At 41.3% G+C, this 114,763-nt stretch overlaps 1 protein-coding gene across 1 annotated transcript; it reads right to left on the reverse strand.

Annotated features, from left to right (window-relative positions):
* Positions 1–1,417: 1,417 nt before the first annotated feature.
* On the reverse strand, positions 1,418–102,846 carry p2ry2.1 (purinergic receptor P2Y2, tandem duplicate 1; the record flags this gene model as incomplete). Its single annotated transcript, XM_080731114.1, has 11 exons — positions 1,418–1,498; positions 4,194–4,315; positions 51,265–51,334; positions 51,887–51,991; positions 70,573–70,737; positions 75,943–75,991; positions 78,711–78,863; positions 80,121–80,285; positions 81,777–81,945; positions 82,140–82,305; positions 102,658–102,846. Coding segments are annotated over 11 exons (1,434 nt in total), but the record flags the coding sequence as incomplete, so codon positions are not given.
* Positions 102,847–114,763: the final 11,917 nt, after the last annotated feature.

The raw sequence follows: 114,763 nt of genomic DNA on the forward strand, positions 1-114,763 counted from the left end.
GAGTTGAATGTGGACAAAACCAAATTACTGTAGAAAGGTCGACATGTTACCCTTTCAAATTCAAACCTAACCCTAACCCACACTGGACTTTACCCTCCCCTCAGTCATGGTAAAACAGTAGAACGGTAAAACAGGTTGACAGTTTTACATATCTTGAACTCACTTTGGACAATAAACATAGGTATCGCTACTTTGACCTCATACCATCGGGCGAAGATATAGAAGCCTGTGGCACAAGGTTCGGTTTATCAGAAGTTTTGTCCCCTCAGCCATCGCTGGACAACACAAACTGCCTCGCCCTCCTTGTTAGGATCTTCTGTTTTCTGTGTACAGTGGGGATCTCATCTAGCCATCTAGCCATCTATGTCGTTTTTGTTTTGAACAGATAGTGAAAACAAATTTCCCTTTGGGACAATAAAGATTATTATTATTATTATTCACATGACTTAACCAGATTAGAAAACAAAGAGAGCTACCTGACATGAAAGAGAAAACCAAATACCAAAGCAAGCTATCTAGCACTAAAAAGAGCTGAATACACGACCCAAAACTTAGTAGGAAAGTCTTGATTAGGTACAGACTCAGAGAACACAGCCTTGCCATAGAGAAAGGCCAACACCACTCCCAAAGGCCGCTTGGGAGCTCACCCTCCCTCCATCAGACACATACTTCCCACAGATTACACACACCCAAAGTGAGTTTGAAAACATGACCAACACCAAAAAAGTCCAATTAATACCTGGGAGAAATACAACAATGTGCAAAAAAACTAGACCAGGTCAACCTGGTTGTGCCAGACCCCCTGTCTGTCATCATCATTTATGACATCATGCCTTTTGTAGGCATGTCATCATCATGTCATCATCATATATACCCTTTATATAGAAAAGGGACAGACCGACATTTGCTTATGTAGGCCTACCCATTTCATGGGTCTGGCAAATATTTGTGAACTGTTGTGGTAAAAGGAGCCAATGGAATAAAACCACCCTAAGGGCTACTATCTGTACCGAGTAGACCTCTAGAACTACTGCACATGTAAAAAGGGCTGCTATCTTTAAACTCATTTTCTATATGAGCAATTGTTATTGGTATGATAATGAAATAGTTTGAAGGGAAAAATTGCTGCCATTTGTCCCAAAGTGACTGCAAAAGATTTGTTACCCCTGTCCCTGAGTGAGTGAGTGAGCAAGTCTTTTCCATTATATCGATGACCGACCTGTGCAGTTTGTAGAGGGACTGTAGCTGCAGTTCTCTGCAGGCCCACGGAATTGGAAGTGGTGCTGGATGTGTAGGGAGTGGGACTGCTATCCTATAAGTAGAAAAATAATTAAAAAAAGTCAGACACTTAATGCTTGCGCACACTAATGAATGGGCTTCTATGCATTATGTGCACAGAAGCGTGCACACGACTGACCTGTACCCGTTTCTGTGGACTCAAATCCAAAATGCCCTCACTGTCCAGGTCACTCTCCTGGTCACCCTCCTGGTCACTCTCCTGGTCCATTGGCAAAGACACCAGAAACACAGTAGCGTGTTTAAAAGCTTTCTCTAAAAACAGGAATTAATTTATAGTGCAAGAGTCTCTTGAGCTCTAGTCTAGACTTTTTTTCCCCACAGGGAGCCTTAAGGTGTTCCTATATTCAAAGCGAGAGCGAGTGTGTGTTTAATGATTATAGGCTTAGAGAGAGGGACTGAGTGTGACTTTTGTTTCTTTCTGACCCAACGCTTGGGTCCTTTGTATGTATTTCACAAATGTATATGAAAATTGAAACACACACTAAATGATGTGTAGAAGTCAAATGCAAATGTGTAAACTGTTAACAAATACTGTATGTACATAGTCCTTATTTTGCCACATTCATAGTTGGAACAGCAGCTTACCACATTTTGTCCAGGCTCCTCTGGTGCATCTTCTACAGTAGCTAAAAGGAGAAAACAGCATTGACATCTCTATAAAGCAAATAGACTACACTAATTCGGTTACTAATTCTTACTGGTCGGTAGAGTCAACAAAAATGTTACACGAGTAAAAGAAAAGTTATTTAACATTAATTACTCAAGTGTTAGATAACTGTTCCTTTAAAACTGGGAGGAGCCAAGGATTTCATGGTTGAGTGCCATCACAGCCAGTTAACTGTTCAATGTAAGCAGTCACAATACCAGCGTGCACATTGCTTTGAGGGACCCGGTTTTAGGCAATAGCGGTTTGCGTTGTGGTTTGATAGGCTGAAAATAGGTTCACCCTAGTGTAGCAGTGTGTTAGTTTAACACAGAGTGTCCACAAATCAAATCACTCCCCGTGTGGGAGTTTAAAATGTCTTTATGTAACACTAGGTGCATTTAGACCCTTATGGGATATATTCTCTCAATGTACATTAACATTCTGTATTTTGCAGTGTAATGTGTGTCCCTCATACAGAACAGTGAGCTGAGGGCCAGTGAGTTTGGCTAAGGCAATCTAATTTGGTGTCTTGGGCTGTCCCGGCGGGATGAAGTCCCAGCAAACTGAGCTTTGCAATCATGAGTGTAATGCTGTTGTCCAAATATTGCTGACCCACAGACAGGAATATTTGATTATTCTGTGTCCATTTTATGAAAAATCAGCATCTTAGACTGAAAAGTGTTACCATTTATTGTTTGTAGAGTAGGAGTATGAAGACCATTTCAGAATTAATCTAACATATAAAAATGTAAATGGTCCAAAATGTATGGTTAGTGTCTAGATCCTGTTACCCAGAAGGACGTTTCAGGGAATTGTAACTTTAACTAGCTTCAAAGCTGCAATTCATTGTGATTATTGTGATTGTGACTTTGTTTGAACTTTAGGTTAAGGTTTAATCCAAAGTTCTAACATCTGCAGAAACAAAACAAAGGTGTTTTGAATTTGTCACAACAAAAAAATGCATTAAGCACCCTCCCAATTTTGTATGATACTGTACATGTTAATTATATTAGGTTTCAATTATCATGAAAAAGTAAGCAGTATTCTCTGCTCTTACTTTGGTCTGTGTGTGTTAAAGGAGGGGCCTCTCCAATATGTAATAGACACATCTCACTTAAAGGTATATTCAGTGATTGTATTTCATTCAAATAAAAATATAATTGGTACATTTTCCATTCATTCTCCTCACTAGAATGTGTGCTGACCATATAAGGACTTCCACCATGGCCCATGTTACGAGTATAGCTTGATTCGGTTTTCAGAGGTGGCCAGCCAGTCCCCGACCAATCAGGGTAGAGTATGGCCATAGTTATGTTATGATGTTTAGTTATGATGGTCAAAATAAAAGTTTTGAGAACCACAGTCGCTCTGAATTAAGAACGTCTGCTAAATGCCTAGATTGTAAACTACTGAACTCATAAAATGCCACAGTCTCAGAGTAAATCAGTTTCATACATATCCTGAAGCTGGAGACGTAGGCCTACCAATATTTAGTGATTGGGTCTAATGATCAAAACGAGAACATTATAATGGTGTAAAAAATCTATAAAAAACTAAACATTTCCACACTGTAAGGCCAGTAAGGGACAAGATGAGCCCCAGCCACTTTCATTATCACTGAATACACTTTTAAGGTCCACCTAACGGCAGAGCTACACCAGGCCTTTCAAAGTGCGTGTGTGGAATTTACTGCACGCGCAATGCACGTTTAGAAAGACCCAATTCATTTCAATGGTGTAGTCTACACCAGGTGTGGACACGCAAGTCCAGCATACGTGTGAGAGCATTATCTGGTGTAGCTTGGCCGTAAAAAATTCTGACCAGACAAATGGTGAAAAGAAGAAAAAAGGGTTCCTCTCCCCAATTCAGTACAACATAAAAAAAAAAAAAAAAACGTTGAATTTGGTTTCCAGGGATTCCAATTCACAATATTTAATATGTAAAATGAAATTAAAAAATAGATCCGTCCTTCTGGCAATTGGCTTTAGACACTAGAGAGTTTATTTATTATAAAATAAACATAGGACAGATATTAAATACGTTTTACCGAAAGAGCAGATGAACATCGGAACCACGAATCTTAGGGACACCTCAACATCAAAGCCCCGGAACATGGGGGAACTGGAACGTGGGAACTCCAGAACAGGAGGCCATCTGAACACATGCAGAACACCTTAACCACCTTAACCATTCGCCCGCTCTACTATGAATTGATTCACAGTAGATCGGGTGAACCATTACATCCAACCTGGTCCTTCAGCTGCTTCATCAGCCTCTTCCTCCTCAGTAGCTTGCTCTCCTCACTCCCTTCACCAATACTCTCCACTCTGGCTCTCTCCAGGTACTTCGCCCTCTCCTCTGCTGGCAAGGCTGACCACGCAGCACCAGCATGTTTTATGTCCCCTAAAGAACAAAGTATCATGCAGCATTATTATTAGAGGGCATCAGCCTGTAGACAGCCTAAGGACCTCAATAAGGGTTGCCATGACCATCATATATGAAAGTAAATTGTCCATTATAAAATGATAGGTAAGATTAATTGCCGCTCAATTTAACACTTCATTCTTTACTTACTGCGGCTGTGCAATAGAAATGTCATACTGTACCTCAACACTTGCAAATCCAAATACCTACATAGCGATTGAATATGTCTATGTTTTCACACTTGTTATTTTATTGTAGCAACAGTAAAAACATTTCACTTTTTTACATATTACATTTACATATTTTACATTCCGCAGAATAGAAGACAGAGCGTGCTGGCCACGTTCAGGTGTTTAGACAGATATCTTGTGTTGTGTTTATAGATGGTTGTGTCCCCTCTCCAATGAGCACTTATGCCCGGTCGGGCAACCCGAAAGCCAACTTCACCTGCTGCCAGAAGGTTTTATTTACCTACCGGGGGCAGGTGGGCACGCCTTAGCGTCAATGCCTGCCTACACCTTTGGTCCCCTGAAAGGTGAGTTTTCAGAGATGAAACCAGTGATTCAGTGAACTAAAACTTTAAGGGCATGATTCCACACTTTTAGCAAATTGATTTTTTTGACGCTCATTCTAGTATTGTGGCTGTCCCTCTTTTTTGGTTATTTAATCAGATATGCAGGAATTCATTGAGGGAAAGGTCGCATTGACTATGAGTAAAAAAACCTAAAAGTTTTACCCCGTCTTATACCCCAAGCCATCCTAGGCAGCAAAGTGTGGGGGAAAATATGCAGGGTCAGGGTGGGTTGTAGGTGTCTTTTTCATATTTAGAGCAAAGAAAGTACCAAATAGATTGCCATCCGAAAATGTATCCCACTAGTATTAATGCTGCTAAATAAGTAAAGCAACCTTCAGTCATGACTCATGCTTGATACAAGCCTGGGATCCCGAGGCTATGTTTGATTAAAAAAAAAAGAGAAGGGATACTTGATGAAAGTTTATAGTGGATCATTCTTTATCGAGAGAAATGTCATTTATCTCCTAGACTTTTATTTACAGTCATAAAGCTCTTTGTTGGCACGGATGATTAAGCAGTAAATAACATGACAGAATATACCTTTTTTCATGTGGTCACGGCAAAACAGGTTGTAACCTGTGAGGTCACAACCTGTCTGGGCCCTTCTCTTCCTCCGGTTTCTCAGTTTGTTTCCCACCCAGTTCTAGAGTAGAGAAAGCAAACTTTTATGGCTATTTGAAAAGTTCTCAAGATATCCCCACCACCCTCTTCACCACACACCCACAAAGCTAATTTACTTTACAGTACCTTAACGGCTTCCGCTGGAAGGCCAGAAGCCTCAGCAGCGTCTGAAATTAGGGTGGACCTCTTTGTTGTCATCCCCTTCTCATAAAATGAGAAGAGGATGGCAGTGGTCTCAGGTGGGAATGACATCTGACAACACACAAATCATATATAGTTAGTCATTTCACACGTAAAGGGTACATTACACCAAATGAGGGATATGGGACGTTTGCCATAGAATAGTCCATTGGTTGATCATAATAATCACTTCAGAGCTTTGTGGGCTATTACTTGTTGTATCTTACATTCTAATAGAGCAAATCAACCTATATCATTCCAGGCTTTTGAAAAAGCAAGCAATCCACAACAGCCTGTTGTGGATTGCTTGCTTTTTCAACAGGGCCAGGCAGGAATTATAGCATAAATGAGGTTTTTGGGTAAAGTGAACTCAAAGTCTACTCAGGCTGTCTTTCATACATACAGAAAAACTAAACATTATTTGAACAGATGTTTGATTTTGGACAGCGTTAGCAACACATTGTAGCTACCATAGTTTTTGCTTTTTGGTTTATGAATCAGACCTGATCTCATCGATCAGGTAACACGTTTATATATGTTATATGAGCAGCACAAAATGACTGTCACTAGATCAGCTAACACCGGAATCTAACATTGACCCCACAGTCCTTAACTAGCATTGAAAAGCCAACCAAGAGAGAATCTAACATAAGCTTTGAATGCATCATGATTTCAGCCACCATCAGCTACACGTAAACAAACCAGGCAGGGACTGAGCACTGACCTCCCGTTGGTTATACCAGGTTAACATTTACAACGTCGGCAGGTTAGCGTTTCTCCAGGTTAACATTCACCAGCGTTAATTGTACTGAGGTTAAGGTTAGGGTTAAGGTTAGGTTTAGGTGGTCTAACCGTCTAAGCAAAGGGAGGTCTAACAACAACAACAAAACAAACTTCCGGGCTTTGCTTTAACGTTAGCGGCCACCCCTTAACAACTGAAGGCAAACAAACTTACCGTAGGATCAGATGGCGAACCGTGAACGTAGATATAATAATAATATATACCAGTAAGACTCCCTAATCGGGAGATAAGCGACCGTTGGTCGCTTATCTCCACAAATAGGCCAAAAGTTTGTTTTACCAATTATCAAGACATACGGGCAGTTGACAGTTTGCCATGGTTACTCATTGAAGTTGAATCTCCATATATGGAGATAACCTACGCATCACACTAAGTCTGACCTCACCAGTCCATATTTGGGCATGAGCAACTTATGTCTCCATATATGGAGATATGATGACATCACACAGTCCTCAGCCAATGATGTGGCGTGATGTCATACAATGCACAAACGAGCCCTACAGTATAAAGGGGCAATTCTTGCCAGGAAAGAAGCATTTCTTCGACTCAGACTTTATCGCCAGGGTTGGCTTATAGCAGCTGTCGGTAGGACCATATATGGATTCTGTTAGTGTGGATCTCCTAACAGGGCATCATCTGGGATACAATCCCTTTTATGCCCATATATGGAGATCCCTAACAGAATCCCTTTCATGCCCATGTATGGAGATCCCTAACAGAATCCCTTTTATGCCCATATATGGAGATCCCTAACAGCATCCCTTTTATGCCCATATATGGAGATCACTAACAGCTAACAGAATCCCTTTTATGCCCATATATGGAGATCCCCAACAGAATCCCTTTTATGCCCATATATGGAGATCCCTAACAGAATCCCTTTTATGCCCATATATGGAGATCCCTAACAGAATCCCTTTTATGCCCATATATGGAGATCCCTAACAGAATCCCTTTTATGCCCATATATGGAGATCCCTAACAGAATCCCTTGTATGCCCATATATGGAGATCCCTAACAGAATCCCTTTTATGCCCATATATGGAGATCCCTAACAGAATCCCTTTTATGCCCATATATTATGGAGAAATCCCTGCTCTGAGTATCTGACATCAGTGTGATGTCACCTGTTTATGCCCATATATGGAGATCCCTGCTCTGCGTATCTGGTTGCTATGGTAAACAGTTGGTTGCTAGGGTAAACAGTTGGTTGCTAAGGTAAAACCATGGTTGCTAAGGTGGTTGCTAACGTACACTAACAGACCAGCAACAACAGACTGTTGCCACAGCAACGTACACAAAGGTTTGTGTACACATGTGGTGTGATGTCATACTGATGCGGAGATATGAGCAGGGCAAAGGTGTGACGTGTGACGTGTGACCGACGGACGGACGGACGGACGGACGGACGGACGGCCGGTGGAGGTTTTCATAGTAAACTGCTCCCTGACGGTCGCAATAATAAGATGTTGTATATCTTTATTACCAGTAAGACTCCCTAATCGGGAGATAAGCGACCGTTGGTCGCTTATCTCCACAAATAGGCCAAAAGTTTGTTTTACCAATTATTACACTCTATGTGAACATTTACATCAACAAATCCCAAGTACTATGCAGAACGACCCATTTCAAGTTTTTAATGTACAACAATATTTAGAAAATAGGTCTACAAGCTCACAATGCTACGCATTGTCCTCGTCCCTTATATTCCCATAGGTTATATGGAGATCTCAGTGTTTGTCAGTCCTTGTTCATTTATGCCCATATATGGACATCTCTATATCTACTGTAACAGTCCTTGTCCCTTTATGCCCGGAGATCTCTTAACTGTAAGTCCTTGTCCCTTTTATGCCCATATATGGATATTCCTGATGTCATCAGTATATGAACATATATGGGCTTTCTGATATGCCCATATATGGAGATCTCTTAACTGTAAGCCCTTGTCCCTTTTATGCCCATATATGGATATCCCTGATGTCATCCGTATATGCCCATATATGGGCTTTCTAATATGCCCATATATGGAGATCTCTGTATCTCCATATATGGGTATAAAAGGATACTTCAGGTCTGACATCAGGTTTGTTTATATTGGGTTGCTAGGTTTGACATCACAAACTCCATGGGCCATCTGACCTAGAAATCTATATTTGGGCATAGATGACTCATCGTGACCTCATCATGATTTCAATCGCTATAAAAGGACTCTCAGTGACATACACTCTCAACAGATAAAGCAGTCAACCAGCCTACCAGTCAACCCATTCTTTGATTACTTTGTACAACTAGATTAACTTTTCAATGGCATCCCCACTGGAATTGACCGAAATGTACGACAGACAATGCCGGTCTTATACCAGGAAAGAAGCATTTCTTCGACTCAGACCTTATCGCCAGGGTTGGCTTATAGCAGCTGTCGGTAGATAATGCCGGTCTTATATAAGGGTCATTTGTGTACGGTGTGATTTGCCATGGTTACTCATTGAAGTTGAATCTCCATATATGGAGATAACCTACGCATCACACTAAGTCTGACCTCACCAGCCCATATTTGGGCATGAGCAACTTATGTCTCCATATATGGAGATATGATGACATCACACAGTCCTCAGCCGATGATGTGGCGTGATGTCATACAATACACAAACGAGCCCAGATATGAGCAGGGCAAAGGTGTGACGTGTGACGTGTGACCGACCGACCGACCGACCGACGGACGGCCGGTGGAGGTTTTGATACCAGTAAGACTCCCTAATCGGGAGATAAGCGACCGTTGGTCGCTTATCTCCACAAATATCACAACCTCCACCTCTCACGTCATACGGGTAGCCATAGTTACACCTGGAATGTTGAATCTCCATATATGGAGATAACCTACGCATCACACAAAGTCTGACCTCACCAGCCCATACTTGGGCATGGACGACTTATATCTCCATATACGGAGATGGCCATATATGGAGATACGATGACATCACAGAGTCCACAGCTGATGATGTGGCGTGATGTCATACAATACACAAACAAGCCCTATATAAAGGGGCAATTCTCACCAGGGAAGAGAGCATTGCCTGGAATGTTGAATCTCCATATATGGAGATAACCTACGCATCACACAAAGTCTGACCTCACCAGCCCATACTTGGGCATGGACGACTTATATCTCCATATACGGAGATGGCCATATATGGAGATACGATGACATCACAGAGTCCACAGCTGATGATGTGGCGTGATGTCATACAATAAACAAACAAGCCCTATATACTGATGCGATACGATGACATCACAGAGTCCACAGCTGATGATGTGGCGTGATGTCATACAATAAACAAACAAGCCCTATATACTGATGCGGAGATATGAGCAGGGCAAAGGTGTGACGTGTGACGTGTGACCGACCGACGGACGGCCGGTGGAGGTTTTCATAGTAAACTGCTCCCTGACGGTCGCAACTAAACTGCAACCTTACGGTCGCAACCAGTAAGACTCCCTAATCGGGAGATAAGCGACCGTTGGTCGCTTATCTCCACAAATAGGCCAAAAGTTTGTTTTACCAATTATTACACTCTATGTGAACATTTACATCAACAAATCCCAAGTACTATGCAGAACGACCCATTTCAAGTTTTTAATGTACAACAATATTTAGAAAATAGGTCTACAAGCTCACAATGCTACGCATTGTCCTCGTCCCTTATATTCCCATAGGTTATATGGAGATCTCAGTGTTTGTCAGTCCTTGTTCATTTATGCCCATATATGGACATCTCTATATCTACTGTAACAGTCCTCGTCCCTTTATGCCCGGAGATCTCTTAACTGTAAGTCCTTGTCCCTTTTATGCCCATATATGGATATTCCTGATGTCATCAGTATATGAACATATATGGGCTTTCTGATATGCCCATATATGGAGATCTCTTAACTGTAAGCCCTTGTCCCTTTTATGCCCATATATGGATATCCCTGATGTCATCCGTATATGCCCATATATGGGCTTTCTAATATGCCCATATATGGAGATCTCTGTATCTCCATATATGGGTATAAAAGGATACTTCAGGTCTGACATCAGGTTTGTTTATATTGGGTTGCTAGGTTTGGCATCACAAACTCCATGGGCCATCTGACCTAGAAATCTATATTTGGGCATAGATGACTCATCGTGATCTCATCATGATTTCAATCGCTATAAAAGGACTCTCAGTGACATACACTCTCCACAGATAAAGCAGTCAACCAGCCTACCAGTCAACCCATTCTTTGATTACTTTGTACAACTAGATTAACTTTTCAATGGCATCCCCACTGGAATTGACCGAAATGTACGACAGACAATGCCGGTCTTATACCAGGAAAGAAGCATTTCTTCGACTCAGACCTTATCGCCAGGGTTGGCTTATAGCAGCTGTCGGTAGATAATGCCGGTCTTATATAAGGGTCATTTGTGTACGGTGTGATTTGCCATGGTTACTCATTGAAGTTGAATCTCCATATATGGAGATAACCTACGCATCACACTAAGTCTGACCTCACCAGCCCATATTTGGGCATGAGCAACTTATGTCTCCATACATGGAGATATGATGACATCACACAGTCCTCAGCCGATGATGTGGCGTGATGTCATACAATACACAAACGAGCCCAGATATGAGCAGGGCAAAGGTGTGACGTGTGACGTGTGACCGACCGACCGACCGACCGACCGACCGACGGACGGCCGGTGGAGGTTTTGATACCAGTAAGACTCCCTAATCGGGAGATAAGCGACCGTTGGTCGCTTATCTCCACAAATAGGCCAAAAAATTTGTTTTACCAATTATCAAGACATACGGGCAGTTGACAGTTTGCCATGGTTACTCATTGAAGTTGAATCTCCATATATGGAGATAACCTACGCATCACACTAAGTCTGACCTCACCAGCCCATATTTGGGCATGAGCAACTTATGTCTCCATATATGGAGATATGATGACATTACACAGTCCTCAGCCGATGATGTGGCGTGATGTCATACAATACACAAACGAGCCCTACAGTATAAAGGGGCAATTCTTGCCAGGAAAGAAGCATTTCTTCGACTCAGACCTTATCGCCAGGGTTGGCTTATAGCAGCTGTCGGTAGGACCATATATGGATTCTGTTAGTGTGGATCTCCTAACAGAGCATCATCTGGGATACAATCCCTTTTATGCCCATATATGGAGATCCCTAACAGAATCCCTTTCATGCCCATATATGGAGATCCCTAACAGAATCCCTTTTATGCCCATATATGGAGATCCCTAACAGCATCCCTTTTATGCCCATATATGGAGATCACTAACAGCTAACAGAATCCCTTTTATGCCCATATATGGAGATCCCTAACAGAATCCCTTTTATGCCCATATATGGAGATCCCTAACAGAATCCCTTTTATGCCCATATATGGAGATCCGTAACAGAATCCCTTTTATGCCCATATATGGAGATCCCTAACAGAATCCCTTTTATGCCCATATATGGAGATCCCTAACAGAATCCCTTTTATGCCCATATATTATGGAGAAATCCCTGCTCTGAGTATCTGACATCAGTGTGATGTCACCTGTTTATGCCCATATATGGAGATCCCTGCTCTGCGTATCTGGTTGCTATGGTAAACAGTTGGTTGCTAGGGTAAAAAAACATGGTTGCTATGGTAAACAGTTGGTTGCTAGGGTAAACAGTTGGTTGCTAGGGTAAAACCATGGTTGCTAAGGTGGTTGCTAACGTACACTAACAAACCAGCAACAACAGACTGTTGCCCCAGCAACGTACACAAAGGTTTGTGTACACATGTGGTGTGATGTCATACTGATGCGGAGATATGAGCAGGGCAAAGGTGTGACGTGTGACGTGTGACCGACCGACCGACCGACCGACCGACGGACGGCCGGTGGAGGTTTTCATAGTAAACTGCTCCCTGACGGTCGCAACTAAACTGCGACCTTACGGTCGCAATTATTTTTGAGCAGCGCGGGCTCCGGCTCTGCTGCGACTCCTTGGAGAGGCTGAGAGTCTACGCAACTTCCGCTCATGTGACTTCCGTTAAAAATGCCCCAAAAAATACATTATATTTTTTATAATTGAATAATGAATAAACACGATAGCCCAAAATACATTATCAATATCCTTAAATGATTATTAATTAAACACGATGGACTTGTAATTTCGGTCAGCACAAAATAAATACATGAATAAATAAATAAATGCGCCAACAAACCATATACATTCATTGAAGGAAGGTAAAATAAAATAATATAAAATACAATGTGCTTTAAATATTATAAATAGAATGCATTTATTATATGACAAAACCACCGTAATGTTGAAATGTTTTCATTTTTAGCCACGTTGCCATGGAAACCCCACTAGCCGGTCTGAAAGAGGGGGCGGGGTTCCCGTGAGAACAGCCAATGGAGAAGCGTTGCGCATTCGATGGAGATAAAGGAGCAATTCCTGCAGTTTGGGTCTGTAACGTCTGAACTCTGAAAGCGCTGGCCCGTGAGGACAGCCAATAGAAAAGCGTTGCCATTCCCTGGGCCAAAAAGAGCAGTTCCCGTAGTCTGTGTTAGAGGAGCTACAAAAACTGCGCAGTTCCACTGCAGGGAATGAGGGTCTTTTTGAGTAGTTTCTCCTCATGGAATGCAGGGATTCATAGTAGATCGGGTGGTCCAGTCTCTGCTGCGTGACGTCTCTGTGCGTGTGCGTGCGTGCGTGCGTGCTTGCTTCCTGCGTGCGCGCCCGAATTCACTAGGGGCACAAGTTTTAGCGTAGCACCGGGCCGCTCCCTGACCGTAGTGGCACAGCGTCTCGGGTGCTACACCAAGAGGGGTGCCCCTGATGAATTCGGTGACCATCTACACTGCATAGCGCATGCGCACTGAAACTAGTGCGGTTTCTGCTGCTCTACTTCATTTCAAGTTGCTATAAAAGTTAATGGTTTAATTCGTTTTTTAATGTAACGTGTAAGATAAACACTGTAAAGATTTATTATCAGTTAAAACTGGAACAGCTAAAAAACATTTCACTAGTGGTTCTCAAAGTGGGGTCCGGGGACCGGGGTCCTTGAGGGAGTTCCAGGGGGTCCCCAGATAAATGATAGTTAGGAACCAAATAGAACTTTATGGGTCTGTAACTCAGTGAACAAATAGAACCAAATGGACCCGTTCCATTTGTACTCCTTTTTGCTCTCCTTTAAGGCGTGTGGAAGGGCGTTCCACATGTTGATGGTATAGCAGGAGAACGAGTTAGCGCCTTGTTTAGTGTTAAATCTACGTTGATGATGATTAGTGGAGCTGCCTCTGGTGTTGTGATCGTGAACATCCTTGACCTTTAAGAAGTAGTTTGCCAGGTACATGGGTATCTTGGAGGTGTAGTGTATCTTGTACACCAGGCCCATTGCAAGATGCTGTACTCTGTCAGCTACTTAGAGCCACCCCACGCTTTCGTGGTGATGATCGGTAAGGTGGGTCTGAGGAGGAAGACCAAGCACAACCCTAATTAGTTTGTTCTGGGCTGTTTGGAGCTTTAACTTTAAGGCAGCTGGGGCATCGCGATACCAGACAAGGACTCCGTAATCAATGAGGGGCCCAATAAGAGCACCTCCTAGTGTCTTTCGAGATTTAATATTGATCAGCGGGGCAACCCTTTGCAAGAAACAAATTCGTTGGTTGACTTTTTTGATTACCTTGGTAGTCATTTTTTCACTGGATAGGTTAGCCTCCAGGATGCAACCCAGGTAGCAGATGTGTTTTTTTCTTTCAATCACAGTGTCACCTACTTTAATTGTGAAGTTCTCAACTAGGCTAAGTTTCTGACTAGATCCAAAGAGGATACATTCAGTTTTACCTAGGTGAATTTGAAATGTGACGTCTCTACACTGCAGGGACATGGCGCATGCGCACTGAAACTAGTGCTGTTTCTGCTGCTCTACTTCATTTCAAGTTGCTATAAAAGTTAGATGGTTTCATTCGTTTTTTAATGTATTGTGTAAGATAAACACTGTAAAGATTTATTATCAGTTAAAACTGGAACAGCTAAAAACATTTCACTAGTGGTTCTCAAAGTGGGGTCCGGGGACCGGGGTCCTTGAGGGAGTTCCAGGGGGTCCCCAGATAAATGATAGTTAGGAACCAAATAGAACTTTATGGGTCTGTAACTCAGTGGACAAATAGAACCAAATGGACCCGTTCCATTTGTACTCTAGTATTTTAACTAATGGTGTCCAAAATAACGCATTATTAACAAGTTAACGCACTAGCCTATTAACGGGATTAAAATTTTTAACGCAATTAACGCAAAAAAAAAAATATATATATTTTTTTTTTGCCTTTTTTTTTTAACCTTTGAGGCTTCCGTAGCCTCCCTCTGCGCTCCGCATCTCAGAGTGTCAACATTAGCTGGTGAGCATGGTGGTGAGCCCAGACTCCAGAGCAGAGCAGCAGAGCTCAGCTCAAAGTCAGGAAAGGAGCTCAAGCTCACTGTGTGTGAGACCATGTGTGTGTGTGTTTGTCTGGAAGCTGGGTTGAATGAATGATGAAAAACACAGTGGAATTACTCATCTACAGGTGCCTTTAGAAAGCAACCTCCCCCTGCTGTTAGCCTGTTAGCAAGTTCGCTAACAGTTAAGCCCTTTGCACACAGGCGCGTTTAACCGCACGGATAAAACGGACAATATAATTTTTTGAAAAGAAAACAATGATTCTCTATGACCTCATGCACACCGGCTCCGAATTAGCCGTGCGACGAGTGGCTGCCGCCGTGCGTTTTTTTCTCGATCGAACCCAGTTCGATTTGTGCGTCTTGTCGCATGCGGTAAAAAACTCATCACTCCTTTTATGACTCCTTTTTGGATCCGCAGCGCCGATTCGGCACAGCCTTGCACACCAAATCCAATGCGTTTTATTCATGCCGCAAACGAAAAAAACGCAACTGTCCTGTGTGCAAAGGGCTTTAGCCTCCAGATGGCCAGGACTACAGTCTGTAGTAGGCTACAGTATGTTAGGGCCAGCCCCCAGCTGAACACTGTAGGAACGAAACCAGCTGAACACTGTAGGAACGAAATGGTGTGTGTGTGTGTGTGTGTGTGTGTGTGTGTGTGTGTGTGTGTGTGTTTAGTCAGCATTTGAGCCACAGACCACCATTTGATTAGATTTATTCTCCCAGACCCCAAAAATAAGAGTTAAAGATCTATAAGGGTCCATTTGGTTTACCAACTCTCCATCATTTAGCTGCAGTGGTGGAAAAAGTACTCACATATTTTACTTAAGTAAAACCAATACTACAATGTAGAGATACTCTGTTTCAATTATAAAAGCCCAGAATTCAAAATGTACTTGAGTAAAAGTATGAAAGTGTTGAAAATAGCAGATCTACAAGCTCACAACGCGTCACGATGCGACATGTTGTGAGCTTGTAGATCGGCTATTTTCAAACAGCCTAAGTATACAACATGGCTAAAGTGGTTCATGTATGTTTTAAATATTATCTTATATCTGAAAAGTAACTAGTAACTAAAGTTTTCAAATAAATGTAGTGGAGTAAAAGTGCAATATTTCGATCTGAGATGTAGTGGAGTAGAAGTAAAAGTATTGGAAAATTGGAAATACTCAAGTAAAGTACAAATACCTCAAAATTGTACTTAAGTAAATGTACTTAGTTACTTTACACCACTGTTTAGCTGGAACCCCCTCAAGGACCACTGGTTGAAAACCTGAACCACCACTGCCTTAAATTATGTAGTGCAGAGGGGTTATCATTTATAATGTAATGAAATAAATAACATTGAGTTTATAATGTATTGGATACATATAGTATAATTATAAAAAAATACATTGGATGCATCCTGCACCAAATATACAACATATTATGAAAGTTTGAGCCAATAAAAAATATATTTTTATTATGCGATTAATCGCGCGATTAACTACAGAAATCATGCGATTAATCGCGATTAAAAATTTTAATCGTTGGACAGCACTAATTTTAACATATATTTTATCAGATAAATTGGGGTCCCAGTGATATAAATAATAATTAAATTGGTGTCTGTAGCCTAGTGTATTTAGAAATCCTAGTTCTAAGTTCAAACATTAGCATTAACATTATTTATAACTTATAAGTATACAAATATTTCAAACATTTTGAAAATAGCCGATCTACAAGCTCATAGCGCTCGAAAACATTTTATTGGGGACTCATAAAACATTTCTGGGACCCATTCGAATGACCACCTGTGGGTCCCGGGACCCATTACTTTGAAAACCTAACCCTAACCCTAACCCTAACCCATTGGCACAGGGGAGGGTGATCACTTGCATACTGGCAAGTGTGCAAAGTGTGAAAAAACCACACCCACCTGGGCGTGGTTTTTGACCAGTCTGATAAATAGGAATTTCACTCTAAAACCTTGATTATAAGAATATGATTCCAATATGATGTATAGATGTCCAAGCGTTTATTTTAGAAGGCAATAACAGCATAATCCAAGAATAGTGTCCAGCATAGCAAAAGCCTGTACGAGAGAGCTGGGACCTGTCCCACCTCGCGGCATGACAGCCAGGTTACTGTGTGCTAACATCAAGAATACAGTGACTTTAAATACAGTATGTCCAATAAATGGTAAATGGTGCATTTATATAGCGCTTTTATCCAAAGCGCTTTACAGAGATTGTGCATTACATTCACCCATTCACGCACACATTCATACACCGGTGGCGGAGGAAACCATGCAAGGCACCAACCTGCTCACCGGGAGCAACTAGGGGTTCAGAGTCTTGCCCAATGACCCTTCGACATTCACTCAGGGGGAGCCCGGATTCGAACTGGGAACCCTTCGTGCTCTAATAACGGTTTCTCTACCCCTGAGCTATGCCACATCCAATAAACAAATCACATGGCTTACAGACAGACAGCTGTTCAAACAGGCAGACAAAGTGAACTAAGTGACACCCCTTGATCATTGTTGTCTTCAAAGTGACACCCATTGAAATGGACTTCCGATACATATTCCTGTCTGTAGAATCTTCAAAACACAATGATAGATCAAAAAGAAGCTTACATCAAAAGGACAGATCAGCAATCAGACAACACACAAAGGTGAGACCTCCTCTAGTGACCCTAACCCTAACCCTAACCCTAACCTCTAACCTCTAACCCAGACCCTAACCCTAACCTCTAACCCTAACCCAGACCCTAACCTCTAACCCTAACCCTAACCCTAACCCTAACCCAAAGGTGAGACCTCCAGGCCTGACAGCTGGTAAAGACAGTTTAGCTCTCTGAAACAATAGAACTCTACATGGGGTCTGTGAGATCTATCTGAAACAATAGAACTCTACATGGGGTCTGTGAGATCTATCTGAAACAATAGAACTCTACATGGGGTCTGTGAGATCTATCTGAAACAATAGAACTCTGCATGGGGTCTGAGAGCCAACTGGGACAGTCACAGCAGACTTCAGATAGTGTCCAAAATATAGTTTTACAGTTCAGATCATACCCTGTGTAGCCTATTCATATAAACGTAATACAATACATGTTTGAAACCAAAACATCCTATTTATCACAGTCCATGCACCTGGATAATCATGTCAAATCACTCACACGCAATTGTTTCTTCCACCTCAGAAATATAGCAAAACTCCGAACCATCATATCCCACTCTGAACTTGAAATGTCTGTCCATGCATTTATCTCATCCAGGCTGGATTACTGTAACTCACTTTTTACCTCTCTCAACAAAACATCCATTGACAAATTGCAGCTGGTTCATAATGCTGCTGCCAGGTTACTCACTAGGTCAAGAAAGTCATGTCACATCACTCCCATTCTAGCCTCTCTGCACTGGCTCCCGGTACACTACAGGATCCACTTCAAAGTCCTCACTTTTGCTTTTAGAGCAATTCATGGCCAAGCCCCTATCTATATCTCAGAAATTATCCATCCCAACCCTACCACTCGCTCACTCAGATCCGCAGATCAGCACCTCCTTGAGGTCCCTTGGACCAATTTAGTAACCAAGGGCGAACAAGCCTTTGAGGCGATAGCTCCAAAGCTCTGGAACGCCCTACCCTTGGACCTAAAAACGGCCCCCTCAGATGCTTCCTTTAAGAGGCATCTGAAAACACACCTGTTTTAATTAGGCCTACAAAATTGTAGGTAATCTAGGTATACCTGGTAGGCCTAATTATAGGCCTACCATGTATACCTAGATTACCTACAATATGTTAAAAAAAACTTTACCATGGATATAGAGGATTAAAGAGCAACATTAGAACCAGTGTACGATAAAACAGTTAAAAAATCAACTTAAGTGATTCAAGTTACAAATACACCATATAGGAACCCACTTGAGTAGTTTCTTAAAGAAACTTTAACTCTTTGACTTTAAACCAAGGACAAAAAGGGAACACAAACAAATAAAGAATGTATACAACAGGCTACGGGTTCGGAGTCTGATTCAACATATAGAACACATCGTTACAGTACATAGAGTCAGAGTTTAACCCGCATACCAAGGGTCTTCAACAGGGGGTCCGGGACCCCTAGGGGGTCCTCAGAGTTACTACAGGAGGTCCTCCAAATCTTTGTGTGATAGAAACCTGTTTTTTCCTGAGAACTTTAACCAAAAATAGCAGATCTACAAGCTCACAACGCCTCGCGCTGTGAGGCGTTATGAGCTTGTAGATCGGCTATTTTAGTCAAGAGGTTTGGTACGTGTAGAGGTGAAAAAGAGCAGACTAAGAACAGAGTGAAAGGTGAAGTTTATTAAGTATTGACGGTTCAAGTGGTTAAATATCTGAAAACACAAGTTGACATGAATCCAATAATGAAACTATATGGAATCTATGAACAGGTTGTGGGGGTCCCTGCTTCATCTCTCTCTCAACTAAGGGGGCCTTGGCCTGAAAACGTTGAAGACCCCTGCCTTATACACATAGTTACAGCACTGTACTGAGTCAGAGTTAAGGCGTTGGGGACCACACAGAGGGAAATAAAACAAACTATCCTATCACTATAGCTGCAAAGACATGGACATCTACAGGCTATGGGTTCGAGGTCTGATTTAATTCAAACAGTAGGCCTGTAATCGTTTCAGTTGTTTTCTCATTGAGTGGGCTGAAAAGTGAGAGGGAGAAGCGATATGATACATGAACAGCTTCAATATTGCAGTGTTGCATATTGCTGGTTCTTGACTTCAGGGTCAACATCAAACTTTAATCTGCAGCGTGTGGCCCTCAAACCATGCATTAACATTTGTCTTTGGGAGAGAGCATCATCTCAAATGTCAATAGTACCAATGCCAGTCCAAGGAATCTATGACTGAAAATAGACCATAGTCAAGCGACAAAGTATTAAGTCACCAAGACTGCTGCTTGTCACGTGTATATTGACCTACATGTACGACCTTTATAGAATTGTGAGGATGTGCTTGTCAATTATGTGTGGGGACTGATGGACTGATGGGGACGGACGGACCTACGGACGGATGGGTGCTGATAAGGAATGATGGTCTGATGGACTGACTGACGGATGGACTAATGAACTGACGGTGACTGACTGACTGACTAAACTATGGTAGCGACTACACCACGTTTCTGACTAAATGAATGAATGATTTTATTTTCGTGTCTGGCTGCCTTTCACAGCCCATCCCTTACGGGATTATTCAGACACAATTTAAATACGTTTTTCCAGTGCCAACATGCTGACACAAAAATGAATAACTAAATAAATAAACAAAATAAAGTAATACTGCATACTGTATACTTCTGATCAAAAGTACATAAATAGTCTGATATTCTGACTAAATAAACTATGGCACTGTCCAGGGACATGGAGAGATTGTTGGAGAGGCAGGGTCTGAAATGTTTAAAAGCACCGAAAATAGCAGACCTCCAAGCTCACAACGAGACTGACTGTGGTACTACTGACTAGACCGGTGCAGACTTGTTACTGACCAAACAAACTATGATACAGACAGACTCTTGTTCCATTCAACACTTTTATAAAACCCAATGAGCAGGACACTGCGGGGAATTGAACCTCGTCCATAGTCAACTGTGGAACTAGGAGTTCCATACCAGTGTCTTTTGCTTTTGGATTTATTTAGGTTGAATGGATCAGTGTATAGTCTGGTGTTTTACTCTGTTTCAAACTGTCACTGTTGGGTGTGCTTTTCCAAATAATACAAACAATCTCCTTTGCTGCTTTTTCCAAATAATACAAACAATCTTCTTTGCTGCTTGCATTCTTCTCCACACAATGTTCAAAGGCTCTGACAAAGCTTCTATACTGCAGGGGATCTCCATCAAAACATAGAATCTCTCTTGGTGGCAGTAAGTGAGAAGTTTGTAGCTGTACTAGCATGGCGGTTATGTCATTTTGTCTTTGTAATAAGTTGAAAATAGCTGAGGTGTTGTGACTTTGTGAAGTTACAGTGGGGTTTGTTTGCTGCACAGCCGGGTTCATGTTTGTTGTATTGTCCTGAACATTGTCCTGTGCTGCATTCCAAGATACATGTGGTCTTTGTACAGATGGTGGTTGTGTTGGAATGGGTGGTGGTTGTTGTCGAGCAGGTTGTAGCGGTTGTAGTGATTGCAGTGATGGTAGTTGCTGTAGTAAAAGTTGTGGTGGTTGTAGAGATTGCTGTGTGGAAGGTTGAGTTAACTGTTGCTTTGGTTGTAGAGATTGCTGCGTGGAAGGTTGAGTTAACTGTTGCTGTGGTTGTAGAGATTGCTGTGTGGAAGGTTGAGATAACTGTTGCTGTGGTTGTAGAGATTGCTGTGTGGAAGGTTGAGTAAACTGTTGCTGTTGTTGTAGAGATTGCTGCGTGGAAGGTTGAGTTAACTGTTGCTGTGGATGTAGAGAAGAGATTGCTGCGTGGAAGGTTGAGTTAACTGTTGCTGTGTAAACTTTGGTTTGTAACACTGCTATGTTTGCGTTGGTAGCTCTCAGTCGTGCATCAAGCCCCATAATTTCCTCTTTTTTAACATTTCTTCCTCCTCCTCCATTTCCCGTTTCTTTTTCAGAATGTTTTCCCTCTCCTCCAGAGCGTACCTCTCCTTTAATGCATCACATTAGAATGCTGTCTGTTGGTTTAATTAGATTATCCACCTCATCCTCATTCTCTTGAACCATTTCCACAGCCTTTGTACTATGTGTCCAAGTATTCACTTCATCCCCAAATTCTTTGACATTTATCATTTTTGCATTGAACCATAAATCATGTTTTGCCTTCTCCGGGGAAAATACTGGCAACAGAGCCTTCTGAGCATCTCTTGCTTCCTTGATTAAGTTTAAATGGATACAGTTTAAATACTTCATAGACACACATTGATTAAGTTTAAATACTTCATAAACCCACATTGATTAAGTTTAAATACTTCATAAACACACATTGATTAAGTTTAAATACTTCATAAACACACATTGATTAAGTTTAAATACTTCATGAACACACATCAACTTTAAATACTTCATGAACACACATTGCACCTCATGTTTGGATCGAGTTTAAATACTTCATAAACACACATTGCACTTCATGTTGGGATCCAGTTTGCATCCACTCCCAAATGCTTTTTTGCAGGTTAGATGCCTTGTTCAATTTTGCCTTTCTCTCTTTTTGCAAAGTTTCCAGTTTATCCAGTAGGGCTTTAGGTGTCAATATGCGTTTTCGATTCATGACCGGTGTCTCTGTTTCGACAACACTTTGAGTGGTTTCGGACTGCTTTTCAGCCTCTGGCGGCTGTGAACCCTTTACAACAGCCAGTGTGCAGTGCGTCACCATCAGTAGGCCTATGTGTTTCAGCCCCAGTGGCGGGCAGTTCAACCATTACGCATAATTCATTTTCATCCTGAACACCTTTATCAGACGCCATAATAAATAGCAATGCAAAATACCAACAGTTCAAATATAAAACAGTGCCTTCAGTGAAATCAGAACAATGTGCAAAACCCAAACTTAAATCACAGTTAAAACCTCAAAACGTTCAGAACAGAGTCAGACCCATGAAGAGGTTGCAACCATAACATTGTAACAGTGAACCATGAACCCTCGAGCGGGTTACAACCATAAAACTGAAACCGTGTGAAACCAGTGATTTGAGACCCTACTGCTGTTGAAGGTTGAGTTAACTGTTGCTGTGGTTGTAGAGATTGCTGCGTGGAAGGTTGAGTTAACTGTTGCTGTGGTTGTAGAGATTGCTGTGTGGAAGGTTGAGTTAACTGTTGCTGTGGTTGTAGAGGTTGCTGCGTGGAAGGTTGAGTTAACCGTTGCTGTGGTTGTAGAGATTGCTGCGTGGAAGGTTGAGTTAGCAGTTAATGTGGTTGTAGAGATTGCTGTGTGGAAGGCTGAGTTAACTGTTGCTGTGGTTGTAGAGGTTGCTGCGTGGAAGGTTGAGTTAGCGGTTGCTGTGGTAGTGGAGGTTGCTGCATGGTAGGTTGGAAATCTTTGGCTTGAGGATTGAGTGTGACTGCGGGTTCCTTTAACATGGTTCCTTTCCTGTAGTAGGATTCCATTCCATCTGAATGTGTGAGTGACTGAGCTTGGCGACTGGAGGATTTTAACATTGCTATTTTTGAGTTGGTAGCAGCTCAGTTGTGCATCAAGCTCCATCAATTCCTCTTTAACATTTCTTCCTCCTCTTCCATTTCCCTTTTCTTTTTCAGAATGTTTTCCTGCTCCTTTAATGCATCACATTAGAAATGCTGTCTGTTGGTTTAATTAGATTGTCCACATCATCCTCATTCTCTTGAACCTTTTCCACAGCCTTTGTACTTTGTGTCCAAGTATTCACTTCATCCCCAAATTCCTTGACATTTATAATTTTTGCATTGAACCATAAATCATGTTTTGCCTTCTCCGGGGGCAATACTGGCAACAGAGCCTTCTGAGAATCTCTTGCTCCCTTGATTAAGTTTAAATGGATACAGTTTAAATACTTCATAGACACACATTGATTAAGTTTAAATACTTCATAAACACACATTGATTAAGTTTAAATACTTCATAAACACACATTGATTAAGTTTAAATACTTCAAAAACACACATTCCACCTCATGTTTGGATCCAGTTTGAATCCACTCCCAAATGCTTTTTTGCAGGTTAGATGCCTTGTTCAATTTTGCCTTTCTCTCTTTTAGCAAAGTTTCCAGTTTATCCAGTAGGCCTTTAGGTGTTCGTTTTGTGAGCGGTGTCTCCGTTTCGACAGCACTTTGAGTGATTTCGGACAGTTTTTCAGCCTCTGGGGGCTGTGAACCCTTTACAACAGCCAGCATGCATTGCGTCACCATCAGTAGGCCTATGCCTTCAGTGAAATCAGAACAATGTGCAAAACCCGAACTTAAATCAGTTAAAACCTCAAAACCTTCAGAACAAAGTCAGACCCACGAACGGGTTGCAACCATAACATTGTAACAGTGAACCATGAACCCTCGAACGGGTTACAACCAAAAACTGAAACAATGAACCACCAATGGATTGGACTTGTACCCCTGGTTACAACCATAAAACTGAAACCATGAACCGCCAATGCATTGGACTTTTACCCAGTTGTAGACTTTCTGTGGTTGTAGAGGTTGCTGTGTGGAAGTTTGAGTTAACTGTTGCTGTGGTTTTAGAGGTTGCTGCGTGGAAGGTTGAGTTAACTGTTGCTGTGGTTGTAGAGATTGCTGCATGGAAGGTTGAGTTAACTGTTGCTGTGGTTGTAGAGGTTGCTGTGTGGAAGGTTGAGTTAACTGTTGCTGTGGTTGTAGAGGTTGCTGTGTGGAAGGTTGAGTTAGCTGTTGCTGTGGTTGTAGAGATTGTTGCGTGGAAGGTTGAGTTAGCGGTTGCTGTGGTAGTGGAGGTTGCTGCATGGTAGGTTGGAACTCTGTGGCTTGAGGATTGAGTGTGACTGTGGGTTCCTTTAACATGGTTCCTTTCCTGTAGTAGGATTCCATTCCATCTGAATGTGTGAGTGACAGCTTGGCGACTCTGGGCGACTGCTATTTTTCCGTTGGTAGCTCTCAGTTGTGCATCAAGCTCCATTTCCTTTCTCTTTTTCAGCATTTCTTCCTCCTCCTCCATTTCCCTTTTCTTTTTCAGAATGTTTTCCTTTGTACTTTGTGTCCAAGTATTCACTTCATCCACAAATTCCTTGACATTTATCATTTTTGCATTAACCCTTGAATCATGTTTTGCCTTCTCCTCCGGGGGCAATACTGGCAACAGAGCCTTCTGAGCATCTCTTGCTTCATTGATTAAGTTTAAATGCTTCATAAACAGACATTGATTCAGTTTAAAGACTTCATAAACACACATTGCACCTCACTGGATCGAGTTTGCATCCAGTTCATAAACACACATTGATTACTTTTGAATACTTCAGAAACACACATTGATTAAGGTTGAATACTTCATAAACACACATTGCACCTCATGTTGGGATCCAGTTTGCATCCTCTCCCAAATGCTTTTTTGCAGGTTAGATGCCTTGTTCAATTTTGCCTTTCTCTCTTTTTGCAAAGTTTCCAGTTTATCCAGTATGGCTTTAGGTGTCAATATGCTTTTTCGTTTCATGACCGGTGTCTCCGTTTCACTTTGAGTGGTTTTGGACAGTTTTTCAGCCTCTGGGGGCTGTGAACCCTTTACAACAGCCAGCGTGGCTGGCTAAACCTGTGCAGATTCAAGTTCAGGTTCAACCCTTTGAGCGTGCATTGCGTCACCATCAGTAGGCCTACGCGTTTCAGCCCCAGTTAAACCATTACTCATAATTAATTTTCATCCTGAACACCTTTATCAGATGCCATAATAAATAGCAATGCAAAATACCAACAGTTCGAATATAAAACAGTGCCTTCAGTGAAATCAGAACAATGTGCAAAACCCAAACTTAAATCAGTTAAAACCTCAAAACCTTCAGAACAGAGTCAGACCCTCGAACGGGTTGCAACCATAACATTGTAACAGTGAACCATGAACCCTCGAAGGGGTTACAACCATAAAACTGAAACAATGAACCACCAATGCATTGGACTTGTACCCGGTTGTAGACTTGCTGTGGTTGTAGAGGTTGCCGTGTGGAAGGTTGAGTTAACTGTTGCTGTGGTTGTAGAGGTTGCTGTGTGGAAGGTTGAGTTAACTGTTGCTGTGGTTGTAGATATTGCGGCGTTGAAGGTTGAGTTAACTGTTGCTGTGGTTTTAGAGGTTGCGGAGTGGAAGGTTGAGTTAACAGTTGCTGTGGTTGTAGAGATTGCTGTGTGGAAGGTTTAGTTAGCGGTTGCTGTGGTAGTGGAGGTTGCTGCATGGTAGGTTGGAACTCTTTGGCTTGAGGATTGAGTGTGACTGCGGGTTCCTTTAAGAAGTTTCCTTTCCCGTTGTAGGATTCATTTATCATTTTTGCATTGAACCATAAATCATGTGTTGCCTTCTCCTCCGGGGGCAATACTGGCAACAGAGCCTTCTGAGCATCTCTTGCTTCCTTGATTAAGTTTAAATACTTCATAAACGCACATTGATTCAGTTTAAATACCTCATAAACACACATTAAGTTTAAATACTTCATAAACACACATTGATTCAGTTTAAATACTTCATAAAAAACATTGATTCAGTTTAAATACTTCATAAACACACATTAAGTTTAAATACTTCATAAACACACATTGCACCTCATGTTTGGATCCAGTTTGCATCCACTCCCAAATGCTTTTTTGCAGGTTAGATGCCTTGCTCAATTTTGCCTTTCTCTCTTTTTGCAAAGTTTCCAGTTTATCCAGCAGGGCTTTAGGTGTCAATATGATTTTTCATTTCGTGACTGGCGTCTCCGTTTCGACAACACTTTGAGTGATTTCGGACAGTTTTTCAGCCTCTGGGGGCTGTGAACCCTTTACAACAGCCAGCGTGGCTTGCTCAACCTGCACAAATTCAAATTCAAGTTCAACCCTTTGAGCGTGCATTGCGTCACCATCAGTAGGCCTATGCGTTTCAGACCCACTGGCAGGAGTTCAACCATTACGCATAATTCATTTTCACCCTGAACACCTTTATCAGACGCCATAATAAATAGCAATGCAAAATACCAGCAGTTCAAATATATAACCGTGCTTTCAGTGAAATCAGAACAATGTGCAAAACCCAAACTTAAATCACTGTTAAAAACTCAAAACCTTCAGAACAGAGTCAGACCCACGAACCGGTTGCAACCATAACATTTTAACAGTGAACCATGAACCCTCAAACAGGTTACAACCATAAAACATTAGAAATGCTGTCTGTTGGTTTAATTAGATTGTCCACATCATCCTCATTCTCTTGAACCACAACCACATTTACACAGCCTTTGTACTTTGTGTCCAAGTATTCACTTCATCCACAAATTCCTTGAGATTTATGCTTTTTGCATTGAACCATAACTCATGTTTTGCCTTCTCCTCCTCCTTTAAATACTTCATAAACAGACTTCGATTAAGTTTAAATACTTCATAAACACACATTGCACCTCATGTTTGGATCCAGTTTGCATCCAGTTCATAAACACACATTGATTAAGTTTAAATACTTCATAAACGCAAATTGATTATGTTTAAATACTTCATAAACACACATTGATTATGTTTAAATACTTCATAAACACACATTGATTAAGTTTAAATACTTCATAAACACACATTGCACTTCATGTTGGGATCCAGTTTGCATCCACTCCCAAATGCTTTTTTGCAGGTTAGATGCCTTGTTCAATTTTGCCTTTCTCTCTTTTTGCAAAGTTTCCAGTTTATCCAGTAGGGCTTTAGGTGTCAATATGCGTTTTCGATTCATGACCGGTGTCTCTGTTTCGACAACACTTTGAGTGGTTTCGGACTGCTTTTCAGCCTCTGGCGGCTGTGAACCCTTTACAACAGCCAGTGTGCAGTGCGTCACCATCAGTAGGCCTATGTGTTTCAGCCCCAGTGGCGGGCAGTTCAACCATTACGCATAATTCATTTTCATCCTGAACACCTTTATCAGACACCATAATAAATAGCAATGCAAAATACCAACAGTTCAAATATAAAACAGTGCCTTCAGTGAAATCAGAACAATGTGCAAAACCCAAACTTAAATCACAGTTAAAACCTCAAAACGTTCAGAACAGAGTCAGACCCATGAAGAGGTTGCAACCATAACATTGTAACAGTGAACCATGAACCCTCGAGCGGGTTACAACCATAAAACTGAAACCGTGTGAAACCAGTGATTTGAGACCCTACTGCTGTTGAAGGTTGAGTTAACTGTTGCTGTGGTTGTAGAGATTGCTGCGTGGAAGGTTGAGTTAACTGTTGCTGTGGTTGTAGAGATTGCTGTTTGGAAGGTTGAGTTAACTGTTGCTGTGGTTGTAGAGGTTGCTGCGTGGAAGGTTGAATTAACTGTTGCTGTGGTTGTAGAGATTGCTGTGTGGAAGGTTGAGTTAACTGTTGCTGTGGTTGTAGAGATTGCTGCGTGGAAGGTTGAGTTAACTGTTGCTGTGGTTGTAGAGATTGCTGCGTGGAAGGTTGAGTTAGCAGTTGCTGTGGTAGTGGAGGTTGCTGCATGGTAGGTTGGAAATCTTTGGCTTGAGGATTGAGTGTGACTGCGGGTTCCTTTAACATGGTTCCTTTCCTGTAGTAGGATTCCATTCCATCTGAATGTGTGAGTGACTGAGCTTGGCGACTGGAGGATTTTAACATTGCTATTTTTGAGTTGGTAGCAGCTCAGTTGTGCATCAAGCTCCATCAATTCCTCTTTAACATTTCTTCCTCCTCTTCCATTTCCCTTTTCTTTTTCAGAATGTTTTCCTGCTCCTCCAGAGCGTCCTTCTCCTTTAATGCATCACATTAGAAATGCTGTCTGTTGGTTTAATTAGATTGTCCACATCATCCTCATTCTCTTGAACCTTTTCCACAGCCTTTGTACTTTGTGTCCAAGTATTCACTTCATCCCCAAATTCCTTGACATTTATCATTTTTGCATTGAACCATAAATCATGTTTTGCCTTCTCCGGGGGCAATACTGGCAACAGAGCCTTCTGAGAATCTCTTGCTCCCTTGATTAAGTTTAAATGGATACAGTTTAAATACTTCATAGACACACATTGATTAAGTTTAAATACTTCATAAACACACATTGATTAAGTTTAAATACTTCATAAACACACATTCCACCTCATGTTTGGATTTCTTTCTCTCTTTTAGCAAAGTTTCCAGTTTATCCAGTAGGGCTTTAGGTGTTCGTTTTGTGAGCGGTGTCTCCGTTTCGACAGCACTTTGAGTGATTTCGGACAGTTTTTCAGCCTCTGGGGGCTGTGAACCCTTTACAACAGCCAGCATGCATTGCGTCACCATCAGTAGGCCTATGCCTTCAGTGAAATCAGAACAATGTGCAAAACCCGAACTTAAATCAGTTAAAACCTCAAAACCTTCAGAACAAAGTCAGACCCACGAACAGGTTGCAACCATAACATTGTAACAGTGAACCATGACCCCTCGAACGGGTTACAACCAAAAACTGAAACAATGAACCACCAATGGATTGGACTTGTACCCCTGGTTACAACCATAAAACTGAAACCATGAACCGCCAATGCATTGGACTTTTACCCGGTTGTAGACTTTCTGTGGTTGTAGAGGTTGCTGTGTGGAAGGTTGAGTTAACTGTTGCTGTGGTTTTAGAGGTTGCTGCGTGGAAGGTTGAGTTAACTGTTGCTTTGGTTGTAGAGATTGCTGCGTGGAAGGTTGAGTTAACTGTTGCTGTGGTTGTAGAGGTTGCTGTGTGGAAGGTTGAGTTAACTGTTGCTGTGGTTGTAGAGGTTGCTGTGTGGAAGGTTGAGTTAGCTGTTGCTGTGGTTGTAGAGATTGTTGCGTGGAAGGTTGAGTTAACTGTTGCTGTGGTTGTAGAGATTGCTGCGTGGAAGGTTGAGTTAGCGGTTGCTGTGGTAGTGGAGGTTGCTGCATGGTAGGTTGGAACTCTGTGGCTTGAGGATTGAGTGTGACTGTGGGTTCCTTTAACATGGTTCCTTTCCTGTAGTAGGATTCCATTCCATCTGAATGTGTGAGTGACAGCTTGGCGACTCTGGGCGACTGCTATTTTTTCCGTTGGTAGCTCTCAGTTGTGCATCAAGCTCCATTTCCTTTCTCTTTTTCAGCATTTCTTCCTCCTCCTCCATTTCCCTTTTCTTTTTCAGAATGTTTTCCTTTGTACTTTGTGTCCAAGTATTCACTTCATCCACAAATTCCTTGACATTTATCATTTTTGCATTAACCCTTGAATCATGTTTTGCCTTCTCCTCCGGGGGCAATACTGGCAACAGAGCCTTCTGAGCATCTCTTGCTTCATTGATTAAGTTTAAATGCTTCATAAACAGACATTGATTCAGTTTAAAGACTTCATAAACACACATTGCACCTCACTGGATCGAGTTTGCATCCAGTTCATAAACACACATTGATTACTTTTGAATACTTCAGAAACACACATTGATTAAGGTTGAATACTTCATAAACACACATTGCACCTCATGTTGGGATCCAGTTTGCATCCTCTCCCAAATGCTTTTTTGCAGGTTAGATGCCTTGTTCAATTTTGCCTTTCTCTCTTTTTGCAAAGTTTCCAGTTTATCCAGTATGGCTTTAGGTGTCAATATGCTTTTTCGTTTCATGACCGGTGTCTCCGTTTCGACAACACTTTGAGTGGTTTTGGACAGTTTTTCAGCCTCTGGGGGCTGTGAACCCTTTACAACAGCCAGCGTGGCTGGCTAAACCTGTGCAGATTCAAGTTCAGGTTCAACCCTTTGAGCGTGCATTGCGTCACCATCAGTAGGCCTACGCGTTTCAGCCCCAGTGGCGGGTAGTTAAACCATTACTCATAATTAATTTTCATCCTGAACACCTTTATCAGATGCCATAATAAATAGCAATGCAAAATACCAACAGTTCGAATATAAAACAGTGCCTTCAGTGAAATCAGAACAATGTGCAAAACCCAAACTTAAATCAGTTAAAACCTCAAAACCTTCAGAACAGAGTCAGACCCTCGAACGGGTTGCAACCATAACATTGTAACAGTGAACCATGAACCCTCGAAGGGGTTACAACCATAAAACTGAAACAATGAACCACCAATGCATTGGACTTGTACCCGGTTGTAGACTTGCTGTGGTTGTAGAGGTTGCCGTGTGGAAGGTTGAGTTAACTGTTGCTGTGGTTGTAGAGGTTGCTGTGTGGAAGGTTGAGTTAACTGTTGCTGTGGTTGTAGATATTGCGGCGTTGAAGGTTGAGTTAACTGTTGCTGTGGTTTTAGAGGTTGCGGAGTGGAAGGTTGAGTTAACAGTTGCTGTGGTTGTAGAGATTGCTGTGTGGAAGGTTTAGTTAGCGGTTGCTGTGGTAGTGGAGGTTGCTGCATGGTAGGTTGGAACTCTTTGGCTTGAGGATTGAGTGTGACTGCGGGTTCCTTTAAGAAGTTTCCTTTCCCGTTGTAGGATTCATTTATCATTTTTGCATTGAACCATAAATCATGTGTTGCCTTCTCCTCCGGGGGCAATACTGGCAACAGAGCCTTCTGAGCATCTCTTGCTTCCTTGATTAAGTTTAAATACTTCATAAACGCACATTGATTCAGTTTAAATACCTCATAAACACACATTAAGTTTAAATACTTCATAAACACACATTGATTCAGTTTAAATACTTCATAAAAAACATTGATTCAGTTTAAATACTTCATAAACACACATTAAGTTTAAATACTTAATAAACACACATTGCACCTCATGTTTGGATCCAGTTTGCATCCACTCCCAAATGCTTTTTTGCAGGTTAGATGCCTTGCTCAATTTTGCCTTTCTCTCTTTTTGCAAAGTTTCCAGTTTATCCAGCAGGGCTTTAGGTGTCAATATGATTTTTCATTTCGTGACTGGCGTCTCCGTTTCGACAACACTTTGAGTGATTTCGGACAGTTTTTCAGCCTCTGGGGGCTGTGAACCCTTTACAACAGCCAGCGTGGCTTGCTCAACCTGCGCAAATTCAAATTCAAGTTCAACCCTTTGAGCGTGCATTGCGTCACCATCAGTAGGCCTATGCGTTTCAGACCCACTGGCAGGAGTTCAACCATTACGCATAATTCATTTTCATCCTGAACACATTTATCAGACGCCATAATAAATAGCAATGCAAAATACCAGCAGTTCAAATATATAACCGTGCTTTCAGTGAAATCAGAACAATGTGCAAAACCCAAACTTAAATCACAGTTAAAACCTCAAAACCTTCAGAACAGAGTCAGACCCACGAACCGGTTGCAACCATAACATTTTAACAGTGAACCATGAACCCTCAAACAGGTTACAACCATAAAACATTAGAAATGCTGTCTGTTGGTTTAATTAGATTGTCCACATCATCCTCATTCTCTTGAACCACAACCACATTTACACAGCCTTTGTACTTTGTGTCCAAGTATTCACTTCATCCACAAATTCCTTGAGATTTATGCTTTTTGCATTGAACCATAACTCATGTTTTGCCTTCTCCTCCTCCTTTAAATACTTCATAAACAGACTTCGATTAAGTTTAAATACTTCATAAACACACATTGCACCTCATGTTTGGATCCAGTTTGCATCCAGTTCATAAACACACATTGATTAAGTTTAAATACTTCATAAACGCAAATTGATTATGTTTAAATACTTCATAAACACACATTGATTATGTTTAAATACTTCATAAACACACATTGATTAAGTTTAAATACTTCATAAACACACATTGCACTTCATGTTGGGATCCAGTTTGCATCCACTCCCAAATGCTTTTTTGCAGGTTAGATGCCTTGTTCAATTTTGCCTTTCTCTCTTTTTGCAAAGTTTCCAGTTTATCCAGTAGGGCTTTAGGTGTCAATATGCGTTTTCGATTCATGACCGGTGTCTCTGTTTCGACAACACTTTGAGTGGTTTCGGACTGCTTTTCAGCCTCTGGCGGCTGTGAACCCTTTACAACAGCCAGTGTGCAGTGCGTCACCATCAGTAGGCCTATGTGTTTCAGCCCCAGTGGCGGGCAGTTCAACCATTACGCATAATTCATTTTCATCCTGAACACCTTTATCAGACGCCATAATAAATAGCAATGCAAAATACCAACAGTTCAAATATAAAACAGTGCCTTCAGTGAAATCAGAACAATGTGCAAAACCCAAACTTAAATCACAGTTAAAACCTCAAAACGTTCAGAACAGAGTCAGACCCATGAAGAGGTTGCAACCATAACATTGTAACAGTGAACCATGAACCCTCGAGCGGGTTACAACCATAAAACTGAAACCGTGTGAAACCAGTGATTTGAGACCCTACTGCTGTTGAAGGTTGAGTTAACTGTTGCTGTGGTTGTAGAGATTGCTGCGTGGAAGGTTGAGTTAACTGTTGCTGTGGTTGTAGAGATTGCTGTGTGGAAGGTTGAGTTAACTGTTGCTGTGGTTGTAGAGGTTGCTGCGTGGAAGGTTGAGTTAACTGTTGCTGTGGTTGTAGAGATTGCTGCGTGGAAGGTTGAGTTAGCAGTTAATGTGGTTGTAGAGATTGCTGTGTGGAAGGCTGAGTTAACTGTTGCTGTGGTTGTAGAGGTTGCTGCGTGGAAGGTTGAGTTAGCGGTTGCTGTGGTAGTGGAGGTTGCTGCATGGTAGGTTGGAAATCTTTGGCTTGAGGATTGAGTGTGACTGCGGGTTCCTTTAACATGGTTCCTTTCCTGTAGTAGGATTCCATTCCATCTGAATGTGTGAGTGACTGAGCTTGGCTACTGGAGGATTTTAACATTGCTATTTTTGAGTTGGTAGCAGCTCAGTTGTGCATCAAGCTCCATCAATTCCTCTTTAACATTTCTTCCTCCTCTTCCATTTCCCTTTTCTTTTTCAGAATGTTTTCCTGCTCCTTTAATGCATCACATTAGAAATGCTGTCTGTTGGTTTAATTAGATTGTCCACATCATCCTCATTCTCTTGAACCTTTTCCACAGCCTTTGTACTTTGTGTCCAAGTATTCACTTCATCCCCAAATTCCTTGACATTTATAATTTTTGCATTGAACCATAAATCATGTTTTGCCTTCTCCGGGGGCAATACTGGCAACAGAGCCTTCTGAGAATCTCTTGCTCCCTTGATTAAGTTTAAATGGATACAGTTTAAATACTTCATAGACACACATTGATTAAGTTTAAATACTTCATAAACACACATTGATTAAGTTTAAATACTTCATAAACACACATTGATTAAGTTTAAATACTTCAAAAACACACATTCCACCTCATGTTTGGATCCAGTTTGAATCCACTCCCAAATGCTTTTTTGCAGGTTAGATGCCTTGTTCAATTTTGCCTTTCTCTCTTTTAGCAAAGTTTCCAGTTTATCCAGTAGGCCTTTAGGTGTTCGTTTTGTGAGCGGTGTCTCCGTTTCGACAGCACTTTGAGTGATTTCGGACAGTTTTTCAGCCTCTGGGGGCTGTGAACCCTTTACAACAGCCAGCATGCATTGCGTCACCATCAGTAGGCCTATGCCTTCAGTGAAATCAGAACAATGTGCAAAACCCGAACTTAAATCAGTTAAAACCTCAAAACCTTCAGAACAAAGTCAGACCCACGAACGGGTTGCAACCATAACATTGTAACAGTGAACCATGAACCCTCGAACGGGTTACAACCAAAAACTGAAACAATGAACCACCAATGGATTGGACTTGTACCCCTGGTTACAACCATAAAACTGAAACCATGAACCGCCAATGCATTGGACTTTTACCCAGTTGTAGACTTTCTGTGGTTGTAGAGGTTGCTGTGTGGAAGTTTGAGTTAACTGTTGCTGTGGTTTTAGAGGTTGCTGCGTGGAAGGTTGAGTTAACTGTTGCTGTGGTTGTAGAGATTGCTGCATGGAAGGTTGAGTTAACTGTTGCTGTGGTTGTAGAGGTTGCTGTGTGGAAGGTTGAGTTAACTGTTGCTGTGGTTGTAGAGGTTGCTGTGTGGAAGGTTGAGTTAGCTGTTGCTGTGGTTGTAGAGATTGTTGCGTGGAAGGTTGAGTTAGCGGTTGCTGTGGTAGTGGAGGTTGCTGCATGGTAGGTTGGAACTCTGTGGCTTGAGGATTGAGTGTGACTGTGGGTTCCTTTAACATGGTTCCTTTCCTGTAGTAGGATTCCATTCCATCTGAATGTGTGAGTGACAGCTTGGCGACTCTGGGCGACTGCTATTTTTCCGTTGGTAGCTCTCAGTTGTGCATCAAGCTCCATTTCCTTTCTCTTTTTCAGCATTTCTTCCTCCTCCTCCATTTCCCTTTTCTTTTTCAGAATGTTTTCCTTTGTACTTTGTGTCCAAGTATTCACTTCATCCACAAATTCCTTGACATTTATCATTTTTGCATTAACCCTTGAATCATGTTTTGCCTTCTCCTCCGGGGGCAATACTGGCAACAGAGCCTTCTGAGCATCTCTTGCTTCATTGATTAAGTTTAAATGCTTCATAAACAGACATTGATTCAGTTTAAAGACTTCATAAACACACATTGCACCTCACTGGATCGAGTTTGCATCCAGTTCATAAACACACATTGATTACTTTTGAATACTTCAGAAACACACATTGATTAAGGTTGAATACTTCATAAACACACATTGCACCTCATGTTGGGATCCAGTTTGCATCCTCTCCCAAATGCTTTTTTGCAGGTTAGATGCCTTGTTCAATTTTGCCTTTCTCTCTTTTTGCAAAGTTTCCAGTTTATCCAGTATGGCTTTAGGTGTCAATATGCTTTTTCGTTTCATGACCGGTGTCTCCGTTTCACTTTGAGTGGTTTTGGACAGTTTTTCAGCCTCTGGGGGCTGTGAACCCTTTACAACAGCCAGCGTGGCTGGCTAAACCTGTGCAGATTCAAGTTCAGGTTCAACCCTTTGAGCGTGCATTGCGTCACCATCAGTAGGCCTACGCGTTTCAGCCCCAGTTAAACCATTACTCATAATTAATTTTCATCCTGAACACCTTTATCAGATGCCATAATAAATAGCAATGCAAAATACCAACAGTTCGAATATAAAACAGTGCCTTCAGTGAAATCAGAACAATGTGCAAAACCCAAACTTAAATCAGTTAAAACCTCAAAACCTTCAGAACAGAGTCAGACCCTCGAACGGGTTGCAACCATAACATTGTAACAGTGAACCATGAACCCTCGAAGGGGTTACAACCATAAAACTGAAACAATGAACCACCAATGCATTGGACTTGTACCCGGTTGTAGACTTGCTGTGGTTGTAGAGGTTGCCGTGTGGAAGGTTGAGTTAACTGTTGCTGTGGTTGTAGAGGTTGCTGTGTGGAAGGTTGAGTTAACTGTTGCTGTGGTTGTAGATATTGCGGCGTTGAAGGTTGAGTTAACTGTTGCTGTGGTTTTAGAGGTTGCGGAGTGGAAGGTTGAGTTAACAGTTGCTGTGGTTGTAGAGATTGCTGTGTGGAAGGTTTAGTTAGCGGTTGCTGTGGTAGTGGAGGTTGCTGCATGGTAGGTTGGAACTCTTTGGCTTGAGGATTGAGTGTGACTGCGGGTTCCTTTAAGAAGTTTCCTTTCCCGTTGTAGGATTCATTTATCATTTTTGCATTGAACCATAAATCATGTGTTGCCTTCTCCTCCGGGGGCAATACTGGCAACAGAGCCTTCTGAGCATCTCTTGCTTCCTTGATTAAGTTTAAATACTTCATAAACGCACATTGATTCAGTTTAAATACCTCATAAACACACATTAAGTTTAAATACTTCATAAACACACATTGATTCAGTTTAAATACTTCATAAAAAACATTGATTCAGTTTAAATACTTCATAAACACACATTAAGTTTAAATACTTCATAAACACACATTGCACCTCATGTTTGGATCCAGTTTGCATCCACTCCCAAATGCTTTTTTGCAGGTTAGATGCCTTGCTCAATTTTGCCTTTCTCTCTTTTTGCAAAGTTTCCAGTTTATCCAGCAGGGCTTTAGGTGTCAATATGATTTTTCATTTCGTGACTGGCGTCTCCGTTTCGACAACACTTTGAGTGATTTCGGACAGTTTTTCAGCCTCTGGGGGCTGTGAACCCTTTACAACAGCCAGCGTGGCTTGCTCAACCTGCACAAATTCAAATTCAAGTTCAACCCTTTGAGCGTGCATTGCGTCACCATCAGTAGGCCTATGCGTTTCAGACCCACTGGCAGGAGTTCAACCATTACGCATAATTCATTTTCACCCTGAACACCTTTATCAGACGCCATAATAAATAGCAATGCAAAATACCAGCAGTTCAAATATATAACCGTGCTTTCAGTGAAATCAGAACAATGTGCAAAACCCAAACTTAAATCACAGTTAAAAACTCAAAACCTTCAGAACAGAGTCAGACCCACGAACCGGTTGCAACCATAACATTTTAACAGTGAACCATGAACCCTCAAACAGGTTACAACCATAAAACATTAGAAATGCTGTCTGTTGGTTTAATTAGATTGTCCACATCATCCTCATTCTCTTGAACCACAACCACATTTACACAGCCTTTGTACTTTGTGTCCAAGTATTCACTTCATCCACAAATTCCTTGAGATTTATGCTTTTTGCATTGAACCATAACTCATGTTTTGCCTTCTCCTCCTCCTTTAAATACTTCATAAACAGACTTCGATTAAGTTTAAATACTTCATAAACACACATTGCACCTCATGTTTGGATACAGTTTGCATCCAGTTCATAAACACACATTGATTAAGTTTAAATACTTCATAAACGCAAATTGATTATGTTTAAATACTTCATAAACACACATTGATTATGTTTAAATACTTCATAAACACACATTGATTAAGTTTAAATACTTCATAAACACACATTGCACTTCATGTTGGGATCCAGTTTGCATCCACTCCCAAATGCTTTTTTGCAGGTTAGATGCCTTGTTCAATTTTGCCTTTCTCTCTTTTTGCAAAGTTTCCAGTTTATCCAGTAGGGCTTTAGGTGTCAATATGCGTTTTCGATTCATGACCGGTGTCTCTGTTTCGACAACACTTTGAGTGGTTTCGGACTGCTTTTCAGCCTCTGGCGGCTGTGAACCCTTTACAACAGCCAGTGTGCAGTGCGTCACCATCAGTAGGCCTATGTGTTTCAGCCCCAGTGGCGGGCAGTTCAACCATTACGCATAATTCATTTTCATCCTGAACACCTTTATCAGACACCATAATAAATAGCAATGCAAAATACCAACAGTTCAAATATAAAACAGTGCCTTCAGTGAAATCAGAACAATGTGCAAAACCCAAACTTAAATCACAGTTAAAACCTCAAAACGTTCAGAACAGAGTCAGACCCATGAAGAGGTTGCAACCATAACATTGTAACAGTGAACCATGAACCCTCGAGCGGGTTACAACCATAAAACTGAAACCGTGTGAAACCAGTGATTTGAGACCCTACTGCTGTTGAAGGTTGAGTTAACTGTTGCTGTGGTTGTAGAGATTGCTGCGTGGAAGGTTGAGTTAACTGTTGCTGTGGTTGTAGAGATTGCTGTTTGGAAGGTTGAGTTAACTGTTGCTGTGGTTGTAGAGGTTGCTGCGTGGAAGGTTGAATTAACTGTTGCTGTGGTTGTAGAGATTGCTGTGTGGAAGGTTGAGTTAACTGTTGCTGTGGTTGTAGAGATTGCTGCGTGGAAGGTTGAGTTAACTGTTGCTGTGGTTGTAGAGATTGCTGCGTGGAAGGTTGAGTTAGCAGTTGCTGTGGTAGTGGAGGTTGCTGTATGGTAGGTTGGAAATCTTTGGCTTGAGGATTGAGTGTGACTGCGGGTTCCTTTAACATGGTTCCTTTCCTGTAGTAGGATTCCATTCCATCTGAATGTGTGAGTGACTGAGCTTGGCGACTGGAGGATTTTAACATTGCTATTTTTGAGTTGGTAGCAGCTCAGTTGTGCATCAAGCTCCATCAATTCCTCTTTAACATTTCTTCCTCCTCTTCCATTTCCCTTTTCTTTTTCAGAATGTTTTCCTGCTCCTCCAGAGCGTCCTTCTCCTTTAATGCATCACATTAGAAATGCTGTCTGTTGGTTTAATTAGATTGTCCACATCATCCTCATTCTCTTGAACCTTTTCCACAGCCTTTGTACTTTGTGTCCAAGTATTCACTTCATCCCCAAATTCCTTGACATTTATCATTTTTGCATTGAACCATAAATCATGTTTTGCCTTCTCCGGGGGCAATACTGGCAACAGAGCCTTCTGAGAATCTCTTGCTCCCTTGATTAAGTTTAAATGGATACAGTTTAAATACTTCATAGACACACATTGATTAAGTTTAAATACTTCATAAACACACATTGATTAAGTTTAAATACTTCATAAACACACATTCCACCTCATGTTTGGATCCAGTTTGAATCCACTCCCAAATGCTTTTTTGCAGGTTAGATGCCTTGTTCAATTTTGCCTTTCTCTCTTTTAGCAAAGTTTCCAGTTTATCCAGTAGGGCTTTAGGTGTTCGTTTTGTGAGCGGTGTCTCCGTTTCGACAGCACTTTGAGTGATTTCGGACAGTTTTTCAGCCTCTGGGGGCTGTGAACCCTTTACAACAGCCAGCATGCATTGCGTCACCATCAGTAGGCCTATGCCTTCAGTGAAATCAGAACAATGTGCAAAACCCGAACTTAAATCAGTTAAAACCTCAAAACCTTCAGAACAAAGTCAGACCCACGAACGGGTTGCAACCATAACATTGTAACAGTGAACCATGACCCCTCGAACGGGTTACAACCAAAAACTGAAACAATGAACCACCAATGGATTGGACTTGTACCCCTGGTTACAACCATAAAACTGAAACCATGAACCGCCAATGCATTGGACTTTTACCCGGTTGTAGACTTTCTGTGGTTGTAGAGGTTGCTGTGTGGAAGGTTGAGTTAACTGTTGCTGTGGTTTTAGAGGTTGCTGCGTGGAAGGTTGAGTTAACTGTTGCTTTGGTTGTAGAGATTGCTGCGTGGAAGGTTGAGTTAACTGTTGCTGTGGTTGTAGAGGTTGCTGTGTGGAAGGTTGAGTTAACTGTTGCTGTGGTTGTAGAGGTTGCTGTGTGGAAGGTTGAGTTAGCTGTTGCTGTGGTTGTAGAGATTGTTGCGTGGAAGGTTGAGTTAACTGTTGCTGTGGTTGTAGAGATTGCTGCGTGGAAGGTTGAGTTAGCGGTTGCTGTGGTAGTGGAGGTTGCTGCATGGTAGGTTGGAACTCTGTGGCTTGAGGATTGAGTGTGACTGTGGGTTCCTTTAACATGGTTCCTTTCCTGTAGTAGGATTCCATTCCATCTGAATGTGTGAGTGACAGCTTGGCGACTCTGGGCGACTGCTATTTTTTCCGTTGGTAGCTCTCAGTTGTGCATCAAGCTCCATTTCCTTTCTCTTTTTCAGCATTTCTTCCTCCTCCTCCATTTCCCTTTTCTTTTTCAGAATGTTTTCCTTTGTACTTTGTGTCCAAGTATTCACTTCATCCACAAATTCCTTGACATTTATCATTTTTGCATTAACCCTTGAATCATGTTTTGCCTTCTCCTCCGGGGGCAATACTGGCAACAGAGCCTTCTGAGCATCTCTTGCTTCATTGATTAAGTTTAAATGCTTCATAAACAGACATTGATTCAGTTTAAAGACTTCATAAACACACATTGCACCTCACTGGATCGAGTTTGCATCCAGTTCATAAACACACATTGATTACTTTTGAATACTTCAGAAACACACATTGATTAAGGTTGAATACTTCATAAACACACATTGCACCTCATGTTGGGATCCAGTTTGCATCCTCTCCCAAATGCTTTTTTGCAGGTTAGATGCCTTGTTCAATTTTGCCTTTCTCTCTTTTTGCAAAGTTTCCAGTTTATCCAGTATGGCTTTAGGTGTCAATATGCTTTTTCGTTTCATGACCGGTGTCTCCGTTTCGACAACACTTTGAGTGGTTTTGGACAGTTTTTCAGCCTCTGGGGGCTGTGAACCCTTTACAACAGCCAGCGTGGCTGGCTAAACCTGTGCAGATTCAAGTTCAGGTTCAACCCTTTGAGCGTGCATTGCGTCACCATCAGTAGGCCTACGCGTTTCAGCCCCAGTGGCGGGTAGTTAAACCATTACTCATAATTAATTTTCATCCTGAACACCTTTATCAGATGCCATAATAAATAGCAATGCAAAATACCAACAGTTCGAATATAAAACAGTGCCTTCAGTGAAATCAGAACAATGTGCAAAACCCAAACTTAAATCAGTTAAAACCTCAAAACCTTCAGAACAGAGTCAGACCCTCGAACGGGTTGCAACCATAACATTGTAACAGTGAACCATGAACCCTCGAAGGGGTTACAACCATAAAACTGAAACAATGAACCACCAATGCATTGGACTTGTACCCGGTTGTAGACTTGCTGTGGTTGTAGAGGTTGCCGTGTGGAAGGTTGAGTTAACTGTTGCTGTGGTTGTAGAGGTTGCTGTGTGGAAGGTTGAGTTAACTGTTGCTGTGGTTGTAGATATTGCGGCGTTGAAGGTTGAGTTAACTGTTGCTGTGGTTTTAGAGGTTGCGGAGTGGAAGGTTGAGTTAACAGTTGCTGTGGTTGTAGAGATTGCTGTGTGGAAGGTTTAGTTAGCGGTTGCTGTGGTAGTGGAGGTTGCTGCATGGTAGGTTGGAACTCTTTGGCTTGAGGATTGAGTGTGACTGCGGGTTCCTTTAAGAAGTTTCCTTTCCCGTTGTAGGATTCATTTATCATTTTTGCATTGAACCATAAATCATGTGTTGCCTTCTCCTCCGGGGGCAATACTGGCAACAGAGCCTTCTGAGCATCTCTTGCTTCCTTGATTAAGTTTAAATACTTCATAAACGCACATTGATTCAGTTTAAATACCTCATAAACACACATTAAGTTTAAATACTTCATAAACACACATTGATTCAGTTTAAATACTTCATAAAAAACATTGATTCAGTTTAAATACTTCATAAACACACATTAAGTTTAAATACTTAATAAACACACATTGCACCTCATGTTTGGATCCAGTTTGCATCCACTCCCAAATGCTTTTTTGCAGGTTAGATGCCTTGCTCAATTTTGCCTTTCTCTCTTTTTGCAAAGTTTCCAGTTTATCCAGCAGGGCTTTAGGTGTCAATATGATTTTTCATTTCGTGACTGGCGTCTCCGTTTCGACAACACTTTGAGTGATTTCGGACAGTTTTTCAGCCTCTGGGGGCTGTGAACCCTTTACAACAGCCAGCGTGGCTTGCTCAACCTGCGCAAATTCAAATTCAAGTTCAACCCTTTGAGCGTGCATTGCGTCACCATCAGTAGGCCTATGCGTTTCAGACCCACTGGCAGGAGTTCAACCATTACGCATAATTCATTTTCATCCTGAACACATTTATCAGACGCCATAATAAATAGCAATGCAAAATACCAGCAGTTCAAATATATAACCGTGCTTTCAGTGAAATCAGAACAATGTGCAAAACCCAAACTTAAATCACAGTTAAAACCTCAAAACCTTCAGAACAGAGTCAGACCCACGAACCGGTTGCAACCATAACATTTTAACAGTGAACCATGAACCCTCAAACAGGTTACAACCATAAAACATTAGAAATGCTGTCTGTTGGTTTAATTAGATTGTCCACATCATCCTCATTCTCTTGAACCACAACCACATTTACACAGCCTTTGTACTTTGTGTCCAAGTATTCACTTCATCCACAAATTCCTTGAGATTTATGCTTTTTGCATTGAACCATAACTCATGTTTTGCCTTCTCCTCCTCCTTTAAATACTTCATAAACAGACTTCGATTAAGTTTAAATACTTCATAAACACACATTGCACCTCATGTTTGGATCCAGTTTGCATCCAGTTCATAAACACACATTGATTAAGTTTAAATACTTCATAAACGCAAATTGATTATGTTTAAATACTTCATAAACACACATTGATTATGTTTAAATACTTCATAAACACACATTGATTAAGTTTAAATACTTCATAAACACACATTGCACTTCATGTTGGGATCCAGTTTGCATCCACTCCCAAATGCTTTTTTGCAGGTTAGATGCCTTGTTCAATTTTGCCTTTCTCTCTTTTTGCAAAGTTTCCAGTTTATCCAGTAGGGCTTTAGGTGTCAATATGCGTTTTCGATTCATGACCGGTGTCTCTGTTTCGACAACACTTTGAGTGGTTTCGGACTGCTTTTCAGCCTCTGGCGGCTGTGAACCCTTTACAACAGCCAGTGTGCAGTGCGTCACCATCAGTAGGCCTATGTGTTTCAGCCCCAGTGGCGGGCAGTTCAACCATTACGCATAATTCATTTTCATCCTGAACACCTTTATCAGACGCCATAATAAATAGCAATGCAAAATACCAACAGTTCAAATATAAAACAGTGCCTTCAGTGAAATCAGAACAATGTGCAAAACCCAAACTTAAATCACAGTTAAAACCTCAAAACGTTCAGAACAGAGTCAGACCCATGAAGAGGTTGCAACCATAACATTGTAACAGTGAACCATGAACCCTCGAGCGGGTTACAACCATAAAACTGAAACCGTGTGAAACCAGTGATTTGAGACCCTACTGCTGTTGAAGGTTGAGTTAACTGTTGCTGTGGTTGTAGAGATTGCTGCGTGGAAGGTTGAGTTAACTGTTGCTGTGGTTGTAGAGATTGCTGCGTGGAAGGTTGAGTTAACTGTTGCTGTGGTTGTAGAGATTGCTGTTTGGAAGGTTGAGTTAACTGTTGCTATGGTTGTAGAGGTTGCTGCGTGGAAGGTTGAATTAACTGTTGCTGTGGTTGTAGAGATTGCTGTGTGGAAGGTTGAGTTAACTGTTGCTGTGGTTGTAGAGATTGCTGCGTGGAAGGTTGAGTTAACTGTTGCTGTGGTTGTAGAGATTGCTGTGTGGAAGGTTGAGTTAACTGTTGCTGTGGTTGTAGAGGTTGCTGCGTGGAAGGTTGAGTTAACTGTTGCTGTGGTTGTAGAGATTGCTGTGTGGAAGGTTGAGTTAACTGTTGCTGTGGTTGTAGAGATTGCTGCGTGGAAGGTTGAGTTAACTGTTGCTGTGGTTGTAGAGATTGCTGCGTGGAAGGTTGAGTTAGCAGTTGCTGTGGTAGTGGAGGTTGCTGCATGGTAGGTTGGAAATCTTTGGCTTGAGGATTGAGTGTGACTGCGGGTTCCTTTAACATGGTTCCTTTCCTGTAGTAGGATTCCATTCCATCTGAATGTGTGAGTGACTGAGCTTGGCGACTGGAGGATTTTAACATTGCTATTTTTGAGTTGGTAGCAGCTCAGTTGTGCATCAAGCTCCATCAATTCCTCTTTAACATTTCTTCCTCCTCTTCCATTTCCCTTTTCTTTTTCAGAATGTTTTCCTGCTCCTTTAATGCATCACATTAGAAATGCTGTCTGTTGGTTTAATTAGATTGTCCACATCATCCTCATTCTCTTGAACCTTTTCCACAGCCTTTGTACTTTGTGTCCAAGTATTCACTTCATCCCCAAATTCCTTGACATTTATAATTTTTGCATTGAACCATAAATCATGTTTTGCCTTCTCCGGGGGCAATACTGGCAACAGAGCCTTCTTCATTTCATTTCATTTCATTTCATTTATTTTTGTTTCGCACATGTAGTGTACATTACATTTATATTATTTTTACACTCAGAATTTCAAAAATTTACAGTCTGAGAATCTATTTCTCCCTTGATTAAGTTTAAATGGATACAGTTTAAATACTTCATAGACACACATTGATTAAGTTTAAATACTTCATAAACACACATTGATTAAGTTTAAATACTTCATAAACACACATTGATTAAGTTTAAATACTTCATAAACACACATTCCACCTCATGTTTGGATCCAGTTTGAATCCACTCCCAAATGCTTTTTTGCAGGTTAGATGCCTTGTTCAATTTTGCCTTTCTCTCTTTTAGCAAAGTTTCCAGTTTATCCAGTAGGGCTTTAGGTGTTCGTTTTGTGAGCGATGTCTCCGTTTCGACAGCACTTTGAGTGATTTCGGACAGTTTTTCAGCCTCTGGGGGCTGTGAACCCTTTACAACAGCCAGCATGCATTGCGTCACCATCAGTAGGCCTATGCCTTCAGTGAAATCAGAACAATGTGCAAAACCCGAACTTAAATCAGTTAAAACCTCAAAACCTTCAGAACAAAGTCAGACCCACGAACGGGTTGCAACCATAACATTGTAACAGTGAACCATGACCCCTCGAACGGGTTACAACCAAAAACTGAAACAATGAACCACCAATGGATTGGACTTGTACCCCTGGTTACAACCATAAAACTGAAACCATGAACCGCCAATGCATTGGACTTTTACCCGGTTGTAGACTTTCTGTGGTTGTAGAGGTTGCTGTGTGGAAGGTTGAGTTAACTGTTGCTGTGGTTTTAGAGGTTGCTGCGTGGAAGGTTGAGTTAACTGTTGCTTTGGTTGTAGAGATTGCTGCGTGGAAGGTTGAGTTAACTGTTGCTGTGGTTGTAGAGGTTTCGACAACACTTTGAGTGGTTTTGGACAGTTTTTCAGCCTCTGGGGGCTGTGAACCCTTTACAACAGCCAGCGTGGCTGGCTAAACCTGTGCAGATTCAAGTTCAGGTTCAACCCTTTGAGCGTGCATTGCGTCACCATCAGTAGGCCTACGCGTTTCAGCCCCAGTGGTGGGTAGTTAAACCATTACTCATAATTAATTTTCATCCTGAACACCTTTATCAGATGCCATAATAAATAGCAATGCAAAATACCTACAGTTCGAATATAAAACAGTGCCTTCAGTGAAATCAGAACAATGTGCAAAACCCAAACTTAAATCAGTTAAAACCTCAAAACCTTCAGAACAGAGTCAGACCCTCGAACGGGTTGCAACCATAACATTGTAACAGTGAACCATGAACCCTCGAAGGGGTTACAACCATAAAACTGAAACAATGAACCACCAATGCATTGGACTTGTACCCGGTTGTAGACTTGCTGTGGTTGTAGAGGTTGCCGTGTGGAAGGTTGAGTTAACTGTTGCTGTGGTTGTAGAGGTTGCTGTGTGGAAGGTTGAGTTAACTGTTGCTGTGGTTGTAGATATTGCTGCGTTGAAGGTTGAGTTAACTGTTGCTGTGGTTTTAGAGGTTGCTGAGTGGAAGGTTGAGTTAACAGTTGCTGTGGTTGTAGAGATTGCTGTGTGGAAGGTTTAGTTAGCGGTTGCTGTGGTAGTGGAGGTTGCTGCATGGTAGGTTGGAACTCTTTGGCTTGAGGATTGAGTGTGACTGCGGGTTCCTTTAAGAAGTTTCCTTTCCCGTTGTAGGATTCATTTATCATTTTTGCATTGAACCATAAATCATGTGTTGCCTTCTCTCCGGGGGCAATACTGGCAACAGAGCCTTCTGAGCATCTCTTGCTTCCTTGATTAAGTTTAAATACTTCATAAACGCACATTGATTCAGTTTAAATACCTCATAAACACACATTAAGTTTAAATACTTCATAAACACACATTGATTCAGTTTAAATACTTCATAAAAAACATTGATTCAGTTTAAATACTTCATAAACACACATTAAGTTTAAATACTTCATAAACACACATTGCACCTCATGTTTGGATCCAGTTTGCATCCACTCCCAAATGCTTTTTTGCAGGTTAGATGCCTTGCTCAATTTTGCCTTTCTCTCTTTTTGCAAAGTTTCCAGTTTATCCAGCAGGGCTTTAGGTGTCAATATGATTTTTCATTTCGTGACTGGCGTCTCCGTTTCGACAACACTTTGAGTGATTTCGGACAGTTTTTCAGCCTCTGGGGGCTGTGAACCCTTTACAACAGCCAGCGTGGCTTGCTCAACCTGCGCAAATTCAAATTCAAGTTCAACCCTTTGAGCGTGCATTGCGTCACCATCAGTAGGCCTATGCGTTTCAGACCCACTGGCAGGAGTTCAACCATTACGCATAATTCATTTTCATCCTGAACACATTTATCAGACGCCATAATAAATAGCAATGCAAAATACCAGCAGTTCAAATATATAACCGTGCTTTCAGTGAAATCAGAACAATGTGCAAAACCCAAACTTAAATCACAGTTAAAACCTCAAAACCTTCAGAACAGAGTCAGACCCACGAACCGGTTGCAACCATAACATTTTAACAGTGAACCATGAACCCTCAAACAGGTTACAACCATAAAACATTAGAAATGCTGTCTGTTGGTTTAATTAGATTGTCCACATCATCCTCATTCTCTTGAACCACAACCACATTTACACAGCCTTTGTACTTTGTGTCCAAGTATTCACTTCATCCACAAATTCCTTGAGATTTATGCTTTTTGCATTGAACCATAACTCATGTTTTGCCTTCTCCTCCTCCTTTAAATACTTCATAAACAGACTTCGATTAAGTTTAAATACTTCATAAACACACATTGCACCTCATGTTTGGATCCAGTTTGCATCCAGTTCATAAACACACATTGATTAAGTTTAAATACTTCATAAACGCAAATTGATTATGTTTAAATACTTCATAAACACACATTGATTATGTTTAAATACTTCATAAACACACATTGATTAAGTTTAAATACTTCATAAACACACATTAAGTTGAATACTTCATAAACACACATTGATTAAGTTTAAATACTTCATAAACACACATTGATTAAGTTGAATACTTCATAAACACACACTGATTAAGTTCAAATACTTCATAAACACACTTTGTTTGGGCTTTAGATGTCAATATTCTTTTTCGTTTCGTGAGTGGTGTCTCCGTTTTGACAACACTTTGAGTGATTTCGGACAGTTTTTCAGCCTCTGGGGGCTGTGAACCCTTTACAACAGCCAGCGTGGCTGGCTCAACCTGCGCAGATTCAAGTTCAAGTTCAACCCTTTGAGCGTGCATTGCGTCACCATCAGTAGGCCTATGCGTTTCAGCCCCAGTGGCGGGCAGTTCAACCATTACGCATAATTCATTTTCATCCTGAACACCTTTATCAGACGCCATACTAAATAGCAATGCAAAATACCAACAGTTCAAATATATAACCGTGCTTTCAGTGAAATCAGAACAATGTGCAAAACCCAAACTTAAATCACAGTTAAAACCTCAAAACCTTCAGAACAGATTCAGAGCCACGAAACGGTTGCAACCATAACATTTTAACAGTGAACCATGAACCCTCAAACGGGTTACAACCATAAAACATTAGAAATGCTGTCTGTTGGTTTAATTAGATTGTCCACATCATCCTCATTCTCTTGAACCACAACCACATTTACACAGCCTTTGTACTTTGTGTCCAAGTATTCACTTCATCCACAAATTCCTTGAGATTTATGCTTTTTGCATTGAACCATAACTCATGTTTTGCCTTCTCCTCCTCCTTTAAATACTTCATAAACAGACTTCGATTAAGTTTAAATACTTCATAAACACACATTGCACCTCATGTTTGGATCCAGTTTGCATCCAGTTCATAAACACACATTGATTAAGTTTAAATACTTCATAAACGCAAATTGATTATGTTTAAATACTTCATAAACACACATTGATTATGTTTAAATACTTCATAAACACACATTGATTAAGTTTAAATACTTCATAAACACACATTGATTAAGTTGAATACTTCATAAACACACATTGATTAAGTTTAAATACTTCATAAACACACATTGATTAAGTTGAATACTTCATAAACACACACTGATTAAGTTTAAATACTTCATAAACACACTTTGTTTGGGCTTTAGATGTCAATATTCTTTTTCGTTTCGTGAGTGGTGTCTCCGTTTTGACAACACTTTGAGTGATTTCGGACAGTTATTCAGCCTCTGGGGGCTGTGAACCCTTTACAACAGCCAGCGTGGCTGGCTCAACCTGCGCAGATTCAAGTTCAAGTTCAACCCTTTGAGCGTGCATTGCATCACCATCAGTAGGCCTATGCGTTTCAGACCCACTGGCAGGAGTTCAACCATTACGCATAATTCATTTTCATCCTGAACACCTTTATCAGACACCATACTAAATAGCAATGCAAAATACCAACAGTTCAAATATATAACCGTGCTTTCAGTGAAATCAGAACAATGTGCAAAACCCAAACTTAAATCACAGTTAAAACCTCAAAACCTTCAGAACAGATTCAGAGCCACGAAACGGTTGCAACCATAACATTTTAACAGTGAACCATGAACCCTCAAACGGGTTACAACCATAAAACATTAGAAATGCTGTCTGTTGGTTTAATTAGATTGTCCACATCATCCTCATTCTCTTGAACCACAACCACATTTACACAGCCTTTGTACTTTGTGTCCAAGTATTCACTTCATCCACAAATTCCTTGACATTTATCCTTTTTGCATTGAACCATAACTCATGTTTTGCTTTCTCCTCCTCCTTTAAATACTTCATAAACAGACTTCGATTAGGTTTAAATACTTCATAAACACACATTGCACCTCATATGTTTGGATCCAGTTTGCAGCCAGTTCATAAACACACATTGATTAAGTTGAATACTTCATAAACACACATTGATTAAGTTTAAATACTTCATAAACACATTGATTAAGTTGAATACTTCATAAACACTCATTGATTATGTTTAAATACTTCATAAACACACATTGATTAAGTTTAAATACTTCATAAACACACATTGATTAAGTTTAAATACTTCATAAACACACATTGCACTTCATGTTTGGGCTTTAGGTGTCAAATTCTTTTTCGTTTCGTGACCGGTGTCTCCGTTTCGACAACACTTTGAGTGATTTCGGACAGTTTTTCAGCCTCTGGGGGCTGTGAACCCTTTACAACAGCCAGCGTGGCTGGCTCAACCTGCGAAGATTCAAGTTCAAGTTCAACCCTTTGAGCGTGCTTTGCGTCACCATCAGTAGGCCTATGCGTTTCAGCCCCAGTGGCGGGTAGTTCAACCATTACGCATAATTCATTTTCATCCTGAACACCTTTATCAGACGCCATACTAAATAGCAATGCAAAATACCAACAGTTCAAATATAAAACATCATTATTCATTCATTATTCATTTTCTAAAACAAAAACATCCCTTCCTTCCCTCTCTCAAGCTCATTAAACGCCAAAAACCTGGCAAGACCATAATTCCATAATTCTTTAGAATCATGACATTGCGTACATGAGTAAATAATAGGACAAAAAGCAACAGGGGCTTTGGGGAAAAAGTGGTTAATAATGAGACATTCCCTCAAAACATCAAACACATCACACCCTCCCAGGTTTAAGATGCTGCACCATCAAACAGAGGAAATGATTTATATAAGCAAACAGGCTGTGTGAAAGCACACCTGTCTGAGAGGAGCTAGCAGTCATACAGTAAGATCTAAGAATAAGAAAGATATACCCTATCTAAGTGTCTGCACTGCTTTTACTGAGTGCAGACACAGAAAACATCCTAATCTATGGCCTAATTGGGTTGGACAAAATAAGGCAACTCTGCAAAATCATTAGGGGGTGGCAAACTCCTGGCGAATGATGTGACTTCAACATCCTCTCCATCAGAATGGATCATTTCCCCATCCTGGGCGAGAGCACGGTCAGACCAGCTGTGGGGATCATAGCATACTGGCCTATGAATGACTTCATGAATGACTTAACAAGAACACCAAGACAAGGGATCACGCAACACACCAAGACAGCAAAAACCAACACCAAGACACAGACAAGACAGACTGACCTGCCCTCCCTCTCACAGTTCATTATTCATTTGCTAAAACAAAAAAATCTCTTCCTTCTCTCTCCCAAGCTCATTAAACGCCAAAAACCTTCTCATTCTCACAGCCATAAAACAAAGAGGCACTATGTGATTGGTGACCTTCAGAAACACGTGACCATCTTGCAGACTTCACATAAACATCAACATCCAAATGCACTGCAAATACATGTTGTTGTTTATTAAACCAGAGCATACTAGCAGAGGTGGGAAAAGTACTCACATTTTCTACACTCGGTCGTCCTCAGACGAGCTTCCATCGGCCATCTCCGAAGAGCTTTCAGCTCAGCATGTCACTGAGTTTGAACCACTGTCAGTACAGTTGTGCTTATGTGCCTATGCTTATGTGTGCATATGCTTATGTGCATAATATGCTTATGTGTGCATAGCTTATGTGCATAATATGCTTATGTGCATATGCTTATGTGTGCATATGCTTATGTGCATAATATGCTTATGTGCATATGCTTATGTGTGCATATGCTTATGCTATGCTTATGTGCTTACGTTGACATGTCAGAGTGAGTTTGAACCACTGTCAGTACAGTAAGGAGTTGTGCTTATGTGCTTACGTTGACCTTCTGACATGTCAGAAGGTCACACCAGTTTGAGGAGAGGTTGCCCCCCGTAGGGGGTCCTCGCACGGCTGACTTGTGAACGCGGTGTCCCGTTTGGGCGGAACCTTCGCCCCGGCCCGGGGGCCGTCGGGGAACATTAGGCCACACTCTTGCCCACCCGAGGGGGCACGGCACAAACGATGTCTGAGATCCCCCGTCACAAGGACGGCGGACCCTAACTCAATGTGCACTTCGAGTGCTTGGCACCTCGTTCCTCCCATCCGCCTTACTCCTCAGCCTAACCGACTCCCCACGCAACTTCACGCAGACCGCTCCACGCGATAGGGAAGCCGGCAGGCTCTTTCTGCTTGCACTGATGCCCAAGAGGATCAAGAGACTTGATCAGGGAGAGGGACACCACCAAGGGCCCTCGTATGGCTGAGTAGAGGGATGCGGCTCCCCGTTGACCCGTAGGTCGTTGGGGACGTTATGCTTCGCTCTGCCCACGAAGGGTGCGGCACAAACAAAACCTGAGATCCCCTGCCCCGGGAGGGACGAGGAGACCCTAGTTCAATGTGCACTTCAAGCGAGAGCACCTCAACCATGCCTCAGCCACACTCCCCAACGCTCCGACCCCCACCCGTTCCACACGGAGAACGGCTCCACGCAGATAGGAGGCTGGAGTATTCTCTCCATGGCATCACTGCAATGCGCCTTAGGACACCGGGAGGGGCACAGGCTTCGCGCCCGTGTCCCTCCTACCGACCCCTGCTGACTCCGCGTCAGGGAGGGCATCGGATCTTGAGGTTGTGGGCCAGTGGAGGGGTGTGTGTGTGTGTGTGTGTGTGTGTGTGTGTGTGTGTGTGTGTGTGTGTGTACTTATGTTGACATGTCAGAGTGAGTTTGGTCCACTGTCCGTCCACACAGATGTGGTAGCTGCTGCCCCCTGCTGGCGCGGGCAGGAAACAGTGGCCTTCTGGGTAATGTAGTTGTCCTGAAGGAGGATGTTGGGCTGGTTGAGGAGTTGCACCTAGAATAGACACAGGAATTAACCCATTAAGACCGGGAACGCATCATTACTTTAACCATTGTTTTCATGCTTTAACTGTTAAAAAGAATAGCAGATGCAAGCTTGTAGATCTGCCATTTTTGAATTTGTATCAATTTGTGCAAGTCTTTGAATATTTGACCCAATTCTATAATCTCTCTTAAATAAGTAAATGTACTTAATAGTTACTTTAAGCCACTGCATAGGCCTTCTAGCTTTAACTCTTAAAAAGACAGCAGTGATTTGCTTTGGATGTTTGACATCATGTGAAGTCCACAAGATGGACACACATTTTGTCAGGTCACCAATTTCCCCATAACACCGGAGGAGGAGCTAGGCAGAAATATGAGGCTTGGAATTTGTCTTGAAAAGAACGACTGAAGTCTTTAGACCAGGGCTCTTCAGCATTTTCAGGCCAAGGACCCCTTAATCGAGAGAGAGAGATGAAGCAGGGACCCCCACAACAGATACAGTAGTTTTGTTTTGACAGCACAATCATCAGTGTATTTTGGATTCATGTCAATTTGTGTTTTCAGATATTTAACCACTTGACCATCAATACTTAATAAACTTGACCTTTTAGTCATTTACCCACAAGCCCAAAAGCTCAAGGAATAGGGGTGATACCTGTGATGTCTTTCCGTACTTTTTATTTCTGTTTTATTTATTAGTTTGGTCATTAAGGTCCACAGAATGACAGGCCTGCTCAGCCGGAAACATCGTGAAAAAAAGTTATGGGTATGGCCATTTGTATATTCACTGTCCCATCAACTTCACTATACAGGAAAAGAAAAATATTAAAAAAAGAGAATAAATGTGCTTTAAGTAGCATGTGAGGGGTCAAACTAGGGGTTCTTCATGATTTTGAATCCATTGCAAGCATTTGTTTTGCATGAAAAACATTCCTAGGGCAAATTATCAGCCCCCCAAAAGTGAAGATTTTTTGATGACTCATCACTTTTTACAATTTTGGAGGACCCAAATTTTGCCCAATGAATGTTTTTCAGGCAAAACAAATGCTTGCAATGGATTCAGAATCATGAAGAACCTCTAGTTTGACCCCTCACATTGCTACTTAAAGCACATTTATTTTTTGTATTCTTTTCCTGTATAGTGAAGTTGATGGGACAGTGAATATACAAATGGCCATAACTTTTTTTCACGATGTTTCCAGCAGAGCAGGCCTCTCATTCTGTGGACCTTAATGACCAAACTAAGATAAAATAGAAATAAAAAGTATGGCAGAACATCACAAGTCCTCTCCCATTATCAGGGACTGGGTCTCTGATTATTTCACTCTGCTCTTTTTCCCCTCTACACTAAACCTCTTTGCCAGAAATAGCCGATCTACAAGCTCACAACGAGGCGTTGCATGTGAGCTTGTAGATCTGCTATTTTTGGCTAAAGTTCACAGATTATGTTCAAGTGGTTAATATAAAAGAGGAGGAAAAAGCTTTTATCATTCAAAGATTTGGAGGACCCCCTTGTAGTAACTCTGAGGACCCCCTAGAGGTCCCGGACCCCCTGTTGAAGACCTCTGCTTTAGACCAGTGGTTCTCAAAGTGTCTGGTTCACCTGTCAGCCTTTAGACCAGTGGTTCTCACAGTGTGGTCTGAGGACCCCCAGGGGTCCTCTCAACTTATCACCATCAGTATAAACCATACATGGGCAACTGGCGGCCCCCACCTTCACTTACTGTCTACAGTGTCTAGCGCCACCCGCAGGTTAATATGGGAATACTGATATTATTGATTTCAGCTGTTACAATTCTAAACATGCAAACATGACGCTGTCACCTGCTCCAAGTACTTCAGTCTATATTAGTAGCTTAATGACTAGTATTACATTTGTATTGTCCTTAAAAAGGATCCCTGGCTAATACGACAAATATGCCTTAATGCATTATAATTGTCCTCTATAAATACAATGTAAAATTTAAAGAAATAGCTAATCTTTCACTCAATAGGGGAAATGCCTGTCGCAAGTTGATGATTTCATAAATGTCATGTGTCATTTTTATGGCATGCATGTGCAAAAAAACAAAACACAACACATTTGAAATATTGATTTGATGCTCATATTAACCATAGGAAGTATTACGTTTGTTTTTATTTGCACATGCATGCCGTGAATTCCATAGGGATAGATTACACATGACATTTATGACATCATCAACTTGTGACAGGCATTTCCCCTGTTGAGTGAAAGATTAGCTATTCCTAGAAGTAATAAAATAATTAATGTGTTTTTAATTTTACATTGTATTTATAGAGGACAATTATAATGTATTAAGACACATTTTGTCGTATTAGCCAGGGATCCCTTTAAGTTCATACAGTTAAAGGGATATTTCACTTTCAAAAAAACTTATTTGTCATTTCATCGTCTAAGCAGGCTCTTGTGAACACCCAGGACAGCTTTTGAATTTCTTCATTCAGTATTTAGATATTTGATATTCATTTCCCCCTTCCAGGACCTTCCTATAAAAACCCATTATAACTTCAAACTCAATGTTAACCATGATAGATTCAATGAAAACAACTGTCTTTTTTTCTGGTGACTCCTGACACCCTCTGAATACGTGAGCAGGCCATGTTTTTTCGATAACATTTTTCATTGATTCCTATTAATCTTTTGGGGAAATGAAAAGTATTAAATACAATAAATGATTATAAAAAAATTAAAGTGATCAAAAGAAAACATGGCCTGCTCACGTATTCAGAGGGTGTCAGGAGTCACCAGAAAAAAGGACAGTTGTTTTCATTGAATCTATCATGGTTAAAATAGAGTTTGAAGTTATAATGGGTTTGTATAGGAAGGTCCTGGAAGGGGGAAACGAATTAACAAATATCTAAATACTGAATGAAGAAATAAAAAAACTGTCTTGGGTGTTCCCAAGAGCCTGATTAGACGATAGAATGACAAAAAGTTTTTTTTTTAAGTGAAATATCCCTTTAACATAAGTATAACTAAACGCATTTGATGTTAAATTAGAAATGTACTTTTCAGGATAAAAACTAAAAAATTAAGTTAATCATCTGGGGACCCCCCAAAATCATTTGGGGACCCTCCTGTGGGTCCAGACCAACAGGTTGAGAACCTCTGGCCTAGAGAACAACCATCGCTATGGAGAAATAAAATACTAATAAAAACTCTTGCACTCTGAGTAGGACCCTTCACTTATTAACTGCCAAAACTCATCATATTTAAACTCATTACAGTTGGACATTAATTGTGTGAATGCAGTCAAGCACTGACTGGTTTATATAAAATATAGCCTACAGGCTAGATCAGGAGTCTTCAACGTTTTCACTCCAGGGACCCCCAAACTGATGGGGAGATTGAGCAGGGACCCCCTACCACCACGTAGGGTCAGGCTACAACATATGTTTTATTTTAAACATACATGTACAAGGTACAGTGAGCAGGGTGGCCGTACCACTGCCATTTCTAAACATACTACTTATTAACTCTCCTACTGCCAGATTATTTATTTATTTATTGGGTCTGGCGCCATCAAAAAGCGGCTTACCTTTGCGACGTTATAGTAGATAGACAGACAGACATTTATTTATTTTTTTTTATTTTTTTTGGTTGTGCAATAGTGCACTTTGGTCTGCCAGGCAGCAGAGGGCGGCGTCATGCGAGAATGAATGTGAATTGTCCTGCTATGTGTTGCCGTACATTCAGAGCAGTCACTGGCTACAGAGCCTCCGGGCCAGAGGAAATCAACAAGGAAGTGAATTGTTCTCCGTTGATCTAACGCATAATGGATTTTTTACACCATCACAGCGGAAAATGTGTTTACAGTAAACGGCCGCGCGACCCCTCATCAGCTTACAGTCATCAGACGAACGAACCGAACGAGCGCCGTATTGGCATCGAGGTTCTGTAAAAAATGGGGCGAGCGTTATCGTTCAAAGCGTGGGGAGAGTTAACTGAGAACTAAAAAGAACTTCTGGGAACTCAGATTAACTGAGGACCAATGTCAATACTATCAACAATCTGACAGTTGCACAGTAATCTAATCATGTATAAAAGCTATTCAAAATGGGTAAACTCATTGTCATCATTTTTAACATACAGTAAATGTGGAAAATGTTAGAATGACCATTTTTGCAGTACCTCCGTGGACCCCCTAGGGGTCGTGGACCCCCTGTTGAAGACCTCTGGCTAGATTATAGAATATAGTCTAATTAAAATAATACAACCTACTGTATGTGTGGCTGCAGAAAGCCTGGTATGTGTGGCCCTAAACATCATCAGTACAACACCAAACAGCTCATTCCATCCTAACAACTCAGTGACTTTCAGATCAGATTTAAATCTCTTTATGAAAACTTCACAAAGCTACAAACACTCATTAAATAAACTCATTTAGCTTCTCTTTAGCACAATTTGCAGGCATAATAAATCCACCATAAATAAAGAAGTCCTTCTACAATATAGGCTAGCCTACAACACATTATGGCAGGAGTCCTCGATCAAATAAACAATTATTTTAAAAAGCAAATGAATCTCAGTTAAACCAACAAGACAATAAAGGAATAAAGAAACTGTCTGCTCTGATGTTCTCATTTAGGAACTTTGACAAGAGATAATCGACCCATCAAAAAATAAATTATACTGATTATATAATGATCAAAACAAAATGATTTAAATGAAATCATAGTCATTTAAACCAAGCAGAGAATAAATCAATGCAAGTCGAGGCTCGTTTCAACACAACTAAACCAAGCCGAGACAGAAAGAGAAACAAAACAGCAAAGAAACACTAAACAAACATTTCTACCTTTAAACACGGTTTATAATGACATCAACGCCTTTAAATTAACAACAGGGACTAATTAATTAATGATAAGTGAATTAAACTCACAGTATCAAAGCAGCAGAACCAAACACATCAAACAGAAAGCAGCAGAGACAGAGAAATCCACGCATCTCATAACAACTTAAAGTGATTTCACTCACGGTATGAAAGCAGCAGGTCCAACACATTCAAACACACCAAACAGTCAGCTGCGCCACACGGCCGTACGGCCGAACTATAGAACAGCATTTATAGACCTGGGGTAGTTCTTTTACCTCTGCTGGGTTTCTGTAAGGCAGTGGTTCTCAAACTTTTCAGGCTGGGGACCCCCCAAATAATGATATTTTAACTGGGGACCCCCCAAATAATGATATTTTAACTGGGGACCCCCCCCCCCCCAATAATGATATTTTAACTGGGGACCCCCCCCCCCCCCCCCCTGATGAGCACTTACAGTTGACTCGACTGTGTTATTTTTGTCTAACACAGTTCTATTGTGAAAATAGCAGATCTACATGCTCACAACGCATTGCGATGCGAGGCATGTAGATGAGATGTGTGAGCATGTAGATCTGCTATTTTCACAATGTCTGCCTCATATTTGACAATTTGGCCAATGTTTAATTTGTCATTTTAGAGGTATTAAAAAAATCCTTAAATTGTCACTTCTATACCTTCTATACACTTAAACTTTATGTTGGTTTGTTTACTGTTGAGTGAGAAAACAATGTTGCACATTAAGTTAATCATCTGGGGACCCCCCAAAATAATGTGGGGACCCCCTTGGGGGTCCCGACCCACAGGTTGAGAACCATTGCTGTAAGGCTCAGTGATGTGACATGGGGTAGTTATTTTACCTCTGCTCGGTTTCTGTAAGCTCACAGCTTATAACCACTAATATAGTCCGAACACGAGAAGTGTGAATGATCTGCCTAACATGTAAAGTTTTCTGTATTTTGTTAAACAGAACAACATTTATAAATAATAGCTTGGGAAGCTTTATTATCAGGACACAACGCGCTTGCCTTACAGACTCTAGTCAAGGCATAAAGGTACCTCCCACCTAGACTGACAGAAAGTTGAATGAATGGGGATATTTGGGGGGTCTCCTCTCCAGATGTTTCGCTTATATATTGGTTAACATTTATTTTCTCACTTTTGATTGATTGAAGACTTTATTAGAAGTTTGCATAGGAAAAGGTACAGTTTCATGACGGTACAGTTCACTGGTACAAGGTCTACTAAAAGGAGATCCATGAAAAGACTAAGCTTATTTCCACTGGAAACCATTGAAGTATCTCATATAACATTGAATGACAGACAAATAGAACACAGTACTATGCAGTAGATATGTAAAGAAAAACAAAAAAGAAAACACTAAGTCTAAACAAACAGTATATACAAAGAAGGGGCAGGGGAGGGTAGGGTTGGGCTAGGTTAGTTTTTTACCAGTTGCGAACGGCTGCTGCCTGTAAGTGATTTTTCAGGGCAATTTTAAAGGATGCTAGTGATCCACACTCCTTTATGACCTTCGGTAAGGCTTTCCACATTTTGGTGGTATAGCAGAAAAAAGAGTTTGACCCTTTGTTGGTTTTGACTCTGGGTTGAAAGTGATCTGTGGCGCTGCCTCTGGTGTTAGTTTATAAAGTATTTTGACAGGTACTTGGGTATCATAGTGGTGTAGTGTATCTTGTACACCAGGCCCATTGCAAGTTGCTGTACTCTGTCATCTACTCTGAGCCACCCCACTCTTAACTGGTGAGTAGCGGTGAGGTGAGTCTGATAGGGAAGGTGAAGTAGGACCCTAATTAGTTTATTTTGGGCTGTTTGGAGTTTAGTTTTCAGGGCTTGTGGGGCGTCACGATACCATACGTGGACTCCGTAGTCAAAGAGGGGCTGGATTATTGCACCAGCTATGGTCTTCAGTGTGTTGAAATTGACCATTGGGGCGATCCTCTGTAGGAAACGAGTTCGTTGGTTGATTTTATTTATTACTTTAGAAGTCATCTTTTCACTGGAAAGATTAGCTTCAAGGATACATCCTAAGTAAGAGATTTCGTTTTTTCGTGTTATGACCTTGTCACCCACTTTGATTGTGAAGTTATCGACTTTTTTGAGGTTATGATTTGATCCAAAGAGGATGGACTCAGTTTTACCCAGGTGAATTGATAATTTGTTGTCATTAAGCCATGTGCAGATCTTACTTAGTTCAGAGTTAAGTGTCTTTTCGACCTGCAAGTGGTCCTTGCCCGAGACTAGGAGAGCCGAGTCATCCGCGAACAGGAACAGGTTGCAGTCACAAGCAGATGCCATGTCGTTCACGTATATTAGGAACAACAGAGGTCCCAGTATGCTACCTTGAGGAACACCACAGCTTACTGGGAGGGGGGGGGACAGGGTACCGTTTACAGGGTCTGTTTACTCAGCAGTAAACAGACCAACATACAGTAGCCTATAAGTGTATACAGGGTATCTACACATTTCTAAAGTGATCATTTAAGGACTTTTAGGATCTTTTTAGTACCTCTGGTCAAACATTGGCCAAATTGTCAAATATTAAAGGCAATAGCAGATCTACATGCTCAAAACACGAGGCGTTGTGATTATGTAGATCTGCTATTTTCACAATAAAACAGCTCGAGTCAAACTAATGTAATGTCAACTCCTAGCCGCAAATTGCAACACTAGATTTTTTTATACTCGGATGAATCTAGGGTTGCAATACCTCCCATAGGGATCCAATGCATGAAAACAGTTTTTTGCTATCTGATTGTATTAAACGACTTCAAACTCACCAATGTTGTGGCTCTATGGAAAGCTTGGAATTTACTCTTGCTATCTGCAAAGTGTTTGTTTCTGAAAAATCCACCGTGGAATTGTTATGATTTTATTTTCTGTCAATAAAATCCGAGCAGCCATGTTTTTTTTCTAAGTCTTGAACTTAGGAAGCGCTCGTCTTCTATAACACCACGTCCCGCTGCCTCCTGCATTAGGCTATGTGACAGAACCAGCTGGTACACAGGACTGCTGAGTGACTTCCCACGAGCGCTTCCAAACTCCAGCACTTAGAAAAAATAATCACCCGAACTGAATTTCTTGACAGAAAATAAAATCATAACAATTCCACGGTGGATTTTTCAGAAACAAACACTTTGCAGATAGCAAGAGTAAATTCCAAGCTTTCCATAGAGCCACAACATTGGTGAGTTTGAAGTCGTTTAATACAATCAGATAGCAAAAAACTGTTTTCATGCATTGGATCCCTATGGGAGGTATTGCAACCCTAGATTCATCCGAGTATATAAAAATCGAACCTCTGTTCGAAGTGGAGCTGTGAATTTGAGCAGTTCCAGATCTATGTTTTGATTCTATGTGTTTTAGATCTATGAATTCTAAGTGTTCTATATATATAATTTGTGTGTGTGTGTGTGTGTGTGTGTGTGTGTGTGTGTGTGTGTGTGTGTGTGTGTGTGTGTGTGTGTGTGTGTGTGTGTGTGTGTGTGGTAAAGCCGCGCATGCGCAGATCCTGTTCATTCTTGACGACAGACTCTGGTGAGACTCTGGTGAGGACACACATTGCTGCCTATGGGGAGCTTGTGTTCCACACAGCTCCAAAAATCTAGTGTTGCAATTTGCGGCTAGTCAACTCCTACAATTCCAAGTACAATTCCAAGTGCTCATCAGGGTGGGGGGTCCCCAGTTGAAATATGATTATTTTGGGGGGTCCACAGTTGAAATATGAATATTTTGGGGGTCGTGGACTGAACACTGAACAGGTTGAGAACCTTTGCTTTAGACTTAGAGCAACAGCAATAAACCAGTGTGGGGGCAAACCTCTATTCAGAAACACCACTACTTAGAAACATCCCTATTCAGAAATACCCCCACTGAGGTTAGGGTTAGGGTTTAGTTTAGGTTTAGGGTTAGGGTTAGCCGCAAATTGCAACACTAGATTTTTTATAATCGGATTAATCTAGGGTTGCAATACCTCCCATAGGCAGCCAATGCATCAAAACAGTTTTTTGCTATCTGATTGTATTAAACGACTTCAAACTCACCAATATTGTGGCTCTATGGAAAGCTTGGAATTTACTCTTTCTATCTGCAAAGTGTTTGTTTCAGATAAATCCACAGTAGACATGTTATGAGTTACTTTCTATCCAAGAAATTTGGTTCAGGTGATAATTTTTTCTAAGTCCTGGAGTTTGGAAGCGCTCGTGGAAAATCCCTCAACGGTCCTGTGACCACCTGGTTCTAAATGTCACATTATGCAGGAGGCAGCGGGACATGGCGTTATAGAAGACAAGTGCTTCCGAAATTCAACACTTAGAAAATAAACCATGTCTGCTCGGATTTCTTGACAGAAAATAAATCATAACAATTATACGGTGGATTTTTCAGAAACAAACACTTTGCAGATAGCAAGAGTAAATTCCAAGCTTACCCTAACCCTAACCCTAGCAACACTAGATTGTTTTATACTCAGATGAATCTAGGGTTGCAATACCTCCCATAGGGATCCAATGCATGAAAACAGTTTTTTGCTATCTGATTGTATTAAACGACTTCAAACTCACCAATATTGTGGCTCTATGGAAAGCTTGGGTGCTACAAACACCCAAATGAGCCCCAAGTCAATGAGAGGCTTCTGGGCAAACCACTAGGCCCGCCCACCTGGCCATGCCTTAAAGGGCCAGCGCTACACAATACAGATGCATAGGCTGTCAATGGTTGCTGTTGCAACTCTAGATTCAACATTTGTAAAATAATCTAGAGTTGCAATTTGTGACTTTTAATGTATGTGTGCATCAATGACAATCTGTTTCTACATTGTGGTATTGATACGTTTTAATTTAAAGTAAAAAAGAGAAAGGTCTCCGCCAGGTCAGGTAGGTTATTGTGGGCCAGCAACGGACACAGCATAACGTTTTACTGGGATGTTTGTGCTCTGTTGTCTTCTTAATGCAGTTAATATAATATAATATAATATAATATAATATAATATAATATAATATAATATAATATAATTTAATGTTTACATGTAAACATAAACAACATGAAAAGCCTCAGGCAGCAGCTAGGTCCATATCACTGATTTAACAGACCATACTGTAGGTTGTCCATACTCCATATCACTGATTTAACAGACCATACTGTAGGTTGTCCATACTCCACATCATTGATTTAACAGACTATATAGCAGGGGTCTTCAACAGAGGGTCCAGGACCCCAGAGTTACTACAGGGGGTCCTCCAAATCTTCCACTCCTTTTTATATTAACAACTTGAACCCTAGTGACCATATTATATGAGAACTGTTGCCAAAAATAGCAGATCTAAAAGCTCACAACGCCTCATGCTGCGAGGCATTGTGAGCTTGTAGATCGGCTGTTTTCGACAAAGAGGTTTGGTGTAGAGGGGGAAAAGAGCAGACTAAGTACAGATTAAAAGGTCAAGTTTATTAGGTAATGACGGCTCAAATGGTTACATATCTGAAAACACAAAATACACTGATGGAATCTCTGAAAAGGTTTTGGGGGTCCCTGCTTCATCTCTCTCTCAACTAAGGGGTCCCTGCTTCATCTCTCTCTCAACTAAGGGGTCCCTGCTTCATCTCTCTCTCAACTAAGGGGTCCCTGCTTCATCTCTCTCTCAACTAAGGGGTTCCTGCTTCATCTCTCTCAACTAAGGGGTCCCTGCTTCGTCTCTCTCTCAACTAAGGGGTCTCTGCTTCATCTCTCTCTCAACTAAGGGATCCCTGCTTCATCTCTCTCTCAACTAAGGGGTCCCTGCTTCATCTCTCTCTCAACTAAGGGGTCCCTGCTTCATCTCTCTCTCAACTAAGGGGTCCTTGGCCTGAAAACGTTGAAGACCCCTGGACTATAGGTTGGGTCTATACTCCATATCACTGATTCAACAGACTACAGAGACTCTTAATGTTGGTGTCTACAGGATGTGTAGATCTGCTCCATATTTGAGACACACAGTGGACAAAGAGGTTTCAACCTACAGCTTTAATTTCAGTTTACAGGAAAACAGACCCAATTTGAGGTTTGAAACAATTTCATCTTAATCTAATGATCAGTCAATAGGACCACTTATACAAAGATAAGGTTGAAATGGTGAAGTAGGCTACGCCCCTTTAACTCTAAGAGCCTTATTTGGAGGAGGCTGTGAGAATTTGAGAGTCCAGCACAATATTGATGAAAGTATTGTACTTACAGAGGTCAGTCATACGAGGGGAACAATAAGTATAAGGTGTACAAACGTGCCTTACAGTAAGCCAGGTAAACACTAACCTTACAGTAAGCCTTACAGTAAGCCTTACAGTAAGCCAGGTAAACACTAGCCTTACAGTAAGCCTTACAGTAAGCCTTACAGTAAGCCTTACAGTAAGCCAGGTAAACACTAACCTTACAGTAAGCCTTACAGTAAGACTTACAGTAAGCCTTACAGTAAGCCAGGTAAACACTAACCTTACAGTAAGCCTTACAGTAAGCCTTACAGTAAGCCTTACAGTAAGGCAGGTAAGCACTAACCTTACAGTAAGCCTTACAGTAAGCCAGGTAAACACTAACCTTACAGTAAGCCTTACAGTAAGGCAGGTAAGCACTAACCTTACAGTAAGCCTTACAGTAAGCCAGGTAAGCACTAACCTTACAGTAAGCCTTACAGTAAGCCAGGTAAACACTAACCTTACAGTAAGCCTTACAGTAAGCCTTACAGTAAGCCTTACAGTAAGCCAGGTAAACACTAACCTTACAGTAAGCCAGGTAAACACTAACCTTACAGTAAGCCTTAGTAAGCCTTACAGTAAGCCAGGTAAGCATTTGTGACTTCAGTTCCTACTGCTAGAAACCTTGGTGTGGTCCTGGACAGCCAGCTATCATTCAAGGCACACATTGCATCAGTCACCCGGTCATGTAGGTTCACACTCTATAACATCCGTAAAATCAGACCCTTCCTCACCCAGGAGGCAGCCCAGCTCCTCATTCAGACATCTGTCATATCAAAGCTTGACTATTGTAACTCTCTCCTCACTGGTCTCCCGGCATGTGCACTTAAACCTCTCCAACTGATCCAAAATGCCGCGGCACGACTGGTCTTCAACCAGCCTAAGTTCTCACATGTCTCTCCCCTTCTCCGCAGCCTCCACTGGCTCCCGGTTGCGGCCCGCACTGAATACAAAACACTGATGCTGACCTTCAAAGCAGCCAAAGGTATGGCTCCTCCATACCTCCAGAAACTGATCAACCCCTACACCCCCACCCGGTCACTTAGATCAGCCAACACAGGGATGCTGACAGAACCCTCGCTAAAAACTCCAGGGCAAAAATCCACTCGTCCGAGACAGTTTGCCCTCCTGGCCCCCAAGTTGTGGAATAAACTCCCTGTCGCACTTAGAACAACGGACTCACTCGCTAGCTTTCGCCGTGGACTGAAGACTCACCTTTTCAGACTCCACCTAAACCCTTAGCACTACAGAAAAATCAATGAATACATGAAGCTAGTTAGCATTTGTTTTGTTTTTTATGTTTTTTAGAACTTTGATTATATGGTGTTTTTCTAGATAGATATCCTTTTGCATTTGTTATATTGTTGATGATGTACTGACATATTATCTTGTTTATTATTGTGATGTTATCTGCTGATTGTAAGTCGCTTTGGATTAAAAGCGTCTGCTAAATGCCTAAACTGTAAACTGTAAACTGTAAACACTAGCCTTACAGTAAGCCTTACAGTAAGCCTTACAGTAAGCCAGGTAAACACTAACCTTACAGTAAGCCTTACAGTAAGCCTTACAGTAAGCCAGGTAAACACTAACCTTACAGTAAGCCTTACAGTAAGCCTTACAGTAAGCCTTACAGTAAGCCAGGTAGACACTAACCTTACAGTAAGCCTTACAGTAAGCCTTACAGTAAGCCAGGTAAGCACTAACCTTACAGTAAGCCTTACAGTAAGCCTTACAGTAAGCCAGGTAGACACTAACCTTACAGTAAGCCTTACAGTAAGCCTTACAGTAAGCCAGGTAGACACTAACCTTACAGTAAGCCTTACAGTAAGCCTTACAGTAAGCCAGGTAAACACTAACCTTACAGTAAGCCTTACAGTAAGCCAGGTAGACACTAACCTTACAGTAAGCCTTACAGTAAGCCAGGTAGACACTAACCTTACAGTAAGCCTTACAGTAAGCCTTACAGTAAGCCAGGTAGACACTAACCTTACAGTAAGCCTTACAGTAAGCCTTACAGTAAGCCAGGTAGACACTAACCTTACAGTAAGCCTTACAGTAAGCCTTACAGTAAGCCAGGTAGACACTAACCTTACAGTAAGCCTTACAGTAAGCCTTACAGTAAGCCAGGTAGACACTAGCCTTACAGTAAGCCTTACAGTAAGCCTTACAGTAAGCCAGGTAAACACTAGCCTTACAGTAAGCCTTACAGTAAGCCTTACAGTAAGCCTTACAGCAAGCCAGGTAAACACTAACCTTACAGTAAGCCTTACAGTAAGCCTTACAGTAAGCCTTACAGTAAGCCAGGTAAACACTAACCTTACAGTAAGCCTTACAGTAAGCCTTACAGTAAGCCAGGTAGACACTAACCTTACAGTAAGCCTTACAGTAAGCCTTACAGTAAGCCAGGTAAGCACTAACCTTACAGTAAGCCTTACAGTAGTAAAACGTGTCCTCTCCAGACCATGAATGCAGTTTTTACTATGGTGAAATATTGCAAATGTCCTTTCCATGTCATACCTGAAGGCAGCATTCAAGAGAATTGTCTTGTCCAAACTCTCCTGAACTTGAATGCAGCATCTTATGTTGAAAGAATTGCCCTCTCTGTGTAGAAATCCACACCACATCTCCAGTATTGCCTTTTTATGCTTACTTAAATATCTATCATAGTACTGTGTTCTATCTGTCTGTCATTCAATGTTATATGAGTTAAATATCTATCATAGTACTGTGTTCTATCTGTCTGTCATTCAATGTTATATGAGTTAAATATCTATCATAGTACTGTGTTCTGTCTGTCTGTCATTCAATGTTATTTGAGTTAAATATCTATCATAGTACTGTGTTCTGTCTGTCTGTCATTCAATGTTATATGAGTTAAATATCTATCATAGTACTGTGTTCTGTCTGTTTGTCATTCAATGTTATATGAGTTAAATATCTATCATAGTACTGTGTTCGGTCTGTCTGTCATTCAATGTTATATGATCTATCATAGCACTGTGTTCTGTCTGTCTGTCATTCAATGTTATATGAGTTAAATATCTATCATAGTACTGTGTTCTGTCTGTCTGTCATTCAATGTTATATGAGTTAAATATCTATGATAGCACTGTGTTCTGTCTGTCTGTCATTCAATGTTATATGAGTTAAATATCTATCATAGTACTGTGTTCTATCTGTCTGTCATTCAATGTTATATGAGTTAAATATCTATCATAGTACTGTGTTCTGTCTGTCTGTCATTCAATGTTATATGAGTTAAATATCTATCATAGCACTGTGTTCTATCTGTCTGTCATTCAATGTTATATGAGTTAAATATCTATCATAGTACTGTGTTCTGTCTGTCTGTCATTCAATGTTATATGAGTTAAATATCTATCATAGTACTGTGTTCTGTCTGTCTGTCATTCAATGTTATATGAGTTAAATATCTATCATAGTACTGTGTTCTATCTGTCTGTCATTCAATGTTATATGAGTTAAATATCTATCATAGTACTGTGTTCTATCTGTCTGTCATTCAATGTTATATGAGTTAAATATCTATCATAGTACTGTGTTCTGTCTGTCTGTCATTCAATGTTATATGAGTTAAATATCTATCATAGCACTGTGTTCTATCTGTCTGTCATTCAATGTTATAAGAGTTAAATATCTATCATTGTACTGTGTTCTATCTGTATGGCAGGGGTAGGGTAGGATAGGGAGAATAAAAGTTACTTTTAAATATAAATCCATGAATGTCTCTTTGTCTATCTGTGCTGGTTATGTAGTTAAATTACATTAAAATAACTACAAATGCGAAATTTAACAAAATGTTCACTTTAACACATTGGCCGCCATTTTAACATTGACTGTTTGGCTCCCCTGCCATTTTGTTTAATGAAAAAATGTATATATTTTTTTTATATTGACATTTTTCCTAAATTCTGTATTCTGTATTTTGTGTCATACAGTACCTGAAATGAAACAAGACCACCTCTAGTCTCACCAAAAAATAAAAAAATAAAATAAAAAGCTTTTTTTTCTATAGTTGCAGCCATCTCAAAATAGCCATTTTTGACCAAAATCCAGCTATAATTGAAAAAACTGGAGTTATTGACCTTTTTGTGAAAAATCTATTTTCAAGCGAATAACTCACTTGATATTTGTCTTTATGGCTTCAGGCATTATCAGATAAGTGTACTAATGTAATTATGTAATAGGATTTTTTTTTTGAATTTTCTGTTTAGAAAAATGCAGAGAAAAATATTTTTATTGGCTATGTCTGACCATAAAACTCAGCAATTTCACATACTGTTTTGCAGTATTTGTGTGAGTATTTGTGTGAGCCCCCACTTGGGGGCGCGTTCTCTCTGTCTCTGTATGTCTGCTTTGGTCTCAGCTGTTTTTGGGTCTGTACAGGTGCACACACACAAATAGACATCAAAGGGGGCATGAGTCTTTTTTCTAACATGTGCTAGAATGTGAAAATAGCAGATCTACAAGCTCTACAAGCTCAACACATCGCTCTGTGACACATTGAGAGCTTGTAGAGCTTGTAGATCTGCTATTTTCACATTCTGGGACATGTTAGAAAAATGTCTCCCCCTGCCCCAAAAAAATCCTCTGCACTGCCCTGCAAGAGCAGGGCAGACGCATTTTGCTAACGAGGCGAGGCTGTTGACGTTGATCGATCGCTTGTTGGCTGTAGTTGATCGCTTGTTTTGGTGGAGCGTGGGCCAGGGACCCCCAGTCCCCCACCTGGTTCCCTAAGTGTTGGCTGGAGACCAGGGACCCCTTTGTGAGACCCCATTGACAGGGACCACTTGTCCCTGCAACTGGATCATATGAACTTTATGTAACAAATGATCGGCTTATTGATTGATTTTACAATGTTATGTAACTCTGCACTGCTCTGCGGAGGTCGGCGAAGCGTTGGACCCGCGGACCCCTTATTGGTTGTTAGAAAGGCGACCAGGGACCCCCACCTTTGCAAAGGCGATCATGGCTTGTTTGTGGACTACAGTTTGTGGACTAAATACCAATATAAAACTAATATTATAGCCTGGATATATGGGTGTGGATTCAAATCAACCATCATCATTATCAGGTACGTTTTAGAAGCATTTATATGGCAAATTGGCGATAATTGTGTGTTTTGTGTCTTGAGAGAGAGAGAGAGAGAGGCAGAGGCAGATCTCACTATAGCACTGTTTTTTATGGGACTGAACACCATCAGGGGGTCCAACAGGGACCACTGAAACAGAGATACAGTGGAGGGAAGCACACACACACACACACACACACACACACACACACACACACACACACACACACACACACACACACACACACACACACACACACACACACACAGCTGTTCTCACACTTTTTTTTCTTCTCTTTTTTTTTCCGGCAGCCAGCCTTTTGAGCTCAAATGCGTCTTTTGCCAATTAACTGTGGTTGGGGAGATTTATACATTTGTATTGCAATTTATATATTATTACAGTCTTTTTTTTAAACACACTTACTTTGATGTGTGATATGTGTGAGACAGAAGGCTCAAATTTTGTCACGGGCTGGAGAAAAGTGTAATTAAACATTACATTATATAAAAGCAAATTCTCGGGACTATCGGGCCTGGCGGGGAACGACATTTAAAATTTCTCGGGACTATCGGGGGAGGCGGGGAATGAGTTAACAAGGTAGGCTATTATAATTATATTCTCCACACTTTTATTCTCCCCATCTTGACAAAATGGTATATTCCCAGGTTCTGCAGGTCAGCTGCACAGGTGCAATGCATTATTGTTAATTGTGGCACGTTTACTATTTTCTGCACTTGAACAAACCGTAGAAACGGGGGGAAAATAAAATGTACTTCTTAAAATAAATGTATCATGCCTGTTGCTAAGGTATGGCAACATGACTGGTGTCTTGCACGCGTGCGAAGGTGCGTAACTCTGAGAGTGTACAACTGGAACCAAATGGACCCTTACAGGTCCATGTGTACACTCTCAGAGTCCTTCTAACCTCTGAAGTGTTAGAAAACATCAAAACAAACGATAAAAGAGGATTAAATCATATTTACAAACATTTATTATGAAACAACATTTAACCTTAATGTCACCTTCATTCAGTGGGAATCGAACCTGTGTACCGGCCGGGGAGCCCCAGGGCTCTGTACTTGGTCTCCTCTGTTAGTCCCTGTACATAAAAACCTCTTTGCTGAAATAACCGATCTTCAAGCCCTCAACGAACAACAAGCTGTCAACACACCCGATCATTAGTTAGAATCAGTTGTATGGAGGGACCCTAACCCTACTAACCCTAACCCTAATCCTAACCCATTAATTAGAATCAGTTGTATGTATGGAGGGTTAGGGTTATGGTTAGGTCTTTTAGCTTCAGTAGAATAAGATTCTTATAGAGTCTTAGTTCTTCAGATACAGTATGTTCTTATAGTCTTGTAGATCTTATAGATCTTATAGCTAAAAGGGTTAGGGTTAGGGTTAACCTAACCCTAACCCTAACCCTTTTAGCTTCAGTAGAATAATATTCTTATAGAGTCTTAGTGATCATTAATGAGAATCAGGTGTATGGAGGGAGGGGTTAGGGTTAACCTAACCCAACCCTAACCCCTAACCCTTTTAGCTTCAGTAGAATAAGATTCTTATAGAGTCTTAGTGATCATTAGTTAGAATCAGTTGTATGGAGGGACCCTAACCCTACTAACCCTAACCCTAATCCTAACCCATTAATTAGAATCAGTTGTATGGAGGGACCCTAACCCTACTAACCCTAACCCTAATCCTAACCCATTAATTATAATCAGTTATTCAGTTGTATGGAGGGTTAGGGTTATGGTTAGGTCTTTTAGCTTCAGTAGAATAAGATTCTTATAGAGTCTTAGTTCTATGAATCAGGTGTATGGAGGGAGGTCTTTTAGCTTCAGTAGAATAATATTCTTATATAGTCTTAGTTCTTCAGATACAGTATGTTCTTATAGTCTTGTAGATCTTATAGAGCTTATAGTCTTGTAGATCATGTATATTCTTATAGATCATTTAGTCTTGTAGATCTTATAGTCTTGTAGATCATGTATATTCTTATAGATCTTATAATCTTGTAGATCATGTATATTCTTATAGATCTTATAGTCTTGTAGATCTTATAGTCTTGTAGATCGCTTCATTGCCACAGTGATGTTATGTTTTTATATTCTTGTAGATCTTATAGTCTTGTAGATTGTGTATATTCTTATAGATCTTATAGTCTTGTAGATCATGTATATTCTTATAGATCTTACAGTCTTGTAGATCATGTATATTCTTATAGATCATAGTCTTGTAGATCATGTATATTCTTATACATCTTATAGTCTTGTAGTTCATGTATATTCTTATAGATCTTATAGTCTTGTAGATCTTATAGTCTTATAGATCTTATAGTCTTGTAGATCGCTCCATTGCCACAGTGATGTTATGTTTTTATATTCTTATAGATCTTATAGTCTTGTAGATCGCTGCGTTGCCGTGGTAACGTTGACGCTCGGTGACGTCTTGCTCTTCTTCAGGGTGCTGCGGACTTCCTGTCCAGCCAGGAAGTAGAGGATGGGGTCCACACAGCTGTTAGCGCTGGCTAGCGGGCGCGTCACCTTGTAGGCTACGCTAGCTGCTTCTAGTAGAGAGCAACTGACCTGTAAACATATAAACATACATTATAATACATTATAATACATTATAATACATTATAATATGTTATAATACATTATAATACATTATAATACGTTATAATATGTTATAATACATTATAATACATTATAATACATTATAAATACATTATAATACGTTATAAATACATTATAATATGTTATAATACATTATAAATACATTATAATACATTATAAGACATTATAAATACATTATAATACATTATAATACATGGCTAGCGGGCGAGTCACCTTGTAGGCTACGCTAGCTGCTTCTAGTAGAGAGAAACTGACCTGTAACCTGACTGCACCACATGGTGGCAGTAGTGCGTATGCCTGCATAACGCTCTGCCTTACATCTGAGATTGTTCGGGGAGAGTTGATATCACTCGTAAAGTCCCGGGTCGGACGAATCAGCGGCAGCTACGGGCGGGCTCTGAGCGGCTCTGAGCCAATAGAGAGACTGCAGACCACGTGGAAACCCAGGAGGCGGATTCTGGGTGTAACGTCATGCAGACAGGCCAATGTGAGTGGTTGGAGTTGGCACTCCCTGTGATAGACAGACGGCCCCATCCAATCACCTGCTAAAGAATTTGAAAAAATGGCCCGCCCCTTACATCGGGTCTGCCCGAGCAATCCCAGATGTAAGGTAGACAGGACCGGATTAACCATAGGCCTCGTCGGGCATGTGCCCTGGGGCACATTTTTGAAGATTTTTTTTTAGATAAGAACTCGAGGTTGTGATGAGATCATTTGAGAAATGGTTCATATATTTATTATGGTGATATGGTCTGTTCACTCTGTTGCTTAGCTCTTTGACCTCACTGAGGCCCCATATAAAAAATCTTATAAAATCAATCAGTGGTTTAAAAACACCAAAGTTGTCATGGTCATGTTGGCAAGGGTTAGACAGCAACTCGACCTTGGAATTAGAGCATTTACTCCATTTTTGATGAATCTGTGATATAATTTCTCAGTTAGCCTGGATTAGCTTGTGGGCTAAAAAAACGTCTATTTAAAATGTGGCAGAATGGGGTTGTTTTGGCTGCTGGGGGAACACTTAGAAGATGAAAATGGCTTGGTTTGGGTCCAGGGTCTTGTGGCATATTTAAAGCATATCATTCAAACATGTTGTGTCCATTTTAAGGGTGGAAAAAGTCATTCTTCATCATGTGGTGAAAAAAATACTCTACAGGTTGTGGTAGGCCTACAAGGTGTATATTTATAGTATTTTTTATATATGTGTGTAGGCCTCCATAATGTAAAGAAAAGTAGCCGAGTTCTCACTCATTCCCACAATGAGTCTGTGCATTCACATGATTCAGCCATTCATTCACTGACATGACCTGTCACCTGCATGTGCCCCTCCCCTCCCAAATGTGTGCTCCCACACTTCCTGTATCCTGACCTGTGCCCACAATGCCCAGCTATTTTGGCGGCATTTCAGTGTAAACAACAATTCAACATGGGAAGGAGAAAACAGTTAAGCGGTTGTGCAAAAAGACAAAAAACAGCATAATAAAACGCGGCATAAAGCAAGATGCGATTCCACCAGCGGCGCAGCCACCGGCGCCGCAGCCGTGAATGAGGCGGCCTTGGCCCGCGAGGCTACCGTGGCCGACCCGGCGTGGGGGCACTTGAACTTGGTCGCCCTGGGGCACCACACAGGGTTAATCTGGCCCTGAAGGTAGAGCGTTATGCAGGCATACGCACTGCTGCCACCATCTGGCGCAGTCAGGTTAACTGACCTGTAGAAATACATTATTAAATATTACTTTCCAATACTTTGCTCAGGAAAATAAAACTATTTAATTAAGAGAATTATTAAGTGTGCCTGCCATGCAATGCAATGGCAAAACACTTATTAGAACACTTAATAATTCTCTTCATAACCTTTCTGCTGCTAACGGCTAAATAGCTAAACAATTAGCTGACATAAGTATTTGGGTTTATAATTGATTTCATGTGAGGTTAAAATACATATAATATTAAGATACTTTATAAACGTTAAGGACGTCCACAATTACAACACCAGAGGCAGCGCCACAGATCACGTTCAACCCAAAGTCAACTAAAAACAAAGGGTCAAACTCGTTCTTCTGCTATACAACCAAAATGTGGAACGCCCTACCGAAGGCCTTAAAGGAGTGTGGTTCCCTAGCATCCATTAAAATCGCCCTGAAAAACCACTTACAGGCAGCAGCCATTCACAACTGGCAATTACAAACTTTGTATTAACCTACTATATATATTTTTTGCACTGTTTATTTTATTTTTATTTATGTTTTCTTTACATATCTACTGCATAGTACTGTGTTCTATTCGTCTGTCATTCAATGTTATATGAGATACTTCAATGGTTTCCTATGGAAATAAGCTTAGTCTTTTCTAGGATCTCCTTTTAGTAGACCTTGTACCAGTGAGCTGTACCGTCATGATACTGTACTTTTATTCTATGCAAACTCCTAATAAAGTCTTCAATCAATCAATCAATCAATCAATCAATCAATCAATCAAACCAAACTTTTTAGTGTTTCACGCTTTCCACCATTGTTCCGCGGCACAGTTCATTAATTCAGAACCAGGTTTTTAATGGACCCGGTTTTCAGGCTCCATCCCTAATTGTAAGTGCTGTTACTACAAAAGCAAACTGTAAAAAATACGAAAATTACTGAAATACAATTAATTAATTACTGGTCATAAATCCATAACACATCAATAATCTTCATAAATAAATAAATATTTGGGTTTATAATTGATTTCATGTGAGGTTAAAATGTATATAATATTAAGATATGTGGTTGAAACATTATGAGGCCTGTCTGAACACTAGTTGATGGATGATTGCAGGGATGTGCTGGGCCCCTGATTCAGCCCGGGAAAAAGAGTTGTAGAGGCCCTCATTGCGCGCTGTAGAGAGAGATCTCTCTCTATAGCGCTGCTGCTACTCAAAGATTTGCCATTTCAAATCATGACAAGTGACAAGCCAGTGGGCCAATTACTGTACATGAGTTATATTTCATTGTTGTCGGGTGGAAACCTTGTATGTCCAAAACTGTTGGTGATACGAGTTTTCTGCCCGACAGTGAAGATCTACTTTGTTGGCCGCCCAGCCCCGAAAATGAAACGAAGACCGACATTTAATTTTTTTCCTAATGGCCGGCCTGGACCGGCCGGGAATGAACTGGCCGTTCAGGAGTTGTCCCGCTTTTCCCAATGGCCAGCACGTCCCTGGATGATTGATTACATGTCATTGCTGACAGGTGGTACAAACAAACCTGAACTGATTGATTACATGTCATTGTTGACAGGTGGAACAAACAAACCCTTGCAATGTTACTCTGTATAAAGACTTGCTACAGTATCTGTGCAGACTAGTGCTTGCTCTGCCATCATAATAACTTACTGTATCGTGATTTTAGCATATTAATCAGGAACAATCTAACAACAAAAATATGATGGCAGAGCAAGCACTGCACAGACAGCAAGTTAATATGGTTGCAACCTAACTTGAATATCTTGAATATCTTGAATATCGTTATGTAATCAATCCAGTTACTGTAGCCCCTCATCCTCTTGGGGAACATCTGCCCATTTGTCAATTTGGTCAAAATAAATTGATTGAACGGAACTCATATTTTGGGAGCATCGCTCCGTTGTTTACAATGGTTTGTAATGCAGGCTGCCACCCCATGTGGTTTGATTGATTGAATGATTGAAGACTTTATTAGAAGAAGTTTGCATAGGAAAAGCTTATTTCCATAAGAAACCATTGAAGTATCTCATATAACATTGAATGACAGACGGATAGAACACAGTACTATGCAGTAGTTATAGTCAGGGAAAAAAAGGGGAAAACTATTTTAAAAATATAAAAACATACAGTAGGTAAGCAGCAAAAGCCAGTATTGTATTTATCATTTTAAAAAACAGCCGATCTACAAGCATGTAGATCTGCTGTTTTCGCTACTGTTGTGTGACAGCCTTGTATGATGAAGCAGGGCTTTACTTTGCGAAGAAACGTACACATTTGAAACTTGGAGATGCAAGGTTTCTTCCCAACAGTGAGGATATTTACACCCCCGTATTATGTTGGTGTGACCGTGGATTCTTGGGACATGAAAAGTGTGCCCATGCAGAAAAAAGGTTGAGAAACACTGCTCTAGTTCAGGGGTCTTTATGTTTATGTTTTCAGGCCAAGGAAGTCTTAGCTGAGAGAGAGATGAAGCAGGGACCCCACAACCTGTTCATAGATTCCATATAGTTTTTTTGGATTTTGGATTCATGTCAATTTATGTTTTCAGATATTTAACCTCTTGAACCGTACTTGTACATAATAAACTTGACCTTTCACTCTGTACTTAGTTTGCTCTTTTTCCCCTATACACCAAACCTCTTTGCCGAAACTAGCCGATCTACAAGCTCACAACGCCTCGTGCTGCGAGGAGTTGTGAGCTTGTAGATCGGCTATTTTTGGCTAAAGTTCCCAGGATATGGACACTAGGATTCAAGTGGTTAATATAAAAAAGGGAAAAAAGGTTCTATCACTCAGTTTTGGAGGACCCCCTGTAGTAACTCGGAGGACCCCCTAGGGGTCCTGGACCCCCTGTTGAAGACCCCTGAGACAGCTCGCTTATATAGGAAGCTCGCTCATGTCCGGGCTGTCTGTCCGTCCGTCACGTCATACTTTTTCCCTACTCATATCTCCGCCACCGTTGCCCCGATCCATGCCAAACTTTGCACACACACTTCTTGGCTGGAACACATTTTTGGACACTGCTCCTACAAATGTTGCCCTAAAATCACGCAAAGCGGTACACAGTATGTCTAGACTCATGTCATCTACATGCATCTGTCCCATCTAACGCCACCATCAGGCCGATTTTTGCAAAACACATTTTTGGACACTGCTCCTACAGATTTGGCCCTAAAATCACCCATAGCGGTACACAGTATCTCTAAAGTCATGTAATCAACATGGATCTGTCTCATTTCCCATGTTCCCTCCTGATTGGCTACCATTGCCTTCTAAAGTTTGTGTATGCGACCTGACGGTTGCTTATCTCCCAATTTTGGGAGTCTTACTGGTAAACAACCCTATAACATATTTAATGAAGTCTTTGGTAATCGTCTTGTGTTTGAATCCTTGCTCTGGCTTAGCGTTCCATCAGTCAGTCAGTCAGTTGAACTCACTGTGTCAGGGTTGACCTGGCGGAGGTATCTGAAGGAATAGTAGAGACTCCTGATGATGGAAACACAGAAACATTATAAACAGAGGATTATAACATGTACATGTCCAAACCATCTCACTGTCCTCCTCTGTACATGTCCAAACCATCTCACTGTCCTCCTCTGTACATGTCCAAACCATCTCACTATCCTCCTCTGTACATGTCCAAACCATCTCACTGTCCCTCCTCTGTACATGTCCAAACCATCTCACTATCCTCCTCTGTACATGTCCAAACCATCTCACTGTCCCTCCTCTGTACATGTCCAAACCATCTCACTATCCTCCTCTGTACATGTCCAAACCATCTCATTATCCTCCTCTGTACATGTCCAAACCATCTCACTGTCCCTCCTCTGTACATGTCCAAACCATCTCACTGTCCCTCCTCTGTACATGTCCAAACCATCTCACTGTCCTCCTCTGTACATGTCCAAACCATCTCACTGTCCCTCCTCTGTACATGTCCAAACCATCTCACTGTCCTCCTCTGTACATGTCCAAACCATCTCACTATCCTCCTCTGTACATGTCCAAACCATCTCACTGTCCCTCCTCTGTACATGTCCAAACCATCTCACTATCCTCCTCTGTACATGTCCAAACCATCTCACTGTCCCTCCTCTGTACATGTCCAAACCATCTCACTATCCTCCTCTGTACATGTCCAAACCATCTCATTATCCTCCTCTGTACATGTCCAAACCATCTCACTGTCCCTCCTCTGTACATGTCCAAACCATCTCACTGTCCCTCCTCTGTACATGTCCAAACCATCTCACTGTCCTCCTCTGTACATGTCCTAACCATCTCAGTCTGGCCTCTCTGGCTTTATCTCCAAAACATCTGACATGCTCTGTCCCTCTGATGAGAGAACCTCCACATTTTAGTCTCTGCAACCTCCAGCTCTGCTTCCTGTCTTTTCCAAAGGAATTTCTAGAGGAAATGTGACGCTGGGGATGCACCATGACTCTCACCATGACTCTCACCATGACTCACCATGACTCTCACCATGACCGGCCATGACTCTCACCATGACTCATTGACTCACCATGACTCTCACCATGACTCTCACCATGACTCACCATGACTCACCATGACTCTCACCATGACCGGCCATGACTCTCACCATGACTCTCACCATGACTCATTGACTCACCATGACTCTCACCATGACTCTCACCATGACTCTCACCATGACCGGCCATGACTCTCACCATGACCGGCCATGACTCTCACCATGACTCTCACCATGACTCTCACCATGACCGGCCATGACTCTCACCATGACCAGCCATGACTCTCACCATGACCGGCCATGACTCTCACCATGACTCTCACCATGACTCACCATGACTCTCACCATGACTCTCACCATGACCGGCCATGACTCGCACCATGGGAGTCAACACTCGCACCGGAAGTGAGATGAAATACAGGACAGTGAATGGAGACGGCTCGACCAGCTCACGAACAAACACTATTTAACGATTGAGACCTTTGTCATATAATCCATTCAGGAATATAAAAGAAGACATATAATCCATTCAGGAATATAAAAGAAGACATATAATCCATTCAGGAATATAAAAGAAGACATAGATAACACAGGTATTTTTACAATCACAGTTTGTTCATGAGCTAGTCCACGGGATTCCACTGACTCCAGTGCGTTCTACTGAACTTCCACTGACTCCAGTGCATTCTACTGAACTTCCACTGACTCCAGTGCGTTCTACTGAACTTCCACTGATTCCAGTGAGTTCTACTGAACTTCCACTGACTCCAGTGCATTCTACTGAACTTCCACTGACTCCAGTGCATTCTACTGAACTTCCACTGACTCCAGTGCGTTCTACTGAACTTCCACTGACTCCAGTGCATTCTACTGAACTTCCACTGACTCCAGTGCATTCTACTGAACTTCCACTGACTCCAGTGCATTCTACTGAACTTCCACTGACTCCAGTGCATTCTACTGAACTTCCACTGACTCCAGTGCATTCTACTGAACTTCCACTGACTCCAGTGCATTCTACTGAACTTCCACTGACTCCAGTGCATTCTACTGAACTTCCACTGACTCCAGTGCGTTCTACTGAACTTCCACTGACTCCAGTGCATTCTGGGCTTAATATTGATGACGTCAGGGAACTCCATACATGTATATGGGCATAAAAGGGATTCTGTTAGTGTGACATCACAGTTAAGCCAGAGCGTGATGTCAGAGCAGCAAACCCATTCTGTTAAGAGTGGTTCCTCTGACATCACATTGACATCAGAGCATGATGTCAGGGCTACAAACCCATAGGGTGTCAGGCGTGACAGAGATACATACATACATACATACATACATACATACATACATACATACATACACACACACACAGGCGCTGATGACGCGAAGGGAGGAACACGCCGCCCATATATGTCCTTAATATTGATAACATACTATCCTTAATAATGTCCTTAATATTGATAACATAATATCCTTAATAATGTCCTTAATATTCAATACTCAATATAGGAATCTCCATATAAGGGCATAAAACGTACGTAAGTAATGCCAAGCAGGGCCTTGGTTTGATGCCTGTGGATCTCCATATATGGGCATAAGGGGGTACCCCAACATTCTCATTTTCGGCCTGGATTTATGACATCAGAAATCTCCATGTATGAGCATAAAAGGTTTTTTTCTTTTTCTGGGAATGACCATATATGGACTTTTTACCGTGTCAGGTGGAAAGGCAGGAAACACAGCATGAAGGCTGACAGGACGATGATGATCATCTTCACTGACTTCTGTTTGGAGCGTTGGGAGGCCACGCCCCCTGATGCCACGCCCCCGGAGGCCACGCCCCCTGGCTCACCCTCTGTGTCTGTACTGCAGAGATACATTAACATACATTATATATATATATATATATATATATATATTTATTATCATACCAACATGTAAACTAGAGACATGTAGACAAAAGACAAAAATGTAAAAAAACGTACGGTCACCTTGGGTGGTACCAATGTGAATGTATCAGTATTGGCCCCTGGCCTAGCAGTCTCCTATCATCAGTCCATAACTCACCATCACCACCATGAAGGGTAGGTATAGGGTATAGGGTATAGGGCAGTTACCTCTGTCCTCCCAGGCCCAGCAGTCTCCGTACCATCAGCCCATAACAGACCATCACCACCATGAAGGGTAGGTATAGGGTATAGGGTATAGGGTATAGGGTAGATATAGGGTAGGTACCTCTGTAGGCCCAGCAGTCTTCTCACCATCAGTCCATAACTCACCATCACCACCATGAAGGGTAGGTATAGGGTATAGGGTATAGGGTATAGGGTATAGGGTATAGGGTAGATATAGGGTAGGTACCTCTGTAGGCCCAGCAGTCTTCTCACCATCAGTCCATAACTCACCATCACCACCATGAAGGGTAGGTATAGGGTATAGGGTATAGGGTATAGGGTAGATATAGGGTAGGTACCTCTGTAGGCCCAGCAGTCTCCGTACCATCAGTCCATAACACACCATCACCACCATGAAGGGTAGGTATAGGGTATAGGGTATAGGGTATAGGGTAGGTACCTCTGTAGGCCCAGCAGTCTCTGTACCATCAGTCCATAACACACCATCACCACCATGAAGGGTAGGTATAGGGTATAGGGTATAGGGTATAGGGTAGATATAGGGTAGGTACCTCTGTAGGCCCAGCAGTCTTCTCACCATCAGTCCATAACACACCATCACCACCATGAAGGGTAGGTATAGGGTATAGGGTAGATATAGGGTACTAACCTCTGTAGGCCCAGCAGTCTTCTCACCATCAGTCCATAACACACCATCACCACCATGAAGGGTAGGTATAGGGTATAGGGTATAGGGTATAGGGTATAGGGTAGGTACCTCTGTAGGCCCAGCAGTCTCCGTACCATCAGTCCATAACACACCATCACCACCATGAAGGGTAGGTATAGGGTATAGGGTAGATATAGGGTAGGTACCTCTGTAGGCCCAGCAGTCTTCTCACCATCAGTCCATAACACACCATCACCACCATGAAGGGTAGGTATAGGGTATAGGGTATAGGGTATAGGGTATAGGGTATAGGGTATAGGGTAGATATAGGGTAGGTACCTCTGTAGGCCCAGTAGTCTCCGTACCATCAGTCCATAACACACCATCACCACCATGAAGGGCAGAGCGAACATCAACACAGAAACCGCCGAACTGTAGAGCAGGAAGTCATCGAACAACTCTGGACTGGTGGTGTCATAGCAGACCCTCTCTGAACCAGTATCTCTGTTAGGGTTAATATAGAACCATTATCTCTGTTAGGGTTAATATAATAATACATATAATAATAAATATAACAACTCTTCATAGCAGACCCTCTCTGAACCAGTATCTCTGTAAGGGTAAATATAAGGGTAATAATAATAAATATAATATTAACTCTGGCCTGAACCATTATCTTTGTAAATATATGATAATATGTTTGTTAGATCATTGTAATGATAAGATATGTTAAAGGAGCTATAGTCAACTTTTTCTTGAAAAACGGATGCTAAAATAAAAATAATGTTTCGAAAATATTTTATGAAAAAATAAGCTTCATATGTGTGTTTCTATTCAAAAATGACCACAAAAAACGTACAATAATGATAAAATAATCATTTTGCCATTGTCAGACTGACACTTTGTTTACATTCTAGTCTATAGACTGGGATGTAAACAAAGTGTCGGCCCTACAATGAAAAAGTTGACTATAGCCCCTTTAATATTAAGGCTGTGACTTTAACTGATTATTTGCAGTTAATTAATTACAGAAAATGTACACGATTAAAAAGAAATTACGCATTTCAATCGCACTTAGTTTTTGCACCACAGAACCTTCAGTTTGGGGCATAACGATCATAGCGATGCTCCAACCAAGAAGAGACAACAAACGCAAAGGGAGAAGTAGCCGTTCAGAGCGCTTTGCTTGGCCCAGTGGATGCCAAATTTAGATTTAAAAAAACTCACTCGTTGATTCACTCGTACAACAAAATGTGTTTTACTTGAAGAAAAAAATGCTTCTCAGGTCAAATAACGATGTGCAATTAAAATGCGATTAATTAATCACAGAGCCTGTAATTAATTAGATAAAAAAATTAATCGCATCCCAGCCCTCGTTAATATGCATAACACTCTCTCTCTGAGCCATTCACCCTAGAGATTAATGATTAATGATTTATATTAGATCAATATGATTATTATGTTTATATGTTTATATGTTTATATTAGATCAATATGATAATATGTTAATATGCATAACACTCTCAGTATGTATACAGTATATATATATACCTGGTTCTAGTATGTGTGTGTGTGTATATATACAGTATATATACAGTATATATACAGTATGTATACAGTATATATACAGTATATATACAGTATATATACAGTATGTATACAGTATATATACAGTATATATACAGTATGTATACAGTATATATACAGTATATATACAGTATGTATACAGTATATATACAGTATATACCTGGTTCTAGAGAAGTACAGAACAGGACTCTGACAGATCATACTGTATGTGTGTGTGTATATATATATACAGTATATATACAGTATATATACAGTATGTATACCTGGTCCTACTGAAGTACAGAACAGGACTAGGACAGATCATACTGTGTGTGTGTGTGTGTGTGTGTGTGTGTGTGTGTGTGTGTGTGTGTGTGTGTGTGTGTGTGTGTGTGTATATACAGTATGTAATGTATACAGTACATATACCTGGTTCTAGAGAAGTAGAGAACAGGACTCTGACAGATCACCACACTGATCCAGACCACGGCTGAAACCATCCTGGATCGTCTGGCACTGACCCAGCTCAGAGAACGCACTGGATAACAAACCCCCAGGAACCTATGGAGGCTGATGCAGCTGAGAAACAATATGGACCCTGTAGAATACAATACAATATATTATTATTATTATTATTACTATAGGAACCTATGGAGGCTGATGCAACTCAGGAACAATATGGACCCTGGAATATAAGATATTATCATTACTATAGGAACCTATGGAGGCTGATGCAACTGAGAAACAATATGGACCCTGTAGAATACATGATACAATACAAGATAGACTTACCGTAAAGGTTGGAGTAGAAGAGAAAGCGTATCAGTTTACACAGCGGTTCGCTGAACGGCCAGTCGTTCTCATCAGCGTAGTAATAGATGAGGAAAGGCAGGGTGAGGATGTAGAGAGTATCACACACTGACAGGTTCAGCATGTAGATGGTGGATGGTTTCCATCTCTGTTTAAAACATACAACATTATTAAGCATACATATAACATGTATTAAACATGTAGAGAGTATCACACACGGACAGGTTCAGCATGTAGATGGTCAACGGGTTCCATCTCTACAGGAAAACATACATACAACATGTATTAAACATACGTACAATAACATGTATTAAACGTACATATAACATGTATTAAACATACATATAACATGTATTAAACATGTAGAGAGTATCACACACGGACAGGTTCAGCATGTAGATGGTCAACGGGTTCCATCTCTACAGGAAAACATACATACAACATGTATTAAACATACGTACAATAACATGTATTAAACGTACATACAACATTATTAAGCATACATATAACATGTATTAAACATGTAGAGAGTATCACACACAGACAGGTTCAGCATGTAGATGGTCAACGGGTTCCATCTCTACAGGAAAACATACATACAACATGTATTAAACATACGTACAATAACATGTATTAAACGTACATATAACATGTATTAAACATACATATAACATGTATTAAACATGTAGAGAGTATCACACACGGACAGGTTCAGCATGTAGATGGTCAACGGGTTCCATCTCTACAGGAAAACATACATACAACATGTATTAAACATACGTACAATAACATGTATTAAACGTACATACAACATTATTAAGCATACATATAACATGTATTAAACATGTAGAGAGTATCACACACGGACAGGTTCAGCATGTAGATGGTCAACGGGTTCCATCTCTACAGGAAAACATACATACAACATGTATTAAACATACGTACAATAACATGTATTAAACGTACATATAACATGTATTAAACATACATATAACATGTATTAAACATGTAGAGAGTATCACACACGGACAGGTTCAGCATGTAGATGCTAGATGGGTTCCATCTCTACAGGAATACAGTACATACAACATGTATTAAACATACAAACAACATGTATTAAACATACAACATGTATTAAACATACATACAACATGTATTAAACATACATACAACATGTATTAAACATACATACAACATGTATTAAACATACAACATGTATTAAACATACATACAACATGTATTAAACATACAACATGTATTAAACATACATACAACATGTATTAAACATACATACAACATGTATTAAACATACAGCATGTATTAAACATACATACAACATGTATTACACATACATACAACATGTATTAAACATACATACAACATGTATTAAACATACATACAACATGTATTAAACATACATACAACATGTATTAAACATACATACATACAACATGTATTAAACATACATACAACATGTATTAAACATACATACAACATGTATTAAACATGTACAGAGTATCACACACTGACAGGTTCAGCATGTAGATGGTAGATGGGTTCCATCTCTACAGGAAAACATACAAAACATTATTAATCATACAACATGTATTAAACAGTCCGGGAGGCAGGCCCAGCCCTCATAATGTCCTCTGCTAACCTTTTTTCACTATTATTTCCTGTTAGCATATACCTTGGGCCATCACAAGTTCATACTGAACACCCCCAACTCGGGGCCGTTTGGTCGCAGGGGCCCAAAAAACCATTTTTTGGTACCTGTCTCTGGCGAAATTATGTAAATGTATAAAATAATTCACTAAAATGACATACATTGTCACACACGTATGAAATTTGGTATGGAGTATCCTGACACATAGGGGTAAGTGGCAAAATAGGATTATAGTGCTTACTACCAATGTATTTTAAGATATCACCCTCAACATCCCCAGAAACACAATAAAATTGCTGTCCGCTTGACACATTATCATCAAATATGATCATTTTCAAGCAGGTTATGGTGAATATAATGACCTCTACTGTATATAGAAAACTTCCCACATTCATAAGCTTCAATTTGAGCCCAAGATGATCTTCTCATCTTGAGAATTACTGTTTATGTAGCCAAAATACTGCACTATACCTCAAATCGGAGAAAATATAATATTCAGTCAGTAGCTTTACAGAAGCCTAGAATCCAACAATGGGTTCACAAGTACTGCTGTTTGAAGTTATAAACATGAAAAATGAGTACTAGCAGGGAAGTAAATGTTGTTAAATGTTATTAAAAATATGTTTCATATGCACAAAATAGCTCTTTGCAATACAAAAATCAAACATCGGTTCGACGTGGAGCGGTGAATCTGAGCAGCTATATCCTGTGTGTGTGTGTGTGTGTGTGTGTGTGTGTGTGTGTGTGTGTGTGTGTGTGTGTGTGTGTGGGGACAGGTTATTTAGACAAACTGTACTGTACTGTACCTTACTGTACTGTACCTTACTGTATTGTACCTTACTGTACTGTACCATACTGTACCTAAATGTACTGTACCTTACTGTACTCTATCTTACTGTACTGTACCTTACTGTACCTTACTGTACTGTACCTTACTGTACTGTACTGTACTCTACGGTAAGGTAGAGTAACTGTACCTTACTGTACTGTACTGTATCTTACTGTACTGTACTGTACTGTACTGTACTGTACTGTACTGTACTGTACCGTACTGTACCTTACTGTACTGTAAGCTCAGAGTGGAGCATGTAAGCACTATAAGCCTATACTACTATAAACACTTTTGACCACAACAAATAGTGTAAAAGCGATAGCTTGTTTTGGTCAAAAGTGTTTTTATTTTTCATGAATCCGGTACTAGTTGTCGTTACAAACACAGACAAGCCATCAATCACACTCTGCTAAACAGATGTTATGCTTTTATGTATTTTGCCAAGTCCCGGAAAAGATGCCCTGTGATTGGCCATTACAGTCACTTTGACTGGCACTTGTGCCGAATACTCACCCCAAAACATTATTTATGAGATTGTGGTGGCTTGTGTGGGACAACCAAGGCATGGATGTGTTTGTAATGACAACTAGTAACACACTCATGAAAAAGAAAATCACTTTTGAACAGTAGTGTAAAAGTGATCTCTATGCTATGAGAGCTGCCGGGTTCTGCTGTGGAAACTGGACAACACCATTTCTACCTAATAGACCCCATGGTCTTTTGGGATCAATATAAGTAGGAAAATTAGCATAGAAGTGATTTATTTAGGGCGGAGTTGTCCTTTAAGTTATACAAGTAGATGAGTGGAACTATGAACTCATCACCATACCCCTTTCCCCCCATCAACCATAGTAGATGAGGGATGCAGTATGTTGGTGGTTGGTAGGTAGTTAGATGAGGGATGCAGTATATGGTGGTAGGTAGTTAGATGAGAGATACAATATGGTGGTAGATAGGTTGGTAGATGAGAGATTCAGTATGGTGGTAGGTAGGATGTTAGATGATGGATGCAGTTTTGTGGTAGGTAGGTAGGTAGGTAGGTAGGTAGGTAGGTAGGTAGGTAGGTAGGAAGGTAGATGAGAGATGCAGTATGGCGGTAGGTAGGTACAGTAGTTAGATGATGGATGAAGCATGGTGGTAAGTAGGTAGGTAGGTAGTTAGATGAGGGATGCCGCATGGTGGTTGGTAGGTAGTTAGATGAGGGATGCAGTATGGAGGTAGGTTGGTAGGTATTTAGATGAAGGGATGCTGTATGGTGGCAGGTAGGTAGTTAGATGAGGAATGCAGTTTGGTGGTAGATACTGTAGGTAGTTAAATAAAGTATGCAGTATGGTGGTAGGTACAGTAGGTAGTGCATCTGTAGACCACTTTAGTGCAACTGTAGAATGCTTTAGTGAATCTGTAGATCAAGTGCATCTGTAGTCCACTGTAGTGCATCTGTATACCACTGTATGCATCTATAGACCACTGTTCTCATATGTAGACCTCTGTACTATGGATGCGGTATCGGCACTCGAGGTATCGGTACTCGCCCCGATACCAGCCTATTTTGCTGTACTCATACTCGTCCGATATTGCTCACAGCAGTGCCAGTCCATATACCATTTTGTCCTAAGACACAGTTTTGTGTATGTTAGTTCAACTAATGAACAGTGTTTTAACCTTCTCTCACTCTAGGCATGACAACATAATTATTTAAAGCATTTTATTTTGGAGCGCCACACACAAGCACTTGTACAGAAACGTAACTTACAGTATCGGTATTCGGTATCGGCAAGTACTAAATTAAGTACTCATACTTGTACTTGGTCAGCAAAAAAGTGGTATCAGGACATCCCTACACTGTACTACAGTACATAGACATTATTCCTGGCCCATTGCAGGAGGGACGCCCCGCTCCCAACTACCCAGTCAGTCTACAGTGTACTTCCGGGTTCTGTCAGGCATGCATGCATATGTTAAGTCAAATTATTTCCCTCAACTTTTATCTTGTTTTTTTAGCTGTACTGTACTGTACTATCACAACTGCCCCCCACTGGGGGCCCCAAGGCTGAGGAATATCTTGCCCCTACACGTCAGAGCTGTACAGTCAATTGGTATTTTTCATCTTTATCAATCAAATATAGTATGCCTTTCCTTTACTGGTGCTGATGTTTTCTTTTTGTTCCTTGTATTCTTCTTTGTATTTTATGCTGTTATCTTTTTATTATATTCTATTTGATTTAACCTGTGCAGCACTTTGCGCGACCTGATCATGTTAAATGTGCTTTATAAATACATTTTGAGTGCTGAGTTGAGATGCAGTATACTCTAGTGATCTATACAGTAGATACGGTACAGTGGTCAATGTATGTGGTCTATAGATACAGTACAATGGTCCATATATGAGGTACAGTGGTCTATAGATGCACTACAGTGGCCTAGAATAGATGCAGATCTCATGCGGCTATTTCTTTTTTCATACCTCTCTCCCACAGGGGAACTTTTGCTATACTGTATTATTATTGTATTGCAAAGAGCTATTTTGTGCATATCAAACATATTTTTAATACCATTTAAAAACATTTGCTTCCCTGCTAGTATTCATTTTTCATGTTTATAACTTCAAACAGCAGTACTTGTGAACCCATTGTTAGATTCTAGGCTTCTGTAAAGCTACTGACTGAATATTATATTTTCTCCGATTTGAGGTATAGTGCAGTATTTTGGCTACATAAACAGTAATTCTCAAGATGAGAAGATCATCTTGGGCTCAAATTGAAGCTTATGAATGTGGGAAGTTTTCTATATACAGGAGAGGTCATTATATTCACAATAACCTGCTTGAAAATGATCATATTTGACGATAATGTGTCAAGCGGACAGTAATTTTATTGTGTTTCTGGGGATGTTGAGGGTGATATCTTAAAATACATTGGTAGTAAGCACTATAATCCTATTTTGCCACTTACCCCTATGTGTCAGGATACTCCATACCAAATTTCATATGTGTGTGACAATGTATGTAATTTTAGTGAATTATTTTATACATTTACATAATTTCGCCAGAGACAGGTACCAAAAAATTGGTTTTTGGGCCCCTGCGACCAAACGGCCCCGAGTTGGGGGTGTTCAGTATGAACTTGTGATGGCCCAAGGTATATGCTAACAGGAAATAATAGTGAAAAAAAGTTAGCAGAGGACATTATGAGGGCTGGGCCTGCCTCCCGGACTATGTTCAGAGTATCATGGGTCAGCATGGTTTCTGCATGGGTCAATATGGGTTCTGATGGGTTCTGCATGGGTCAGTATGGGTTCTGCATGGATCAATATGGGTTCTGATGGGTTCTGCATGGGTCAGTATGGGTTCTGCATGGGTTCTGCATGGGTCAATATGGGTTCTGATGGGTTCTGCATGGGTTCTGCATGGGTCAATATGGGTTCTGATGGGTTCTGCATGGGTTAGTATGGGTTCTGCATGGGTTCTGCATGGGTCAGTATGGGTTCTGATGGGTTCTGCATGGGTCAGTATGGGTTCTGCATGGGTTCTGCATGGGTCAATATGGGTTCTGATGGGTTCTGCATGGGTTAGTATGGGTTCTGATGGGTTCTGCATGGGTCAGTATGGGTTCTGATGGGTTCTGCATGGGTCAGTATGGGTTCTGATGGGTTCTGCATGGGTCAATATGGGTTCTGATGGGTTCTGCATGGGTTCTGCATGGGTCAATATGGGTTCTGATGGGTTCTGCATGGGTTCTGCATGGGTCAATATGGGTTCTGATGGGTTCTGCATGGGTTAGTATGGGTTCTGATGGGTTCTGCATGGGTCAGTATGGGTTCTGCATGGGTTCTGCATGGGTCAATATGGGTTCTGATGGGTTCTGCATGGGTTCTGCATGGGTCAATATGGGTTCTGATGGGTTCTGCATGGGTCAGTATGGGTTCTGCATGGGTTCTGCATGGGTCAATATGGGTTCTGATGGGTTCTGCATGGGTTCTGCATGGGTCAATATGGGTTCTAATGGGTTCTGCATGGGTCAGTATGGGTTCTGCATGGGTTCTGCATGGGTCAATATGGGTTCTGATGGGTTCTGCATGGGTTCTGCATGGGTCAATATGGGTTCTGATGGGTTCTGCATGGGTTAGTATGGGTTCTGATGGGTTCTGCATGGGTCAGTATGGGTTCTGATGGGTTCTGCATGGGTTAGTATGGGTTCTGATGGGTTCTGCATGGGTCAGTATGGGTTCTGATGGGTTCTGCATGGGTCAGTATGGGTTCTGCATGGGTTCTGCATGGGTCAATATGGGTTCTGATGGGTTCTGCATGGGTTCTGCATGGGTCAATATGGGTTCTGATGGGTTCTGCATGGGTCAGTATGGGTTCTGATGGGTTCTGCATGGGTCAGTATGGGTTCTGGTTTCTTCAAGCAGCAACACTAGTGGTCCTCTCAGGATAGATAAAGGTATCTATCTGATAGCAGCAACACTAGTGTTCCTCTCAGGATATATAAAGGTATCTATCTATCTGATAGGGCCCTGATGGCATTCACCTGTGTTGCTTGGAGCATTGAAGATTCCGGTCTTCTTGGGGTGCCTTGGGGCCACTTTTTGGCTAGTCTCACAGAACTTGGTGATTATAATTTCATCTAACGATGCTTCTCCGGTGAAAGTAGCCTTGGCCAGGAAAATTTGATGTCTTCAGGTGGTAACCATCGATCATCAGGTGTTTCGATCCGTGAAACCTCCGCTACACCCTCCTGATGGCCGGGTCGGGAGTGGTGGCCAAATCACTGCCTATCTCCTCCTCCTGGCTAAGGCTAAACTCCCCTCTCCTGCTCTATTTGTTTTTTTTCCCAACAAGAGGCTCCTCTGGGGAGTTATTGGGTGGGTCCCTCCTGAGGTCTTGAGGTGACACAGGAAATAGTACCAGGGCTGCCACTCTGAATGCTGGAACACCAGCCTGGAGTTGCCCTATTGCACAGGCCCTGTCCTCAAGGGACAAACGTGGCATCTTTCAGCATCTTTCAACCAGTGTTGCTGCTTGAAGAAACCACTAATTCAACCAGTAAGACTCCCTAATCGGGAGATAAGCAACCGTCAGGTCGCACACACAAACTTTAGAAGGCAATAGTAGACAATCAGGAGGGAATGTAGGAAATGGCACAGATCCATGTTGATGATGTGACTTTAGAGATACTGTGTACCGCTTTGCGTGATTTTAAGGCAAATATGTGTCCAAATATGTGTTTTGCAAGAATCGGCCTCATGGTGGCACTAGAAGAGGGCCATGTGAGATGCTATAGTGGTGTGGCATCGAACGTCCATATCAGACTCTGAATCAATGAGGTCATAGAACGTTTCTTCAGCTGTGTGTGACTCAACGGAATGTGATAGAAAATCTGGACCGGTGAGCCAGTTGGTGGCTGAGAGTTGAGCGGCATGCACTGGCCTAGTGGCCACATCTGCAGGGTTTTGACTGTGTGGACATAATGCCACTGTTCAGGTCATGTACAGACACTGGCCTAGTGGCCACATCTGCAGGGTTTTGACTGTGTGGACATAATGCCACTGTTCAGGGCATGTGAACTTTCTTATCCGTTCGACCCTGTTGCTGATGTACACATAAAACCTCCTGGTTTCATTATATTTGAAAGCTAGGTAGCTACAGCATAGCTGTACCCTAGCACCACCTTGCTGTCAGTGTAGAGCTTCAAATTGTTCAGCTTGATGTCCAGCTCAATTTACAATCAATTCACTGAGCTCCACTGCCAGGACCGCAGCACCTTGTCTCACGAGGCCAGACTGTTGCCTCCGCGATTTGGGCAAATGCTCCCGGCATACAGTCTGGCAAACCGGAATAGAAATGATGAGTGCGAGATAAAGCGGATGTGACGCAACCGCTCCCTTGGTACAGTAACAATAACATGTCCTACTGGAAGCGTTGAGTCTCCTTTCAATATTTCTGGGGTGTTATTTTGTCTTTCTCTGGTGTTATTGGTGTTACCTCCATGATGTTTTCAAATGTTTTCTTAAACTATACACCCATAACAAGAATAGGCCGCTTGAATGATTTTGTCTGAGCTATTGTGTTTCTGTTATGTTTCCAATGGGACTACAGTTCAGTGCAGCACTGGCTACTTCCGATACTCGCCGTTCGGGAGCTGCCGTTCCAGACTCTATATAGCATTCGGAGATTGTGGAATAGTTGACTGGCTACGCGAGAGTAAGCAGCACCTAGCTCAAGTCTGGGGACAGTGTGGACTGATAAGGGGGCTAATTTGGCTTTGAAATTTGGCATAATGAAACCAACATGGCATTTCCCTTCGGCATCCATAACCTTGAGGTATGCGACAGCTGCACTGCCAGCTGTCGCAGACAGCTGCACTATGTTGAGCTGTTGAGAGGGAAGCTGCTGTGTAGGCTCGAGGGGTTACAAACTGCTCCAAATCTTGCAGAGAATCTCTCCATACAATCCAGTCAGCCTCCTTTTCTGCTGGGAGAGGAGTGTCCAGTCGCAGGTACCGCTGGTGAGCTGACGTAGTAAAAGCTTCCCTTGGATGGTAACAGGAGCCAGAAGACCAAGTGGGTTGAACAGGCTGTTGACTGTTGCAAGCACTCCTCTTCGAGTGAATGGCTTCTCAGTACTGGCAAAAGACTGCGTTGTACAGGGAGTGAGTCAATGTCGAGATCAAGGTCTTTCAGATCGTTTGCATGGTCTGTTGAGGGAAACGCCTACATGACGACTGGACTGTTGGATGCTATTTTATGGAGTCTCAAGTTTGAGATGGCGAGCATACTTTGGGCCGATTTTAGCAGGTTGATGGCTGCAGTTTCAGATGACAGGGATTTGTGTCCATCGTCGACATAGAAGTCTCTGTGTATGAATTGTTTTGCATCTCCACCAAACTCGTTTTCCCCATGGAGAGCTGCTTGCCGTAGCCCATAAATGGCAACGGCTGGAGAGGGGCGATTGCCAAATACATGGACTTTCATCCTGTATTCCACAACTCCTTGAGTGGTGTCGTTGTTTCTGAACCACAGGAATCGGAGGAAGTTCCTGTGGTCAACCAAGCTGTGGAACATTTGTTCAATGTCTGTTGTGTGTTCTGGGGGCGGCATGGCTCAGGGGTAGAGAAACCGTTATTAGAGCACGAAGGGTTCCCAGTTGGAATCCGGGCTCCCCCTGAGTTAATGTCGAAGGGTCCTTGGGCAAGACTCTGAACCCCACATTGCTCCCGGTGAGCAGGTTGTTGCTTTGCATGGTTTCCTCCACCACCGGTGTATGAATGTGTGCGTGAATGGGTGAATGTAATGCACAATTTATGTAAAGCGCTTTGGATAAAAGCACTATATAAATGCACCATTTACCATTTACCATTTATGGCCACCTGCTTACCCCTAAGTCGCATTAGCACTCCCAGCAAGCTGTTCTTTAAATGGGGTTCCGACAGCAGCACATGGTTTAATGGGAGGCCGAGGTGTGAAGCGCTGGAGTCGAACACGACTCGGATCTGGCCAGGCTTTCGTGGGTAAATATATATATATATATATATATATATATATATATATATATATATATATATATATATACATACGTATATATTATATACACCAAAACTAGGAAGGCACCAGCATTCTTCTCCATCTTGCAGCGGTGGAGCCAATTCAGCATGGTCGTTGTCAAAGATTTTCTGCATGAAAGACAGAAAATGGCTTTTCATTTCAGGCTTTCTTTCGAGAGTTCGGCAGAGGCTGGTGGAACGGGTCAGAGCTTGTTCTCTGCGGTTGGGGAGGCGTGGTCTGGGTGTGCGAAATGGAAGGGGAACCATCCAACTGTTAGTATCGTCTATGAACATCTCCTTGTCCATCAACTGTATGAATCGTTTGTCTTCAATGTATGGCGTATATACTCGCACTCTATGAGTGTGGGAAGGGGCACGTTGACTCTATCGTCTAAAGTCTGAGCTACAAAGCCGACTCCTCTTCTGCCAGACATCTGTGTCACTCCAGCACATGTGCGCAGTGTGTAGGGAGCATCTGTTCCATATGAGTCAAACAGGTGGAAGAACTCGGGTCGAGCGAGAGACCTGTTACTCTGGTCGTCGAGCACAGCATAGGCTCTCACAGATCTCTGCGGGTGTCCTGCTGGATACACCTTTATGAGACAGATTTTAGAGCAGGAACGAGATGTATTGGTTCCAACACATACTTCTGTGCATTTGGAGACTACGTCAGGAGAAACGTCTCCACTCTCCTCCCCACCATGCTCTTCAGTCCTTGGATGACATTCATGAAGGTTGATATCCAGTTCCAATAATTGTCTGGGCGGTCATCGAACAGGTCATCTCAGAGGTCATCCCAGAGGTCACAAGCTCACGACGAGCCATGTAGAAGGCAAAGTCATTTATGCCTGTGCTGTCAGGAACAGATGACTGTGGTGCTTGAATGTTAATAGGGGGCGTTGTGGGGGTCATAAAAGGAGTAATGAGTTTTTACCGCATGCGACAAGACGCACAAATCGAACTGGGTTCGATCGAGAAAAAAACGCACGGCGGCAGTCACTCGTCGCACAGCTAATTCGGAGCCGGTGTGCATGAGGTCATAGAGAATCATTGTTTTCTTTTCAAAAAATTATATTGTCCGTTTTGTCCGTGCGGTTAAACGAGCCTGAGTGCAAAGGGCTTTATGCTCCCAAAGATAAGGTTTACTTGTGGTAAAGTTTCGAGCCTAACGGCTCTTCGTCAGATCTGAAGAGCCGTTAGGCTCGAAACGTTACCACAGGTAAACTTTATCTTTGGGAGCATAAATCGGTGTGCAGACTTTTATTCTTCTACCTGTATGCACTGTTTAGTCTAGCATCCAGCCAACTGTGGCTTTAGATGTGTTTAGTCTAGCACCCAGCCAACTGTGGCTTTAGATGTGTTTTAGTCTAGCACCCAGCCAACTGTGGCTTTAGATGTGTTTTAGTCTAGCACCCAGCCAACTGTGGCTTTAGATGTGTTTTAGTCTAGCACCCAGCCAACTGTGGCTTTAGATGTGTTTAGTCTAGCACCCAGCCAACTGTGGCTTTAGATGTGTTTTAGTCTGGCACCCAGCCAACTGTGGCTTTAGATGTGTTTAGTCTAGCACCCAGCCAACTGTGGCTTTAGATGTGTTTTAGTCTAGCACCCAGCCAACTGTGGCTTTAGATGTGTTTTACTCTGTGCCCAGCCAACTGTGGCTTTAGATGTGTTTAGTCTAGCACCCAGCCAACTGTGGCTTTAGATGTGTTTTAGTCTAGCACCCAGCCAACTGTGGCTTTAGATGTGTTTAGTCTAGCACCCAGCCAACTGTGGCTTTAGATGTGTTTAGTCTAGCACCCAGCCAACTGTGGCTTTAGATGTGTTTAGTCTAGCACCCAGCCAACTGTGGCTTTAGATGTGTTTTAGTCTAGCACCCAGCCAACTGTGGCTTTAGATGTGTTTAGTCTAGCACCCAGCCAACTGTGGCTTTAGATGTGTTTAGTCTAGCACCCAGCCAACTGTGGCTTTAGATGTGTTTTAGTCTAGCACCCAGCCAACAGTGGCTTAGATGTGTTTAGTCTAGCACCCAGCCAACTGTGGCTTTTGATGTGTTTTAGTCTAGCACCCAGCCAACTGTGGCTTTAGATGTGTTTTAGTCTAGCACCCAGCCAACTGTGGCTTTAGATGTGTTTAGTCTAGCACCCAGCCAACTGTGGCTTTAGATGTGTTTAGTCTAGCACCCAGCCAACTGTGGCTTTAGATGTGTTTAGTCTGGCACCCAGCCAACTGTGGCTTTAGATGTGTTTTAGTCTAGCACCCAGCCAACTGTGGCTTTAGATGTGTTTAGTCTGGCACCCAGCCAACTGTGGCTTTAGATGTGTTTTAGTCTAGCACCCAGCCAACTGTGGCTTTAGATGTGTTTAGTCTAGCACCCAGCCAACTGTGGCTTTAGATGTGTTTAGTCTGGCACCCAGCCAACTGTAGCTTTAGATGTGTTTAGTCTGGGCACCCAGCCAACTGTGGCTTTAGATGTGTTTTAGTCTAGCACCCAGCCAACTGTGGCTTTAGATGTGTTTAGTCTAGCACCCAGCCAACTGTGGCTTTAGATGTGTTTTAGTCTAGCACCCAGCCAACTGTGGCTTTAGATGTGTTTTAGTCTAGCACCCAGCCAACTGTGGCTTTAGATGTGTTTTAGTCTAGCACCCAGCCAACTGTGGCTTTAGATGTGTTTTAGTCTAGCACCCAGCCAACTGTGGCTTTAGATGTGTTTAGTCTGGCACCCAGCCAACTGTGGCTTTAGATGTGTTTAGTCTAGCACCCAGCCAACTGTGGCTTTAGATGTGTTTTAGTCTAGCACCCAGCCAACTGTGGCTTTAGATGTGTTTAGTCTAGCACCCAGCCAACTGTAGCTTTAGATGTGTTTTAGTCTAGCACCCAGCCAACTGTGGCTTTAGATGTGTTTTAGTCTAGCACCCAGCCAACTGTGGCTTAGATGTGTTTAGTCTAGCACCCAGCCAACTGTGGCTTTAGATGTGTTTTAGTCTAGCACCCAGCCAACTGTGGCTTTAGATGTGTTTAGTCTAGCACCCAGCCAACTGTAGCTTTAGATGTGTTTAGTCTAGCACCCAGCCAACTGTGGCTTTAGATGTGTTTTAGTCTAGCACCCAGCCAACTGTGGCTTTAGATGTGTTTTAGTCTAGCACCCAGCCAACTGTGGCTTTAGATGTGTTTAGTCTGGCACCCAGCCAACTGTGGCTTTAGATGTGTTTAGTCTAGCACCCAGCCAACTGTGGCTTTAGATGTGTTTTAGTCTAGCACCCAGCCAACTGTGGCTTTAGATGTGTTTAGTCTGGCACCCAGCCAACTGTGGCTTTAGATGTGTTTAGTCTAGCACCCAGCCAACTGTGGCTTTAGATGTGTTTAGTCTAGCACCCAGCCAACTGTGGCTTTAGATGTGTTTTAGTCTAGCACCCAGCCAACTGTGGCTAGATGTGTTTAGTCTGGCACCCAGCCAACTGTGGCTTTAGATGTGTTTTAGTCTAGCACCCAGCCAACTGTAGCTTTAGATGTGTTTAGTCTAGCACCCAGCCAACTGTGGCTTTAGATGTGTTTTAGTCTAGCACCCAGCCAACTGTAGCTTTAGATGTGTTTTAGTCTAGCACCCAGCCAACTGTAGCTTTAGATGTGTTTAGTCTAGCACCCAGCCAACTGTGGCTTTAGATGTGTTTTAGTCTAGCACCCAGCCAACTGTGGCTTTAGATGTGTTTTAGTCTAGCACCCAGCCAACTGTGGCTAGATGTGTTTAGTCTAGCACCCAGCAAACTGTGGCTTTAGATGTGTTTAGTCTAGCACCCAGCCAACTGTGGCTTTAGATGTGTTTTAGTCTAGCACCCAGCCAACTGTGGCTTTAGATGTGTTTTAGTCTTTAGATGTGTTTAGTCTAGCACCCAGCCAACTGTGGCTTTAGATGTGTTTTAGTCTAGCACCCAGCCAACTGTGGCTTTAGATGTGTTTAGTCTAGCACCCAGCCAACTGTGGCTTTAGATGTGTTTAGTCTAGCACCCAGCCAACTGTGGCTTTAGATGTGTTTTAGTCTAGCACCCAGCCAACTGTGGCTTTAGATGTGTTTTAGTCTTTAGATGTGTTTAGTCTAGCACCCAGCCAACTGTGGCTTTAGATGTGTTTTAGTCTAGCACCCAGCCAACTGTGGCTTTAGATGTGTTTAGTCTAGCACCCAGCAAACTGTGGCTTTAGATGTGTTTAGTCTAGCACCCAGCCAACTGTAGCTTTAGATGTGTTTTAGTCTAGCACCCAGCCAACTGTGGCTTTAGATGTGTTTTAGTCTAGCACCCAGCCAACTGTAGCTTTAGATGTGTTTAGTCTAGCACCCAGCCAACTGTAGCTTTAGATGTGTTTTAGTCTAGCACCCAGCCAACTGTAGCTTTATATGTGTTTAGTTTGGCACCCAGCCAACTGTGGCTTTAGATGTGTTTTAGTCTAGCACCCAGCCAACTGTGGCTTTAGATGTGTTTAGTCTAGCACCCAGCCAACTGTGGCTTTAGATGTGTTTTAGTCTAGCACCCAGCCAACTGTGGCTTTAGATGTGTTTAGTCTAGCACCCAGCCAACTGTGGCTTTAGATGTGTTTAGTCTAGCACCCAGCCAACTGTGGCTTTAGATGTGTTTAGTCTAGCACCCAGCCAACTGTGGCTTTAGATGTGTTTAGTCTAGCATCCAGCCAACTGTGGCTTTAGATGTGTTTTAGTCTAGCATCCAGCCAACTGTGGCTTTAGATGTGTTTAGTCTAGCACCCAGCCAACTGTGGCTTTAGATGTGTTTTAGTCTAGCACCCAGCCAACTGTGGCTTTAGATGTGTTTTAGTCTAGCATCCAGCCAACTGTGGCTTTAGATGTGTTTAGTCTAGCACCCAGCCAACTGTGGCTTTAGATGTGTTTTAGTCTAGCACCCAGCCAACTGTGGCTTTAGATGTGTTTTAGTCTAGCACCCAGCCAACTGTGGCTTTAGATGTGTTTAGTCTAGCATCCAGCCAACTGTGGCTTTAGATGTGTTTTAGTCTAGCATCCAGCCAACTGTGGCTTTAGATGTGTTTAGTCTAGCACCCAGCCAACTGTGGCTTTAGATGTGTTTTAGTCTAGCACCCAGCCAACTGTGGCTTTAGATGTGTTTTAGTCTAGCACCCAGCCAACTGTGGCTTTAGATGTGTTTAGTCTGGCACCCAGCCAACTGTGGCTTTAGATGTGTTTTAGTCTAGCACCCAGCCAACTGTGGCTTTAGATGTGTTTTAGTCTAGCATCCAGCCAACTGTGGCTTTAGATGTGTTTAGTCTGGCACCCAGCCAACTGTGGCTTTAGATGTGTTTTAGTCTAGCACCCAGCCAACTGTAGCTTTAGATGTGTTTTAGTCTAGCATCCAGCCAACTGTGGCTTTAGATGTGTTTAGTCTGGCACCCAGCCAACTGTGGCTTTAGATGTGTTTTAGTCTAGCACCCAGCCAACTGTGACTTTAGATGTGTTTAGTCTAGCACCCAGCCAACTGTGGCTTTAGATGTGTTTAGTCTAGCACCCAGCCAACTGTGGCTTTAGATGTGTTTTAGTCTAGCACCCAGCCAACTGTGACTTTAGATGTGTTTAGTCTAGCACCCAGCCAACTGTGGCTTTAGATGTGTTTAGTCTAGCACCCAGCCAACTGTGGCTTTAGATGTGTTTAGTCTGGCACCCAGCCAACTGTGGCTTTAGATGTGCCTTTTGGCTGCTTTGCAGTCACCTTGCTTATGGTAGGTAATTAACCTTAAACCTTTACAAATGTAAAATTAATTAATTAAACTAAATATGCATCATTATTCATTGTTAAAGATGTAACATTAACTCACACACAAAGCTTCTCCAAGGCTCAAAACAGGTGGAATATTCTGGAGCATAATGTGTGTCTGTTTCACAACAAAAGCTTTGATTTGATTTGATTTGATAATCTTTATTTTGAACTCAATTAAAAACAAAACATTAAAACAAATAACAATGGTCACAATATATAAAAAACGTGATACATAAACAAAAATAAAGTAAATAAAGTGCAATCATCATTTTTCTTCAAAAGTCCAAAAAGGAGTAGGACGAAGTGAATACTTATTAACTCCTACCCCCCTACTATATAATAATAATCATAATCCATAATCAACACTGTATATCATCTATTCCTATGATATATTTATACATTATCCCTATATTTCCAATCCATCTATACCATATAATCATCTATTCCTATGATATCTTTATACATTATCCATATATTTCCAATTTATCTATATTATATCTATACAATTACCTACATACCTGTACATACACACATACATACCCATACATATATACATATACACGTATACATGCATACACAACTACATACCCCTACACAAATACAATCAACATCCACTTTCCTCCTCTCTATAACACTTGATAATTTGGTTCTTATACATCCTCTTAAATTGTATAATATTTGTGCTTTTTTGGAGTTCCAAATCCAAACCATTCCATAAATTGACCCCACATACCGTGATAAACTGACTTTTCATAGTGGTGTGTATAAGAAGTTGCTTAAAGTTAAGCTCCCTTCTTAAGTTATAACCACCCTCTCTGTCAAAAAACATATTCTGTATGTTCCCTGGTAGTATATTAGTATTATTATTGAAACCCTCAACCACATCATCCATATTTTTTAAAGTCTTACCATTTTCTATAAAGTGTGATGGGTAACTAGAGCCCCGAAATCCATTTCTTATGATACTATTCAATACACTCCATAAACCTTTAATGTTGCTCTTATTATTATCCAATAGTTTATTATAATAATCTTTCTTACATGTTCTCATTATATTAGTTAACTTATTTTTATATTTTTTTATATTTATTTTCAGTCTCTATATTTCTATGTTTTATGAATTTTCTGTATAATTTATTTTTCTTTTTGCAAGCATTTTGTAGTCCCTTCGTTAACCATGGAGTATCGTTGTACTTTTGATTTCTATTGTATTTTTTTATAGGACAATATTTATCATATAATAATTGGAATATCTTTAGAAATGATTCATATGCTATGTCTATATCTTCTACTTTATAAACCATGTCCCAATTTTGTTCCAATAATGCATTTCTAAGCAAAGTCATTGATTCCTCATTTCTAACTCTTTTATAAGTGAATTTATTGGCATCCTTGTCCTCCCTATACTTGCAGTCATAGACTACAAATACTGGCAAATGGTCACTGATGTCATGTACTAGAAGCCCACTCACTATATTGTCTTCCAGAACATTGGTCAGTATGTTGTCTATTAGCGTGGCACTATGTACTGTAATTCTGCTTGGTCTTGTGATCTTTGGATGTAAACCCAAACTGTATATTCCATTAATGAAGTCCTCTGTATTTTTGTGCTTGTTTGGGTTCAGAAGGTCAACATTCATATCACCACATAAAAACATGATCTTTTGATTTGAACTTGAAAACACCTTTTCCATCCAAACAGTAAAAGTGTCAATACTCGATCCTGGTGTTCTGTAAATACAACTAACCAATATATTTTTCTTTTTTTCCATACTAATTTCTACTGTAATACATTCTATTATATCAGCAACAACAGCTGTCATACATTCCACCACTTTATAGTTGAGTCTATTATCCACATATTGTCTTATTTTTCCTGCTCACATAGTTCAGCTCATAGCCATTCAACTGTATATCGTCAACACCCTTCTCAGGGTTGATCCAGGTCTCTGAAATTGCTATTATGTTGAATGGTTTCTTGAATTTCTCAAGGTATTTTTTTATTCTTTTGAATTTGTCATAAAGGCATCTACTGTTAAAGTGGATGATTGAAAAGTTGTGCTCTATCTTAATCTTTGTATTAAACTGTTCATCAGAATAGTAGCAGTAACAGTAACAGTTGTTGTTGATATTGTTAAAGAAATTGTTTTCTGGGTCAATGTCATTTTCAATGTCCTGAGATTTGTGTTCCGTATATTCAAATGTTTTAAAACCCAAGTTATAATATTCATCAGACCTTATTAGTTGCTCAAGAACTTCAACCTGAGATGAATAATTGACCTGAGTAGTCATAATATGATGTGAAATTGCATTAACAGTCTATCCATAATTGTGTGATATATTGAACAGTCTTTTCCATTACCTTATGTCGTACTTTTGGATTCATTCATATTTGACCAGGTCTCCCATCTCTCGGATGACTAGCACTTTTGCCTGTTCAGGCGTTCCGTTTAGTTTAATGAAAATTTTGCATTCGGATGTCCACGTCGACTGGATTTTCTTCTGCTTTCTCAGGAATCGAGCTTTTCTGGCAATGTCCCCGTTCTTTTTGGTCAAATGTTCATTCAAGTACACTTGTGTGCCCTTTAGCTTCTTTCCCTGTTTGAGCAGTTCCATCTTGTGTTTTCTGTTTACAAACCGCATTATAACGGTTGTTTTATCGTCCGTGTTCTTCTTGGAGAGAGGGTGACAAGCCTCAATGTTGTCTCTGTTGATTTTGATTCCCTTGGATTGCAAAAAAGTAGTCACCTGGTTCTCCACCGAATTCTGGTCCTCCTCGCTTGCTTCCTCCTCCTCGCCGTTCAATGTTGTGGAAACGGCCTTGGCATATGAACGAGGCTTGATCACCAGTCCCGCAACAATAATGTCGTTCATTCTTGTGTACTGTTCCAATTCAGCGACGCGGTTCTCCAAGTTAGACATTACTTTGTCTTTCTCCTTGTTCTCCAGCCGCAGTGCTTTTACTTCCGCCACCAAGTTCATGATGGTTTTCTGTTGTTGTTTCACAGTGGCCATCTCCTCTGTTAACATGTTCATACATAGCTTCAACTCCTCGAGATCCTCCATTGAAGCTGGATTTTTCTTCGGTGCCATGTTGTTGTTTGTTGCACCGCCGCTGCCTTCCTGGATCTAGGCTGAAAACGAGCCACACCAGGCTGGCAATATAGTCCAGCTCCCTCTGGCTCTCTCACACCGGCTGCTTTGCGGCGGCCAGTGGCTGTAGCTGCGGCGTCGGTTAGGTAGTTGATTGTAGCTCCCTACCACGGCGGTCAACCGCCCGGTACGAGCTTGTTTGCCCGTCCGGGGGACACTCACAATGAGCGGACCTGTGATTACGGCAGCCCGCGGCTGTAGCGGCGGCGTCGGTGAGGTTGTTGCTCCCAAATTAACCACAGCGGTCAACCGCCCGGTACAAGCATTTCTTGCCCGTCCGGGGGACACTCAAAAAATGAGCGGACCTGTGGTCAAATGGCACCGGGACCCGTCCGTTGGGCTCCCTCGGTCAGATGATAAAAAACGGTGAAAAGGCCGCTTCTCGCCGCTTCTCGGCGTCTCACCTCAGCTTCTCACAACAGCGTCTCAGTGATGACTGTATTGTATTATTCATTCTGTTCTCAACAACGCTCTCCCCCAGACTGTCTGTCTCACCAGCTGTGCTCTATCTGTCAAAAGCTGACCAGGAAGTAAAACCTTGCTCATGTGATCACAACTGCCAATAAGAACAAGGTAAACATTAGCTGGCAGCAATCCTCAAGGCAACCACTAGGGGTGCTAAAAACTCTTTACTTTCAAGTAACATGCCAGGGAGGGAACAAGGGAAATGAGACAGATCCATGATATCGCGTCATACTTGTATAAGAACTGTGCTCCAAACATAAACAAATGATCTCAGCGGTTTGACTCATATGGATATGAAGAATCAACTGATGGTGAGAAAACCATCAGTTGGTAACCCTAACCTTAACCTCTGTGGAGGTGTCGCCACTCCGACAATAAGAAGTCACTGTCGGAGTGGCGACATGTCGGAATGGAGAGAGACTCCCCCATGAAGGTGGGGGCCGCATGTGGCCCCCGGGCCGCCAGTTGCCCATGTATGTTCTATAATAACCTTGGTTCTACAGAATCACGTAGAGCGCCATAGTGTTGAGTATTACTCTATAATAACCTTGGTTCTACAGAATCATGTAGAACGCCATAGTGTTGAGTGTTACTCTATAATAACCTTGGTTCTACAGAATCATGTAGAACGCCATAGCGTTGAGTGTTACTCTATAATAACCTTGGTTCTACAGAATCATGTAGAACGCCATAGCGTTGAGTGTTACTCTATAATGGCGGCATAGCTCAGGGGTAGAGAAACTGGTATTAGAGCACGAAGGGTATAAATCCCGTAGGGTTCCCAGTTCGAATCCGGGCTCCCCCTGAGTCAATGTCGAAGGGTCCTTGGGCAAGACTCTGAACCCCTAATTGCCTCTGGTGAGTAGGTTGGTGCCTTGCATGGCTTCCTCTGCCACCGGTGTATGAATGTGTGTGTGAATGGGTGAATGTAATGCACAATCTATGTAAAGCGCTTTGGATTAAAAGCGCTATATAAATGCACCATTTACCATTTACCATTTATAATAACCTTGGTTCTACAGAATCATGTAGAGCGCCATAGCGTTGAGCATCATGTATGTTCTATACTAACCTTGGTTCTGAACAGAATCACGTACAGCGCCGTAGCGTTGAGCGCCAGACCAACCACGAACACCAGGGCGTAGCTGACAGGAAGCAGGATGTACTTAAAGTCCTCCTCCAGGTAGCAGTAGTTAAAAGCACTCAGGTTGAACTGAGAGCCGTTGTCTTCAGAGGAGGAGGAGAGGAGAGGGGAAGCCATGCCGAACCAGAGGAACACCTGGGAGGAAATAACATGCTTTTTACAATGCAAACTAAATGCCTTCATCAATACAACATAAAGTGCTTTTAAATATAAAACTAGAAAATACCTGGGAGAAAATTACATGCTTTTTACAATGAAAACTAAATGCCTCGGATAAAAACAATATTTATGGGGTGCCCCGAGACTATTAAACTAAATGCCTCGGATTAAAACAATATTTATGGGGTGCCCTGAGACAAAAGGTTGGATATATTGTAATATAGACCATATAGATGATATATTGTAATATAGACCATACAGATGATATATTGTAATATAGACCATACAGATGATATATTGTAATATAAACCATACAGCTGATATATTGTAATATAGACCATACAGATGATACATTGTAATATAGACCATACAGATGATATATTGTAATATAGACAATATAGATGATATATTGTAATATAGACCATACAGATGATATATTGTATTACCTATAGATGGATATATTGTAATATAGACCATACAGATGATATATTGTATTACCTATAGATGGATATATTGTAATATAGACCATACAGATTATATATTGTAATACCTATAGACCATACAGATGTAACACCTATAGATGGATATATAATAATACCTATAGATGATACAGATGGATATATTGTAATACCTATAGATTGATATAATAATACCTAGAGATGGATATATTGTAACACCTATAGATGGATATATAATAATACCTATAGATGATACAGATGTATATAATACCTATAGATGGATATATTGTATTACCTACAGATGGATATATTGTATCAGATGTTGTCCTCATAGCAGGAACAGATGGATATATTGTATCAGATGTTGTCCTCATAGCAGTAACAGCAGGCCAGGCTGGACTAGAAGAAAACCTGCTGAACAAGAAGAAGAAGGTCTTTGTTAGTGTTGATGGCCAACTCTGACCTCTGACCTCTGACCCCTAACCCCTAACCCCTAACCTAACCCCTAACCCTATAGTCGCTACCGGTGAGCACTGTTCCTAACCTTAACCTTAACTTAATAAAAGACAGATATGAAACATGCAGGGCCTCTAGAGCAGGGGTCTTCCACATTCTCTGGCCAAGGACCCCTTAGTTGAGAGAGAGATGAAGCAGGGACCCCTTAGTTGAGAGAGAGATGAAGCAGGGACCCCTTAGTTGAAAGAGAGATGAAGCAGGGACCCCTTAGTTGAGAGAGAGATGAAGCAGGGACCCCTTAGTTGAGAGAGAGATGAAGCAGGGACCCCTTAGCTGAGAAAGAGATGAAGCAGGGACCCCTTAGCTGAGAGAGAGATGAAGCAGGGACCCCTTAGTTGAGAGAGAGATGAAGCAGGGACCCCTTAGCTGAGAGAGAGATGAAGCAGGGACCCCTTAGTTGAGAGAGAGATGAAGCAGGGACCCCTTAGCTGAGAGAGAGATGAAGCAGGGACCCCTTAGCTGAGAGAGAGATGAAGCAGGGACCCCTTAGCTGAGAGAGAGATGAAGCAGGGACCCCTTAGTTGAGAGAGAGATGAAGCAGGGACCCCTTAGCTGAGAGAGAGATGAAGCAGGGACCCCTTAGCTGAGAGAGAGATGAAGCAGGGACCCCTTAGTTGAGAGAGAGATGAAGCAGGGACCCCTTAGCGGAGAGAGAGATGAAGCAGGGACCCCTTAGTTGAGAGAGAGATGAAGCAGGGAACCCTTAGCTGAGAGAGAGATGAAGCAGGGACCCCTTAGTTGAGAGAGAGATGAAGCAGGGACCCCTTAGCTGAGAGAGAGATGAAGCAGGGACCCCTTAGTTGAGAGAGAGATGAAGCAGGGACCCCTTAGTTGAGAGAGAGAGATGAAGCAGGGACCCCTTAGCTGAGAGAGAGATGAAGCAGGGACCCCTTAGTTGAGAGAGAGAGATGAAGCAGGGACCCCTTAGTTGAGAGAGAGATGAAGCAGGGACCCCTTAGCTGAGAGAGAGATGAAGCAGGGACCCCTTAGTTGAGAGAGAGATGAAGCAGGGACCCCTTAGTTGAGAGAGAGATGAAGCAGGGACCCCTTAGTTGAGAGAGATGAAGCAGGGACCCCTTAGTTGAGAGAGATGAAGCAGGGACCCCTTAGTTGAGAGAGAGATGAAGCAGGGACCCCTTAGTAGAGAGAGAGATGAAGCAGGGACCCCTTAGTTGAGAGAGAGAGAGAGATGAAGCAGGGACCCCTTAGTTGAGAGAGAGATGAAGCAGGGACCCCTTAGTTGAGAGAGATGAAGCAGGGACCCCTTAGTTGAGAGAGATGAAGCAGGGACCCCTTAGTTGAGAGAGAGATGAAGCAGGGACCCCTTAGTTGAGAGAGAGATGAAGCAGGGACCCCTTAGTTGAGAGAGATGAAGCAGGGACCCCTTAGTTGAGACAGAGATGAAGCAGGGACCCTTTAGTTGAGAGAGAGATGAAGCAGGGACCCCTTAGCTGAGAGAGAGATGAAGCAGGGACCCCTTAGTTGAGAGAGATGAAGCAGGGAACCCTTAGTTGAGAGAGAGATGAAGCAGGGACCCCTTAGTTGAGAGAGAGATGAAGCAGGGACCCCTTAGTTGAGAGAGAGATGAAGCAGGGACCCCTTAGCTGAGAGAGAGATGAAGCAGGGACCCCTTAGTTGAGAGAGAGATGAAGCAGGGACCCCCACAACCTGTTAATAGATTCCATATAGTTTCATTGTTTGACAGCACAATCATCAGTGTATTTTAGATTCATGTCGATTTGTGTTTTCAGATATTTAACCACTTGAACCGTAAATGCGTTCACTCAGTGTACTTAGTCTGTTCTTTTTCTCCTCTAAACCAAACCTCTTTGCCGAAAATAGGTGATCTACAAGCAACGCCTCGCAGTGCGATGTGTTGTGAGCTTGCCTTGTAGATCTGCTATTTTTGGCTAATGTTCTCAGAATATGGATGCTATAGGGTTCAAGTGGTTAATATAAAAAAGGAGACAAAAGGTTTCTTATCACACAAAGATTTGGAGGACCCCTTGAAGTGATTCTGAGGACCCCCTAGGGGTCCCGGACCCCCTGTTGAAGACAGGGGGTGCGTGCAAAGGTTTCCACAGATGGGTGCAGTTAAAACACATGAATGGGCCTGTTAGCCACGACTGCAAGACCCCTGAAGTATTGTGATATCTTTAAGTCTAACATGTCGCTGCTGTTAGTTTACGTCACATTGTTTTAACATGGATATTAATGTTCTTACCTTGAGCTCAGCCAGTGGAATGACCCTAACCCTAACCCTAACCCTATATCTTTAAGTTATAACATGTTGCTGCTGTTTGTTTTAACATGGATATATATAAATGTTCTTACCTTGAGCTCAGCCAGTGGAGTGAAACTCGCTTCCCTTCCAAATAACAATCAGAACGAATCATTACAAACACATTGCATTCTGCTAAAGGAGTCAGCCATTTGCAGCTCTCTCTCTCTCTCTCTCTCTCTCTCTCTCTCTCTGTGTGTGTGTGTGTGTGTGTGTGTGTGTGTGTGTGTGTGTGTGTGTGTGTGTGTGTGTGTGTTAATATCTTACTCTCAGTAATCATTAAAAGGTTCACCTTTAAAAGTGTCCCAAAAACACTCAGTCTGTGAAGCAACGACACCAGGAGTTGTTTAGAGCAGAGCAGTCCAAGGACCCCTTAGTTGAGAGACAGATGAAGCAGGGACCCCTTAGTTGAGAGAGAGATGAAGCAGGGACCTCTTAGTGGAGAGAGAGATGAAGCAGGGACCCCTTAGTGGAGAGAGAGATGAAGCAGGGACCCCTTAGTTGAGAGAGATGAAGCAGGGACCCCTTAGTTGAGAGAGAGATGAAGCAGGGACCCCTTAGTTGAGAGAGAGATGAAGCAGGGACCCCTTAGTTGAGAGAGAGAGATGAAGCAGGGACCCCTTAGTTGAGAGAGAGATGAAGCAGGGACCCCTTAGTTGAGAGAGAGATGAAGCAGGGACCCCTTAGTGGAGAGAGAGATGAAGCAGGGACCCCTTAGTGGAGAGAGAGATGAAGCAGGGACCCCTTAGTGGAGAGAGAGATGAAGCAGGGACCCCTTAGTGGAGAGAGATGAAGCAGGGACCCCTTAGTGGAGAGAGATGAAGCAGGGACCCCTTAGTGGAGAGAGATGAAGCAGGGACCCCTTAGTGGAGAGAGATGAAGCAGGGACCCCTTAGTGGAGAGAGATGAAGCAGGGACCCCTTAGTGGAGAGAGATGAAGCAGGGACCCCTTAGTGGAGAGAGAGATGAAGCAGGGACCCCTTAGTGGAGAGAGATGAAGCAGGGACCCCTTAGTGGAGAGAGATGAAGCAGGGATGAAGCAGGGACCCCTTATTGGAGAGAGATGAAGCAGGGACCCCTTATTGGAGAGAGATGAAGCAGGGACCCCTTAGTGGAGAGAGAGAGAGATGAAGCAGGGACCCCTTACAGTTTACAGTTTACAGTTTAGGCATTTAGCAGACGCTTTTAATCCAAAGCGACTTACAATAAGCAGATACAACTTAGTTGAGAGAGAGATGAAGCAGGGACCCCTTAGTTGAGAGAGAGATGAAGCAGGGACCCCTTAGTTGAGAGAGAGAGAGAGAGAGATGAAGCAGGGACCCCTTAGTTGAGAGAGAGATGAAGCAGGGACCCCTTAGTTGAGAGAGAGATGAAGCAGGGACCCCTTAGTGGAGAGAGAGATGAAGCAGGGACCCCTTAGTGGAGAGAGAGATGAAGCAGGGACCCCTTAGTGGAGAGAGAGATGAAGCAGGGACCCCTTAGTTGAGAGAGAGAGAGAGAGAGATGAAGCAGGGACCCCTTAGTTGAGAGAGAGATGAAGCAGGGACCCCTTAGTTGAGAGAGAGATGAAGCAGGGACCCCTTAGTGGAGAGAGAGATGAAGCAGGGACCCCTTAGTGGAGAGAGAGATGAAGCAGGGACCCCTTAGTTGAGAGAGAGATGAAGCAGGGACCCCTTAGCTGAGAGAGAGATGAAGCAGGGACCGCCACAACCTGTTCATAGATTCCATATAGTTTCATTGTTTGACAGCACAATCATCAGTGTATTTTGGATTCATATCAATTTGTGTTTTCAGATATTTAACCACTTGAACCGTCAATACTTAATAAACTTCACTCTGTACTTAGTCTGCTCTTTTTCCCCTCTACCCCAAACCTCTTTGCCAAGAAAAGCAGATCTACAAGCTCACAACGCCTCACTGCATATATAATCAGCTGCCATTGTATTGTTCATCCTTACATTACTCATATTAGACTATTATTACACTTTATTGTTACTTGTTCTTATCATTTCTCACCCTATACTTTTACATTACTAATATTACAGCACTACTCTCACTAAAACATCTGTAGAGTTTACATAGTTTGGAATATAGTCATACAATTTAGCCTATCAATTTCTCAATTCACTAAATGTGTTTTCAATGAGGTCTTGAGGCTCATTCACTATTCAGAATGCAAACTGTCCATATCCAATCCTAGGTAAGATCACAGAGAAATGTGATGTTTTACACTGCATTTGTGAATGTTCAGATTATTACAGACCATACAGAATGTTCAGATTATTACAGACCATACAGAATATTCAGATTATTACAGACCATACAGAATGTTCAGATTATTACAGACCATACAGAATGTATACATACCCTACAGAATGTTCAGATTACATTAGCTGACATTTGGTGGGTCAAGATAGAGAAGCCACAATCATCGTAGTTTTTTTCCCCACAATTTGTTCCAATCTACAAACAAATATAATAATCACTATGGATTGTTTACATTGGGGTATTTTGTACTCAATTCGTTGAGACATTAAATTACAGCCAAATACCGTAAATCCCCAATTAATCGCCCGGTGGCAAACTGCCGCCGGGTCCCATATATCCGCCCGGGGTCTGACCCCATTTTGCGCAATAAACGCCTGTTTCAAATAAGCGCACGGTTCGTATAAGCGCCTGGGCCGTTATTTGCAATTAATATTATCCTTATTATGTTTTATGTAAGAGCCCGGGCTATTATTTGTTTGGTTGTTTGGTATTATTTGCTATTTCGGCAAAACACGACGCTTAATTGTCCCCATTGACTTATAATGGGACAATGCAAGAAATCACTTTCAAGTATTTTTCTCTCGTAAACCATAGGAGCTACAGTTTCAAACCTCGGAGAGGAGATTCATAATGATTTTAAGAATGAATCGAAAAATAATTACATCACTCGGCCTCATGGTGGCGCTATAACGGCCCACTTTACGTTTTGCCCCGTAACTCTTGAACCGTAGATCGGAAAATTAAAATTCTTTTTTCCCTGGATTCCTTGGGTCAAGACGCATCTCCCCATATAGGCCACGCCCATTTGCGCCAGGATAGATTTTCCGCCATCTTGAATTTTCTCCAAAACACACTTTTTGCTCCTTTTCCTACATATTTTCTTCAAATGTCACAAAAATCGGTACACATGATTCATGAGCTCATGATTTTTTACTCATGAGCTCCACTTCACACGGGTGTGATTTTTTAAAAGGCATTCATACACACTTGATATTTTTTAAATGAGGTTTGGTCTAATAGATCACAATGTGCTATTTTCTGGGTGTTCATAACAATTAAAATAATAATAATAATAATTATAACATTTATTATAACATTTTGATTGTTACCCCTATTATATAGTTTGAGAAAGAAAAATGTACCAAATAATGGCCCAGTGCTGGCCAGTGCCAAAATAAATAAAAGCCTGTTACCAATAGCCGCCTGGTCCCTTTTAAGCAACCGGGGTCCGACCCCATTTTGCGAAATAAACGCCCGGGCTACTAATTGGGGATTTACGGTATACAACAATATTATGCAGTGGTGTAAAGTAACTAAGCATAACTAGAAAAATATTGTTCCTTCGAAACAATTGTGGGCTCGCTTCAAGCCAGAAAACAATGGCTATAAAAGCACAAAATGTCAAGATCGCAGGCAGTGTTCTCTTTGACGTTACTGACGTCAAAGATTGGTCCATTTTGTTCCAAAAATGTGTTATGCAAAAGTTGACCCGCTGGTGGCGGTATAACAGGCCAATGTGAGAAGGTTGGTATCTGTTCCTTGACCTATTGGGAATGTGCTTGCAAGATTTCACGCACATCCCAGGCTGTGTTCATGATTTGAGGTGTTTTTGGCTTTGGACACTTTATCGCTGCTTGCAGCTATATTTATAATTATTATTATATATTTTTTGTGTGTGCACTTCATAGGCATATTAGATAAAGGTCCTTAGATTGTGTGTAGAATGTTTCATGCAAATTGCGAAAAAAAATCCTAATGGGTTTAAGCGTTTCACAAACTGCTCAAAATGATATAGCGCCCCCCTTTGGCCAATTGGGGTAAGATTGGTTTTAGTGATATTTGGACTAACACTCTACATCTTTGCCAAATGCCATGAACATGTTACTTTGCATGTATGATTTAGAGGCAGAAGAATAATTTGCATAAAACTGCAATATTCATTGGATTTATTTAAAAAAGCATGTTTCAATTTTAAAGAAATCCGATCTGACAGATCTTTAGATATCGGTCCAAAGGTCACGTAAAAAAAGTTTTGTGCACGTGGAGCGAAAATTCCAGAATAAAAGCGGGTTTACGCGTTTTACAAACTGCTCAATATGGCGGAAAATTGAAGGGCGGAGCTTACTTAACAATGACACAGATGTCTTCCGCTCGAGTCAAAGCACGCGTGTAACAAGTTGCATGTCTTCAAACAAAACGAGTCATGACTTATGCCCGTTTGAAGTTTGAATTTTCAAACGCTTCGTATAGCGCCCCCCTTTGGCCGATTGGAATAAAATTGGTTTCAGTGATACTTTGACTAACCCTCCACATCTTTGCCAAATGCCATGAACGTGTAACTTTGCATGTATGATTTAGAGGCCGAAGAATAATTTGCATAAAACCGCAATATTGATTGAATTATTAAAAAATTATATTTCACTTTAAAAAAAATCTGGTTGATCAATCTGACCGTATTGGTCCAAAGTTCATGTGAAAAAAGTTTTGTGCACTTGACGCGAAAATCCCAGGAGGAGATAGATTTTTACTGTTTTTCATATAATTCCGAATTGTGGGAGACCTAAAGGTCAGAGGTCAAAAGTTAGAGCGTAAAAGTTGTTCGGCATGAGGAGACGCATACGTGTATACAGGTTTCATGACTGTACGTATAACAGAGCATGAGCCCTATCTGTTCAAAGTTTGCACTTTCGAAGGCTTCCTACAGCGCCACCATTTGGCCGATTGCTGTAAAAAATAATAGCACACTTCGCCACTGTAAGCTGAACACATTGATGTTTTTATTTTCATTTTCTGTCTAAGTATGTAGGAGTAGAAAGGAACCGAAGTTTTGAGGAGAACTTGATATGACGGTTAGATATTATCACTAGAAAAATATTGTTCCTTCGAAACAATTGTGGGCTCGCTTCAAGCCAGAAAACAATGGCTATAAAAGTACAAAATGTCAAGATCGCAGGCAGTGCTCTCTTTGACGTTACTGACGTCAACGATTGGTCCATTTTGTTCCAAAAATGTGTTGTGCAAAAGTTGACCCGCTGGTGGCGCTATAACAGGCCAATGTAAGAAGGGTGGTATCTGTTCCTTGACCTATTGGGAATGTGCTTGCAAGATTTCACGCACATTGCAGGCTGTGTTCATGATTTGAGGTGTTTTTGGCTTTGGCCACTTTATCGCTGCTTGCAGCTATATTCATTATTATAATTTTTTTGTGTGTGTGCACTTCATAGGCATATTAGATAAAGGTCCTTAGATTGTGTGTAGAATGTTTCATGCAAATTGCAAAAAAAAAATCCTAACGGGTTTAAGCGTTTCACAAACTGCTCAAAATGATATAGCGCCCCCCTTTGTTCAATTGGGGTAAGATTGGTTTTAGTGATATTTGGACTAACACTCTACATCTTTGCCAAATGCCATGAATATGTTACTTTGCATGTATGATTTAGAGGCAGAAGAATAATTTGCATAAAACTGCAATATTCATTGAATTTATTTAAAAAAGCATGTTTCAATTTTAAAGAAATCCGATCTGACAGATCTTTAGATATCGGTCCAAAGTTTACGTAAAAAAAGTTTTGTGCACGTGGAGCGAAAATTCCAGAATAAAAGCGGGTTTACGCGTTTTACAAACTGCTCAATATGGCGGAAAATCGAAGGGCGGAGCTTACTTAACAACGACACAGATGTCTTCCGCTCGAGTCAAAGCACGCGTGTAACAACTTGCATGTCTTCAAACAAAACGAGTCATGACTTATGCCCGTTTGAAGTTTGAATTTTCAAACGCTTCGTATAGCGCCCCCCTTTGGCCGATTGGAATAAAATTGGTTTCAGTGATACTTTGACTAACCCTCCACATCTTTGCCAAATGCCATGAACGTGTAACTTTGCATGTATGATTTAGAGGCCGAAGAATAATTTGCATAAAACCGCAATATTGATTGAATTATTAAAAAATTATATTTCACTTTAAAAAAAATCTGGTTGATCAATCTGACCGTATTGGTCCAAAGTTCATGTGAAAAAAGTTTTGTGCACTTGATGCGAAAATCCCAGGAGGAGATAGATTTTTACTGTTTTTCATATAATTCCGAATTGTGGGAGACCTAAAGGTCAGAGGTCAAAAGTTAGAGGGTAAAAGTTGTTCGGCATGAGGAGACGCATACGTGTATACAGGTTTCATGGCTGTAACTAAAACACAGCATGAGCTATACCTGTTCAAAGTTCGCACTTTCGAAGGCTTCCTACAGCGCCACCATTTGGCTGATTGCTATAAAAAATAATAGCGCACTTCGCCACTGTAAACTGAACACATTGATGTTTTTATTTTCATTTTCTCACTAAGTATGTAGGAGTAGAAAGGAACCGAAGTTCCCGTCTACTGTCTGACTGACTGATAGATAAATAATGACAATATCTAAAGTGTGCTCGCCTTATAGGCGAGCCCACAATGACTTAATTAATTAACATTTGAGGCGTATTTATATTTTACTTGAGTATCTTCACTTTCCAATACTTTTACTTCTACTACACTAAATCTCGGATCCAAATGTTGTACTTTTACTCCATTACATGTATTTGAAAACGTAGGCCTACTAGTACTTATAGCTATTACAAAACATACATTAACCACCCAGCTCTATAGGTATGCATTACGGACGTTTTAAAGTAGCCAATCTACAAGCTCACAATGTTTGCGATGCATTGTGAGCTTGTAGATCTATTTTTTCATTCATAATATTTAATATTTAATGTAATAATTTTAACGCTTATAAAATGGGACATTCTTCATAATGAGTACTTTCTACTTTTGAATACAAATACTTTTGTAATTTTAAGTACATTTTTAATCCTGGACTTAAAGAGTATTGATACTGTTATTCAAGTAAAAGCATCGAGTACTTTTCCCAGGAATCAGAAATAATAATAAACAAATCATTTAAACCATCCATGTTTCCCTGATCGACTAGCGCTGCCTTGTTGCTAGGCAGCTTTAGACGCCAGCCTGCTGTCAATCTATGACCACTCATCACCACACGGGGGCGCTGTTGGACGGAATCTGATGGAGAGAGAGACTGACTGTCTGTTTTTTTTTTTTTTTTTGGAGCTGTGTGGAGCTCCCTATACGTGGCCGTGTGTGTGGGTCTGTCTGTCTGTCTGTTTGTCTGTTTGTCTGTCTGTCTGTCTCCGGGTATGTAGTCTGCAGTAACCTTTTCTGGCCACACATGTTAAGGGAGGGGCGCTGTTGCACACACACACACACACACACACACACACACACACACACACACACACACACACACACACACACACACACACAGCTCCACTTCGAACAGAGGTTCGATTTTTTTATTACATTTATATGAAACCTTTGGTAACTGATTACTGTGAAGTAACATTAATCCACTGTATTCATATTATATTATATTATATTATATTATATTATATTATATTATATTATAACATACATTAATCCAATGTATCCATATTATATTATATTATATTATAACACATTATAGGCTGTTTGAAAACATAACATAACATTAACATACATTAACATATTATAGGCTGTTTGAAAATAGAGCTCACAACACCATGCGGCGCGTCGTGAGCTTGTAGATCGTCTGTTTTCAAACATTTTGTATTTTTACCATTGGTACTTAAAGTACATTTTGATGCCAAAACTTTTGCACTTTAATGTCCAAGTATTGGACATTCTGGAGAATCTGGACTTGGAACAGAGTAGGCTATATTTATATATAGGGTTAGTTATAATATATAAGTTATATTTATAATAATGTATATACTGGGTTATATAGGTATATATAGGGTTAGTTATAATATATAAGTTATATTTATAATAATTTATATACTGGGTTATATAGGTATAGGGTTAGTTATAATATATAAGTTATATATATAATAATTTATATACTGGGTTATATAGGTATATATAGGGTTAGTTATAATATATAAGTTATATTTATAATAATTTATACTGCAGTCTTAATACTTTTATTTCAGTAAAGTATGTGAGTACTTTGTTCCACCTCTCTCTCTCTCTCTCTCTGTCTCTCTGTCTCTGTCTGTCTGTCTCTCTCTCTCTCTCTCTCTCTCAATTTCAATTTCAATTTCAATTTTCAATTTCAAAAGCTTTATTGGCTTGATAACATATTTCTCACATTGCCAAAGCATACATTATTATAACATCAAACAAATCATAACATTGGACACAAGTAAACTATAAACATCCTAACAACAATAAATAATTATGGAAATAAGTAAATAACAAATAAAGATACAAAGATAACAGTAATGTATATCATAATAATAATATAACAATATAATAATTACCCATAAT

Source organism: Nannobrachium achirus (genome assembly GCF_963921795.1).
Source record: "Nannobrachium achirus genome assembly, chromosome: 8".
NCBI classification, from domain to species: domain Eukaryota; kingdom Metazoa; phylum Chordata; class Actinopteri; order Myctophiformes; family Myctophidae; genus Nannobrachium; species Nannobrachium achirus.